Source organism: Oryx dammah, unplaced genomic scaffold (genome assembly GCF_014754425.2).
Source record: "Oryx dammah isolate SB20612 unplaced genomic scaffold, SCBI_Odam_1.1 HiC_scaffold_28, whole genome shotgun sequence".
NCBI lineage: Eukaryota > Metazoa > Chordata > Mammalia > Artiodactyla > Bovidae > Oryx > Oryx dammah.
Window position 1 is genome coordinate 22,716,934 of NW_024070212.1, and position 144,179 is coordinate 22,861,112.

The following is a 144,179-nucleotide window of genomic DNA, read 5'->3' on the forward strand; positions in this document are numbered from 1 at the left end:
AATTATGATGTTTCTGCTTTTTTGCTATCATAAATATTATCACAATGAACAATTTAATTATACATTGTTTCATTTTTTGTGGCAGAAATATACTGAGTATATATGTATGCATCCAAGAGTGTATTAGTCTGCTAGGGCTGCCATAAAAAAATACTACTGACTAGGTAGCTTAAACAACAGAAATTAATTTTCTCACAGTTCTGGGGGCTGGAAATCCAAGCTTGAGGCCTTGGTAAGTTTGATTTCTTCTGAGTTCTCTCCTTGGCTTGCAGATAGCTACTTCTTGCTGCGTGCTCACACAGTCTTTCTTCTTTCTGTCTGTTGTCTGTGTCCTAGGATCTCCTTACATAGATACCAGTTGTACTGGATTAGGGTCTACCTTGTTGTTGTTCAGTTGCTAAGTTGTGTCCAACTCTCTGTGATCCCCTGGACTGTGGCCCGCCAGGCTCCTCTCTCCATGGGATTCTCCAGGCAAGAATGCTGGAATGGGTTGCATTTCCTTCTCCAGGGGATCTTCCCAACCCAGGGATCAAACCCATGTCTCCTGTGTCTCCTGCATTGCAGGCGGATTCTTTACCACTGAACCACCTGGGAAGCCCAGGTAGCGCCTATATAACCTAACTTCATTTGCCTTAATTATTTCTTTAAAGATCTTATTTGCAAACACAGTCAAATTCTGAAGTACTGGGGGTAAGAATTCAAATATATGAATCTGGGAGGGGACAGTTGCGGGCCCCAAATCAACGCTAGGTACTGTTAAATTTCAGTTCAGCAGTTTATACAATTTGCGCTACCACCAGCAATCAAGCACTTATTTTTAAATTTCTTTAAGTACAGCTGAAAGAACTGTTGCTTAGCAGTTGTCACACTAAAATTTTTTCCTTTCATACTGAAGGTTACAATTTCTTCCAGCTACTCTAGCTCTCCTTATCTAGGAAAATCAGGTTTCAGTTCCATGAATCCCAAGTTATTTTCTTATTTACCAATTGCATATGAGATACCTGACGTTGTAGAAACATCTTTTGTAGCAGACCAGATTGGACTTTAAATTGTTATGACACAGACGTTTTACTCTGAATTTGGATGTTGTTTTACAAAGAATTCTTGCCCTGAAAAAAAAAACCTCTTCTACTACAGTAGTGATTCTGAGAGTAGGACATATGGGTTTTCTCAACCAAAGAAAATGTATAAAGCTGGGGATAGACCCAAGTTTTCCAGTCTATGTGAGGGAAAAGGAACTGAGCAGACTTTATTCCCAAAGAACTTAAAATAAGAAACATAGATTGTTCTGTCCTTAAGCTTGTCCTTTGCATTATACGTGTAGCTTGTAAAAATTTTTACAGTAAGCCCTATTCTATGGATAACGACCTCATGGGAAAAGAGCAACACTTCAAGAGATTTACAGCTATCTCTGGGCTCCTGCATCTGGGTACCGCCGGCTATCTCCTCCAGTTCTCACAGGTGAGTAGCCTGTAAGGTGTATTCCTTTCCCCTCCTTCGGCCTACCTGTATTAGACAAAATTCTGCCTCCGATTGCTCCCTCCCATGGTCTTCTTTTGAGAATGGTCTCATACTCTGGGCTTTCCAAGTGAAATTTTATCCCAAACGGTTACAAACAAGTATTTGGAAACTTTAATCTTTTTTAATTACAAAAGAAAACATTGTCACAGTTTCAAATTTGCATAGTACAGACATGTATGAAAGCAAAAGGTGTAACCTATGAGAGTGTTTATATGTTGTTATTTATAAAAACAAATTTCTAGTGATGAGAGCAGGTGAGAAACATACTTTCATCCCCTGTTGCTGGATATACACCTAGGTTAACATCTTTGAAGACAAATGAGATGGTTTTCAAGATACAAACACACATAATTTCAGAATTAGTCGTTTCATTTTTTGAAATTCACCTTGTAGATATTAGATTTATTTTTTCTATGTACAAACATGTGTTTATAAAGGTGTTCACTGAATCACTGTTTGCAATAGTAACAATCTAAAAGCAATCCAAATGTCTACCAAAAAGAGATTGTATAAACAAATAAAGATAACTCTCATTCAAAGGAAAACTATGAAGCATGTTGTTTTCTTTAAAACCGAGTTATCAATGTTTACTGATATGTTAAGTTGCTTGTGACACGGAAAAAACGAAGTTGTGGAGCTTGTAAGGAAAGAAAACATGTAGGTGTTGTGACATCTCTATCATTTGCATAGAATATTTTCAGAAGGATGCATGACAAATGGCTAATACTTCTCTGGGCAGCAGGGTCCAGGATCTCAGACAGGATATTGGAAAAGAGAATTTTTTCCTCTTGTTTTGTATTTTTCTTACAATTTGAATTATTTTTGTTTATCTTTCAAAACTGAAAAAACCCCAGATATTTTAAAGAAGCCATTTCCATGTTCTTGGGCATGACTCTTACTCACAGTCCCAAGTTAAGTAAATCATAATGCATTTGTTTCTCATTTTTCCCTGGAAGCTTTTTTTTTTTTTCTACAACCTTCCTTTTCAGTAGCCATTCTACATAATGTTAGAAAATGGTTGAGTTTTGTCTAAGATATAGTAGGAGTGGAAGGGGAAAGAAAAGCAAGTTGGGCTTTGTCTTACATAATTCTTTTCTGTGTTATAATAACACGTCTAAACAAGGCAAGACACCAACATATGCTTAAATGAAAAGAGCAAGAAATTTGAGGTGGAGAGCTTGGGATGGAGATACACAGAACATCTGCTTCCCCAACCATGATTCTAACATTCCTAATTATTTGTTAAATGTTTACTAACTAGATCTTGGAGACCAGGAAATAGTTTTCTCATACTAAAATTACATTACAGCTGTAAAATGTGGATGCTTAGTTATTTTGTTATTGGAAAATATTTGACCAGTATTTATTTGAGAAAGATTAAGAACTGCTAGAACTCATTAGAATAAGACTTTATGAAATAGATCTGACCATCTTGAACCTACAAAATTTTTTTACAGCCCCACAGAAAGATAAATAGTGGCTAAACCTCACAGCTGGCCAAGGTGAAAATCAGTGCTGTACCATAGGACTATCAGCATCTTATTCTGAGGACTCACAGCTGTATGTCAGAATTGAAACATACACTGGCTGGCCATGTCATTCCACAGTACTGACATCTTCTAAAAGTACTGGATGGCATATGTAAATTAAAATGAAATGAATATTTAATTTCACTTCTAGAATATTTAAAAGTGTTTTGCAATTCCCCTGGAGAACTGCAGTCTCTCTGGACTGTTGCAAAGCCAGGGCTAGTGATCCCTGCCAGGGAAGACAACTGGCGCCAACTGCTTCTGAGAAGTCAGGGATGGTATGAAATGGCACCAAGACATGTCACCGTCACTTGTTTGATTGGAATTTTTAAAAAATGAATCAAGCAGTTGACCTTTCCAAGTAGGTACCTGAACAGTGTTATTGTTGCAAAGATTTCTTAAAACCTGCATTGCCAATTCAGTGAAAGCACAGCGTAAGTGCTTCCCCCACCAATTCCAGCAGTGGAAAACCATCTGCATTCTGGCTAAGCCCAGAACGATTGAATTCTCTGTGCAGAAAGTATCCATTCCTCCCACCATTCCGGTATCCCATCCAAACACTGATGTCTGCTTCAGTCTGCAAGGGAATGAGCGCACAGAGGCAGTTTGTGTTCAGTTGTGTGAAACATAAACCAAAGTCTGCAGCCCACTTGAGAGTTCTCAAAGCATTTTCCCCTCATATATCCTGTGTTCCTTCTTTACATACAACCACAAATTAGAGGGCAATTAAAATATAATTTTCTATCATGTGTGCAACCAACCTTTCCTCCTCAGTCTCTCAAATCAGGCTGAAAATGTCATCAGTCCATATTAACTTGAGAATTACGTGAACATTTTTATGTTTCCTTAGGAATAATAAGGGCTTCCCAGATAGCATGGTGGTAAAGAATCCACCTGCCCACGCAGGAGGTGCAAGAGACACGGTTTGATCCCTGGCTGAGAAAGATCCCCTGGAGAAGGAAATGGCAACCTACTCTAGTATTCTTGCCTAGAGAGTTCCATGGACAGAGGAGCCAGGGAGGCTAACAGTCCATGGGGTCTTGAAGAGTTGGACATAACTAAGCACACAAAAGCAATAAATTAAAATTGAAAGTGATTTGTCAGCCATCCAAAATGAGAATTTGACTTCAGATGTTTCAAAATTTGCCCAAATTAACATCTATGTTGTTTTATAGTATTCAATGCAACCAAGCAATCGTTTATTGAGCACTGCCTGCATGCAAGGCCTGTGCCGTACAACCTCAGGAAAACCGGTGGCTGCTCTAGAAGGATCTTGGGAGTCCACGGAGAACACAGACAGTCCTTGTGTTGAGACAGAGTGTGAGTGACCCTCTAAGATATGGGAGCATAGGGCACTGAAGGGAGCACCAGCTGGCACTCTAACCCCATCTTTGGGAGGAAAACATGTCTCATGGGGCTTTAAAATAGATGGTCACCATCTTCACAGTATGTTAAGGAGAAACATACCGCTTGGCTTATGGGAAACGGTATGAAAGCATCCTGTTTGGCGAAAGCAAATGAAAACATGCATATTTCCCCCTTGGCTTTGTCCACGTTCATCATGTTTTCTTCCAAATCCCTCCCATATCTCATCGTGAGCTGTAGTTCCTTTTGAGATGCACAGGGTGCTGGCTCTAAATAAATTCCTGGGGAAAGGGCCTGAAAATGTCTGTGTTGTGCCAGGGAATGGGAGGCAGGGAGTGGAGGGGCCGAGGAGGGGCAGCAGGGCAGCGGGGAGAAGGCACCCACAGAACAGCTGACTCCGGTTAGCAAGACATCCGAGGCCAGGGACAGGCGAACTTTGATAAGGATCAGACCACTGACCTGAGATATTACTTTTGGGATTCTCCAATAGCTACCTCTCCACCCCAGTGCTGTCCTCCAGGCGGGGTTAGATTTCCCACTCTGGGCCTCCACCAAAACCCTGCTTCCTCCCTGGTGACACTTGCTTGAGGAGAGACAATCTGATTCTCTGTTCATTTGTTACCCCTATAAAGCTCTAAGTGTATGTAGTTCAAGAATTTTCTTTTATCTCTAGGATCTACCATAGTATGTGGCTCAGAGTACCTCTCAGAAAATTAATTGCTTTTATGGGCTTCCCTGGTGGCTCAGTGGTAAAGAATCTGCCTGCCAGTGCAGGAGATGTGGGTTCAATTACTGGATCGGGAAGATTCTCTGGAGAAAGAAATGGCAACCCACTCCAGTATTCTTGCCTGGGCAGTCTCATGAACAGAGGAGCCTGGTGGGCTACAGTTCATGGGGGTCGCAAAAGAGTTGGATATGACTAAACAACGAAAACAACAATCTTTTAAGTTAAAAAACACAAGAAATCTGCAAATTGAAGCAGGTTAAACACACATACCTAATCCCACAGCTAAAAAAAAAAAAAAATTACATAGAGATCTAAAAATTCCCTTTTCATATCCTTCCTTTTTCTTTTGCTAAAATAGATTTATCTATCTATCTATCTATATATATATATAGTAAATGTTGGTTGAATGAATAAATATATCTAATAGAGTGGAAGAACCTGAGGGAAGGAATGTCAGAAGTTAAGCCAACAATCCAAAGGATCATCTCCCCATCTCAAGATCCTTAACTTCATCACATCTGTAAAGGCCCTTTTGCCACATTTCTTGGCTTTAGGGTGTAGACGTCTCTGGAGTCTATTATTCTGTCTACCATGGAGCCTAGCAGGCGGAGAGACAGAAGATCTAAGTTTTACTGTGTCCAGCCTCTCCTTCTAAGGAGCACTCTGACCTCACTCACTTTCCCTGTTTTGATCTTAATTTCTTAATCTATAAATAAAGAAATTCATCTAATAAGTATGTTGCTAGCCACACACTTTCTAAATTTTAGATTTAGAATAAAACAGACACAAGTTCCAACCCTTATGAGGCTTGCATTCTAAAGAATGAGAAAGTAAACTAAAATTTGTTAGATGGTGATATACACTGGGGCCGGTTGAGGAGACCAGCGTGTCCAGGGTAGAGCCAGGTGAAAGGAAGGCCATGGGCCCAGAGCCCAGAAAGGGAGGCTGGGAGGGAGACAGTGGACCATGGGGGCCTTATAGGTCTTGGCAGGGCCTTGGGGTTTTTCCAAATGACATGAGAAGCTACGGCAGGGTTTTGAACAGAGTGGCCACGATCTAACACAATTTTAAAGGCTTACTCTGGCTGCTGTTGAGAATAAACTGAAGAGGACAAGAATGGATGCAGGGAGACATGTTAATACCTTATTCTCCTATCTTCACTCCTCTGTTCACCTTTACATTTGCATATCCATGCTTCCATCAGGGGGTTATCCCTTCTAACGGCATCTAGCTCCTCTTTCCAATTTGAAATTCCACTTAGTTCCTCCTTCATGAGCCAGCTCAGCACTCGTCTCAGAGCTGTAAGGGCACTCAGGAACTCAGTATCTTTGGGTGACGAGAGTGGGGTAAATACCCTGAGGCTGCCTGTCCAAGGTCATAACAAATAGTAAGTAGTGGACCCAGGACTGTCCCTAAAGAAAATTTAAAGATCTTCTTGATGCAAAGATATTTTCCCTGAAGTTGTTTCTGTTTGCAGTTCCCCTCATTAAACTGTGAACTGGAAGAGCGTCGACACTATCTTATTCATTTTTGTGTACTTAGTGCTTAGCATGGTGGCTGGCATAGGCTAGACACCCAGTAAGTTTTTGCTCGATGAATAAGTAACAGAATGTCAAACCCTGAAGAGTGTTTTAGCATCGTGTTGTCAAATTTCACCCCACCGCCTCCTGGCATTAAGTGTCAGACAACTTTAAAGGTCTAAGAATCTCTGAGACCTAGGTTGAATGTTCTAGGAAAAGGGGCCTTATTATTTAACAAATGGAGCTGCAGCAGGATTAGGGCAGGATCTTCCTGACACAGTATAGATCAGAGCCAGAGAACCCTTTCTTTACCTTCCCTCCTTGATTCCCAAGTGGTTCTAAGACAACAGGAATAAAATAAGCAGTAATAAAATAAGCTCTAATGGAATGTTAGTCTTTGAGGAGAACCCACAGTCTTATTTTGTGTGACCTTCTGTGCCTTAAGTGTGTGGATTTTGTTTTTATTTAGATGTTGTTGTAGTTGTTCCGTTGCTCGGTTGTGTCTGACTCTTTCCCACCCCATGAACTGCAGCACCCTAGCTTTCCCTGTCCCTCCCCATCTCGCGACTACAGTGATAATAGAATTGATCAGTGCAGCTGGGGCTGGCGTAAGAGCTGTGCGTGTCGACCAGGAGAGATGTCCCAAGAAATGCATCCTTGTTCTGTCAAGGGCTTTGGGGACTCACATTTAGTGATCTGGCTGCTAATATTTTAGAAATTGGGGTACCTGAAAATGGTGCCTATGCTATTGTGTTTTAACAAGTTTATAAGTAGTCTTCCCTGGAATACTCAGCTTCTCCATGGCGGAATCCATGTCCGGATACTCTGCAGATCCGCAGCGCTTCAGACAGTCTCACGTTAACCACCTGTGCTAGGTGGTCAACAAGTATGACAAGGAAGCAGGAAGGAAGGATGGGAGAGAAGCAAGAAAGAATGCTGGCTTTCCAATTCCTTTTGTTTCTGAGGTTTCAGAGTGGGAACTAGAAAACTAGAGCCAAACAAAGGAGGTGATACATATGATAAAATAAAAGAAGATTACAGAAAGATTACATTCTTAGTACTTTAGTTTTATGGAGTATGTATGCAGTAGGCACATATTAAATGATTTTTGAAGGCATGAATAGTATGAATCAATAAAAGTAATAGTACATTTGTCAAACAACTTTACAGCTAAATGGTTCTCCTATCTCCTCCAGTTCTCACTCTGCTTCCAGGCTCTCTCCCTGGCACCAGCTCCCAAACACCACCTCCCCCTAACCCAGTGCATGTGATAATATTAGAAGACTCGTTTGTTAGAAAATATTAGAAGACTTTGTTTTTAATTTATTATCTAATGATGTTCTCACTATCAACACTCTCTTCAAGTTAGTCACAATTTGGTTCAATGCCTCCAACACAGTACTCAAGACACAATTCCTAGATCTTTCATAGACTTACAATGAAATGATTATAGAGTCACTGAGGTCCCAGTGGGATATCTGTCAAAATGGGAAGACAGTTCAGCCTACTGGCCTGTAGATGTATTTGCAAAGCACTAGGAGACCTCTGGGTTGAACATGTAAACACCTGCATGAGTATAAGCTTATATAGTTAAGAGCTGGAAGGAGTTTTGAACACGATCTGGTTCAACCACTCCCATTTTTTTCAAATAAAAAGCAAGCTGAGAGGTTAAGGACTTTCTAATGTCACTATGCTAGTAATGGCAAGTTGGGACAGGTAATGAAGTCCGTTCAGTACTCTCATCACTTCCTGGAACAGTCTCTTCTCATACAGTCTCTCCTCTCTTGCTTCCCATTGCTTCAACCCTCCTGATGGAAGTTTATCCTCTAAGATGCAAAACTGATATGAACAAATCCTTAAAAAGAGATGCTGGCAAACAGAGAACTTGATGATAAATAGGGAGATGCGGCAAGCACAAGAGCTGAATCCAGAAATAAATCATATCTTCACATAGTGTTTACTGAAATTGCATTCTGAATAATTTCCATAGAAATTATTCTACCCACCGCAGGAATGTTACTCCATCCCACAGGGATCTGACCAAACAGAAAGAGAAGCAGAATGGAGGAAAAGAAGTAACTGAGATTTATATATAAAACATTAGTTGGAACCTGAGTAATAAGCCTCAACTAATCAGAATATTTTATGCATTCTGCCTTTTAGTGGAAAAAGCAAACCACAAGAAAGAAAGTATATATTAGAGATTTAAAAAATGCTTCCAGGATTTATTTTAGGCTTTACATTTTTTCCCCCCAATTCCCTGCACTGTCTCTTTAAACTATCCCACTGGACACTCCCCCTCCTTCTCACAAGTGTTCATTTATTTATTTAATTAACCTGCCAATATTTAGGGAACCCTTCTCTGATGTCCCAGGTATGAGAGATGAAAACATGGTTTTCCCTCAAGTTTAATGCCCGATTAAATGTTATCCTAAGACTGGGATTTTTTTTCACTTTTTAAAGTTATATTTCTAGTTCTATAAATGGATTGTTCTATATTGAGCATTTCATTTGGCCTTCCAGATCTATACTGTACCATTCTGCAACATGTTCTGTGCTTCTTGGGGAGTAGGGACCTTCGTGTCCTTTTGCCCTGGAGTTTGGAGAATGACAGAAACCAACAGAACAGAAGATAAGAATGTGGAAGGAGAGACAGGCAAGGCTATTCTCATTCCCCACGCCTGCCAAGCTGTGGGTAGACAGTGGCTACATCCCTCTCCTAAAGATTACAGCACCTGCTAGGTAACCCTCTCCTAAAACTCTTGGATTAGCAGCTGTCCTATAAATCACTGACATAAATATAGTTCTGAGCAATATAAAAAAGCAGTGTAGTTGGGAGCTAAGTGAACTGCTACCTAAAGTCACAGATCAAGATACTCTGCCCGCCTACCCTCTGAAAAGAGATCTTTGCAAAGCCACTTCATGTTCACAGTTGGGTGTGAAAAGTTTCATATTCTCTGTTTTTCATAAAGATAACCCTCCCAAACCAGGATGACAAGTAGGCCCAATTTTATTTGGGTGAGAGTAGCTGCCTGGGGCACAGTCCTGAAAAAGTTTTGAGGCCTGTTCTCAATATCTGTATCTCAGTATCATCCATGGATATGGGTCAGGGCATATGCTCTGAAATGCAGATCTTGACTGTATCTGATCTGGGACAATTAGATTCTCTGACAGAAACCAGTTCCTAGAATTCCAGGAGTTACAATGTGCATCATTTAGCCCTCCTATTTTTTTTTTTTAACTCATTTTACTAAAGGGAAAAGAGGCACGTGATGATTAAATGGTTAACTGAGATCAGTAATGGAACTGCCATGCAAATTTTCTCCAAATTCAGGCTCAGTTCTACTTATTAAGGACAAAAAGTGAAAAAAAAATCGCTGATTTTTAGAGAAATTCAGGTATCTTTTGAGGTTGTTTTTAGAAAGATCAAGACCTAAGAGTTATGTCTGACTTTCTGTGCTCACAGCTAGGATCCTGGAATCACACCAGATAGGTACAGTGTGGGAAGGAATATGATGTAGTTTGATTACACAGACAAAATAGAAAAAAACCTATCTAAAGACCCTCCAGGAAGCTTTTTGGAGGCCTTGCTATAGTTCTTTTTGTAAAACATAAATTCAGAAGAAGGAAGCCTATTCACCCCAGTGATGAAGTAGCTGAGAGCAAAGAGTGGCAATTTAAAGACAGAATGACTGTGCATATTACATATAGAGCTTGTCTTTAGGGCCACACCACTTGGAAAAGATACGGCATGCAAAAACAGACAGCAAAGTAAGATGTTCCTTCAAAACTTCAATTTGCTCATTTCTAAGCTCCATTTCCTGCAAGGAACACATGTCCTACAATTGTGGGTAAACAGTAGGTGTGGGAAACATTGAAAAAAATCTTACATTTCTCCAAAATGATTCTTGCCATTCTAGACCCACTTAATTAAGGAAATTAAGGAAGCAATTCTCTATCTTCTCTGAAAATCTGTATTCTAATATTGAGAAGGCAGTTTGAAAAAGAATATGGAGAGAAAATATAGAAAATGAACAGGAATCCCAGGGCCTGTAACACCCTCATATAAAGAGTCTTCCAGTATTGCACACAAAGAATTCTACAGGTAATGCAGTCAGTTGTCCAAAGATCAATAAATTATTCACTTACGTCTGCTCTGGCTTTCCCATCCTTACCACTTTCTCCCAATCCTGATCAAAATGTCTTCATTGTTGTGCACTGAGAAAGAGTCCTTAAGGTAAGAAGTTGAATCTGAAAAAGACTATGACCTTGATCCTTAAACTTAAGAAAAAGATACTTTGAGAAAAATTCTACTTTGCAATCCACATCACCTAGCCTCTCCCTTGATTTTTACTAGATGGCATCTTCCACGAAAAAAGTGATAGTACTGCACCCTTAAAACCCTAGCTTTCCTAAAGACCAGATAAGCCTCCTAATTACTACCTTCACTCAAAGAAGATGCTACAACCTGCACGTCCCCCAAAAACTACTAGGGAAAAACAGCATCTTTGAATGTTAGGGAAGGAAAGATGAGCCCATCAACCCTCTAAGATTCAGCCATTTAGTTACTCTGAGGTTGAGGTATGACAAGGATGTGCCCTTAGGTAAAACTGTCCCCTGCTTGGACCAGCATCAGTCTTAGCTCCTTCAACTTCACAGTGGTGTCACTTAAACTAGAGCACTCAACTGGAGAACAAATTCTTCCTATTTCTGCTTTTATCTGTTATGTGATTTTCAGCAAGGTACTGAGTATCTCTGGACCAGTTTCATTAGATATAAAATGAAGTATAGAACTAGAATTAAACCAAAAGTATAAAAGAACGTTGTCCAAATGACTGTTATTATTTCCCATGTATTTTAGTGACTCTTGGAAGCTATCTCACTCTAAGGTAGACTCTGCCTCAATTTGATTTAGATCATAATAAAATGAGTCCAGCAAAAAGATGGTATGGCCAGAGAACTGTGGCTGTCTCTCCAGATTATGAAGAAAAAGGCTTGCCTTCATTGTGCAATCTCTCCCTCTGTATTTGAAAAACATATTCAATATAAATGAAAGGTCAGAGGTGAATGGATTGTGCTTCAAGTAAGTTTTGAACATAGATGCCATCTAGTCTTTGCATTCTGCAAAATTCTTCTTTAAGTGAATAAATGTGTAGGGTAACTCTCCATTACCTTGATCAACATCTAATACCAACCTGACACTTAGAATTAAATTAGAGAAAACAAAATTGGATACTTTGAGACTTGAGGGCTTATTACACTACAAGAGCTAAGACAGGAATTAAACTCTTTCCTTATCCCATTTAAATCTAACTAGATATAAACTCTCCATTACTGAGGAATAGAGGTGTGTCTACAGAGGTGGAGGTTTCCCCTTGATGTCCTTGGACAAGGAAACCTAATCCTTTCTTCTGACACACATGGTTGCAATAGAAAGCCTTCCCCAACTGCCAGTCTGGTTTTAATCTATTGTTTCAAGCAAGATGGGATTTGTGGGGAATGTTAAGGAAAGAGCAAAATTACCAGAACTTACTATAAAAGTGTTGATGAGAAATCAAATTTTAAACAAGCGTTCAAAAGTGTAAGCATGAACATATGTAGATGTACAGTGCATGCTACAAGTGTTAGACAATAAAGGGTTTTAATTGTAAGTATATCTAAAGTCTGCTTTTAATACATTTATATCTCATTTTACTAAAGCTCTTTGGCTTACCAAACAATAATAAACGATAACCATGGTAAAATAATGCCAATAAATATAGTGGCAACTCATTTAAAAAACACTGTTGCACAATGAACTACTCTGTATGAGAACTTCCCATGTAATCAAACTAACCCTGCCTTATACAAACCTTTAAAATGGTAACCATTTTACACAGAAACTTTTCCAAAAGTTACAAATTTTTCTTTAAAAAAGACACTGAGTAACAAATCTTTCCCTGAAGATTCAGGATTAAGGTTTAAAATACCTATTAAAATATGCTGAATATACTGCACTTCTTAGAAGAGCAGAAGATGGTGAGCTTTCTGGTGACAGTTTCACCAACACCAAAAAGTTTCAGAATGCCACTGTGAAAAAGTGTAAAAGCAGACAAAATTAGCTTGCTTTCAATAGTGTCTTTTCTGCTGTCAGTTGTCCCTTCTGTCTAAAAGTATATCAACCTGTCAATTATTTGCTTGCCTACTTTGTCAAACTAAAATTTAGATTTAAAAGATGTGCCTACTCTGTGCAAGGTACTATATACTAGATGCTGAGGAAATTTAGGAAATACAGAAGGAATCACCATGCTGGTTGAGAGACCTGAGTTACCAGGTCACCACTCTGGTGGGAAACACAATTTATTCTATGTTTGAAAAGAACTTTTTTTGAGGTATAGTTGATTTATAATGTTAATTTCAGGAGCACAGAAAAATGGTTGGGATATATACATATGTGTGTATATATTCTATGTACACACATATATGAGATATGTGTAACATATATGTATACTAGTTGCTCAGTTGTGTCTGACTCATTGCAACCCCATGGACTGTAGTCTGCCAGGCTTCTCTGTCTGTGGAATTCTCCAGGCAAGAATAACTGAGGTGGGTTGCCATTTCCTTCTCCAGGGGATCTTCCCAACTCAGGGATTGAAGCCAGGTCTCCTGCATTGCAGGCAGATTCTTTACCATCTGAGCTACCTGGGAAGCTCCTATACACACACACAAACACACACACACTTTTTAGAAGATTTTTTTTCCCTTGTAGTTATTACAAAAGATTCAGCACCCTGTACTATACAGTAGGTCCTTAAGAAAATAACTTACTTTTAAAAATATATATACTGAAGTGATTACACTGCTGCTGTCCTGACAGACCTTCTTCAATGGAAGTATGTCTTGGAACTATGTCCCGTGAAAATATCATCAGTCATGTTGAGTCTCCAGAGATAAAAGACTAAACTTAACTGCTTGAGGAAGTAGAATGGGCAGGTCCTGTGACAGCTTTCTGCCAAAACCCTCCTCTTCAATTGTTAGGCATTATCTTATAATCCAGATGGCTGAGGATGTTAGAAGTCTAATTTTACTAATTCCTAGGGCCATTAAATCTAATTAATAATATACCAGTAAAAAAAAAAAACCCTGTGTTTTACAATGTTAATGCTTTACTGTACACATGAGTATAAAACATCAAGGCATTTATAAAACTGCATGTTTATAAGTTTACATCTTTATAAAGATCAATCATCACTTCTGCTGGCAAGGGCTCTTTCCTGGGTTTCAGTAATATCACATTTGGGGGACTTTTAAACATATTTTGGCAACTCCTTTCAATTTCTATCATCTGACTACTTTTATTCCACATACTCTACCTCCTAGTCTCAAAGGTTTTCTTGGATTCAATTACCATCTGTTTTGTAGCTCAGACCTCTTTCCTGAGGTCCAGACCTATCTATCTAATTGGTGCCATATTTTCAAGTACTACAAGCACCTCATATTTAACAGAAACAACCAAACAGATTAGTTCTGTCGAAGAATGAGACTTGATTTCCTTAGTGTTTTTGTTTGTTCTTTTTGCCCTCATTCCTATGACTCCTTCTCTGCTTACTTCTGAATTACATCAATTATGCTTGAACTTCACCAGTACTCTGTACCTCTCTTACGAAATTTTTACTGTATGGTTTTAGTTGAATAGTTTTGTCTTACTTTGTTAATTTCAGTTCCATTAAGTGTATCGGTATCCTTTTATCTCCTGCATTTATCTACCTCTCCCTAATGAATAAATACAACAAAACACATAAAGGAATTCTAAAGAATCTTTCCCAATACTTCTACTGTCAGATTTTTGGGTGCATTAACAGAGGTAGGAGTACCCTGTTAACTCTTCTCATAATTTAAGCTAAAACTCAAAACACTTTCTTCTATCAAGTATCTTCTTCCTTCTGAAGTCTTCTTTAGGGGAGGCTGAAGCACCAGTCTTTACCATCCCACTTTCCCAATGTTGGCATTTACTTTTGTAACCCCTAAAACAGTGCATCATTTATCTGCTACCCCATACACTACTTGAAGGCAAGATATGTCTTTGCACTTTCAATACCTAGCAGACGGCCGAATTCAGCAAACGTTTGCAGATCAAATGCATTAACGAGGCCACATAGGTCTCAAAAAACCACCTGCGGCCCTCTAAGAGGATTAGGGAAGTCCCACTGCCAGAGAAACTTCTTAAAAGCTTGCCTCAGGACGATTAAGATCCGAAAGGCTTTTTGACTTTCTTCCAGTTTAAAACGCTGTTACTAATATCCCGTCCTTCAAGAAACCTGCGCAAATACTAGGTCTCCATGGCATATACTAAAGTCAAGACACATCCGGATCCTAACCCACATCTGCTCTGCGAAGGCCGGAGTACCCCCTAGACACCAGCTCAGAGGACCGCCCCGAGAGCAAGGGCGCATGCGCAGCAAGCAAACGCGCAGCGAATCTGAAAGTTCCTCTGACCAGATGTCACTCAAGGCAAGACGGCTCCGCCCTTTTCAAGATGGCGCTGCACTCAATGCGGAAAGCGCGTGAGTGCTGGAACTTCATCCGGGCACTTCATCAAGGACCCGACGCTGCTCCCGTTCCCCAGGTAACCAATGCTAGCCCTTCTTCCGCCGGTTTCCCGTCTCTCTAGGTCCTTCTCGCCCCTCTTTCCTCCCTCCTTTTGCTTCACCCTCCCCGTTGTCTCCAGAGAGTACCGAGCTCTTCCGTTCCTAAGGTTGATTCTCCGAAGACTGCTTTCCTACTCGGAGCGTGACGACGTTGCAAGGATACGCGTGACGTAACGCGCCCCTGGTGGGAGGAGCGCGCCGCCGCTTGCCCACTTGGCCTTAGTACCTTCGTCTCTGGGCGCCGCAGCTGCCGGGCAGGCCGGGAAGCTCTTCCCTGTGTGACGTTGTCAGACACCAGAGAGCTAGTCCTTCCGGCACTGCCCTAGTCCTGATGTTGCTGTTTTTACTTTCCTTTCCCTAACAGTAAGCCAAGGGACCTGGCGAAGAAATTGGAGAAGACACCTCATTAGTAGTTAGACTGTTTAAGGAGGTGCACCCTCTTGGCATCCTCTCTCTGGCAGTGCGATACTTGAGCAATGTCAGTGTACCTTCCACTCTATTTCTCCCCATTGTCCGGAAGCAGACCTGTATCTAGAAGGTTCGATGAAGGAATTTAAGCAAGCTCTCCAAAGGTGTGGTCCTGTCCTGAAAGCACTGCTGTTACCAGGCTCCTCTGTCCATGGAATTCTCTAGACAAGAATATTGGAGTGGGTTGCCATGCCCTCCTCCAGGGTAGCTTCACAACCCAGGAACTGAACCCAAGGCTCCCGCATTGCAGGCGGATTCTTCACCATCTGAGCCAACCAGAAAGTGTGACATGACAAATCCCTTTATCTCTCTGGACTTCCTTTCTTCAGCAAAATGGGTGGAGGAAGGGTTAGACTGATGGTTGTTACTTCACGCTTTGAAAAATGAGTGGCTCCACGATAGCGAAGCCAAAGTAAAGCAGTGATATTATCAAAACCCGGATATAAATTCAACTTAGTTTTCTAATCATCCCATGTTTACTTAACTTTCTGTACTTAAGTATTCTTCATAGATATTGGCCTAACCAGATTCTTCTAAGAATAGAGGATATTACACTGGGAAGTTATTTATCAAAACAGTTATTTAAATGTTTTAAATTGCAGGTAGCATAGTTAAGTAAGAATTGATTGCGAATTAGATAAATACAGCAAATATCCCTCTCTTTGAAGTTTGGAGATTCGATTCTGTAGTACCAGAATTGGTTGATTACTGGGAATTCTTGGCAGTCCAGTGGTTAGGACTCTGAGATTTCACTGCTGAGGGTATGGGTTCAATTCGTGGTGGGAGAACTAAGATCCCACAAGCTGAGGGTGCGGGGAGATTTAGTTGATTAGGATAGTTACATACTATATTTCTAGGTAATAGTAGCATAATAAAACCTGTGAATCCAAAGTTACTAAATCTTAGACTCAAACTCCCTCTCATAACAAACTCAAGAGTTGTGAATGTCATGAGAAACAGAATCAAAGAGAAAAGAAAAACTACAGTCTGCTAATGCTTATCCCAGGAAGTTTAGGGCATTAAATCATTATAAGCGCTAAAGAATAGAATTGGAAATTTGTGCTCTTGTTTCAGTGGCATTTATGAACACAGTTATCTTAATCAACTGTTGATCTAGATTGTTTCAAGTTGTAAATTTTCCAAAGTAGTGTTCTCAAACCTTTAATTTAGCTTTTGGTAGAATACAAATTAAATATAGCAAAGAGCACTCCTTAAAGCATAATTCTACATGTAAACTTTAAAATTCTTTTTCAGGTTCTTTTCCATTATGGTTTAGTGCTGCATATGGGATATAGTTCCCTATACTATACAGTAGGACCTTGTTGTATATGTGTTTTATATATAGTAGTTTGTATTTGCTAATTCCAAATTCCAAATTCTCCACTGCCTCCTATAATTTTCAGTCATTAAAAATGATGGTTTGAAGGACTAGTGCAGTCTTTTGAAAGACCAACTGAGAAAAGATACAAAATTACATTCACAGTGTCATTATAATATTATATTTGCAAATAAATATTTATGTAAGTATGTACAGGAAAAAGGACTAGAAGGAAACAATTGTTCTTAACTTTTTTTGCTTTCTCTTTGGTCTTCCTAAATAATGGATTAAAAGTGATTTAAGTGTTCTTCTTTAAGCTTTCTGTAGTTTTCACATGTTCTAAATTGAAGAGATACCACTCTCAGACCCAGAAAAAAGTCTTAAAACATAAATCTTCAGGTGAATGCATAGCCATTATACCATCTGTGCTATTGTAGATCTCTGAGGGAGAGTTTGTGGGACAGTACTTGTCCCACAGTGCTGTTATTTAAAATGGCCTTAGAAAAGTTATTAAAATGGCTTTAGAAAATGAAAAATTTATGGCCGTTTTTCCTGTATGTATCTTCTTTTTCACTTGAAAAGCTTCCTTTGAAGTCAAAGAGATTTCGTGAACAGATGCAGAAATATGTGAAGGAAGAATTGGATTCTTAAACCAGATGCATTAGACACTTTTATGATATCTCATAACCTTTGTAGAAAACAAAAATTATTTTGCAGGGCTATAATATAATGGAAAGAAACGTATATTTATCACATGAATGATTCTATCAACAAGTAAGAAACAGCAACTTGCTTCTTATTAGTTTTGGCTGTACAGTTACTTCCTGAGGTGAGAAGCAAAAGTGGGTGAACCATGGCAGTACTTTGCCAGAGTATTGAGATTCGTAGGTTGTTTTAATGATTTCCTATGAAAGCAAAATCTTGGTTAATAACCTTGGCATTGGGGACCTTTAGTTATCTCAAGAGGAGACTTTTGCCCTTCAAGGCTAAATGTACAATCAAGTTTAAAATGAAAGCTAGAGAGAAAACAGAAATAATAGTGTACCAAGGCTTACTCATTATGAATGTCTACAATTTATATGAAAGTGGTTTATTTTGCCAGGTGTTACCTGACAGAAAACCACTGAAGTCTGACAAGATGAGAGTAGTCACAGAGTCAGAGGAATGAAGATCTGACATTTTATGTTTAAACATTGATGGCATTAGGTAAATTTAAGCCTGTCATCTTTGACCAAACCCAGAATCCACACTTACTTAAGCACTAACTTATGATTGTATTGTGCAAGGAGTGAAATATTGACGGTTAGTAGACTTCTGCAAGAATATTTGTGATCATTCAGGTGAAGTCTAAAATGTCCACATTTTATCACTGTTGAACAGCACACTTCTTATTAGCTGTCCCATCCTGGATTTGGCCAGTATTACCATACTGTTTCTACTGTTTATGGTCACTAAATGTGACCTATGGTTATTCAATGAAGGAATCATGCCTGCAAAAAAAATAGGCAGTGTATTAGATTTTTGATCTTGTGTTTAGTTCTTACAACAAGTCTTTTTTTTCAAATCACTCTTTTTTAAAAAGCATTAAAAAAGAATCATTTGGGATAAAGAGTCGCAAAATTAGTACAGAGCGTTCCTGAATATGCTTCACCAAGCAGCTTCATCTTGCATAATATACTTACCTAAACCAAGAAATTAACATGGGACAATTTCAAATTTCACCGATTTTTCCACTAGTCTCCTGGTTTGGGATCAAATCCGGGATTCCATATTGCATTTAGCTGTCATGTCTCCCCCAGTCTATGGCACTTCCTCAGTCTTTCATGACCTTGGCCTTTTTGAAGAGAATTGGTTAATTATTTTGTAGAATGTCTGTCAGTTTGGGTTTGTCTGATATTTTTCTCATGATTAGACTGAGGTTAGACAAGAATCCTCTAGAATACTTCATAACGAGGCTTTAAGATAGGTATTAACACCTTATTTTAAGCATCCAGAAGTAGACTTTATTTAAGTAACTTGCCTAATATCACAAAGCTAATTAATTATGGAATTAGAATGGTAAAATTGACTGTTGGCATTTCATTCCGTATTTTGCAATTAGTATTTGTTGTTAGAGATTTCTGTGATCTTAATGGCATTAAATTGGGATAGTGTTCCCGGTGACTCTTCCCTTTAGCTTTTCTCTGCCTTGTCCATTGTCTGTCCAACCGGCAACATGAACTAATCAGCCTGGAAAGCTGTCAGGACTGCTACGACCCTCTGGAAATTGTGCTAGCTGCTCACTGTGCCAGTTTGATTTGGCTACCTCCTCTCTGTGCTTTTCTTAAATCAGGATGTTGCGTGGATCCACTCTAAAGGTCCTTTTAAGCTCAGTCTATGAGTCTTTTTTTTTTTTCTTTGGCTGTGGTGGGTCTTCATTAACTACACGTGCGTGCGCTTTTCTCTAGCTGCGGTAAGCAGAGGCTCCTCTTCTCTGTGCTGCCCGTGGCTTCTCTTGTTGCAGAGGATGGGGCTCTGGATGCACAGGTTTAGTTACCCTGCACCATGTGGAATCCTCCTGGACCAAGGGTCAAACCTGTATCCCCTGCATTGGCAGGCAGATTCTTAACCACTGGACCACCAGGGAAGTTCTGAGTCCGTTTGTTTGAAATGCTTCCTAGGTTAATTTTCCATGTGAACTGACTTAGTTTATTCAAAACAATAGTATTTAAAAATCTTTAAAAATCTCTTTGTGTAGCTGATGAAAACTGAGGGTATCTGCTGAAAATACAGAGGAGAACTTGTGAATCAATGCTGAGCGTTTATGATAGCAGCCACAGTCAGAAAATGCTGAGAAGGGTGAGGCTGCTGACTGCCAGAATCTTTCTCAGTATACCTATTGCATGTCTACAGGTTACAGAACTGTCTGTGGAGGCTTATGCAGATGTGTGTGTGTGTGTGAGCACGCGCATGCTAAGTTGCTTCAGTGGTGTCCCACTCTTTGCAACCCTGTAGATCGTAGCCTGTCAGGCTCCTCTGTCCATTTGATTCTCCAGGCAAGAGAGAATGGATTGGATTGCCATGCCCTCCTCCAGGGGATCTTCTCAACTCAGGGATCAAACCTGCATCTCTTAAATCTCCTGCATTTGCAGGCAGGTTCTTTACCACTAACGCCAACTGGGAAGTCTCTTTCTATATATATCTATACACACACACACACACACACACACACATACACACACACATATAATGTATCTATTTGTATATTTAAGCATGTATGTATGCATATCCTTCTGTCTTTCAGAGAGGGAACTAACATTTAGCTAAGGCTTGTTATGTGCTAAGCTTTCTTGCTATGTACTATACAGCTTTATCTTATTTATCTCACAAAAATCCTGTAAATATTATTCTATCCATTTTATAAAACTGGAAACTAAGGTTTGAAGAGGTTAGGAAATATTCCCATCAGAGAGCTGGTAAATGGCAGAGCCATGATTCCCACTCAGCCTTTCCTGAGCTCTTCCCACCTGACCAGTGGTCTCTTATCAAATAAAATCCTATATGAATCCCTCTTAGATAAAGCAGATAAAAGTAGAGCATTCTCAGAATGGGTGAAAATAATCGCAAATGAAGCAATTGACAAAGGACTAATCTCCAAAATATATTACTATAAGCAGCTCATGCAGCTCAATATCAGAAAAACAAACAACTCAATCAAAAATGGGAGAAGACCTAAACAGACATTTCTCCAAAGAAGGCATTCAGATGGCCAATAAACACAACAATGCTCAACATTGCTCATTATTAGAGAAATGCAAATCAAAACTACAATGAGGTATCACCTCCTACCAGCCAGAACAGACATCATCAAAAAATGTACAAATAATAAATGCTGAAGAGGATGTGGAGAAGAGGGAACCGTCTTGCACAGTTGGTGGAAATGTAAACTGATACAGCTACAGTGGAGAATAGTATGGAGATTTCTTTAAAAAATATAGGAATAAAACTACCATATGACCCAGCAGTCCCACAACTTGGCATATACCCTGAGAAAGCCATAATTCAAAAAGACACATGTACCACAATGTTCACTGCAGCACTGCTTACTATTTGCAGCAGCTAGGACATGGAATCAATCTAGGTGCCCATCAACAAATGAATGGATAAAGAAATTGGGGTACATATGTACAATGGAATATTACTCGGCCATAAAAAGGATGAATTAGAGTCAGTTCTAGTGATGTGGATGAACCTAGAGCCTGTTATACAGAGTGAGGTGAATCAGAAAGAGAAAAATACTGTGGGTTAGTGAATGCGGGAGACCCAGGTTCGATTCCTAGGTCGGGAAGATCCCTGGAGAAGGAAATGGCAACCTACTCCAGTACTCTTGCCTAGAGAATCCCATGAAGAGAGGAGCCTGGTAGGTTACAGTCCATGGGGTTGCAAAGAGTCAGACACGACTGAGCGACTTCACTTCACTTTCACTTAGTGAATATATATGGAATCTAGGGAAAATGGTAACGATGAACCTGTCTAAAGGGCAGAAATAGAGACATAGAGAGCAGAGGACACAGAGGGTTGGACAAATTGAGACAGTAGCATTGGAACATATACATTACCATGTGTGAAACAGATAGCCAGTGGAAAGTTGCTGTTATAACACAGGGGACTCAACCCAGTGCTCTGTGACAACCTAGGAGAGTAGGAAGATTCAAGAGGAAGGGTCATATGTATACTTATGACTGAGTCACGTTGTCGTATGGCGAAAACTAGCACAACATTGTAAAGCAATTATCCTCCAATTAAAAATAAAAAGAACTTTTCTGATTTAAGAAATACTAAAGTAGCTATGGCCCCACTTGCTTGGCCCCTCCTACCCCTGTCTACCACCTTTCCTCCACACACAGCCAGGGACTGCTAAGATGGTGCCATGGTATCTTGGATTTCTTAAGATGAAGTTTGAAAAATACTTCAGCTTCCTTAAATATCCAAGTGAGTTTGTTGGCTTAGGACCACATATGGTGGGTGGATTTTTAAGGAGCTGCTCTATAAATGAGTTGATATGTAAGTATTTTATTAATAAAATGCAACCTTTGTTCTATTTATCTTAAGCTAGGAGAGTACTTGAGATAATAGCAGTCAGTTTTCTTTCCTTTCTTCTTTCTTTTCTAACTTCTTTCTTTCATCCAAACACAGTTTGCTTCTGCATAATATGCAGGTGCTTATGCACAACGTAGTCTCTGTGCATGCGTGCCACGTTGCTTCAGCTGTGTCTGACTCTGTGTGAGCCTGTGGATTGTAGCCCGCCAGGCTCCTCTGTCCATGGGATTCTCCAGGCAAGAATACTGGAGTGGGTTGCCATGCCCTCCTCCAGGGGATCTTCCCCACCCAGGGATCGAGCCCAGATCTCTTGTGTCTCCTGCACTGGCAGGCAAGTTGTTCACCACTCATCCCACTTGGCCGCTAGCCGCCTCCCAAAGAGTACTTTCTTCAGCTCTGCTCTTGATCCTGTTTTACCCCCACCTATCAGGGGTTCAGGAATCTCTCTTCTATCAGCATGAGGCCTAAGCCTTCCTCCTGAATTTCCACAGGATAAATATACAGGCTTACGATAGAAGCTGCTCTGCCCATGTGAGATGCAGAAAGATAATTTATAGGCACAGAGGTGATACATTGACTCCAGCATGACTGAATTTAACCCTGCTCAGGCATTAACAGTTTTCTCACTCTATCATTTCTTAGCAGTGAAAGTGAAGTGTCCGACTCTTTGCAACCCCATGGACTGTAACAGCCTACCAGCCTCCTCCATCCACGGAATTTTCCAGGCAAGAGTACTGGAGTGGGTTGCCATTTCCTTCTCCAGGGGATCTTCCCGACCCAGGGATTGAACCCAGATCTCCCACATTATGGGCAGACGCTTTACCGTCTCAGCCACCAGGGAAGTCATACCCTACCTCTTATTCCCAGTCAGAAGCTTACACTTTTTCTTAACTACACTGCTTACTGAGCAAAGCAGGGTCATATCTAGGTTCATCCCACCCCATCATCTGACTGTTTATGGTCCTGTAATCATTTACCAAAATTCATCTACAGCTCTCTTTTTTCTTTGGCACAGTCTTCCTCGCATTGAGCCTACTTCCGGTTGGCTAAGAACTGCATTGTTGACTGCCCTTTTGTCTCTTCAAAAGCACAGTTGACCAGCCTGATTTCTAACCCATAGAGGTTCTCTCCATTCCACTTTTACATTCCCTGCCCTCTAGGCTGGGACACCAGCCAGTAGACAGACAGAGAGGTCAGTTTCTCCTTTGCATTCCTGTCCTGGTGTTCTAGAGAGATTCTACGGTCCCAGGTAACTCCACTGTGGGTGGAGCCCCTCATGACCTTGGTTAACTGCTTCTTGTTTAAGGTTCTTGGGATAATGATTGTAGATTTTTCATCAATGCTTTCAGAAACATAATATAACATAGTGTATCACAAATAACAATTTTCAAGTGGAATCTGTTATTTTCATTAATAATATTCTGCTCTAATATAACACTTTGTAGTTTTCAGAATGCTTCCCACATTTTCCTTTAATCATGAGGACAACATGCAATGTTTTGTTAGGGAACTCCTGAGCAGTAGGGCTATTAAAAGCCACACAGCTCTTCTATGCTTGTCCTTTGTTTCTTCTTGGAAACACTTTGTTCACTCTAGATATACATGTTTCTAGAGCATAGAATGTTCAGAATTGTGCTTGGCCCTTGAATTTATTTATTTTTTTTACCAGTTCTGTAATGATGATGAATTAAATAAGTAAATGTCAGTATCCTTTAAAGTTTTAGTTCAATAGATATTATTTTCTTATTTGTACTAAAATTAATTCAATGTTTAATTCATTTTGGGACCCTGGTCTGAATGGACTGTGATCATTTCAGTTATTACAGAATATGATAAGAAGGGAAATGATACCAGCATACTTTTATTGAGTGTTTACCATGTACCATACATTGTTTGAAGCACTTGACATGCATTAGCTTGTTTAATCCTAACAATGCAATGAGGTCATTGTTAATATTAGCCTCATTTTACAGATGAAGCTACTGAGAGGTTAAATAACTCAAGGTCACATAGCAAGTATCAGAGCCAAGATGGTAACCCTAGGCAGTACTGATTCCAAATTCTGTGTACTAAGTGTATTAAAAGACGTTAAATTCTGAAGCAAATTACCCGTGTTAATACACTGATAACTGCTATGCAAACTTTTAAATCTCTTCTGTGAAAGTCACTTATATATCTTGCCATGATAACATGCAGAGTAGAAATTATAAATCATCCTCTGTTGTTGCTGAACTTACAGTCTTGTTTGGCTCAATGAGTTATGAGAAAGGAGCAAATCTGTCTTATAAATTTATCTCCGTGTCTCTCTTTGGCTACTGCCACTAGGATTACCCTGTGTAAAATAAGGGCTTTTAACACATAAGTCCCTAGGTGCATGTAGGAAGTTGTGTTTATACACAGTCTATAGCTGCAAGGTCAACCTGTGCACAGCCCTGCAGGCAGAGGGGAAGTGGTGAGTGCTGAAGCTTATGGATGGCCAGGGGACCACTATCTAGGGTCTAGTTGGGATTTATGACTAGAATACTTTCTTCAAAAATAACAGAGGTGCAAAGTGAGAAGACAGGTGAGATTAAAGTAATTAGTGTTGTGGGGCATTTCTACAAGGAATAAGTAAGAATTTTATTCTAAAAGATTCTCATTCCAAAAAGTTCTTAGTAGAGTCTGTTATGAATTGAATTGAAGTGTTATTACTAATTAGTGCATTAGTTGGGATGCTGTTGAGGCTTCACAAATAGCAACATTGAATAGAATTTATTTTATACACCAGACAAAGGGCTTCTCATGAACATTTCCTTATAACTCCTATGAATAGAGACTTTGCATGGACCATTCTATTTTATATTCATTCAGCCTCATTCTTTACTCTAATAGTTTGAGCCCCTTTTGAGGAGCAGGAGAATGTAATTGTGAAGGGAAATGGAGCTGTTTACTTAAATCCCTGATTTGGATTCCTGTCCTCCCAGGGGGAGAATGGTCTGGGCAGCCAGTTCATAAATTTACTGGAAGAGAAAAGAGCCTCTTGGGTTGGGGGTAAGTGTGCAGCGTGAAGGTGGAGTCCCAAGGGAGATGTTAAGGGCCAGATGACGTGGAGCCCTTGCCAGTTCTGGGGAGAGAGCCAGGTTGGCCCTCCGTGGATACTGGTTACCTGGCCATCTTGGTTGTGAAGGAAATTCCTTCTGTGCAGGCAATATTGGCTTCTCCTATGGCTGGCAAGTTTCCAGGCACCCCCATGCTGCCAAGCTGTGAAACTCAGTAACCCAGAGAAGCCAGTGTCTAGAGACTCAACAGTCATACAAACATTACACTTGTCATCTTAAACTTGACTGACCTCTCACGAAGAGGAAGTGTGGTAAAGCAGAAGGGACATGGCTTTCGGGATCAGTCAGACTACATGCTAACTGTGTGATGTCAGGCAAGTTATGCAACCTCACTATACCTCAGTTCCTCATCTGCAAATTATTAATAGTAATACTCACATGGTAAAACTTTTATGTGGATTCAAAATTCTATCATATGTGTAAAGTCCCTTTGCCAGCAACTGGTTGGTCCTCTGTGCTTTATGATGATTATGTCTTCAATAATATATAATTCTTCTCACCTACTTTGCTGTCTTTTACCTCTTACCAATCTTAAGAACCTTGTGATTCTTCTCATCTCCACACTATCCTTCCTCTTCAGTTCAGTTCAGTTGCTCAGTTGTGTCCGACTCTTTGTGACCCCATGAATTGCAGCACGCCAGGCCTCCCTGTCTATCACCAACTCCCAGAGTTCACCCAAACTCATGTCCATCGAGTCCGTGATGCCATCCAGCCATCTCATCCTCTGTCATCCCCTTCTCCTCCTGCCCCCAATCCCTCCCAGCATCAGAGTCTTTTCCAATGAGTCAACTCTTCTCATGAGGTGGCCAAAGTATTGGAGTTTCAGCTTCAGCATCATTCCTTCCAATGAACACCCAGGACTGATCTCCTTTAGGATGGACTGGTTGGATCTCCTTGCAGTCCAAGGGACTCTCAAGAGTCTTCTCCAACACCACAGTTCAAAAGCATCAGTTCTTCGGTGCTCAGCTTTCTTCACAGTCCAACTCTCACATCCATACATGACCACTGGAAAACCATAGCTTTGACTAGATGGACCTTTGTTGGCAAAGTAATGTCTGCTTTTGAATATGCTCTCTAGGTTGGTCATAACTTTCCTTCCAAGGAGTAAGCGTCTTTTAATTTCATGGCTGCAGTCACCATCTGCAGTGATTTTGAAGCCTAAAAAAAAAAAAAAGCCTGACACTGTTTCCACTGTTTCCCCATGTATTTGCCATGAAGTGATGGGACCAGATGCCATGATCTTCGTTTTCTGAATGTTGAGCTTTAAGCCAACTTTTCACTCTACTCTTTCACTTTCATCAAGAGGCTTTTTATTTCCTCTTCACTTTCTGCTGTAAGGGTCAATCTCACCAGATTAACCTCCCCAAAGCAGTGTGCTAATGATGTTGTTCCCTTGTTCAGAAATCTTTGAGGGCTTCTCATAAAGTTTAGGCTCCTTAGAACCCCACATTCCGACCTTCCTTTCACAGTCCAGATCCAAAACACTTCTCCAGGTCATTGCTGTCCTACCTACATGGATCCCCTGCCCTGGAGTTAATAGAATTTCCAAGTTTGCTCAGAGCTATTTCCTTTGACTTCTTTGTTAATGTCACTATCTCTCCTTGTAAAAACCTTTCTTCCCATTTTAATATGTATGTACCCATCAATCTTTAAAGAGTGGTGATTCTTTAAAATAAAAAACAAGCAAACAACAAAAATAAAACTCAAGTATGGAAAACTGTTCTTAAGCTGGAAATGACTGCTCCCATTTTGAAATTTTATAGGACTTTGTCCCTTTCTTATAGAAATTAACAAATCCTTCCTTATATACTCTCTTTTTAAGGACATTTGCTTTAAGACAGATGGAAAGCTTGATTTGGAGAGGGGGTTGTTTTTTATTCAGACGTTTTTGTGAACACTCCGCCAGGAAACAGTTTATGATATATACATTGTTTCACAGGTGCTGCTTCTGTTTTTCATAACTGTATCTGATTATACTTGGGCTTGCTACCTCTGTAAATTATACTAAAGTTTGTTACCTTTGTATATGGAAAAGCATAGAAAAACTGAGAATTAAGATGAGAAGGTTTTATTTTGAGTGTAGTTTTGCCTCAAGAGACTGTCTAGTTCAATAAACATGCATATTATCTATACAACAAATGACATCATGCTTTGTAGTATTAAGAGTATGTTTTCAACTCCTGAAGGAAGTAAAATGTTCATTTATTGTATCAGCATTGATACAATACAGTTTTTCTTAATCGTTCATTATAAGTTCCTTTAGAGCAACCTGTGAAGGCATGCCTTAGGACCTTTGCTCTGCAGATCTTGGTACGCTCTGCAGAGATATAGAAAACAGCCCTAAGTCTCATTGTACTGTTACACTGTGTAGACAATAAGGCCATTTGTAAGCGTCCCACCTGGAGGAGGAAACGGCAACCCACACCAGGCATCTTGCTGGGAAATCCCATGGATAGAGGAGTGCAGGTTACAGTCCATGGGGTTGCAAAACACAGGCATGACTTAAGTGACTAAACAACAGTAACAAGCTTCCCTTCTAGTGCTATTCCATTTTTCTCTGGACCATGATAGAGTACAGTGGGGCTTCCCAGGTGGCTCAATGGTAAAGAATCTGCCTGCCAATGCAGGAAACGTGGGTTTGATCCCTGGGTTGGGAAGATCCCCTGGAGAAGTGAATGGTAATCCACTCTAGTATTCTTGCCTGGAAAATCCCATGGACAGAGGAACCTGGTGGGCTATAGACCATGGGGTCACAAAGAGTCAGACACAATGAGTGACTGCACACGCACACGCGCGCGCGCACGCGCACACACACACACACGAGTACAGTAGTATGGTTCAAGAAGAATTTATATCTACATTACAAAAAACTTAACATTTTCTTCTTTTAAAATGGCCTATTGACATTTTAGAAGTTGTTTAGGAAAGTTTATTGTTATACTTCCTTACCAATTTATCATTTACATGTTTAATAAAACCCCAAATCAACCTAGCATAATCACAGAACTGTTTTATGATAGGATGTCTTGTCTGTTAGATGGGGTTTAGTTGCAGCATCTTCCTGATAAGTTCGTGACTCCAGTGGCCAAACATCTTGTTAACCCCAGGATGAGTTGTACCCATCAATCTTTAAAATGTCTTGGAAATTCCAGTGTTTCAGCATCCACATGACATCTCCCACATTGTTTTTCACATTCTAAAATAGAACAGAAATTCTTTAGCAGACCATGTGTCCTTAATTTCGATTGGGAATATATTAACATATCTATGACTCAAACAGAGACACAGCTTTCCCCTCATCTTATTTTTCTGTCTAAATAGCAGACTTTTGGTCAGTGTTCCGTGACTCCTGTCTTCCTGAAAGTCAAATGCCTGCCTTCACACTGACTGTGGAGAGAGGGTCATCCAGCTTCCATGTTGACCACATGTAAGAAGGAAGGGGGAGAGAAAGAAGAGACTCTTCCAAAAAAAAAAAAAAAACAAAAAACAAAGCCAAGATCCCTGACAAGATAGTTGTCAGCTGAGTAGCAATTTAAATTATGTGTTTAGAGATATCATCAAGAAAAGCACATAAAGTAGGAAAAATAATTTTCAAAAATTAGCAGTTTTTAACCCTTAATAGTGTTAAACTTAGAGAGATAGACCAGAGTTGAAAAATCCAACAGAGAGATGAGAGAAGAATCATTAAATTGTGGGTCAAAGGATTCCAAGAGGGTAGAGAATTTCAAAGGAAAAATGAAGAGCAAAATAGTGCTATAGTATGATACAGACTAAAAATTAGCTCTTAGGGTTTATAACTGGTGTATCACTAATGATATTAGCAACAACAGCAGCTTTGGAAGTCACTGGTGCAAATTAATGAGATGAGAGTTGAGGAAGTTGGGACTGCTCTTGTGAGGAGCCTAAATGAGAATAATGTGCCAGAGAGGGAGAAGGGAGCTTTAAAGAATGATCTGACCAAGAGAATTTTTTGGAGGTAAGGTCTTTGGGGATGGTGGAGACTTGAGCATGATTGCAGGAGCCAGTAAAGATGGAGAGATTGCAGATTCAGGAAAGAGATGGAAAGAAATGCAATCCAGAGCAAATGATTCAACATCAGGAGAAACAGATCAGCTCTGAGGCTGGGAGAAAGGGGGTAGAGATGACTGTGGGTCTAGATGAGTTTGGAGTGGGAAATTCAGGAAACCTAAAACCTGATGGGTATAAATTCACTCAGGGAGCTTCAGTCCTGAGATAATGGAAGCAGGTAGTGGTTTAGCAGATGAGCACTAAAAGTCAGAGTGCCTGGGTTCAAAGTCAAGTTCTATTTGGTAATTGGAAGTCCTTGGGCAAGTTGCTGACATCTATACCTCATTTTCCTCATCTGTAAAATGAGTTAAAAGCTTGAACTCCATAGGCAGACTGCCAGAGTTTGGAGCTAGTAAGCTCTCCTGCCAGCTAGCAATACGTACTTGGCAAGTCGTTTAACTTTTCTATACCTTAACTTTTGCATCTGTAAAATGGAGACAATAAAAATGTCTACCTCCCAGAATTACTGTGAGGATTAAGTGAGTTAATATTTATGTGTCTGGACCAGTACCAGGCACATCGTTAATACTACATAAGTTTTAAAAAATGGTTCATTAAGCAGTGTTGAGAATCAAGGGCCTAAGAAGCTACAACTTAGATTTATGAGTAGATTCTACATTGTTTTAAGATTTCTCACCAAAAGTGCTCAGCTACCAAAATATGTAATGAGCTTTTTAGCCTTGACCGGATTGGAGTTTCTGCATGACTGTCAGGACATAATGGAGATATGAAATCAGATGGCTAACAGGAAGGTGGACGTGGGGAAGACAGTTGTATCTTAGAAGCAATTATAAAGACTTTGTCTTTTATTAGGATTGAGTTGCAAAGCCACTGGAAGGCTTTGTTTAGAGGAAGGAAGGCTGACACAGGTTTTTAAACTTACCCTGGCTGTTATGTTAAAAATAGAAGAGCAAGATGGAAGTGAGACCAATCAGGCCAGTATAAGATCTGCGTAAGAGATGATAGTGGCTTGGACAAGGATGAGCAACAGAAATGTGCTTGAGTGTTTAGTCACTTAGTCGTGTCTAACTCTTTGCAACCCCGTGGATTGTAACCCACCAGGTTCCTCTGTCCATGGGATTTCCCAGGCAAAAATACTGGAGTGGGTAGCCATTCCGTTCTCCAGTGATCTTCCTGACCCAGAGATCAAACCTGGGTCTCCTGCATTGCAGGTGGATTCTTTACCATCTGAGCCACCAGAGAAGCTCAGTAAGAAGATTTCATCAAAGATGAGAAGTGGTCAGATTCTTGATATTTATTTTAAAGAATGTACAGTCGACAAGGTTTGTTTGTTTGTTTACTGATTATGTAATCAGTACGAGGGGAGGAAGAAGTCAAGATTGATTCCAAGGTTTTTGGCTAGAGCAACTATAGGAATGAATTTGCCACTTGCTAAGATAGTAAAAACACCAAGAGGAATAAGACTTTGGGGATTGGGTTGAAGATCAGGAGTTGAGTTTTAGACATCAGAAGTTTAGATGAATAGTTTAGATCAGAAGTTTAGATGACTAGTGAACATTTGAATGGAGGTGTCAGGTAGACAGTTGAATATATGAGACCCAACCTCAAGAGAGACGTCTAGATGCAGACATAAATTTGTAAGTCTTCAGCGTATACTGTGCTTAAAGTTATGAGATTGGGTGTGATCATTTAGGCAGTGTTTTTAGAAAGAGAAGAGGTCTAAGTACTGAAGCTGTGCGCATTTCAACTTTAAGAGATTGGAATGATGAGAAGAGCTAGCCAAGACAGTAGTAGCCCAGTAAGTAGGAGTCCAGTTCATGTGCATCTGTGCATTTGCGCGGTACACACACACAGACAGGCACACATGCAAGTTTTTGCACATGCATACGTGCACACAACATATCCTATATGAAGACAGAATGATCAGGGGTACCAGGTACTTTTCTTTACGGATTACTTGCAGGAAATTTTAATTTCTCTACTTGTAGGAAAAATTAATTGGGAAACCAGATGATTAAATAAGGTAGCTTGATGGGTGTGGAATCAGAAGAAGGTGTGTGTGTGTGGTGGGGGGTGGTCTTTGGGTCACCTCACTGGCGACTGTAATTAAGCTATGATAACCCAAAATGCCGCTCTCACTTTGGAGCATACATATTCCTGAGCGGTGTCATAGCACCATTTCCCTTGGACATGGCTTTAAAACAGATGGCCAAAGTTTTCCCAAAGGAGCTGCTTTCTCTAAGCTTCCACCCCTCCAGGAGGCATATTCTTTCTTTAGATATGTTAATGTACCTCATCTTGTTTCCATTAAGTCTTGTCCTCAGAGTTCTTATACTTTGGGGGGTGGGGGGCGTGTCACTATTTCCTTTGATTAAAATATGGACCTTCTACCTAGAAAAATATGTACATAAACTCTCAAAATTTTGTGTATAGTTTTGCAAGTCCATGAACCCAGCTTAAGAACTCCTACTTGAAGCTGACCTTTCTGTTTTGTTGGCTCGTGGAAGGTAAACATATTCCTTTCTTTGAAAGCCCTCTTCTTTATTGTTGTCTCCTGTACCACTTACTAGTTACAAAGCTGGTCTTATGATCTACACCATAGGATTTTTATGTGAAATTACTTAATAATGAAGTAGTCCTGGCACTTCAATGAGTGAAGTCTTTTGTCCAAAGAAGGAGGTAGACTGTCATACCATATGCCTTCCTGTACAAAAGGACTCAGTGAAGTTCTAGTGTGTGCGTATACAATAACACAAATGTGCAAGGCTCATGGTCACCAATTCTGAAATTCAGCCTTTAGTAAGTGGTGTGTGAATCTTACTATAAAATGCTGCTGCCTAAACATTTAAGAATATATATATATATAAAATTAAAGTTTGGAGGAAACAGAGGAAGATTGAAAATATTTGCTTAAAAGGTGAAAAAAAGCTGTCCAGAATATTAAGAGCAACACCCATCTGAACTTCACAGAAAGTGTCATGAGAGTGCCAGTGATTAGAACTGATCAGATATTTGGCTGTCCTTTTCAACCAGAAGATGGATTTGAACCAGATTACTACATCCATGGTTTAGTTTTGAAGAGAGAGGGGGGAAAATAAAGTCAATTATTTGTCTCTTTGTTCAAAGGCCTTTTTTGTATTGTAGATCCCTGAAAAGCTGGTGGAGAAGCCAGCCTTTCACATCCATTAAGGTTAGCTCTGAAACTGTTGAATTTGATCTCTTCCATTTGCCATCTGGATACAGTAGAGAAAAAGCTATTCTGTATTGGGTTGCTGGACACCATCCAGAAAATAATATGTCAGGGGCATCAAAGGCTTGAGGCACTTGGTCCAGTCTGTCTAATGATCACAGGCAGGGTCTGCTCTCCAGTTTTGTAGTATGTTTTATTTTTGCAGTGACAATATATATCCCAGTAAAATAGATCACAAGGATTACTGCCAACTTGTCAAAGCTAGGATTCTTCCATCATACACTTCAAAAAAAGGGGCCAGATTTTAACTGGGCAAAGCTTGACTCCCAAAACTGAGGAAGCTTCATCTCATCACAACCTGTACCCTTTCTTAAGGCGAGCACTTAATACAAGGAGGATTTTAATTCCTAAGATTGTTTCATCTCACATCCAAATGCCATATTTTCAAAGTCTCCTTAAAACTAACCTCATTTAAAGTTGTATTCCTTATCCTCTTTATAAGTGGGCCCAGTATCTGGCCAGCTAATGACCAAGCTGGCAGCTTTCCAGGATTCTGACAACCACATCTCATTATTCACACCAACTGGAGCCAATTGTGGCTGGATTTTTTTTTTTTTTTTTTCCATTCTGTTCTGTTATTTAAAAATGTGGAGAGGAAGCAACAGCAAGCAATGGCATGTCATTTAGTATCCTCTGGGATTGGGAGGAGCCTTGCATAATAGGTCCTGTAATATCAAGGGCATATGGCTGTGTTTTAAGGTAGCTGGAGGCCATCTAACTCTAAGCTCTGATAACGCAAGATTAGTTATGGTCTTTGCAGATTGTATTTAGGGATTAATTTATAGCTTCTGCAATAGGTATAATCATAGGGCAGTTGCTGTTCTGTCTCTTATGCTGGTAGGGGGTGGCAGGAAGAGCTGCCAAGCCCTAATCTTGGACATTACTTTTCTTTGTGGACAGGAATGGTCGCCAAGCAATTCCCAAGTCTCCCATGCTGACCTTGGAAGCTGGAGAAACCCTGGCTGGGTTCTGGCCAGCTTACTGAAAGGGGTGTCGTGGACAGTAGCACTCCGGTTGTGTGCCTTGTTCAGGTTATCCAGTAGATGGTGGTGGCGGTTTAGCTGCTAAGTCACGTCCGTACTTGCGACCCCATGGACTGTAGCCTGCGAGGCTCCTCTGTCCATGGGATCCACGAGGCAAGAATACTGGAGTGGGTTGCCTTTTCCTTCTCCAGGGGATCTTCCCAACCCAGGAATCAAATCTGGGTCTCCTGCATTGCAGGCAAATTCTTTACTGAGCTATTATTCTGCTCCAAAATGGTACCGTCCACACTCTCATTGTTTAGGATTTTATTCTCAGAATCTTCCTGTTCTTTTCCATTTAGATTCTGCATTGAAAACAACAAATGCTTCTCCTCCATTAAGAAACACAAGTGAAATCTCCAAACCATACATCAAGCAAAGCGGCATTGTCCCCACTAAGCTCCGTGCACATGCTCACAGCTTGTGTTTGGTTATTACCAGGATGGACTAGGGGCTTCCCTGGTGGTTCAGTGGGTAAAGAATCCGCATACAATGGAGGAGACACAGGAGACTCGGGTTCGATCACTGTGTCGGGAAGATTCCCCAGAGAATGAATATGGCAACCCACTCCAGTATTCTTGCCTGGAGAATGGACAGAGGGGCCTGGCAGGCTGCAATCCAAAGGATCGCCAGAGTCAGATAACACTAGGCACTCACACACTCATGCAGGCTGGACTAACCCTTTCTGTAGTTGGCGAGTTGTTTTTTCTATAGTTTTTACCTGCTCTCAGATCCCCTCCCTGGCTTAAAAGCAAAATAAAGGGAAGGCGGTGAAGTCAAGTCATTATTAGAGCCAGACTTCCTGGCCCAGCCACCTCTTTCCCAAGTGACTTACCCTCTCTGTGCCTTAGTCACCTTATCTGTGAAATGGGACTAATTGTACCACCTACTGTTTTGTTACAGGTTTGTTGCAATGGTTAGGCAGCAATGTGAAGAGAAGAGCCTGGCATACCACAGTGCTCAATATATATTTGCTACTGTTGTTGTTATTATTTGATGTACTTTAATACAAATGGATTTCATTATTTTCACTTCAACCAAATATTTAGCATTTTGAGCTCTTTATTATTCACTGAACGTGAAAAAGATTTTGAGTTCTGCTAAAAGAATTTCAGGGATGCACAAGCAGGAAAGATTGGAACAAGGGCAGTCCTTCAGATCACACTATTGTCCTGCTGGCTCTGAAGCTGCAGCAGAACACAGTGAGTTGGAGGAGCTGAGTGGCCCCATCCCTTATATAAAGTTCCTATAGCTATAGCTGGGGGCTTGTCCCAGGGCTCAGCGGTAAAGAATCTGCCTGCGAAGCAGGAGTCGCAGGTTCGATCCCTTTGCTGGAAAGGGCCCCTGGAGGACGAAATGGCAACCCATTCCAGTCTTCTTGCCTGGAAGATTCCATGGACAAAGGAGCCTGGCGGGCTATAGTCCATAGGGTTGCAAAGAGCCAGACACAGCTGAAGCAACTTAGCATGCATGCTTAGCTCACTGGAAGATAAGCTCCAGAAATGCAGGGATTATATCTTTTCCTTCACCTTTGTTTTACCAGTGTCTAGAACTGAACCTGATCTCAGCTCAGCCCCTCACAGACTCCTGTGATTTTTTTTTTTTTATACTTACTTACTTGGCTGGGTTGGGTCCCAGCTGCAGCATGCAGGATCTTCCACCGCATGTGGGATCTTAGTTCCCTGACTAGGGATCACACCCAAGTCCCCTGCATTGCAAGGGGATTCTTAACCACTGGACCACCAGGGAGTCCCTTTTTAAAATATATTTATTTACTTTTGTCCTTTAAAGAAAATTTTATTTAGTGCCATTATCTATCGGGACCCCTGCTTAGTTTTAAAGAATCCCCTCTGTGTGAGCTTTGCTGGGTACAGTGGCCTATGAGAATTAAAATACTGTTTTATCATCAACTTAGCATGGGCCTGATACCCTAATGTGTAGCTCTGATAAACTTGATTAGGCCAGAGAGTCTTTACCTAAAGCCCAGACCCAAATGTTGGGATGTGAATTACCAGCAGCCTGAGATAGAGGGTGCAAGAGATCAACCTGACCTCTTAATAAGGGAAGAGGGGAGTCTGGGGAGCCTGGCTCCGGGCAGGTTCATAGGGATGGAAGAAAGGGCACGATTCACCTGGTAACAAACAGGACCCAGGCGTGGTCCTTGAAACTGCTCAATTCAATGAGCCATTCTTTGACCCAACTGGGGAGCAAGAGAAGGCGAAGAAGGGAGTTTCTTCCTTCAGTGAGCTTTATCTGTCATAGAAGAACAAAGGCAAAAACAGCTGCTGTGGTATAGGACCCCATTTAGCAAGTAAGAATGGAAAATCGGGAACCAACAGAGACAATATTGGAGATACCAGGTAGGCTAAAATACAAGCAACACAGTGTAGTTTTGTGGAAATCAAGGAGAGGGCTTTGAAGTATGATAATAAAGAGTGTCAGTTGTTAGATTCAAAGAGGTCTTTGAAGAACAATAAGGCAGATGAGGCTGTTGGAGTGAGGGAATAAGGAACCATTACTGATTTAGAAAAGCTGTAGTAACTTGGTGGTTGAGAAACCAGTTTATGGGGAGTTAAGAGTGGTGGTGGCAAGTATAGGGTTCTCATGATAATTTTGGGGAAGAGTAGAAAAGAAAGAAATAACTCCATATAGGGCTAGACCTCTTTCTGTACTTCTACACAATGGGAAAGAATGTATAAAGAGGTAAGATTTGAGATGGAAGAAAGCAAAAGAAAACTTGATGGATAAATATTCTTAAGAACACAAGAAGGTATAAAATCGGTAGCACTGTGGGAAAAGATTAATCTTAGAGGGATTTTCCTCTCTAAAACAAAAGAGGAAAGAAGATAGTTATCTACATGGAAATACTTGGCAGTACAGAGTAGGGAAGCTGATGCTACATATTGAACTCAGTAAAGATGGCCTAGGGTCACCTAATGAGAGGGGAGCTCCTGGGTCTTAAGTAGACTAGAGATTTAAAATTAGCTATAAATAAGATGGACCAGTGAATTGCTAGGCATGGCACCAGAGTCATTGAGCTACAGAATTCTCAAGGGCAGGGATCATGTATTGCTCTTATATCCCCGCTGATACAAGAACACAGTGTTTGTACCATGGTTAGTCCTCAATAAATATTTGAATGGATAGGTGGAAGGATGGGTGGATGGATGGATAAATGGATGGGAGAAAGGAAAGAAGAAAGGAAGGGAGGAAGGAAGGAAGGAAAGCAGGATTGGTGGATGGATGGATGGTCTGTTACCTACATGTGCATATTGAAAGTTTATTTTCATTGAATTAAACTATTCTTGACCCTAAACGAGGGCCTAGGTGAAATCAAGTATAGTCATTAGACTAAGCCCTTAACAGTTTGCAGTTTGGAAACAGGACTTAATACATGACACCTTTTGTCTAAGCCCTCAGTTTTTGTTCACTTTCCTTAGGATGAGGGATGGCAGTGGTATTTTGGCAATGCTGGCTGACTGAGTTGTTAGATCTAGCACACATTAATCTGCTGCTTATAACTTCTGGCCCAGGTTCAGAAATGTCATATTTGGGCCTCTATTTGCAATTTCAGGGTTCCCCAAAGAACCTGTACCTTCCTGCTTTTGCCTCCTCATCTGAGTTACTAAATTCTGGTAACTTAGATAATTCAGATGTCCTTACTGAAAGCTGAATGACTGGCTTGTGTGTTAGACTTGGAACCCATGTTAGGAATTCTGTATCAGATGTAATAAGTGAAAATCTAGATTTCAGATTTAATGGCTTGTACTTTTACAAGTAAAAAGTAAAAGATGGAAGGGAAAGGAAGGCAAGGACAGACAGTGCTTGAAAAAGAAAAGAACAAAGACTTCTAGTCTTTTATTTTTCTAAAAGATACTGGTTATGACGCTCCTTTAGTCAGTAATTATAGTTGGAGCACCTGTGGTATACAGAAGCATGAGACTAGTAAAGTGTAACTTTTTCATTGGGAAAACTGTTTTATTATCCTTTATTTTAAAAATAGCATGGGCTTGTTTTTATTTTAAATCAATGAACTAATATTCCAAATCAGTTGTTTCCTAGTGAGGGGAAGTTGAAATAATTCTGATACTAAAACATACATTTCTGCTCAACTTGCCAGTTAATGTCAGGAGTTTGCTGTTTCATTACCACCAGGGACACTAGTAGGACCAAAGCATTTTTCTCCAGGTTGCTTTTGGTTGTTCGGAAATGTCACAGTGGAAGCCCTGGCCCCTTGAACCAGAGCAACAGCAGGTGAGCAAAGGAGGAACTGGATTTCAAAATATTTTGTTTTAAGAGGTTATTTGTTATGTTGAAGTCATCACACAACATCTGATGTTGATTTTGAGATTGTTAATGTATCCTTTTTAAGCATTCAGATTAAAAAACATAAACACATTTCCACTCAGTTTTCCCATAAATCCCGTCCCCTCACTCAACTCAAAACATCCTGACCCTGCAGTGTTCTGTTGTGTTTCTGCCCTTGCTGGATTAGGCATGCTCCTGGGTTCCTTGGGGGCGGGGCAGGGGCGGGGGCCAGGGAGTTGGGGGTGGGAGCAGTGCACGCTGTGTCTTCCAGGAAAAGGAAGTAGTGCTGTATTGTAGGGTAGACACACTCTACCTAAGGGCAGAACTAGTCAAAAGTCAAATTGAATTTACACTATGAGCTCTTTGTATTGCCTTCTAACTGTACCTTGTTAAAATAAAATCAGGAAATTATCACATAAAATCCATTCTGAACCTTAAAGTAAGATTGCTTACATTCTGAGCAGAGTTGAACAACTTTATCAAGGGTTCATAAAAATAATTTTTTCAGCACATTTTATTCTAATAGTGTGTTATTATAGATTCAGCTAAGATTGCAATACAGGAACTTCCTTGGCAGTCCAGTGGTTAAGACTTCGCCTTCCAGTGCAGGGGGTGCAGGTTCGATTCCTGGTCAAGGAGTGAAGATCCCATATGCCCTGGGGCCAGAAAACCAAAATAGAAAACAGAAATAAGACTGTAACAAATTAAATAAAGAATCAAAAAGATCTTAAAAAGATTGCCATACATTAAGAATTTGGAAAGGTGTTCTGATAGTTATAGATGTTGTTGACTAAAAGATGCATAGGGAACCTGGGAAAGGATAATTTGAAAATGTCCTTCTAGTCTTGTGAATATCCTTCCCTCATTCTCTTCTTCCCTGGGGATGCTGAGTAAGCTAAGACCAGACTTCCAGCTCCTGCACCGTGGAAGTGTCATACAGTTAGTATTCAATTCTACCTCACTTATGTACATATATTAAACCTCCACTCTGTTGACGTTAAGAATGTTAAGAAACATGCATCTTGCCCTTGAGAATTTCACTGGCTGGTGAGGGTAGCAGAATTGCTGGAAAAGTAAATTACAGCCCAATCAAATGCTGTACTAGAGGGAGAACAAAGCATTGTGGGTACTTAAAGGAGCAACTAACTCAGCTTACACCTAGGGCAGCTGGGGAAGACTTCATAAATGTGGTGGCAACTGAACTGAGTCTTAAAAGATAAATTGAAATTTGGCAGGTGAAAGGCACACCAGGCAGAGAGAAGTGAATGTGTTAACAGTTCAATTTTGGAAAGAATATGGCTTCTTCAGGTAACTAAAAGAAGTAGACAATTCATGGAGTGAAGCAGTGAGAAAAAAAGGCTGAAAAAATACACTTAACTTCTTAAGTCTTCTTGGGTCTTCTTAAGTCATCAGTGCTGGTGGGATAGGAACCAGCAAAAATTGCTAGAAACACAAGAGAACTTGCAAAATACTTTGTTATGTAATTCTTCTAATAGGTCACTGGGCTATTTATTCTCTGTTTTTTAAAGAAAAATTGTCATCAAGATGGAAAATAAAAAAAGAAAATCATCTATATATTATACTTTGGTATAACTCAACTGATGACATTTCAATAGCATCATTTTCACATGCTGGGGTTCTGCCTGTCTACACAAAACAGCTTTGTTTTACTTGGTACATACATTTCTCGCTCTTCATTATTTAATGGTTACGACACAAACATCTGCAGTTACTTTCTCAATAACTATGATTATTTAATAGTAATATGAAAAATAAGTTAGTGTTATTTTTCACAAAAATGTCCAAGAACTGAGGCAAACACCAGTGTCGTTTGTGGTACCAAGTATTTAATCACTAATCATTATTCAGTATATAGTAATTTGCCATCTAAGTAGTTGAAAAATAAGGTACTACTTTCAAGCCATCTGATTGAAACTGTTGAAGATGGGAATATTCTGTTACTTATACTAATTATTTTTACTTACTAATATTTAGTCATAAAAAAGAATTATGTGCAACAAAAAAAATTTCCAATTGAAGAGGAAAGGGTCTCAAAAATGCCAAGGGAAATTGTATTTAAAATCATTACAATTTGAAAGTGAGTGCTGCTGTGCGGTGAAGTTGTTGAAAAATTTTCATTTTTGACTCAAAATATGTTTATAAAAATAGAATATGCTTATATATACATAAACTATGTAAAAATAGTTTTGGAAATTTATTGGAAAACAGTGTTTACTTCAAAAGGGACATGATAAATATTCATTGATGAATAAAGGTAGGTTTTTAAAATTGAAAATCAAACTAAAATATAAAGGAGAATAATTATTTTGGTTTCTATTTTACAACTTGATCAGCACAAAAATGCACAAATTCCAAATAAAATAATTGGAATCAGAGAAATGAAACTAAGATACTGCATTACTTTATAAAGGAGATAAATGTTTCTTCAGCTTCAGTTCAGTTCAGTTCAGTTCAGTCACTCAGTCGTGTCTGACTCTTTGCGACCCCATGAATCACAGCACGCCAGGCCTCCCTGTCCATCACCAACTCCTGGAGTTCACTCAGACTCACGTCCATCGAGTCAGTGATGCCATCCAGCCATCTCATCCTCTGCCATTCCCTTGTCCTCCTGCCCCCAATCCCTCCCAGCATCAGTCTTTTCCAATGAGTCAACTCTTCACATGAAGTGGCCAAAGTACTGGAGTTTCGGCTTTAGCATCATTCCTTCCAAAGAAATCCCAGGGCTGATCTCCTTCAGAATGGACTGGTTGGATCTCCTTGCAGTCCAAGAGACTCTCAAGATGATAAATGATGAGACAATTTAAAGCAGAATGAAAAAATGTCATCAAGTTGTATAAACAATCAGAAAAAACAAGTCTCCTTTAATTAAAGAAGTAGTCTTGAATTTCAGAGAAGGCAATGGCAACCCACTCCAGTACTCTTGCCTGGAAAATCCCATGGACGGAGGAGCCTGGCAGGCTGCAGTCCATGGAGTCGCTGAGGGTCGGACATGACTGAGCAACTTCACTTTCACTTTTCACTTTCTTGCATTGGAGAAGGAAATGGCAACCCACTCCAGTGTTCTTGCCTGGAGAATCCCAGGGACAGGGGAGCCTGGTGGGCTGCTGTCAATGGGGTCGCACAGAGTCGGACACAACTGAAGTGACTTAGCGGCAGTCTTGAATTTCACTGGGCACAATGAGACAACTGACTAAGGAATGCCGAGTTATTTTGTACATGTATACACACACAGTGAGTGCAAATCAGAACTATGACATTTCCATTAAACATAAATAGAAAATTGAATGTGGGAGTGGTGAAGTTTTAAAGGAAGGGCTAAAAACTCAACTGTGAAAAATCCTAAGGTTTAATAACAAGAGTGGGGCTTCTCTGTTGGCTCAGTGGTAAAGAATCTGCCTGCAATACAGGAGATGTGAGTTTGATTTCTGGATCAGGAAGATTCTTCTGGAGAAGAAAACGACTGCTCACTCCAGTATTCTGGCCTGGGAAATCCCATGGACAGAGGAACCTGGCAGGCTACGGTCCATGGGGTTGCAGAAATGTCAGACACACATTAATAAGTATAAAGAATTGGAAACTCTGAAATGACCTCTATGCTGACACTTCTTTGACAACACAGCCTCTGGATCTGCATAAGTTACCAGATTTTTCAGAACTTGTATAAAGGGCTCAAAAATGTGACAAGCAGGAAACTATGTGACATGCCAAAAATATGTTGGGTTATTTGTTCTTCAACATTATGGGCTATCATTGATAACTTCCTGAGATCTTTCAAATATAAAGAGGGATGGTGAATTAATGATCAGCTGACACTGGTTTCTGAATGTGAATTTTACCTTTCTTCCCCCCAAGTTTATTTCATACAAAGCATTATAACAATTCTTTCTAGGAAATTCCCTAGTGGTACAATGGTTAGGGCTCCACATTTTCACTGCTGAAGCCTGAGTTCAACCCCCTGTTGGGGAACTAAGATCCCACAAGCCACATGGCACAGCCGAAAAAAAAAAATCTTTCTAAAGAGCTTCAAAGAAAGATTATAGATGTGTTTTCTTAGTTTTTAAGAGAAATAGTTCACTGTTTATTATCTAAGAAAACTTGTATCTCAAAATGATTTGGGCCGGGGTCATTATGCCAAAAAATAATCTCTTAAGGTTTCAAAGAAAAAAAAATCCCTTTCAGGGGAGAACAGCAGTGTCTGTTATTGTTGTTCAGTCACCAAGTCATGTCTGATTCTTTGCAACCCCATGAACTGTAGGACACTAGGCTTCCGTGTCCTTCACTCTCTCCCGAGTTTCCTCAAACTCATGTCCATTGAGTCAATGATGCCATCTATCCATCTCATCCTCTATTTTTCCCTTCTCCTCTTGCCCTCAATCTTTCCCAGCATCAGGGTCTTTTCCAAAGAGTTGGCTGTTCGCATCAGGTGGCCAAAGTATTGGAGCTTCAGCATCAGTCCTTCCAATGAATATTCAGCACTGATTTCCTTTAGGATTGATTAGTTTCATCTCCTTGCTGTCCCAGGGACTCTCAAAAGTCTTCTCCAGCACCACAGTTCTAAAGCAGCAAATCTTCAACCCTCAGACTTCTTTATAGTCCAAATCTCACATCCATACATGACTACTGGGAAAACCATAGCTTTGACTATATGGACCTTTGTTTGCAACGTGATGTCGCTGCTTTTTTTACATGCTGTCTAGGTTTGTTATAGCTTTTCTTCAAATAGTATGTGTCATACTGCTTCATCAGAAAAATGGTACACAATCAATATTTTTTGGACCAAAGTAAATGGTATTTGCTAAGAGTAAGTTTACATTTTCTGAGTTATTATTTAGTGTGGGGAAATTTCAGATCTACTGTTTAAATGGAAGGAATAAATGGAGCAAAGCTAACTATATACAGTAATTTTGTAGAAGCAATGCAAATATGATCCTAGAACTTTGGTTTTTCCCAGAACAAAGTAACAGCAACTCATTACATCCCTGTCATTGATTTTAGCTATTTGTTTATTTGATGTGGGCTGGATGGCATCACTGACTCGATGGACATGGGTTTGGATAGACTCCGGGAGTTGGTGATGGACAGGGAGGCCTGGCATGCTGTGGGGTCGCAAAGAGTTGGACACGACTGAGCAACTGAACTGAACTAAACTGAACCTAATAAAAATGCTTCTTGACCTCAGCACCACTACCTGCGTATGTGTGGTGGTGGTCTGTCCAGTCACGATAGCCAATGCAGAATGCTCGTGTTCTAGTCTGCCTGGCCCCAGCATGGGCTTGGGCAGCTCTGGAGAGGAAGCTCAGTATCCTAACAGACTGACCCTGAAAGACTCACCATATTAGTTTACCACATTATCGAAGTGTATTATTCTTTAAGGCTGCATTAACTGTGTCACAAACCAGATGGCTTAAAACAACAGAAATGTATCCCGTCACATGCCTGGTGGCTCAGAGTCTGAAATCAAGGTGTCAGTTGGGCCGTGCTGTTCTGCAGAGGCTTTAGGGAAGAATCCTTCCTGGACTCTTTTCTAGATTCTGGTGACTTGTTGCAAACATGGGCGTTCCTTGACTAGCAGCTACATCACCGCCGTCTCTGTCTCCTTTGGCACATGACCGAAATCCTCTGTATCTTCATGTGTTGTCTCCTCTCTTTGTAAGGACAGTAGTCATTGGATTTAGGTCCCACTCTGATCTGCTAGGACCTCGTCTTAATTACATCTGCAAAGACCCTACTTCCGTGTGAGGTCACATTCTGAAGTTCTAGATAGACATGAATTTGGTGGAGAGATATACTCAACTCACTACACCCAGCAATGGAAATGCTCTACATTTAATCTGACCTAGAATAATATCAGTTGGCATATAAATACTTTTTACATTTGGGTTTTAAATTGTAGATCCTGAAGATTGCTCTTGTGGTTTTAATTAAATGTGATATTGGCTCTGATGCTAAGGATGATAAATGAAAAATAGCATGTTATAAAATATTAACTATAAATCATTAACCTGGAGTTTCTAATGAGACTTCTCAGTTGCTTCATTAGGGTTCATTCAGGGAGCTACTGGCCCCTGCCAGGTCTGTTATCTGTATGTGTGTGAAGTCAGATTATGAAGGATTTTATACACTAACTTGAGGGGTTTGGACTTGACTCTGTAGAAAAGGACAAACCAGTGGAGATTCACTCTTTTAAAAAGATAGTTCAGATAGCGATATGGCGGATGTGGATGCTAGATAGAAGCCACTGAAACCGCACGGGCGCAGTGATTGCGGATTAGACTGTTGATGGAGAGAGAGTAGTGAAATTGTGTTGGGAACTATCCCTGAAGATTTAGCAGTTGGTTAGGTAAAGTTAATAATAACAGCTGATTTTTTTCCAGCTTAAGATACATTTGACATATTGTATGTTTAAGGTGAACAACAAGATGGTTTGTTACCCATATATATTGTGAAGTGCTTACTGCAATGAAGTTGGTTAACACATCCACCACCGCACGTAATTTTATGTATATAAACGCAGTGAGCACATTTAAGATCAATCATAGTTAATATTTATTGAGCACTTCCTTTGTGCCAGGCACTATTCTAAGCACTTTTTATGTACTCATATATTTAATTCTTATAATGACCCTATGAAGTAGTATTAATACTAGTAAAATGTTGGTTCAGAGGAAGAAACTGAGGCACAAATATTGGGTTGGCCAAAAAGTTCATTAGGGTTTTTCTATACACTGTTTCAGAAAAACCCAAATGAACTTTTTGGTCAACCCAGTACTTGCCAAAGATCACATATCTAGCGATTGAAGGAGTCAGGATTTTAACCCACAGAATTTGGTGAAGGAAACAAAAGAATCTGGGTGGCTGCTACATTTGGGAGACGGAGTGGATGGTTCTGTCATTAGCCACGATTGAAAATGCAGAAGAGCAGGTTTGTGGGCAGTTTACTGGAAGGTTATGAGTCAGTAGATTTAATTTTGGATATCATATTAAGTTGGAAGAGCTGCTGGTGGGAAATCCAAATGAATATACCTTGTAAATAGTTGATCCTAAGTACTAGAAATAATATTTGGTATTCAAATTCATCTTTTCTCAAAAAGAAAGTACTGTGTTTTAGTACATACATTATGTAGCTGTGGTAAAACATGACAAATTGATGATACCATCTCTCAGTCCTAAAAAAACTACATGAGTGCCTTCATTGGGGTGGAAAGTCTTTGTGGGTGTATTCCTATGTCCTCTTTACATGGTTAGGTAAGTAAATATCTTAGCCAGAACTTTATGACATTTTTCAGCCAAACAGACAGAGGAAAGGAATTCATTCATTATGATTTGTACCCAGTGATCACAAGTGAATTTAATTCATTACAAACTCCCCTTATACCCTCACCCTTTGCTCCACACATTCCACCAAATACACCCCTGCCTTGCTGTAACCACGGGGTATTCCAGTTCAAACCCAGCTGTTTATGGGAACTGCTTTTGTTGAAATCATTAAAGAAAGGAAGGCCTGTGAATTCTCCTCCCGAAGCGCCGGCTGTTTTCTGTGTCATTTCAGTCTCATTAATCAGCGTTGCCGCGAGGTAGACGTTGCGCTGTGTATCTTACTGTCCCCAGCACAGCAGCTCCTGCGTCTCTGCCCCCAGGCCGACGCACTGGGGAGAAAGAGAGAGGGAAACCATCAATCTTGCCAGTTGCACATGTCAGCAGCGATTCCTTCCCCCTTCCTGTTGGCGGTCTCTCTCACCACCTGTGTTTAGAATTAGCACCCAAGCTGCTGCCCAGATGAATAAGAGCCACTGGCCCTGTCACCTGCCCTGTCCTGGCCACCACTTCTAAAGGAAAACAAGAAGTACACAGGGCAGTTATCTTTACTGTGTGCAGTGCAAGAGAGAGTCACACGTCCCCATAGAAGTTCATCATGTGAATGTAAAGTTACAGCAGATTTGAGGTTGTACAGTCTAGGCGGTAGCATCATTTATTGAAGCAGAGGGATAAAAACTTGGTTGTATTCTCATACACTCCCTCTGAAGTATCTACAGAGAGTCTAATCTCACAGCGGGGCTTGCTGGCGGTTCCAGGAGTCCACTCTGTCCTGCCCTGGGTCCCTCTCCTTCATGTGCGTGCACCGAGTCTCTGGACTAAGTGAAGCATGTATACCTGAATTTGATCTGCTTCTGTTCAAGCCCTGACTCCACTATTTATTAGATATTCACTGCTCACTGAACCCCTCTGTGCCTCAGTTTCCTCACCTATAAAACAGAGTTGATAATACTACCGACCTCATAAGACTTTTTGTAAGGATTAAATGAGATAATGCATTCATAGCTCTTGTTAGAGTATTTGCACATAGTAAGCACTCAACAAATATTAGCCATTATTATTATTAACCTCATTGTTCAGATTATCAAACAGAAGTTCAGAGAGATTAAAGAATTTGTACAAAGTGCTGGGATATGTAGAAGCAGTTGAACCTGATACAGGACTGTCTGATCCCCAAAATGTGTTTTTTACTACCTTATGTTGTTTCTGTTCTAGTTCCATCCTACAAATAACTTCATGTGTGAGCTTAATCAATCACTTCACTTTATTCATGTCTTTATTTCCCATTATGTAAAATGAAAATGATAATACCTAACATTCCTGTTGGTATGAGACTCTTGTAATTATATCATCGTCAGGCCATATGCAGTAAAACCAGGCATTTATTTTTTTTAATTTGGCTACAAAAAATGTTCATGCCCTTAAAAAGAGTTAAATAAATACAAGAGTGTCAAAAAGGTAATCATTGCATATTCCCACTCTTTGAGGTAACCACTGTTAAGTTAAACGTGTATTCGCCTACCTTGTCAGCAGTCGTCTGTTTAATAAATGTATGTATTGAACCACTGTGGGCTAAGCATTGTTTTCAGGCCTTGAGGAGGGTGCTATTATTACACCCATTTTACAGATGAGAAAGTTCAGTGACTTGCACAAGGAAACACAGCTAGTATGTACAGAGCTGGTATTGGATTTGGCCCTTTGACTTCAGAGTTGGGCCTCTTCACCTCCACTCTGTGCTCTTAGTACTTACATTCTCCTTATCTGTTGCATAGTATACCATCATTTAAAAATAAAACTACTGTTTATTTAGTATGTTCCCTAATGGACATTTAGTTGCTTGTAGCCCTTTTGTCATTAGTCATATAGGGAATGCCAGGTAGACTTACATTCTAATATGAGTATTTCTGTAGGACACATTTCTGTATGTTGAAAGCATATGTGCATGCTAAATCACTTCAGTTGTGTCCAACTCTTAGTGACCCTATGGACTGTAGCCCGCCAGGCTCCTCTGTCTGTGGGATTCTCCAGGAAGGAATACTGGAGTGGGTTGCCATGCCCTCCTCCAGGGGACCTTCCCGACACAGGGATCAAACCCGTCTCTCTTGTGTCTCCCGCATTAGCAGGTATGTTCTTTACCAATGGCGCCACCTAGGAAGCCCTGTTGTTGGATGGTTGGGTGAAAATATTTAAACACTTAAAAATTTGACCTCCATCAATGATCAGATGACTTCTGGAGAACTTACTCCATGCCAGGCACTAAGCACTTTACACTAATAAACTCATCACAATCCTGTCATCTACCCTGTGAGTCTGGTATATTATTATCCCATTTTGTAGATGTTTAAGACCATATAAGTAATAAAGCCAGGACTCAGCCCAGGCAATGTGGTGCTAAAGCCTACTGCTTTAAAGCAGTAAAGCCTACCACGATAAATAACCAGACAAGTTATCACAGTCATCATATTTTACTGCTTGACTTTGTCATTTTTCTAACTTATTCTAAGGTTGACTTAACAGAATGAGCTAACAGAAGGGTCTGAACTGAAACAAATACTGTTCAAATAACCCTAGGAATTGTGTCAGTCTACAGGTTGGATGATGAGAAAGGGGGCCATGGGTCCTGCAAAATGAGACTTCTTTCACCTAGTAGTATTTAGGATAGTCAGAGTTTTTTTGGTGAAATATTTTTATACCAAGAAAATAGCTTTAGAATTTTTTTTTCTGTCTGTAGTATTGTGTGTATGTGTGTGCTCAGCTGCTCAGTCGTGTCCACCTCTTTGTGATCCCATGGACTGAAGTCTGCCAGGCTCCTCTGTCCATGGAATTTGCCAGGCAAAAATACTGGAGAAGCCATTTCCTTCTCCAGGGGATCTTCCAGACCCTGGGATCAAACTTGGGTCTCCTGCATTGCAGACAGATTCTTTATGAGTCACTAGGGAACCCTGCAAGATATTCATGCTGTCTCTCAAAGTTTCAGAACACCGAGGTCATGGAGTTCCTTCATTTGTTGGATGTAAGAATTTCTGGCATCTTGGTTTCACTTATCCAAGGCCACCAGTGCTTAGTTCAGGTTTTCCTCAACTGACTGAGCTGACCATGAAACCCAGCTACAACTGCCTGAGTGCTGAATTCAGACTCTGTAGGGGTTAGAGGAAGTTAGAGAATTTTTTACACAGGGACATAGGTAGAAAAGCGCATTCTATACAGTGATAATTTTGTATTCTATCCAGTACAATTCTGATATCAAAATCTTAGTGGGATTATTTTCTTGTCAATGTCTAGGCTATATGTGCTTCTTGAATCCCTGCTTGCATGCTAAGTCACTTTAGTCGTGTCTGACTCTTTATGACCCTATGGACTATAGCCCGCCAGGCTCCTCTGTCCATGGGATTCTCCAGAGAAGAATACTGGAATGGGTTGTCGTGCCTTCCTCCAGGGGATCCAACCCAGGGATTGAACCCGCATCTCATGTCTCCTGCATTGGCAGGTGGGTTCTTTACCACAAGTGCCACCTGGGAAGCTTCTTGAATCCCTGAGCCATAAGGATTTATGAGACTGGGCATTATCAAGTAAGTTTACCTAATGGTGGAAGGTGGTGTGCTTACTTGGTCTTTTCTCAGCAACGTAGGGCCTCTAGCCACGCCTTCATAATCTGTTGACCATAATTTGCTGAATTTCTGCCTGAAGCCAAAGGGATCCTTGACTGTGGATTAATGCCTAAATGTTCAGGGATTTTATTACCTTGAAATGTAAACTATAAGCAAGAAGACTTCTCACATTTTTGAGGTCCATTTGTATGTTCGTGTGTGTGTATGTGTTTGTTTACGTGTGTGTTTCTATGTTTCCAATCAGGTTGGCAGTTTTGGAGAGAAATTATGTAGTAGTTGGCCAGGAATAGTGGTTTTTCAATCTTAGACACACATTAGAATCACACAGGGAACTTTTAAAAATTCCCTATTCTCATGCCAGATCTCAAACTGATTAAATAAAAATCTCTGAGGATGGGACCCAGGCACTGATATTTTTTGAAGCTCCCAGGTGATCACTGTGTAGACAAGATTGAGAACTGGTAGCTTAAAAAGGTATCTTCTGTCTTTTATTCAAATGTTTTCATGTGTACCTCATTTTATGTAGTTGAAGTGAATTTTAAGACTACATATGAGTGCCCCCCAAGCCCCTCTCAAATGACCAGGCCTCAGAGTCACCTGGAAGGCTTGTCAAAGCACAGCTTGCATAACTCTTTAAGTTTTCTCCTGGAATAAGCCCACCTTTGGTAGGTCTGGATTGGAGCCCAGGTATCTGCATTCCTAAAAGGTCCCTATTCAGGTGATATTGCAGGTACAGAGACATAGGGTGGGAACCTCTGCTCCAGCGTCTGCCTTCAACCTTCTGAACTTTCTTCTCAACAATGGCAGCCAGGGCAGCCACCTCCAGGACAGACGATATACACACAATATCAGTGTTAGGTATGCTGATAATGCTGAAGGCAGCTCCCACATGTTGCTCCACCTCCAGTTCAGTTCAGTTCAGTCGCTCAGTTGTGTCCGAGACTGCAGCATGCCGGGCCTCCCTGTCCATTGCCAACTCCCGGAGTTTACACAAATTCATGTCCCTTGAGTCAGTGATGCCATCCAACCATTTCATCCTCTGTCGTCCCCTCCACCTCCAAATAATCGTAAACTAGTCTCAAAAGTCTGTATGCAAATACAGCCTGCTCTTCCTACCAGATTGCTCCTCTTAAGTGTTTTCTGCTCTGAAGTCAGAGCCACCACTGGGTAGGTAGTTCTTGTGTGTCCCAAAATAGAACTTGGATTTCACTTTCCCACAGAAACAATTTTATGAATGGTGTTTAGGTGCAGCTGAAATACTCTTGTCAAAACCATCCTTCAGGAGTACTGTGGGTTCAATGAGGCTTCCATAGGCTGCCTTCCAGGAGTTTAATTGCCTTTTAAAGAATTGAATTTCTGAGTTTCAGAAAACCAGTTTTCAAGCATGAACATAACTTGTTTAGGAACTGGAACATTCGGTTCATTTTGTGTCTAGTTATTTTGCCCTTTACATGGAGCCAAAGTCAGGGGTAAGAGTGGGAGATTTGTCATTTATTCCACTAACACTTATTAGATGCTCACAATGTGCCTGGCACTGCTGTGTACTAGGGATATAAAGGTGAAAAAGACAGCCCCAGCCCTGGAGAGCTCGTATTCTAGGTGGGAAAATATTTACTAAGCAAATAAGAAAATATTTACCAAGTTACCAGGTTGATATGTGCAATAATGAAGAAGTGATGAAAGAGGGATCTGTTCTGCTTGGAGAGAGTGACTGTGCGCGCGCGTGTGTTTGGTAGGGAGAAGGGATATTTAGCAAGTTTAAAATCAGGGAAAGATTGTTCGGCCTTGAAGACTATGGGGGCGTTCTCCAGGCAGAGACGAGGATGAAGGATGTCCAGGCTGAGGGCAGAGTCTGAGGGCAGAGGGGAACGAGCAATGCAAGAAGGGCAAGTAACTAGGTCAGCTCCTCATGGAAGATAATGGGGGGCAGCTGGGAAAGGGATTAAGGGTCGCATAATGTCCGAGCCTTACCCCAGAGAAGGAAAGGAGAAGGTGTATACGTATGGCTGAGTCTGTGTATGTGGTATTTACGTTTTTGTCCCAGCCTTTTTTGTGTGAAAACTCTCTTTTCTGTATATTTCCTGTTACGCTGAGGAGGAATATTTTTTTCAACAACGTATTAATATTTTGAAAATATACTGAATCAAGTTGTTTCCAAACCTGTGCTCTAGGAAGCTCCTCAAGAGGCTGGCTGGAGTGCAGGCAGAAGAGCCCACGGGGTGCTGACTACTGGGGTTCCTTCACTGCCTCTACTGTTGTCTGTACACCAAGCTTTTCTCTGGACTTTTCTACATGTTGGACATATCTAGTAAGAATATTCCATTTGAAAATGAGACTCGGGTTCTATCCCTGGGTCAGGAAGATCCCCTGAAGGAGGAAATGGCAACCCACTTCAGTATTCTTGCCTGGAAAATCCCATGGATGGAAGAGCCTGGTGGGCTACAGTCCACAGAGTCGCAAAGAATTGAACATGACCAGGCATGCATGCATAAGCCTATATTTTACCAAAAAAGGCAATGATTAAAAAAAAAAAAGTATCTTTCTAGGCAATGATTTCTCTAACACTTTAAGATCAATGTTCAAATTATCTTATGGGGAAAAACTAATATTTTCTTAAGCATTTCAGATCATTCTTTATACTTAAAAAATTTTAGTATTCTTGATCTCTTGCCTGTATTTACTGTTCCATTCAATGTAAAAATAAATTATGTAGTGGTGGTTAAGATGTTTATGTCAAGAATTTGACCCTGGCTCATTTGGTTTAGGAAGCAGTATTATTGTTAGAAATTAAAAGTGTTTCTCACTACATATCATGTTATAATTATTTATGTTTTGTTTAGATAATATATTTGAGTCACTCTTCCAATAAAAACTAGAAGGACTTGCCAGATTATTCCATACCTACATATAAGCTTTGCATTTCAACATAACTTAGCTTCCCTTGGGTGACAACGCATTCTCTCCTAGGAGCCAGAGTCCCTAGATTTTATATTTCATCATCTGATGGGGAGACATTGACTGAGGTGCTATTCACTGATGTGTGAGAAAGAAAACAGAAAAGAAAGGCGTGAAGAAAATAAGCCCAAAGATATGCTGAGGTACAAAAGAAATAGCTGCAGGAGAAAAAAATGTGATAAATATAAATACAAAAGCATCATGTGGTCTGGTGAGTCTAGCTCTGGAGGTCTGGATTCTCGTCCCAGCTATGCCACCAGCTGTTACCTGGGCCTCTCAGGAAACATCTCCTTCCCTTTCTGAGAAGCACACCTTCCCTTTTTTTGAGAAGCATGTGTGTGGAGAGGGGAACTGTGGGTGGGAGTGAAGGTAGTTAAAGTTCAAGCCAACCTTGAAGCCAAGAAGTTCTAACCTGGACGCAGACCAATGAGAAGGTGGGCGAGTCCAGTTCTGAGAGCTGAGATTCAGATCTGACCACCTGCCTGTGATCTTGCGCAGGTTACTTAACCTTCCAGTGTCCTTCCTGGAAAGTAAGGCCGGTAATTCCTGCTTCCGTCACACGCAGTGAAGACCATGCAAGTGCCAGGGAATCTTTCTGATTGCATGAGTTCAGCACAAGAATGAAGAATACATCTGTGAAAGCATTCTGCTGTGTGATGCAAGGACAGCACAGTGCGTGGGGTGGGAGACAGGTGCACAGCTCTTAAAATTTGGAGGTGGCTTAAAAGTTTATAGAAAACTGTGAAAACTCAAGTTTATTCCTTTCAAACTACTTCCCTGGCCTAACAATATGTGGTAAGTGCTTCTCCACTCTGCCCTTATGGAACTCGCAGTCTAATGGATAAGTCACTCCTCTTTTTTTCTTTTTGATAATGATTTTTTCCTACAGTTTTAATTGCTGGCCTACATATTGCTTCTGGTTTGAGGGTGACATAAGACCTGCTTTCTCTTATATTGAATTAATATTTACTATATTGATTCTCAGGTCTGAGCATCTGGTTTCATTTCTAAGCAGAAATGAACCCAGTTTTTTTTTTTTTTTTCTTCTCTCCCTTGGTGCTGAGTCAGCATTTTCTCACCAGACTCCTGGCTCTCTGTGCTCTCTGAAAGAAAGCGCTGACTGTGGCAGAACAATGCTGAGCCGTGGCCAAAGAAAGCTTCAGAGAAGCACCTGGATCCTCCCAGCCAGGATGGAAGTGCTATTTTTCTATGCTGGGTCTCCTGTGTTTCAGCTCTTAAATCACTAGTTGGTGGTAGAGACATTTTCAAGAAAGTGTTGAAAATTATATGCAAGGGGCCTAGGTATACCTGATAGGGTGATATACATGATAGAATTGAGAAGCCCTAACAGAGAGCTCCTTAAGCTGTATTTTTTATTTAGCAGAATAAACGGACTTACAAAAAGAGATTTTCAGCCTAATTAGTTGATAATGCTGATTCCTTTCTAATCACAGTCTGTGATAACATGCTTTTCATGGAACCAGGCAGATATGATGGTTGTTCAGCCAAGTTTTTGGTCTACCATCGACTATAATTAAAACAGGTATGATGAATACACAATTGATACTCCAGCTGGACACAAGCAGGACTTTGTAATAAGAATCTTGAAATCTTTAGTTAAAGTCTTTGGTTGCCACCTCCATACAAAAGTTGCAAGTGTTTCTAAGCTTGTAGGCAGGCTTTTTTGGATGTATATTATGCACTGGGGAATAAAATCAGAAGCTCTCTTTAGTTGATTAGAAAAATTATCTTTTGCCATAATTAGCAGCTTAGGGTTTTTCAACTGCTTTTGGATGCAATCATTGAAGTTATGATAATTACGAATTTGGAATGTGCTCGGTCCCTTATAACAGTAATGATTTGAGCTACGTCTGTCAGATTGATAAATTTGTTCTCCCTCTGATTCAAATTCAAACTCCCGTCCTCTCTTCTGGAATATATCAAATCTCAGCGCTGAAGCTACCCATTGGTGATACTAATTCTGTTACAAAATGAGCCAAGGCCTGCATTGCTGGAAGTGGCCTTTGTGAAAGAAATACATCTGAAATAAAAATGAAGACCTGTTTTGTAAAACGGACCTTCCTTTTAGTCTCTGTGCCCTGCAAAGGGAGTGAAGGTTGATGCTCCAGCCTGCCTGAGGAGTGAACGCCTGTGGGCTGGTCTTGAAGCTGTTTTCTTTGTGGTTTGCCTCCCATCCACTGGGAAGCCCATGCTCCTTTCATTTTCATTCTTTTCCAGCTCTCCTGCTTTTGAACACAGAACCCCCATCCTCCCACCACCCAAACGCCACATTCCAGCCCCATGATTTCATGGTACCAGGCGTATCTCCCCTGCCATGCCGTCAGGCTGCCTGCTGACTCTTGCAGGGGGAACAGACGGGAACATAAACTCACCACAGAAGAGCAAGACACTCTCTGTATATTTTTAAGGCCAGGAATCCAGTTCTCATTTAGAGCCTGTATTTTCTTAATAGCTCCTGGAAAATTGAACAAACCATTTCTTGTTGCTCTTACTTCTTGATAACATCGTTCCCTCTGCCTGGATGTATAGAATCACAGAAACTAGAGAATGAAAAAGATGTATTAGGTCATGTCTAGTTCATTCCTACTGGTCACAATTCTTTTTTTCCCACAGTCTGTCCTCTAGTGCTTTTCTCTTCTAGTTTTCTCAGGAATTAGTGTCTCCATTTGTCCTGGGGGATAATTCCTAAACATGGAGGAATTTGTGTGGAAATATTCTTTCTTTTTTTTCCCCCAGCTTGGTAGTCCTGGTCCTTATAATCTTTTACATGACCATAAACAGTTCCCTTTCATCCTAGGTCAAGCGTTTCTGGATGGTATTTTTTCTTTCCTTTCCATTTATTAAGTTCAGAGCTTGTTTTTCTGCTTTGCTTTGTCTCTTCATCAATCAGTCCCTAAAGCCCATTAATCATTTTTAACCTCACTGAAAGCTCCTTTACTTACTCCCATATCAGGAACCCAGGGCTTACTATGGGCCTAAGGTACTAGAGAAAGCCTCACTGATAGGTACTTATTCTATGCTAACTCTTCTCTCTCCCTTTCTTTTCTTTCTCCCCTTCTCCCTCTCCAGCCCCCACCTCTGTCCCTCAGCCTCAGTTCTCATCTACCAACTATTTTTAAAACAATGTCTCTAAATTATGATTTCAGGAGTTAGTCATTGAGGGCCTCATGTGTGTGTGTGTGTGTGTGTGTGTGTGTGTGTATGATTCTAAGTGCAAATCATATTTGGTACTTAAAAGGTATTTTTCATATCCTCAGAGCCACAAATCTTTTAGGTCTCCTGAGTGCTTGGATCAAGCACAATTCTGGATCATGGAACTATGATGTAGCATTCTATTTTATAGCTGTCGTTTGAAGAATAAAGAGGAAAATAAGCAGATATGGGGAAAATAGACTGTATTTATAGGATTTGAAATTCTAGGGAATAGGAAAGGGAAAATGTAAGTAGTCTTAGCACTCACATATCTGAAGTAGATTAGCTCTTAGGAGCTAATATTATATATAAAGTCTGTGGTAAATGTTACATTCTTTCTTTAAAAATTTCAACTTTGTTGATATATATCAACAAATAAATTGTAAGATATTTAAAGTGCACATATACCATGGTAATCTGATATATATTGTGCAAAGGTCCCCCTTTCTGGCTTTGTGATAATCTAGAGGAGTGGGATGGCGTGGGAAGGAGATGGGAAGGAGGCTCCTGAGGGAGGGGACATATATATAGCTATGGCTGATCCACGTTGATATATGGCAGAAACCAACACAATATTATAATTATTCTTCAAGTAAAAGTAAATAAATTAAGGAAAAAAGATCCCCCATCAAGCTCATTATTACCACAACCAACACCTTACATATTTGTGTGTGTGAGAGGGAGAACATTTAAGTTCTGCTTGCTTAGAAAATTTCAACTATACAACACAGTGTTATCAACTATAGTCATCATGTTTTGCATTAATTCTCTTTTGCTGTATGGTTTTCAAGATTGGAGGGCCCAATATTATAAAGATGTTGGTTCTCCCCAAAGCAATCTACGGACTCAATGTAATCCCAATCAAAAATGCCAACAGGTTTTTTTTCTCTTAGAACTTGATAAGATGACTCTAAAATGCATTGAGAAATGTAAAAGACCAAGGGTGGTTTAGATACTATTGAAGAATAAGGAAGAAAGATGTGTTCCACCCGGTCCCAAGACTTACTAAAAAGACAACTGTAATACTGGTACAGAAATAGATAAAGAGACCAATGAACCAATGAGACAGAATAGAAAGACCAGATACAGACTCAGACATATAGAGATATTTGATTTATGCTGAAGTGGAATTCTAGAGCAGTGGAAAAAGACAATCTTTTCAATAAATGGTGCTAGAATACTTAGGTATCACATAGGGAAAAATTAAAAGGAGAGAAAGCAGATGCTTGCCTCACTCCATATGTAGAAATCTCCAAATTGATACAGACTTAAATGTGAAAGATAAAACTTTAAAGCATGCACATACATATATGTTTTATATATGTATACATATATCTTCATAAACTTGGAGTTTTGGAAGATTTGTTCTATGACATAAAAATCTATAATCAGGATTACATATTTGGTAAAATTAGGAACATCTCTTTATCAAAAGATAACAAAAAAGCAAATAGCCACACAAGGAGAGACTATATTGGCCACACATGTAACTAACAAAATAGTAGGATCCAGAATATACAAAAATTCTTTAATCAATAAAAACATTTTCCAACTTCAGAAAAGTAGACAAAATAACCTGAATAGGCTCTCCACAGGGGAGAGCAATATGGTTATTAAAATAGCAATAACCATAAGCGTTCTCAGCTTCTCTAATAAATAATCAAAGAAATGCAATTAAACTGCAATGAGATTTTACCTTATATCACCAGTTAGCTAAAATTAAAACTACTGGCAAAGTGTCGGTGAGGATGTGGACCAACAGGAATTGGTGGTAGAAGCTGCATACTTAGGAGCAGTTCAGCACACTATAGTACGATTGAAAATACATATGCATACCTTGAAGAACTGACTCACTAGAAAAGACCCTGATGCTGGGAAAGATTGAAGGCGGGAGGAGAAGGGGATGACGGAGAATGAGATGGTTGGATGGCATCACTGACTCGATGGACATGAGTTTGAGTAAGCTCCAGGAGCTGGTAATGGACAGGGAAGCCTGGCGTGCTGCAGGCCATGGGGTCACAGAGTCTGACACAACTGAGCGACTGAACTGAACTGAATGCATACCTTGAAATGAAGTGAAAATCGCTTAGTCGTGTCCAACTCTTTGCGACACCATGGACTATAGATTCCATGGAATTCTCCAGGCCAGAATACTGGAGTGGGTAGCCTTTCCCTTCTCCAGGGGATCTTGCAATCCAGGGGTCGAACCCTGGTCTCCTGCACTGCAGACAGATTCTTTACTGGCTGAGTCGTATGACCCAGTCGTATGACCCAGCAATTCACCTCCTAACTATGTTCACTAGAGAAACTTGTACACTAGTAAACATAAGAATATTCTTTTTCACCCATAACTTTTTTTTTTTGGCAACAGAGAAGTTGCAAAATAATGCAATGAATGTAAAAAGTTTGAGTAGTTGGTGGCTAAGCAAAACATGATAGCCAGTGGAAGGAGCAAACATGAGCTCTGCAGTCACTGATACTTGGCTTGAAATTGCAGTCTCATGTATGAGTCGTGTGACTATGGCCGATATCTTAATACCTCTGAACCTCAGTTTTCTCGTCTGCAAATTGGAGGTAATCATATGCCTACCATATTGTATATTATAAGGGATAAATACATTAATGCATATAAAGCATTGAGCATAAATACCAGCAACATAGTAGTTTTCTAGTAAATTGCGGCTATTATTAGTAATAGTTTTACTATTGTTAAAAATGATAAGGATGCATTTTATTTTTTCAGAGCCTTTTAATTATAACACATTTATTGATATACATTCATTTTTGGTTTTTCACTATAGAATGCAAAATGATTAAAAGGAAACATGATATTTTTTCACTCTGTATTAGGGACAGAAAATATATTTTGAAAAAAATTTGCAGGGGAATTCCCTGGCAGTCCAAAGATTAGGACTCCATGCTTCCACCATAGGGGGCACAGGTTTAATCCCTGGTTGGGGAACTAAGATCCCACAAGCCATGTTGTATGGCAAACAAAATTTTTTTTTTTTGCATGCAAAATCTTACAAATACAGAGGCACATTTTTTTTTCTCACTTCCTATTATGACTTCAATAACAGCAAATTAGGTCAGTGGGAAAGCATGTCAAAAATGATTTTATAATTTAAAAATTATGCAAAATTAAAAACTTATTTTGAAGAAATAAAAAAAAAACCAAGTATGATTTTATCAAAAGTCAAAGGAAACCAAAACATGAAAATGTTAAATAACTTTATCAAGAAGTAATATCAGAAATGAAGTATAGATTTCCTAAATTTTAGCCCAAGATTCTGCACATTGAATTATATCAGCAATTATTTTTAAAGAAAACTGAATTAAGTAGTAGTAACCTTTAGCCCTAATGCTATGGCCTTCATTGCCTTACCTTCACGAGTGAATCATGTCATAACAAACCCTTGGAGCCTCTTTAACCTCCAGTGAAATTACACTTCTATGTCTGAAGTCTTTGTAATGACCACCAGAACCACAGTCACTTTTGCTCTTGGGAATTCCTGCCTGTACCCCACTATTTATCTTTCCAAACTGGTCATGACTGTGTTGTCATGTTGTATTGTTCCTTTTATTTTCATAAGCATATCTTCTATCTCCAGTTAGATTGGAGATACAGACCTTTCCTTATATGCCTTTGCATTTGTAAGGTTTTGAGTGCAAAAAGAAAAATATATATATTATCATCTTCTGTCCCCTAATAGCACCTAACATAGTGTTTACACCAAGTAGGAACAAAATAAATGCATAAGGATGATGACTATCAGATTTCATTAAAAAAAAAAAATAGGGATAGCCATCATAGCTGTGGTAACATGGGCATCAGATTCATGGATTCTGCTTCAAAAGCAATTTTGTCTGTTCTCCTTTGTTCCAGAAAGATGCCGTGAAGCGAATATTCTCGGGCATTCAGCCTACTGGAATCCCCCACCTCGGCAACTATCTGGGAGCCATTGAGAGCTGGGTGAGGTTACAGGATGAGCATGACTCTGTGCTGTACAGTATTGTTGACCTACATTCCATCACTGTCCCCCAAGACCCAACCATCCTCCGGCAGAGCATCTTGGACATGACTGCTGCTCTTCTCGCTTGTGGCATAAACCCAGAGAAGAGCATCCTTTTCCAGCAATCTCAGGTCAGCTTCTCAGATTAGAACTGAAAAAACTTTTATTTTCAGATTATTTGAGGAATAATTTCAGTGTTTTATATAGCTCCTGTTTGTGATTTTTTTTTTGACCGTTTAAAGGTGACTTCATCAAATGTAACTGTTTCTTTTTCATTTTTCCCTGTATTCATATCCTTGAGTATTATTGTAATGCAATAATATTTTCAGCTTTTTCCTGAACTGTACTTGGTAAGTTTATAATGCTTCATATACCAAAAAATTGTATCCTATTATTACTTCTAACTCAAGAATTGTTTTTCTATATTGGGTTGCATTCAAACTGATGAATTCATGCTGTTGACTAGTTTCCTGGTGATGAGGGATAGAATTTAGCAACTGATGGTTTTACATAACTCCAATGTTGCTTTGCTGGGTATTGCATTTGGAAAGTCTATTGTATAATTCCTATTGTTCATTCTTTGTATAATAACTTTTGAGAAGATTTGAAAGAGCTAGCTGGGAAATTGGAAGATGATATCCAGTATATTGAGTCCAAGCCAAGAAAGGCCTCAGAACAAAGCCAGAATATTTGACTCATATCTTTACTATGGATGAATCAGTTTGCTCTTGGACAGGCAGATAATCTGGCCTAGAGACAGAGCACTTAAGAGACTCCCTAGCAAAGAAGATGAGAGTTTTAACTAAATCATGCTTTACATTACATGTTTTCTTTAACCTGATGACAAGCCCCAGCCAAGGAATAGTATGTTATACATGTTTTGGCATAATTTAACATGTATGCAAGTGTGGTATGTGTTATACATGTGTACAACTCCTTTCTTGATCATAAACTTCTGACACTCATTATTTTTATGCATATTTAATCACCCACAGAACTTAATGTAATGATTCACACACAGCAACCATTTAAAAATATGTAATGAATGAGAAGAATATCTTCAAAAAAATAAATGCAGTTATCAACTTAAACTTGTTGCCAGCTTAGAGATAATCTGAAAGAATAATAGAATCTAATCATTAACATGACTTTTAAAGGCAGTTTACCTCAGTTTCCTTTTTCATTAAGGAAAGTCAGGAAGGCTTTCTTTACATATGACTTTACAGATTGAATCTTGGACAGATCTAATTGTTATCAAGAACTTGCTTATGTTGAACAAACATCTGCCTTCCTATAATGTTCAGCCACTCACTTAACTTCTCTCTAAAAACACATAATAAATAAACTCTGTCTTCCACATGACTGCTATTCCAATACTTGGAGGTATTGCTTGTGCATCATCCATACCCTCCAGGTCCTTAATCCATAGGACTTACCTTCTTCATACTAGCTGTCCTTAGATGTCTCACCCTCCTGGTTGTCCTACCTTGGAAGCATTCCTACCTTTTCTCTGAAAAGATGGTGCCTCTCATATTTCATGAAACAATGTCTATCGAAACTCTTCACACCCCTCTCTCACATTATAATTATCAGAGCCAGTCTAGTAATTATCAGAGCCAGTTTTTGAGTCACCTAATGCATTTTCCAGGGCATACCATCTTCACTCCATCTTAGCTGTGTTTGATATAAGCTCTCTTTTGATCCTTATGTGATACTCTTTTGTTAAGGAATTTATTTTTAATTAGAAGATAATTGCTTTATAACACTGTGATGGTTTCTGCCGTGAACCAATGTGAATGGGCCATAGGTAGCCATATGCCCCTTCCTCTTGAACCTCCCTCTTACCTCTGTCCCCATTCCACCCCTCTAGGTTGTCACAAAGCACTGGCTTTGGATTCCCTGTGTCATACAGCAAACTCCCACTGGCTATTTATTTTGCATATGGTATTGCATATGTTTCAATGCTACTCCTTCAAATCATCCCACCCTGTCCTTCCCCACTGTGTCCAAAAGTCTGTTCTTTAAGTCTGAGTCTCCTTTGCTGCCCTGCAAGCAGGATCATCAGTACGGTCTTTCTGGATTCCATCAGTTCAGTTCAGTCGCTCAGTCATGTCTGACTTTTTGTGACCCTAGGGACTGCCGCACACCAGGCCTCCCTTTCCATCACCAACTCCTGGAGTTTACTCAAACTTATGTCCATTGAGTTGGTGATGCCATCCAACCATCTCATCCTCTGTCATCCCCTTCTCCTGCCCTCAATCTTTCCCAGCATCAGGGTCTTTTCAAATGAGTCAGCTCTTCGCATCAGGTGGCCAAAGTATTGGAGTTTCAGCTTCAACATCAGTCCTTCCAATTAGGGTGGACTGGGTTGATCTCCTTGCAGTCCAAGGGACTCTCAAGAGTCTTCTCCAGCACCATAGTTGAAAAGCATCAATTCTTTGGCTCTCAGGTTTCTTTATAGTCCAACTCTAACATCCATACCTGACTACTGGAAAAACCATAGCCTTGACTAGATGGACCTTTGTTGGCAAAGTAATGTCTCTGCTTTTGAATATGCTATCTAGGTTAGTCATAACTTTTCTCCCAAGGAGTAAATGTCTTTTAATTTCATGGCTGCAGTCACCATCTGCAGTGATTTTGGAGCCCCAAAAAGTAAAGTCTGCCACTGTTTCCACTATTTCCCCATCTATTTCCCATGAAATGATAGGACCAGATGCCATGATCTTTCTTTTCTGAATGCTGAGCTTTAAGCCAACTTTTTCACTCTCCTCTTTCACTTTCATCAAGAGGCTCTCTAGTTCTTCGCTTTCTGCCATAAGGGTGGTGTCATCTGCATATCTGAGGTTATGATATTTCTCCCAGCAATCTTGATTCTAGCTTGTGCTTCCTCCAGCCCAGCGTTTCTCATGGTGTACTCTGCATAGAAGTTAAATAAGCAGGGTGGCAATATACAGCCTTGATGTACTCTTTTTTCTATTTGGAACGAGTCTGTTGTTCCATGTCCAGTTCTAACTGTTGCTTCCTGACCTGCATACAGATTTCTCAAGAGGCAGGTCAGGTGGTCTGGTATTCCTGTATCTTTCAGAATTTTCCACAGTTTGTTGTGATCCACACAGTCAAAGGTTTTGGCATAGTCAATAAAGCAGAAATAGATGTTTTTTTGGAACTCTCTTGCTTTTTTAATGATCCAGCAGATGTTGGCAAGTTAATCTATGGTTCCTCTGCCTTTTCTAAAACCAGCTTGAACATCTGGAAGTTCACAGTTCACATATTGTTGAAGCCTGGCTTGGGGAATTTTGAGCATGACTTTACTAGCGTGTGAGATGAGTGCAATTGTGCAGTAGTTTGAGCATTCTTTGGCATTGCCTTTCTTTGGGATTGGAATGAAAATTGACCTTTCCAGACCTGTGGCCACTGCTGAGTTTTCCAAATTTGTTGGCATATTGAGTGCAGCACTTTCACAGCATCATCTTTCAGGATTTGAAATAGCTCAACTGGAATTCCATCACCTCCACTAGCTCTGTTCTTAGTGAGTCTCCCTAAGGCCCACTTGACTTCACATTCCTGGATGTCTGGCTGTAGGTGAGTGATCACACCATCGTGATTATCTGGGTCATGAAGATCTTTTTTGTACAGTTCTTCTATGTATTCTTGCCACCTCTTCTTAATATCTTCTGCTTCTGTTAGGTCCTTATCATTTCTGTCCTTTATTGTGCCCATCTTTACATGACATGTTCCCTTGGTATCTTTAATTTTCTTGAAGAGATCTCTAGTCTTTCCCATTCTATTCTTTTCCTCTATTTCTTTGCATTGATCACTGAGAAAGGCTTTCTTATTTCTCCTTGCTGTTCTTTGGAACTCTGCATTCAGATGCTTATATCTTTCCTTTTCTCCTTTGCTTTTTGCTTCTCTTCTTTTCTCAGCTATTTGTAAGGCCTCCTCAGACAGCCATTTTGCTTTTTTGCATTTCTTTTCCTTGGGGCTGGTCTTGCTCCCTGTCTCCTGTACAGTGTCACAAATCTTCATCCATAGTTCATCAGGAATTCTATCAGATCTAGTCCCTTAAATCTAAATTTCACTTCCACTGTATAATCATTAGGGATTTGATTTAGGTGATATCTGAATGGTCTAGTGGTTTTCCCTACTTTCTTCAATTTAAGGCTGAATTTGGCCATAAGGAATTCATGATCTGAGCCACAGTCTCCCAGTCTTCTTTTTGCTGACTGTATAGAGCTTCTCCATTTTTCGATGCAAAGAATATAATCAATCTGATTTTGGTGTTAACTATCTGGTGATATCCATGTGTAGAGTCTTCTCTTGTGTTGTTGGAAGAGGGTGTTTGCTATGACCAGTGCATTCTCTTTTTGAAACTCTATTAGCCTTTGCCCTGCTTCATTCTGTACTCCAAGGCCAAATTTTCCTGTTACTCCAGGTGTTTCTTGACTTCCTACTTTTGCATTCCAGTCCCCTGTAATGAAAAGGACACCTTTTTGGGGTGTTAGTTCTAGAAGGTCTTGTAGGTCTTCATAGAACTGTTCAACTTCAGCTTCTTCAGCGTTACTGGTCAGGGCATAGACTTGGATCACCGTGATACTGAATGGTTTGCCTTGGAAATGAACAGAGATCATATATACATGTTAATATATGTATATATAGATTCCATATATACATGTTAATATATGACATTCATTTCTTTTCTTTCTTATTTACTTCATTCTATATAATGACTCTAGATTAATCCACCTTATTAGAACTGATTTAAATATGTTCTTTTTTATAGCTGAGTAATATTCCATTGTGTATATGTACCACAACTTCTTCATCCATTCATCTGTCAGTGGACATCGAGGTTGCTTCTATGTCCTAGCTATTGTAGACAGTGCTGTAGTGAGCATGTGGGTACATATGTCCTTTTCAATTATGGTTTCCTCAGGGTATATGCCCAGTAGTAAGATTGTTGAATCATATGGTAGTCTTATTCCTAGTTTTTTGAAAGAAATCTCCACACTGGTCTCCACAGTGGTTGTATCAATTTTAAAAATTATATTCTATTTCCATAATTATTCTAGGTAAAAATGTCCAGTCTCCCCAAAGTAGCCACTTGTCAGGCTGTTTTTTAAAGCAACTTTTAAAATTAAAGGCTTAGGTACAACTGCATCCAGTACTTGCACTTTGAGCTCATGGCCCCAGAAGGAACTACTCTATTTTAAATACATTCTCTGTCGTAAAGGGTTTTTGGCAGTGACCTCCATAAATATATAAAAATTTGCAATTATTGACATATCTTCTTCCACATGGTATATTGTTGTTCAAAATAGCAATTGAAAGAGTAATTCACAATATGGGGAGCTTTTTAAGAACTCAAAGTGAGGGATAATAAAATTCACCTTCCCTTTGGTTTTTTATGTTACACAGTGAGCTCTCTGGTTCCCCAACTGATTGTAGGTCTAGGTCAGAGAGTAGAGGCAACTGGGGCTGCCTGTTTCCTCTCTGGCCTCTAAACTGTCTCACAGGTCCCCTCTTACCATCTCTGACTTCAGCTCCCTTGGGGGAATTTCGATAGTTTGCCAGGTAAAATTTGAGAAGAGTACTCATCAGCCCATATTCCACAACTTATCACACAAAGACAGTATGAAAGACTTCCTCAGATATCTTTCTGTCCTCAAGACATGTTTGGTCTGGGCCATTTCCTTCTTTAACTCAGGCAACCAACATTATTACAGCTCAATGGGTAGACTGGTTATTGTATCAGATTTTCTTTCCTGTTTAAAATATTTAATGAAGAAAACTTGAAATATATGTAGAAGAGTAGGAGAATAGTATACTTTTCCCGCATCATTTATTAACATTTTGTAATTTGTCTCTCCAATTTTTTTTTAATATACTTCTTCGTGGTTATCTTTGCCAATTTTATTTATTTGTTTATTTGGCTATGCTGGATCTTCATTGTGGCCTACAGCAGCTTCTAGTTGCTGCATGTAGGCTTAGTTGCCCTGAGGCATGTGAGATCTTAATTCCTGGACCAGGGATTGAACCCACATCCACTGTATTGGAAGGCAGATTCCTAATCAGTGGACTACCATGAAAGGTCCCATGTTGTTTTCTTTGTTGAAGTATTTTATAGCAGATATCACACATCATGGCATTTCTTGCCCTAAATATTTCAGCATGCCTTTCTAAAAATTCAGGAAGTTTTCTAACATAACCACAATAGTGTCATCAGACTTAACAAAGTTAATGATAATCCCATATTATCATCTAATACCCAGTCCATGTTCAAACTATGCTGGTTCTCCCAAAATGTGTTTTATAGTTGGCTTATTTAAATGATGATCCAAGTAAGGTCTACAAATAACATTTGATTATGGATCTTAAGTCTCTTGTTTTTCCTGCCTTTTGATTTGTTGATCGTTTTATTTCTGTAAAGTTAATCTTTCCTTATTTAAAACTTTTGGCTTTTGTGCTCTCACTTTTTTCATGCCTTTAGTATGTTAATCAGCTTTTCTTTTACTCACTATAAAATTAGCCTTTTGGGGCATAAACATGAACCTTAATTTTCTTCCTAAGGCACTACTTTTGCAAGTTATAAAGATAGTTTCTGACTTACAGTGGTTAAACTTATGATGGTTTGAAAGCTATATACATTCAGTAGAAACTGTACTTTGAATTTTAGATTTTGATCTTTCCCCTGGCTGATAATGTGTAGAAAGATACTCTGTTGTGATACTGGGCAGCTCCAAGTCAGCCACAAGATCACCAGGGTAAATGATCAAGACATAACCAATCTGTTTTCCACTTTGAGTACAGTGCTCAATAAATTACATGAGATATTCAACACTTTATTATAGTATAGGCTTTGTGTTAGAGCCCCTGGAGAAGGAAATGGCAATTCACTCCAGTATGCTTGCTTGGTAAATCTCATGGACAGAGGAGGCTGACGGGCTACAGTCCATGGGGTCACAAGAGTCGGACACGACTTGGTGGCCGAACCACCACCACCACCACCAGGGCTGATGTAAGTGTTCTGAACATGGTTAAGCTATGATGTTGGGAAGGTTAGGTATATTGTTTGTATTTTCGACTTGGGATACTTTCAACTTAATGGTGTGTTTATCAAGACGTGACTCCATTATAAGTTGGGTACTCTTGGAGAGAGAACTTTATTCTGTCTCCCACCATGCCTTTGCCTCAGGAGCTGATGGCAGAGAGGCAGTACAGAGCCAGAGTTGACCTCCAGGCCCTGGACTACTAAATTACCCTTTCATTCCTGCCTCAGTCTCACCAGTCGATGGCCCATTCCCCACATTGTAGCCATGTGCTCTTTCTACTTAAAATAAACCAGCCCCTCTCTCCTACCCTCAAGGCAAAAATCCAAACTCAGTTTCTAGAAAACCCTTCAATCATAAGGTCCCTGAGAACATCAGGTCACTGTTTCTTCCTCTCCACCACTTTTTATCACAAGTTATTTTGTGTTCAAATGATCTGATTAAATTTTATCAAGAATTCTTAAAGCAGAAGTTAGAATATTTTCTTGTTTTGAGAAAACTTGATAAATCAATTCTTAACTTATAAAACAGATAAATTAGAATCAGTTATGTAATTATAAGAAGAGGTTTTTTTTTAATATTGGGAATTTTATAGTGCTTTTAAGCATTTAGTTGATCATAAAATATGATAAGAATTTAGAAAACAAACTATTGAGAGCCAATGCCAGTTAAAATCGGTTATTCTTGCATTTGCACACACAATTATTTACAAGTAAAATGAAGAATTTTTGAAATTGAGTTAGAAAAAAATATTTTTTTTTACATTATATAAGTGTTCTTTTCATGTTCATCCACTGTGTTAAGCAAAGCACATACGGATAAATATAGAGACCAGTTCCGCAGGCCATTGTTGTCTACCAGAGTAAGTTCTAGTAGTTGTTTGAAATAGGGAAAGAATTTAGCTATGTTGAGATGCTGATTTTATCAATTATTTTTATCTCCAGTCTTTTGCATTCTTTCTCAGCAGTCTCACTGGAATGATAGAGACTTATTGAAGATTTTTCTCATTATTTTCTTTTTCTTTCTTTCCCACTGGCCTCTGGTCATGGTGCTTCCCCTAAAATATGTTTGCCATATGTGGGGAATTTTTCAGAACCTCTCCTCTGAAAGGTGTGCCTATGCGCATGCATGTGTGTGTGTGAGTGAGAGAAGGAGAGAGAAGACGCCTGCCTGTGTGTGTGCTTGGCAAAGCTTACCAACCAAATGCCTAGCAGGCTCGAGTGCAGATCCAATCTGATTCCCACAGCTGTCTCTGAGGTGCATGTCTCCACATCTTTAGTTTTTACTTTGCTTGGGATTGAGTCACCCTGCAGATGAAAGATAAAAGCTGGAGTTCATAGCTTTAGGCATTGGCTTTCTGCCAAGGCTAAGAGGAAAGGACAACTTTGACCATCAGACCTTCTGTTACAGAGGGTCCGAAACAGTCCAGGGAAGAGTCCAGGGCAAAGAACGAAATCTGCAGCTTCAGAATGTGGCCTCATTCTCTAATTAGAGCGAGGTTTGGTTTCCCAGGAAACAAAAATCAATAATAATAATACAGGAAGGGGAACTATGAAGGAACCAATTTCCGAATGAGGGCCAGCGGAACTGACTACATGAATCTTGGCTCAGTAAATACAAACAAAAGTACCTGACCCATGGTGCTTGTCTTAAAGATACAAAGCCAAAGCCTAAACTAGAACTGGGAATCTCTTGTGTTTGCATTTATCCTCATAATTTTGGAAGCATGTTTAAGTATGTATTTATATCTGTTAAACTCTCAAGTTGTTAAGCTACTGACAACAGGTATACGTTCAACGCAGAAAGGAAGCAAACAAACCTCTATATAAGTTAATGGTCTTGAGGAATCTATTTGTAAAATTGGCATCACTTCTAGAGTTTCCAGGGAGAGGCAGAGGTTCTAAATGACCCATGGAATAAATAATAAAGAGAAGTTAGGAAAATTATTAAAATACCCAAACTTCTCATGTTATTTCCTTCTCTAAAAGGTTTCCACTAGTACCACTTCCTTGCTTAGATCTATACTCATGTATGATTTGATGAGAAGCTATTGTGTTTGTGTTGCTTCCATCCTGGAGCACAGAGTTAGGTCATATCTTAATTACACCTCCAAGAAAAGCTTTTTTACTATCAGGGCAATGGGTATGGGCTCTGAAGCCAGATACAGTTTGAATCTCACTGTGATCTCTTCTCGTTGTAACATACTAGGCAAGTTACTGAAGCTCTTTGAACCCCCTTTATAATGTCTATAATAAGGATATTTAAATAATATATAACATATACATATGATTCCTGACAGATGTTAACTTTTTCTCTCACCTTACCTCACCACACACATACTGTCCCTAATCCAGGCTTCTTGATTTCAGGATGGAATGCATTTATAAGATGAAGATCAAATTAGTGACAGTGCCTCTCTTTATTCCCAATGACAAAATATTTTCACAAGAGTTTATTATCGAGAAATATTTCAAACATTGAGAGGAGTATGAGTATGGATGGCTGCTTTCTGAAATGCTAACCTTTTGGCATTCTTGCTGCATGCAGTTTTTGTTTTTTAAGAAGTAAAACATTACAAGTATAGTCAAAACTGTTTAGCTCTCTCTAGTCTCATTCTGCTTTCTGTCTCCCCAGAAAATGTGTGTGAAAGTGTCAGTCACTCAGTCATGTCCTACTCTTTGTAACCCCATGGACTGTAGCCCACCAGGCTCTTCTGTCCATGGAATTCTCCAAGCAAGAATACTGGAGTGGGTTGCCATTTTCTTCTCCAGGGGATCGTCCCAACCCAGGAATTGAACGTGGGTCTCCCTCGTTGCAGGCAGGAGATTTAATCATTTTGACTTCTGTATGATATTCCATTGTCTGGCTCTATCACAATTTAATTATCCATTGTTGTTTTCCTGGCTAAAGATATTTAGATTTTTTCCAACTTTTTGTTATTGTGAATATTATTACAATGGGCATACTTACATATGCTTTTTGTGCACCTCTGAAAGCCTCTCCAGAGGGAACTACTATACTGAATTTAATATTCATCATTCCCATGTACCTATTTACATTTTTATTGCATATGATTTGGCCATAACAATCCATATTATTTATTTTGTATGTGTTAGAACTTTACATAAATAGCCTTATGCTGCACATATCTTCCTGAATCTATATTTTTGTATGCAGTATTAATTATGTGTTCGAGATTTAATCATTTTGATGGCTGTATGATATTCCATTCTCTGGCTCTATTACAATTTGTTTAATCTATTGTTATTTTCCTGGCAAAACATATTAAGATTTTTTCTAACATTTACAGTGGACATACTTACATATGCTTTTTGTTCACCTCTGAAAGGCTTTCCTAGGTGTACATACCCAAGAGTGGAATCATGAGGATATATGACATCAGTGTTAGTGAATTATTGCCAGCTCAGTTCAGTTCAGTTACTCAATAGTGACCGACTCTTTGCAGCCCCATGGACTGCAACACGCCATGCTTCCTTGTCCATCAGCTTCTCAAACTCACGTCCATCAACTCGATGACGCCATCCAACCACCTCATCCTCTGTCGTCCCTTTATCCTCCTGCCTTCAATCTTTCCCAGCATCAGGGTCTTTTCAGATGAGTCAGTTCTTCACATCAGGTGGCCAAAGTATTGGAGTTTCAGCTTCAACATGAGTCCTTCCAATGAATATTCAGGGCTGATTTCCTTTAGGATTGACTGGTTGGATCTCCTTGCAGTCCAAGGAATTCTCAAGAGTCTTCTCCAATACCACAGTTCAAAAGCATCAGTTCTTCAGTGCTCAGCTTTCTTTGTTGCCCAACTCTCACATCCGTACGTGACTACTGGAAAAAATATTCCAAGGAATATTGCCAGATTGCTCTCCAAACTGGCATTCCAACTTACATTCCATCAAAAGAAGAGTTCCTTTTGGTCTATGGCAATATTTGGACTTCCCTGGTGGCTCAGACGGTAAAGCGTCTGCCTACAATGTGGGAGACCCAGGTTCGATCCCTGGGTTGGGAAGATCTGGAAAAGGAAATGGCAACCCACTCCAGTATTCTTTCATGGAAAATCCCATGGACAGAGAAACCTGGTAGGCTACAGTCCATGGGGTCACAAAGAGTCGGACATGACTGAGCAACTTCACTTTCTTTCTTTCTATGGCAATATTTGGTATAATTAGACATTATTTTTGCCATTATAAAAGATGGAATATCTTATCTCATTGTTGTTTTAATTTGCATTTCCCTGACTACTGGTAAGGTTAAGCATTTTTTCATGTTTACAACCTTTTGTTTTCTTCTGTGAATTATTTCTTCACCCCTTTTTCCCACTTAAAAAAATTGTATTTTTTTATTGTTTGTAGAAGTTATTTCTTTACATATCCTAAATATTAATCCTTTGTCTGTTTTACATTGCCTTTTTTCAGTCTATGGCTTGTCTTTTTAAGTTTGTAAATGCTGTCTTTTATTATACGGAAGTGTTCATTTTAATGCAGTCAATTCAGCCTTTGCCTATATGGTTTTGTGCTTCTGTTTGTCTTTTGAAGTAATTGTTCTCTGGCCTAATGTCCTAAAGCTATTCTTTATGATTATTTTCTAAATATTTTAAAGTTTTGCTTTTCCCATTTAAGTATTATCTACAAATAAAGCTTACCATCTTTAGATTGTACACATTTTGACAGATTTTTATTTGCATTATTTTTAAAAAACCACATTTGAAATTATCAACACAGATCATATCAGGAGTGTCTTTAAGTATTGGGAAGACGTCTAGCACATGTAATGGATGCATATTTTCAAAATCCTAACTTTTGCTTGAAATCTGACATTTTATCATTAGCAACACTTTTTGTGAGTTGTTTTACCTTGAAATTCCCATCTTCCCTTTTTCCCCTTGATGACTTTTGCTAGAGGCTACTCTGTTAATCTTTCTGGAGCACAGATTTGGTTTTATGAGACTCTAACATATCTTGGGCTTTCCAGGTGGACTAATGGTAAAGAACCCACCTCCCATTGCAGGAGATATAAGAGACACATGTTTGATCCCTGGGTCAGGAAGATCCCCAGGAGGAGGGCATGGCAGTCCACTCCAGTATTCTTGTCTGGAGAATCCCACAGACAAAAGAGTCTGGAGGGCTACCGTCTATAGGGTCGCAAAGAGTCAGACATGACCGAAGCAACTTAGCATGCATGCACGCACTGTTATATCTTTCTTTTCTATTTCCTTAGTTTTGTTGTTTCCTCTCTTGCTTCCATTTTCTTTGATATTACTTTGTTGTTATTTTTATTAAGTGGACCTCATTAATTTTAGCCATTCTTATTTTCTAATATAAATGTAAATATTCATTTCCTTGTAAGTACTGCTTTATCAGCATCCACAAAGTTGTGATATGTAGTATTTTCACCATAACTCATTTGTAAATGATTTCTAGTTTGTTATTTCTTATTTGATCTGCAATTTATTTAGAAATAGGTGTTTTAATTTCCAAATACATAACTCTCTTTTAAAACCATTTTACCCATTTGAATGACTAAAATTAAAAAATACTGATATGGCTAAGTTTTGGTAAGGATGTAGAGCAATGTGAGCTCATACATTGCTATTAAGAGTATAAAAAGTCAGTTTCTTATAAAATATCATATACTTATCATGAGACCAAGCACTTCCCTAGCCATTTACCCACGAGAAATGAAAACATTGTCTACAAAATGACTTGTGCTTCCCTTGCAGCTCAGTTGGTAAAGCATCTGCCTGCAATACAGAAGACCCAGGTTCAATTCCTGAGTTGGAAAGATCCCCTGGAGAAGGGAATGGCAACTCCATCCAGTATTCTTGCCTAGAGAATCCCATGGACAGAGGAGCCTGGCAGGCTACAGTCCATGGGGTCACAAGAGCCGGACATGACTTAGTGACTAAACCACCACATAAATGTTCATAATGTTTTTGCTCGCAGTAGTCCCAGACTAAAAACAGTACAAATGTCCACCAACAAATAAATGATTGTAGAACATTCAGTCAATGGACTTCTATTCAAAGTGAAAAGGAGTATGTAACAATATGAAGGAATAGCAGAAACATTATGCCAAGAGAAGCCTACGAAAGAATAATTCATATTACATAGTAACACTTATTTGATATTCTAGAACAGACAGAACTAATCCATAATAACAAAAAGCAGATCAGTGGTTTCCAGGAGCAAGGGTGAGGAAGGGATGAAGAATTAACTGCAAAGTGGTATGAAGAACCTTTCTGGTGACATTGAATTGCTCTGTATCTTGATTGGTGTGGATTTATTAAAATTCCTAAGACTGAGCAGCTGAAATGGGTCTGTCTTACTGTTTGTACATTATGCCTCCCTGGTGGCTCAGAGGTTAAAGCATCTGCCTGCAATGTGGGAGACCTAGGTTTGATCCCTGGGTTGGGAAGATCCCCTGGAGAAGGAAATGGCAACCCACTCCAGTATTCTTGCCTGGTGAATCCCATGGACGGAGGAGCCTGGTAGGCTACAGTCCACAGGGTCGCAAAGAGTCGGACACGACTGAATGACTTCACTTCAAAGTTTATTTAATATTAATTTTTTTTTATAATCAGTAGGCACTTAGAATGTTGTATAAGTCAAAAGAAAAAAAAGAGAAAAACCCATGGAACTGTGTGAGAACATTATAGATAGTTCAACGTAGTTGTCTTTCAGACATTTAAAATGATAAAGGCAAAGTAAATATGGCATGAAAATGTCATGTGAGCTTCGAGTCACCCAATCACAATGTAACCAAAAAACAACCTGCTCACAAATGTAGCCAGTAAACTAATAATTTGATATGTTGATGTAACATGCTCCCTAAACTTCTTGTAAAACCAGCAAGAAGCAGTGTGAAACTAAGTGTTGCAACTGTTGACTCCAAGGAAAGTATTAAAGAAGCTTTGCCTGAGATAGTGCTTTGAATTAGACTGACAAGATCTTTTCTGCCAAGAATTTTAGGGAATTTCAGTCAAGAGATAAAAGAGTTTAAAATAAGCATATGAAAATCATCTTATGATTTAAGACTTCCATCATTTTTGTTTGTTTTTAAATTATTTTTAATTCATGTTTTTCCTTGTTTAAATATTATTTATCCCAATCAAAACAGCAACAAATATATGTAGGGAGAGATATCTTTTACGAACATATTTTGTACTTACTTGTTATATATTACAAAATAAAGAACACATCTCAGTGTTTGTTTGCTGGTTTTTAATGAAGCACAATGTGACCTCTAATTTACCTGTCCTTCCTCTTTTCTTCTTATACTTCTTTACTGCTCTGACTAATTGATGTATTGATTCCCTAATTTCTTTTATGGTTTTCTCTTGATCCCAATGTTAAGGCAGTAACTTCATTTTTCTTCTACTCTAATAGTTCATTTATTTCCTTTACTGATTCATCTTTAATCTCCAGAATTCTGTCCTGAAGTAGGTAGGTAGGTAGGTAGGTAGATAGATCTATTATATATATTCTGCCCTTGTGAAGTTTCATCTGCTTCTATAACTTTTAGCTATCTTCTCTCAAATTTTATTTCTATCCTTGACCTTTCTTCCTAAATTCAGGCATTTTTTTGTGTGTGTTTCTAGCTGTCTTCTAGGGGAAAAGGCAATGGCAACCCCCTCCACTACTCTTGCCTGGGAAATCCCATGGACGGAGTAGCCTGGTAGGCTACTGGGGTTGCGAAGAGTCAGACATGACTGAGTGACTTCACTTTCACTTTTCACTTTCATGCACTGGAGAAGGAAATGGCAACCCACTCCAGTGTTCTTTCCTGGAGAGTCCCAGGGACAGGAGCCTGGTGGGCTGCCGTCTATGGGGTCACACAGAGTCAGACATGACTGACGTGACTTAGCAGCAGCAGCAGCTATCTTTTAGACGTCTCTCTATGAGATCTTTCAGAAAATCTCAATGTGAACATATCTAAAACTACAGATTTGGCCTGTGAGCAGCAGTTTGCTAACCCCTACTGTATGAGGATTATATGTCCTCATCCACTGCCATGTGACCAGCAGGCAGTGCATCAGATAGGAGGAACATCTGGTCATACTCCACTGATGTTGGGCTTGTCCACATGGCTTGTTTTAGCCAATGGAAAGTGAGTGAGCATGATACATGCCATGCCCAAGCAGAATCTTTACAAGCCATTGCACGTTTGTTCTAACTCTTTTGCTTTTTTTCCTTCCTCTTAACTCAGTTTAGGTCCTGGAGTGAGAAGGTAAATAAAGCAGAGTAAACTTCCCAGGTGGCTTCCCAGGTGGCACCAGTGGTAAAGAATCCACCTGCCAAAGCTGGAGACAACAAGAGATGCGAGTTTGTTCCCTGGGTTGGGAAGATCCCTTAGAGGAGAAAATGGCAACCCACTCCAGTATTCTTTTCTGGAAAAGCATATAGGCGGAGTCTGGTGGGCTACAGTCCATAGGATCACAAAGAGTCAGACATGACTGAGCGCACACACGTGCACACACACACACCACCCTACAGCTACTAATAGGTGATGTGAATGAAAAAGAAACCATTGCTGTGAGCCACTTATTTAGGATTGTTACCCAGCATAAGCTAGAAAAAGCAGACTAATACACTGCTATAGATAAAAGAAAAATACATATGTTTACACATACACATGTATAAAGGCAATAGAACTTTGAGGGAGGTGACTTTTCAGTCTGGAGTAGACTTAAATAGCTACTTATTTAGCTTTGGAAGTATTGGACTAAGAAAAAAGTATAGAAAAATCCAAATGTGTACAGATAGATATTCATTAGCAAACATAAGTACCAACAGGAGGCAGGCCAGTTGAAGAGAATGAATGAAAGTTTATTGATAAACTTTCTTTTAATTAAAATCAGAGTTCTTTTAATTAAAATCAGATCCCCAAACAAGGCCCCTCTTAAGGGGATTTGCGATGGGGATGATAAGAATCTAATAAAGATAACTCAGCATGAAATTGCTAGTTTTTGAGAGAAAATGATAAATGGGAACTTGTGTCTGAACAGTCATACAAGTGCCCAATCCAAAACTTAAAAGTACCTGATTCCTGGGAAGATAACATTTATATGGGAAATAGTAAAATCCCAAGGGACACTTAGACGTTTGATCTAAGATTCATTGAATTAGCTAATTGCTTGAATGGATTTGATTAATACCTAGCAACTGTATTTTTTTTTTGTATCATGCTGTGCTGTACTTGTTAATTAAATGTTTTTGAAAAAATTTTAATTCAGCAAAACACAGGAAATAGTACAACAGACATTTATGTTCCCAACACCAAGGATGAATATTGTTGACATATTGTCATATTTGCTTGATCTCCTGTATTAAAGTTAAAGGACCCTTTCATTCTTACCTTGCTCACTCCTTTCACCCCTCCTCCCTGCATCCCTTTTCTCTATCCCGAGGCAATAAAATCTTGGACTTGGCCTGTATCAATCTAGCCAATTTGTCACACCTGTTTTCATGTGCAATCCCATGAGCAATATACAATAGTTTTAATTGTGTGGTTTTAAAAAAATGATACAAGTCGTGCTGTATTGTAGAATCTTTTTACAATTTTCCTTTCCCACATAGCAGTATGTTTTTGTGATCTCATGTTAATTGTTTATATTTGGCTAGAGTGCCATTATACAAATATGCCACCTTTTATCTAGATATCACCCTGTTTAATGTTTTCATTTCATGCATTCATTTAACAAATATTTATTGAATACTTACAGGGTCCAGATCCTGTGTCAGATACTCATATCAATGAAGAAAAGAGACAAAAATCTTTGCCACCATGGTACTTATATTGTATTGGGGTGACACAACATAAATAATGACTATAATAAATAAACCAAACAAAGTATATTAGAAGGTGACAGGTTATATAGAAAAAGGCTAAGGGGAATTGGGAGTGGTGTTGAGGGAAACACAGGTTGTTATTTTAGACAGCATGGCTGGGTAAGCCCCCTTGATAAGATACTATTACAGCAAAGACTTAATGTGAGAGAGTTAGTGAGGTGAGTATGTGGGGAAAGAGAACTGCTATCAGAGAAGAGTCAGTGCAAAGCCCCTAAGCAGGGAGTGTGTAGGAGGTCAGCAAGGCTGGAGAAGGGGGAGCAAAAAGGGTAAGACGGAGGATTGGAATCCAGACATTATAGGATTAAGTAGGAAGAGATGATCATGATAGACCATGGTAAGGACCATACAACTCACTCATTTAAAGTGTACAGTGAAATGACTTTGACTGTTCAGAGTTGTGCACCCATCACCACCGTCAGATTTAGAACATTCTCATCACTCCATGATGAAACCCGGTACCCGTGAGCAGCCACTTGCTTTGCTCCTCTTCCCTCTCCATGGCAATCTCTAATTCACTTTGTTTTCTATGAGTTTGCCTGTTTTGAACATTTCACACAAGTGCATTTTGTGATTGGCTTCTTTCACTTAGCATCGTGTTTTCTTTTTTTATATATATAAATTTATTTATTTTAATTGGAGGCTAATTACTTTACAATATTGTATTGGTTTTGCCATACATTGACATGAATCCGCCACGGGTGTACATGTGTTCCCCATTCCTCTGGGTCATCCCAATGCACCAGCCCTGAGCATTCTGTATCATGCATCGAACCTGGACTGGCGATTCATTTCTCATATGATGATATACATGTTTCAATGCCATTCTCCCAAATCATCCCACCCTCGCCCTCTCCCACAGAGTCCAAAAGACTGTTCTATACATCTGTGTCTCTTTTGCTGTCTCGCATAGAGGGTTATCGTTACCATCTTTCTAAATTCAATATATATGCGTTAGTATACTGTATTGGTGTTTTTCTTTCTGGCTTACTTCACTTAGTATAATAGGCTCCAGTTTCATCCACCTCATTAGAACTGACTCAAATATATTCTTTTTAATGGCTGAGTAATACTCCATTGTATATATGTACCACAGCTTTCTTATCGATTCGTCTAGCATCGTTTGATAATATAATTCCAGTACTTTGGCCACCTCATGCAAAGAGTTGACTCACTGGAAAAGACTCTGATGCTGGGAGGCATTGGGGGCAGGAGGAAAAGGGGACAACAGAGGATGAGATGGCTGGATGGCATCACCTACTCAATGGATGTGAGTTTGAATGAGCTCCGGGAGATGGTGATGGACAGGGAGTCCTGGCGTGCTGCAATTCATGGGGTTGCAAAGAATTGGACATGACTGAACAACTGAACTGAACTGATCAGTACTTCATTTGTTTTTATTGTTAAGTAATATTCCATTGTATGGATATACCACATTTTGTTCATTCATTCATTGGTCAGTGAATTCATTACTCAGTATTTTGTAGTTTCCACTTTTCCAGGGTGCTTCCCTGGTGGCTCAGAGGTAAAGAATCCACCTGCCAATGTAGGAGATTTGGGTTCAATCCCTGGGTTGAGAAGATCCCCTGGAGAAGGAAATGGCAGCCCAGTATTCCTGCCTGGAAAATCCATTGACAGAGGAGCCTGGGAGGCTACAGTCTTGGGGTCACAAAAGAGTAGGACATGACTTAGCAGCAGAACATACATGCACTTTTTCAGATATTTTCCACATGAAAAATGCTACTCAGAAAATTTCTGTTAAGTTTTTTTATAGTTGTATGTTTTAATTATCTTGGTATAGATCTAGGAATGAGATTGATGGGTGATACGGTAACTCTATATTTAACATTTTGGAGAACTGTTAAAAGTGTCTTGAAAGTGGCTACAGTGATCAATGCAAAGAAATAGAGGAAAAGAACAGAATAGGAAAGACTAGAGATCTCTTCAAGAAAATTAGAGATACGAAGGGAACATTTCATGCAAAGATGGGCTCGATAAAGGACAGAAATGGTGAGGACCTAACAGAAGCAGAAAATATTAAGAAGAGGTGGCAAGAATACACAGAAGAACCGTACAAAAAAGATCTTCATGACCCAGATAATCACAATGGTGTGATCACTCATCTAGAGCCAGACATCCTGGAATGTGAAGTCAAGTGGGCCTTATGAAGCATCACTACGAACAAAGCTAGTGGAGGTGATGGAATTCCAGTTGAGCTATTTCAAATCCTGAAAGATGATGCTATGAAAGTGCTGCACTCAATATGCCAACAAATTTGGAAAACTCAGCAGTGGCCACAGGACAGGAAAATGTCCGATTTCATTCCAATCCCAAAGAAAGGCAATCCCAAAGAATGCTCAAACTACTGCACAATTGCAATCATCTCACACACTAGTAAAGTAATACTCAAAATTCTCCAAGCCAGGCTTCAACAATATGTGAACCGTGAACTTCCAGATGTTCAAGCTTGTTTTAGAAAAGGCAGAGGAACCAGAGATTAAATTGCCAACATCCTCTGGATCATGGAAAAAGCAAGAGAGTTCCAGAAAAACATCTATTTCTGCTTTATTGACTATGCCAAAACCTTTGACTGTGTGGATCACAATAAACTGTGGAAAATTCTTCAAGAGATGGGAATACCAGACCACCTGACCTGCCTCTTGAGAAATCTGTATGCAGGTCAGGAAACAACAGTTAGAACTGGACATGGAACAACAGACTGGTTCCAAATAGGAAAAGGAGTACATCAAGGCTGTATATTGTCACCCTGCTTATTTAACTTCTATGCAGAGTACACCATGAGCAACACTGGCCTGGAAGAAACACAAGCTGGAATCAAGATTGCTGGGAGAAATATCAATAACCTCAGATATGCAGATGACACCACCCTTATGGCAGAAAGTGAAGAGGAACTAAAAAGCCTCTTGATGAAAGTAAAAGAGGAGAGTGAAAAAGTTGGCTTAAAGCTCAACGTTCAGAAAACGAAGATCATGGCATCTGGTCCTATCACTTCATGACAAATAGATGGGGAAACAGTGGAAACAGTGTCAGATTTTATTTTGGGGGGCTCCACAATCACTGCAGTTGGTGACTGCAGCCATTCTTTTCTTACTCCTTGGAAGAAAAGTTATGACTAACCTAGATAGCATATTTAAAAGCAGAGACATTACTTTGCCGACTAAGGTCCATCTAGTCAAGGCTCTGGTTTTCCCTGTGGTCATGTATGGATGTGAGAGTTGGACTGTGAAGAAGGCTGAGCGCCGAAGAATTGATGCTTTTGAACTATGGTGTTGGAGAACAGCCTTGAGAGTCCCTTGGACTGCAAGGAGATCCAACCAGTCCATTCTGAAGGAGATCAGCCCTGGGATTTCTTTGGAAGGAATGATGCTAAAGCTGAAACTCCAGTACTTTGGCCACCTCATGAGAAGAGTTGACTCATTGGAAAAGACTCTGATGCTGGGAGGGATTGAGGGCAGGAGGAGAAGGGGACGACAGAGGATGAGATGGCTGGATGGCATCACGGACTCGATGGACATGAGTTTGGGTGAACTCCGGGAGTTGGTGATGGACTGGGAGGCCTGGCGTTCTGCGATTCATGGGGTCGCAAATAGTCGGACACGACTGAGTGACTGAACTGAACTGAACACTACTTGGTATGAGAGTTCTACCACCAATGTACAAAGGTTCCCTGACTTAGGATTGTTCAACTTACAGTTTTTCAACTTTACAATGGTACAAAAGCAATAAATATTGTAGCAGAAATGGTACTTTGAATTTTGAGTTTTGATTTTTTTTTTTCCCCTGGGCTAGCAACTGTCATGATGTTGGGTGTCAGCAGCAAGCTACAGCTTCCAGGCAGCCCCATCATCATGGGGGTAAACAACTGACACACTTACAATTCTGTACCTATACAACCATTCTGTTTTTCACTTTCAGTACAGTATTCAATAAATTACTTAAAACATTCAACATTGTATTATAAAATAGATTTTGTCTTAGATAATTTTGCCCAAATATAGCTAATGTAAATGTTCTGAGCATGTTTAAGGTAGGCTAGACTAAGCTATGATGTTCTATACGTTAGCTGTATTAAATGCATTTTCAACTTAGGATATTTTCAACTCGATGGATTTATCAGGAAGCAACCCCACTGTAAGTTGAAGAAGATCTGTAAGGAGTCCAAATTCTTCTTTCTTTTTTTTTTTTAACTATCCTAATGACTGTAAAGTGATAGCTCAATGTGTTGTTTTTTTCTCAGTGTGGTTTTGATTTTCATTTTCCTAATAGACTAATGATGTTGAGCAGTTTTTCATGTGCCTATTAGTCATTTGTGTATCTTCTTTGAAGAAGTATCTTTTCAAATCCTTTGCCCATTTTAAATTGGATTATCTGTCTTTTCATTGTTGAAGGATGAGTTTTTTACATTGTCTGGATACAGCTTTCTTATCAGACATGATTTGCAGGTAACTTCTCCTGTTTTGTAAATTGTCTTTTACTTTCTTGATGGTTCCTTTGAAACACAACATTTTAAAATCTTGCTGAAGACCAGTTTATCTGTTTTTTTTTTTTTTCTTTTGTTATTTGTGCTATTGGAGTCATGGACTAGCAAATCACTGATTAACACAAGGTGAAATAGGAAAACTTACTCCTATTTTTTTTCCAAGCAGTTTATACTTTTGGCTGTTACACTGAGGTCCCTGATCCATCTTGAGTTAATTTTTATGTATGGTGAGAAGCAGGGGCCCAGCATCGTTCTTTTGTATATAGATATGTGTCTATGGATATTCAGTTGTCCTAGCATTATTTGTTGAAGAGACTATTCTTTCCGAACTCTCACTTCTTTTCCATTGATCTATCAGTTCAGTTCAGTTCAGTTCAGTCGCTCAGTCATGTCTGACTCTTTGCAGCTTCATGGACTATAGCATGCCAGGTCTCACTGTCCATCGCCAACTCCCAGAGTCCACTCTAACTCACATCCATCAAGTCAGTGATGCCATCCAACCATCTCATCCTCTGTCGTCCCCTTCTCCTCCTGCCCTCAATCTTTCCCAGCATCAGGGTCTTTTCCATGGAGTCAGTTCTTCTCATCAGGTGGCTGAAGTATTGGAGTTTCAGCTTCAGCATCAGTCCTTCCAGTGAATGCTCAGGACTGATTTCCTTTAGGATGGACTGGTTGGATCTCCTTGCAGTCCAAGGGACTCTCGAGTCTTCTCCAACACCATAGTTCAAAAGCATCAATTCTTCAGTGCTCAGCTTTCTTTATAGTCCAACTCACATCCATACATGACTACTGGAAAAACCATAGCTTTGACTAGACGGACCTTTGTTGGCAAAGTAATGTCTCTGCTGTTCAATATGCTGTCTAGGTTGGTCATGTTTTTCCTCCAAGGAACAAGCAAATTTTAATTTCATGGCTGCAGTCACCGTCCACAGTGATGTTCTATCTTTTTACTAGTACTACATTTTCTAAATTAGTATAGTACTACATTGATTGATTTTGGGGTGTTAAAGCAAGCTTGCATTTCTAGAATAAATCCCACTTGATTAGGTTGTGTAATGCTTCATGTATGTTGCTGGATTTAATTTGCTAGTGTTTTGTTGAGGGCTTTTGCATCTGTATTCATGTCATTGGTCTATAGTTTATTTTGTTATGATACCTTTGCCTGGTTTTGGTTTCAATGTAATACAGGTCTCCTAGAATGAGGAAGTGTGCCCTCTTCTCTTATTTTTTTGGAAGAGATTGTGAAGAATTGATATTAATTTTTTAAATGTTTATAGGAATTCACTAGTGAAATCTGCTCTCTACCCACCACTGAGGGTTCATTTTGTTGTTGTTGCTGTGTCTGCTCATTGACTTTTCTGCAGCAAATCTGTAAACTCCATCTTCACAGTCCTGTGTGGTCACTACAGTCTCTGCTGGGTTAGCTTAGTGTTCAGGTAAAGATTGAGCTTGTTGTTGTTATTGTTAAGTCATGTCCAACTCATTGTGACCCCATGGACTGTAGCCTGCCAGGTTCCTCTGTCCATGGGACTTCCAGGATGGAGTGGGTTGCCATTTCCTTCTCCAGGGGATCTCCCGACCCAGGGATTAAAAAATGTGTCTCCTGCATTGACAGGCAGATTCTTTACCACTGAGCCCACCAATGATTGAGCAGAAATGTCTAAATGCTTTGATCCGCATGTGCACAGCCTTGCCAGAGGCCCAGGAACATGTCAGATCTTTTCAAAGCCCTCCATAAGCAAATCATTTCGCAGCTTTTCTCCATAAGATTTTTTAGCCAGCATCTTGTTTTTCTCCTCCTGGTATCAGCGTCTCAGGCAGCAGTAATATTAAGTCATTGCTGGTGATTATTTCTGAAACATGTCCCAAGGAGAGGACTTTTCCAACTGAGTGAATTCTAAATCAGGTCAAATAATCACCAGCCCTGCAAATGAGGGGCTTTTCTCCATTTTCCAAATGGGCAGCTGTCTGGCTGAATAGTGACAATTCTCTGGGGTTGGGTCTGTATGAGGAGCTCCAGACCTCAACTTTCCCTACCGTTGGCTGCTAGGCTGCTGTTTTCATGACCACGCAGACACGGGGAGAGACTGATGGTGATCAGGCAAGTTAAAATGCCACCAGGCTCTCTGTTCTTACTGAGACTGTGGTTTTTTTCTTAATTATTCTTCAGATGATTGCAAGCCTTTGGTTAATTTTCAAGAGTTTTATAAAAGTTGACTTTGACTGTTTTTGCTTGTGTCTCATTGTTTTTATGGGGGAGCAGATTTTCGGAGGTTGTTACTCTGCTGTTTTAACAGTCCTTGAAGGAAATGGCAATCCACTCCAGCACTCTTGCCTGGAAAATCCCATGGACGGAGGAGCCTGATAGGCTACAGTCCATGGGGTCGCAAAGAGTCGGACACGACTTCACTTTCACTTTCACTTTCACTTTCCACCTTTTCTAAGCACCAGAAAAGTTTTCCTTTTATTTTATGCAAGACCAAGTGTAGTTAGATTTGCAAGCCTTTTGTCTATTTTCACAAGCTGAACACACCCATGTACAGGTTACATGGTTAATTTGTGTTGATCTTTATTCCCCTTTCCATTTACTTAACCATCCCTTTCCCAAGATAACCTGTTTCTAAATTCAGTATAATTTAGTACGTACTCTTTTACATCTGGCTTCTTTCATTCAACAGTATGTTTATGAGATTCATTCATGTTGTTAAATGTAATTTAGTCTTCCCCATTGCTGTAGTATTCCCTTGAGTGAGTATACCACAATATATGCATTCTATGTAGGTGGACATTTGGATCACTTACAATATAGGGCTATTACAGTACATTCTTGCACATATATTTTTGTGAACATATGTAAACATTTCTGTTAAGGTATATACATAGAAATGGAATACCTGGGTCATATGTTATATGAATGCTGAGTATTAATGGATACAGTCAGCATTCAAAGGCAGTGGAATAGTGTTTACATTCCCACAGCACGCTATAAAGGGCTTCCTTGGTGACTCAGAAGGTGAAGCATCTGCCTACAACGCAGGAGACCAGGCTTCAATCCCTGGGTCAGAAAGATTCCTTGGACAAGGGAATGGCAACCCACTCCAGTGTTCTGCCTGAAGAATCCCATGGACCGAGGAGCCTGGCAGGCTATAGTCCATCGGGTTGCAAAGAGTCGGACACAACTGAGCGACTTTAGCTTCACTTCAGCACAGTATAAGAGTTCTGTTTACTTGATATCCTGACCACACTTGATAGTATTTTGGGTTTTTCAGCTTAATCATTCTGGTGAGTGTGTAGTGGTATCACTAATTTGCACTTAGAATATTTGGTCGGTTTTCATAAGGTGATACTGCTTTTTTCTTATCACTTTGTAAGTGTTCTGTACATATTCTGTATACCAGTGTATCCTGTTTGCAGACATCTCTTCTCACTCTGTGACTTGCCTTTTTTTCCTCTTTTTTAAACATAATTTGTATTTATTTATTTATTCTGGCTGTGCTGGGCCTTCATTGCTGCGTGTAGGCTTCTCTAGTTGCAGCGAGGAGGGACTACTCTTCACTGCAGTGTGCTGGCTTCTCACAGCAGTGGCTTCTCTTGTTGCATGTCCCCTGCATTGACAGGTTGATTCCTAACCACTGAACCACCAGGGAAGTCCCTTTTCCCCTTTTTAATGGTTCAGGAGACTTTGGCATCAGGTGAAGAAGGACAGGGAGTGATCCCTGAGAGATGGGAGACAATGGCTCCAATTTGCTGCCTGGAAAGAATTCCCAAACAAAGCACCCAGTGTGAAAGTGTTAGTTGCTCAGTTGTGTCTGCGTCTTTGCAACCCCATGGACTGTAGCCGGCCAGGCTCCTCTGTCCATGGAATTCTCCAGGCAAAAATACTAGAGTGGGTTGCCATTTTCTTCTCCAGGGGATCTTCCTAACCCAGTGATCGAACCTGGGTCTCCTGCGTTGCAGGCAGATTCTTTATTATCTGAGCCACCAGGGACTCCCCTTTTAATAGTGGTGTTTGATAAAAATATGTTATTAATTTTAATGTAGTTTCAATTATCAAGATTTTTGCTCTCTGTTTAGTGCTTTTCAGATCCTATTAAAGATTCTTACTGACCAAAGGAAATTAAAGATGCAATCAACTGGTTTATTTTTTCTACAAATTTTTTTAAATGTTTAAGCAAGAAATTTTAGCCAGCCCTGAAGAATACCAGTGTTTCCTCATGAGCGTATTTTAAAGATGCTTGTCCTCTTTCATTCACAAAAGCACCAGCAAAGAATCAAGTCTTATACAGCGCTATTCCAGAATAGTTTTTTTCCTTCCTATCAAGCCCAGCAATTCCACTGAGTACATTTCTTAGACCATTTGTTTGTAATCCCCCTGTCTGCTGTTTTCAGAGATAAAGGAGCCCATTAGAGTTGAAGTTCTCTCACTTTCTGCTGTCCACTGTTATCCCACAAGATAGACCCTCATCTGTATTTATTTCTCTTCCTCATGTTTCACTGGAAGATGTAGGTTTATCCCACCTTAAAAAAACAAACAAAATTTTTGTTCTCAGTCCCTACCACTTACCTTTGTTTCTATCCTCCTTAAAAAAGAAATGTCTTACACATGTGATAAAATTGCATTGAACTAAATACACTCACACAATGAGTGCATGTAACACTGGTGAAATCTCAGTAGGGTGGATGGATTGTATCAAATTCTGTTTCCTGGTTGTGAGGTTGTACTGTATTTATGCAAGGTGTTGCCTTTGGGGGAAACTGAGTGAAGCGTATACTGGATCTCTCAGCAGTAGTATTAAAAAGTTAAAAGATTCTTTCTGAAATTTCTATAATAATAATGACTGAATCGCAAGCTGGAATCAAGATTCCTGGGAGAAATAACAACCTCAGATATGCAGATAACACCACCCTAATAACAGAAAATGAAGAGGAACTAAAGAGCCTCTTGATGAGGTGAAAGAGGAGACTAAAAAAACAACTAGTTTGAAACTCAACATTCAAAAAACTAAGATCAAGGCATATGGTGCCATCATTTCATGGCAAATAGAAAGAGCAAAAGTAAAAGCAGTAACAGATTTTATTTTCTTGGGCTCCAAAATCACTGCAGATGGTGACTACAGCCATTAAATTAAAAGATGCTTGCTTCTTGAAAGAAAAGCTATGACAAACCTAGACAGTGTATTAAAAAGCAGACATCACTTTGCCAACAAAGGTCTGTATAGTCAAAGCTGTGGTTTTTCCAGTAGTCATGTAAGGACGTGAGAGTTGGACCATAAAGAAGGCTGAGCGCCAAAGAATTGATGCTTTAGAATTGTGGTGCTAGAGAAGACTCTTGAGAGTCACTTGGATAGCAAGGAGATCAAACCAGTCAATCCTGAAGGAATTCAACTCTGAATATTCATTGGAAGGACTGATGCTGAAACTGAAGCTCCAATACTTTGGCCACCTGATGCAAAAAGCTGACTCATTGGAAAAGACCCTGATGCCGGGAAAGATTGAAGGCAAAAAAGGAGAAGAGGGCAGCAGAAGATGAGATTGTTAGATAGCATCACTGAACCAATGGACATGAATTTGAGCAAACTTCTGGAGATGGTAAATGACAGGAAAGCCCGCCGTGCTGCAGTCCATGGGGTCACAAAGAGTCAGAGACCACTTAGTGACTGAACAAGAACAGCAATCATTTATTGAGTGCTTACTGTATGCTAGGTACTCTACCAAGCACTGTCGGGTGAATCTGTTGTTAATCTCACTTTATACATGATAAAACTGAGGCACAGAGAGGTTAAGTCATTTATACAGGGTGACCCAGCTAATGAGCGGCAGAATTAGCATTCAGAAACCATGGCCTAACCTCAGAGAGAGAACTCTTATGAGCTCTGCTCTATTACCTTTTTTCTTGTTCCATACTTAATGGATACTACTCTGACATTTCATATTTTCACAGGTGTTTGCCATACATTTTGTTTAGTTACTCTTTTTTAAATTAATTTTTACTGGCATATAGTTGCTTTACATAGACACTATTGATACTATGTACAAAATGAGTAACAAATGAGAACATACTGTGTAGCACAAGGAGCTCTACTTAATGCTTTACCTGTATGTCTGTCTTTATATGCGGCCTCTTAGTCACATTGCAACCACCGCTTTATATTTCAGCATTCATACCAGTCACTCCCCTGAAACTGCTTTTGGCAAGATTACCAAGGGATGCTTTTTGGTCCTAACCATTCTTTCTGCAGCTTTTGTTACTGTTTATACATTCAACAGATATTTATTGAGCACCTATAGTTCACCTCAGATATGCAGATGACACCACCCTTATAGCAGAAAGTGAAGAGGAACTAAAAAGCCTCTTGATGAAAGTGAAAGAGGAGAGTGAAAAAGTTGGCCTAAAGCTCAACATTCAGAAAACGAAGATCATGGCATCCAGTCCCATCACTTCATGGGAAATAGATGGGGAAACAGTAGAAACAGTGTCAGACTTTATTTGTTTGGGCTCCAGAATCACTGCAGATGGTGACTGCAGCCATGAAATTAAAAGACGCTCACTCCTTGGAAGAAAAGTTATGAGCAACCTAGATAGCATATTCATAAGCAGAGACATTACTTTGTCAACTAAGGTCTGTCTAGTCAAGGCTCTGGTTTTTCCTGTGGTCATGTATGGATGTAAGAGTTGGACTGTGAAGAAGGCTGAGTGCCGAAGAATTGATGCGTTTGAACTGTGGTGTTGGAGAAGACCCTTGAGAGTCCCTTGAACTGCAAGGAGATCCAACCAGTCCATTCTGAAGGAGATCAGCCCTGGAATTTCTTTGGAAGGAATGATGCTAAAGCTGAAACTCCAGTACTTTGGCCACCTCATGAGAAGAGTTGACTCATTGGAAAAGACTCTGATGCTGGGAGGGATTGGGGGCAGGAGGAGAAGGGGACGACAGAGGATGAGATGGCTGGATGGTACCACTGACTTGATGGACGTGAGTCTGAGTGAACTCCGGGAGTTGGTGATGGACAGGGAGGCCTGGTGTGCTGCGATTCATGGGGTTGCAAAGAGTCGGACACGACTGAGCGACTGGACTGAACTGATAGTGTACCAGATTCTTGTTTTACGGCAGTGGACAGGGTAGGCAAAATGACTGTAACTGCAGAATACATGTCTTTACTTGTTATGATTAAGAGGCCAGAAATCTTAAATCACTGCTGACTTGTTTGTGGATGGTCAACAGACCACTTTATTGTTCCGTGTTTTTGTTTTTCTGTGGCTGAAACAGGTTATATTTTTATTTTGTTTGTGATTTCACAACATAAGTCAGAATGTACTGTATTTAATACCATTTTCACTTTCTCCAGATAGAAATCTGATCACTTCCAAGCAGTAGCCATGAATATGAATAAATGAAGAGAGTCAAATCCTAAAGTATAGTACCCTTCTGATGTACTTATTAATGATAAACTATGAAAATTATTTGCCTTTGACCAAAAAGTCTTACTGTATTTCTATATAAAAATAACTGAATTAATTTTATGCCACATTATTTGGAATCACCAGGAAGATCTCTGCAGAGTATTCAATAGGTTTCATTCCATATATGCAAATATAAAGCTACTCCAAGGAAAATACTTGACTTTATAGAGACGTCACGGTAGCTGTTTGCATATCACCAAAGCTGAGCTCTTGAGCCCTAGTTGAAGGAAAGGGATCATCTTGTCTCTTTCCACATGTTCATGGTTATTTTCTGTGTTTTTATTCCTTTCCTAATTCAGTAAAGAAGAAAAAAAAAACTCTCCTAGTTTTTCATGTCAAAAAACAGCTCTTATTTTATTAGTTCAAGTGGGAATGTTTTTTGCTGGTGACTGGAAGCGACTATAATCCTCTTGCTTCCAGCCAGGGTTCCTGTCTCTGTCTGATAGCTGTTTGTTTACAGCAGCAGTTAGCAATTTGCATGGACAATGCTGTCAAAGTCACTGCCCTCAATGAACCCCAAATGCCTCTTGGAAGAAAGATGACAGATTCGGCCCAGCAACTTGCAAAAGTTTAAAAGTGATTCCTTGTCAAACATGTGAAAAACAACTCTTCCCTCTCCATGAATTGAGGGAAAAAAAAAAAAAAGAGAGAGAAACTATCTTATGCCAGATGGCGATTCCTTGCTAGTAAAATAGGCCTGGGCTGATTCAGCTTCATTCCTTTATGTTCCATTTGCAAAACCCACAAAGAACGCATTTGGGGCCACTCTCCAGAGCTGGCAATAGTCTCTGCTTTTTAAGGAAATCAAGTGGGCACACACACACAAAGCCACAATGGATGAAGGGCTCAGAATCCCCAGGGTCCTGAAAAGGGATGCATAGGCATCTCGGTGACCAGTTAGAACCTGGCCCAGACCCAGGAATCATCCCAATTGTTGCCAGATTTGGTGACTTGATTTAATTTGGTTAAAACAGAAACAAATTGGGAGAAGGTTATATTTTCTTAAAACCTCTTCTTAAAAAAAAAAAAAGGAAAAAATAGAAACTATAAAAACACGCTTTCAGATGATAAATTGACTCCTAAATTTCAAGCTACTCTAGATCTAAAGTTCTCAATCTTTAATTTTCAGTCCAGTACCATTTTTTGCCATGTAAGATAGTACAGCTGCTTTCATATATTTTAGAGGATTGGACCAATGTGTATGCGTGTTTGTGTGTGTGCATGGGTGTGTCTTCTCTTTGGCTTTTTTTTTTTTTAACATATAATTGACTTATTATATTAATTTCAGGTATACAGCATAGTGATTCCATATTTTTATAGATTATACCGCATACAAAGTTATTATAAAATCCTGACTAGTTCCTCTGTGCTGAAATAGATGGTTCAGGACATAATGAAGTCCCCTCACTGAAAATGCTGAAGCAATGTCTGGTCAGCTGCTGGCTAGGGATGTTGTGAAGAAGATTGAAATACTAGACTAGTAATGGTATTGGGTAGTTTTTAAGATGTCTTCTACATCTAAGATTCTATGCATTATGAATTAACTCCCTTGATTTTTTAAATTAACATGATCTGAGATATTTTAGTCAAGGTAATACCTATTGTCCATTTCGTTTTGCCTTATATGCAAGATGATATTGACCACCTTTGTTAATGTTCTATTTTATTTCTTCAGGTGTCTGAGCACACACAATTAAGTTGGATCCTTACCTGCATGGTCAGATTACCTCGATTACAACATTTACACCAGTGGAAGGTAAATGCCAGTGATCTGATTAATAAACAGAAAGAAGTTCAATCCCTACTGCAGCTATTTTTCCCCTCTCTGTTCATTTTTGTGTGAGGCTCTGGGAATCCTGAGTTTTCTGGCTTTCTATGCACTAGTGGCTAACAAGACCAGTATTTTTAACCTCATTGCCTCAGGGTATGAAACAGAAAATAGAAGGATTCTCCAAGATTCTTTCAAACTAAAAAACTGGTTACAAATATCCAGCTTATTCATTATTTGATTTTATCTGTGCATGGTCAGTCCTTAGTGACCGTTAGATAGACTTGGTAAGACTTTGAATGTGCCACATTCTAAGTAACCATTTCTGGACTACTAGACCCTGAGGTTGCCTCCACCAGAATTAACTGGTCGTTAACGCTTGAAGGTTATCATTGTGGGGAGAAGAGACTACATATTTTATTCCATATTTAAGCAAATTGAGTCTAAGCAACAGTTCAAACTCACAGAAAAATTAAGTTTGTTCTTTTTCTAAGAAGTTCAACGAGAAATATAAATTGGGTAATTCATAGTATTCCAATGGAATTTTGCAATTGGATAACACCTGAAGGTATGTAGCCCTCTAGGACATCAACATTAATTTTAGTATCAAGCTTCTTTCTAGCATATTTTCAGGGCCACTGATTTCCTTAAAAGCTTGTTCATAAGGCTTCACACACAGAGAGAAACAGAGCTTTAAACTGGCAGTACCTGAATAAGGCATACTGGTGGTGCTGTAGAATCATTACCTTCCCGGAGTTAGAAACAAAATTGATAATGACTCTATCATATGTTGGCTTGTGGCAAGATTTTCCCATTTTATCATAATATGGTAATGCTAAACTGAACACTTTTAAAACTGAAATACTTTTAAAAGAACTGGTTTAATGGGAAATGCTCCCACTTTAAAACAGTATCTAAGCATCTCCTGGTAACACATTGCCAGTGAATGCATTCTGAATAAGCCTTCCACTAGTCTGATTTCTTATTTGTGGGCAAAATATGAATTTCAAAGCTAGTCTTATCCTGGAGCTTGGAAACTGCCTTCAAGGGTCATTCTTTCATTAACAAATACTGATGATGCCTTCTGCTAGTCTCATAGCACGCTAAGTGCAGGAGAGATCATAGTCACCAAGATGGATGGATGCAGCGCCTTTCATGAGGTTTGTAGTCTATTTTGGAACAGATTCCCAGGTGGCATTAGTGGTAAAGAACCTGCCTGCCAGTGCAGGAGACTTAAGAGACGTGGGTTCGATCCCTGTGTCAGGAACATCCCCAGGAGGAGAGCATGACGATCCACTCTCGTCTTCTTGCCTGGAGAATCCCATGGAGAGAAGTGGCAGGCTGCAGTCCATAGTGTTGCATAGAGTTGGACACGACTGATGCGACTTAGCATGCATGCACAGTTAAACAAAAAGTCAGAGTATGAAAAGTTTTAAGAGGACAAGGTTCCAGTTCTGTGGGAAGATCTAAGAACCCCTAGCTTGGTTTCGACTGGGGCAGTGAGGGGCAAGACAGTGGGGTAGGAGTGTAGGATCAGGGCTGCTGAGGTCAGGGTTCTTTGGAGGATTGATGAGATAACACAGGTATGAGGCATCTGGGGCCCATAATAGGCATCCAATAAATATTAGAACTCCCCACTTCTTCCCACTTCCTTTGTAGTTTCAAGATCTAGTACTCTAATATAAAAAGACTATAAATCTAATACAGTAGCGATTTTTAAAAGTTGGGTTCTTTTCTCATTTGTTTGTTTCCAAATTAAATTTTTGTTAGAATTACCTGATAATCAGGGCAAACTGCCTCTATCATGGACATTATAATAAGGAGATGTACTGAAGGAATTATATGGTCAACTTTCAAATTTCCTATGAATGGCCTATAGCAGTAGTAGTGCTGTAAACCAGAAACTGGGCTTCCCTGGTGGTTCAGTGGTAAAGAATCCTCCTGCCAATGCAGGAGACGCGGGCTTGATCCCTGGGTTGGGAAGGTCCCCTGGAGAAGGAAATGGCAACCCTCTCCAATATTCTTGCCTTGGAAATCCCATAGACAAAGGAGCCTGGCTGGCTAGTGTCCAAAGAGTCGCAGAAGAGTTGGACATGACTTAGAGCTAAGCAACAAAAAACAAGCCAAAAATTGCTGGAAGTAACCAGAAAAGCCTGTAACTAAATTATGGAACATTAAGACAACTAAAGGGAGAAACTATTGTATTCAGATCCAGCCTCAAGGTAAGTCTGCACTTTGGTTTAGGAAGCCCGAGTTGTGAGGGCATGTGTGAGCTTGATTCTTGGAATCATGCAAGCTTATAAATTGAGTTGTTCATTTCATTCAGGAATCACTGGATTTCAGAGAAGTAATTCATATTAGATAAACAAAACTTACTTACACACCAAAATATCAATTTAACGTGCATGCTTAGTTGTGTCCAACTCTTTGCGACCCCATGGACTGTAGCCCACCAGGATCCTCTGTCCGTGGGATTCTCCAGGCAAGAATACTGGAGTGGGTTTCCATTTCCTCCTCCAGGGGATCTTCCTGACCCAGGAATCGAACCCATGTCTCTCGTCTCCTGCATTGGCCAACAAATTCTTTACTACTGTGCCTCATGGGAAGCCCCATTTATCAGTTTAAAGATATGATATACCTAGACCTTGGAAGAGTTACCAGTGAACTGCACACAATAGTCCCTGCTAATAAGCAACTCTACCCAGAAAGCCAAATTTCCTATAGCAAGGGGGTTAGTACCACTAGGGCTGGTGTTCAGGGTGTGCATACCAGTAGTTTATAGTCAGCACCCAGGACTCACCAGTTGTTAAATATTTCTAATATTACCTCCGGTGTTTCTATTAGCTTCCCTGTTAAGGAAATGTTTTGGTTTATACAACCTGTACTGTTCATTGGAATTACTTTACTCTCACTGCTTTCCCACCTAAAGATCATGACAGAATTGGTAAGATGAAAATTTCTCTTAGTTTCATTGTTTTTTAATGCCATGATTTTCAGGGTTTTGTTTTAATGTGATGTTAAGGGGGCATTACAGTTTTGTCAATAGCACAGTATGAGACTTCCGGAAAGGTTCCACAAACAGTTTGATGTTAATTAATGTAATGTCATTATATTTTCCGACCTTTCCCGTGAAATCTGGAATTTATCTGATTTGGAGTCTAGAAAATCTTAGACCTTTATTTTAATAAAATGGAAAAGAAGTAGTGGTAGTGCAGGATCACTTCAAGGGACAGTGGGGACGTGGATTCACCTTATTCCTGCCTAAGCCAGGAATGTGGAGACAAGCCAGCCAGAAGACAGCCAGATTTGCTAGAAGGGACTGAGTCAGGATGTTGTTACAGGTGGCTTCAGATCACTCTCGGCATGCTCTTAAGATTTCTTAATTTAGCACTATAATTAGGTTCATGTCAGATTTCTTTTCACCCTACAGGCAAAGACTGCCAAGGAGAAGCAGAATGGAACCATGGGGCTGCTCACATACCCAGTGCTCCAGGCAGCTGACATTCTGCTGTACAAGTAAGGAGCAGAGTTCACCCCAGCCCTAAATGTAGTCACGCTGACAAGAGAGTGTCACCTGGCTCTAAAAGATTTGGTTCCCGGGGAAAAATGGTTACAGCAAGGGGCAGGCACACGAATCCATTTGCATCTATTCCCCAGTAATAATGCTAAATCAAACCAGTCAGTCCTAAATGAAATCAACCCTGAATAGTCTTTGGAAGGACTGATGCTGAAACTGAAGCTCCAATACTTTGGCCACCTCATTGGAAAAGATCCTGATGCTGGGAAAGATTGAGGGCAGGAGGAGAAGGGGATGACAGAGGATAAGACGGTCGGTTGGCATCACCAACTCACCAACTCAATGGACATAAGTTTGAGCAAATTCTGGGAAATAGTGAAGGAAAGAGAAACCTGGCGTTTTGCAGTCCATGAGGTCGCAAAGAGTCAGAGACAACTGAGCAAATGAACAACAACAAATAGAAGTATTTTTAAATGTGAAACTAATAATTTTAAGAAGTAGCATTTAAATAGCACTTACTATGGGTTGCAAACAGTCATAAGTAATTTACATACTTTAACCCATTTAATCCTCACAACAGCCTTTAGAATCTGTACCATCAACATCCTCATTTTACAGATGTGGAAACCAAAGCACAGAGTGGTTAGTAACTTGCCTGGGGTCAGGTGATAGCAAGGCCTGGACCTAGGATTTGAGTCTATAAAGTTTACGTACAAAGTCTGTGTTCTTAGCACTATGGGATATAGTGTTCCCTAGTAATAATTTCACTTCAAGAGTTTTAAATATTGATTTCTCAGATAATCTAGTCTCCCAAGAAATGCAATTCCATAGCACTTGCTGCAGCCATGGAAATGCTCTCTATCTGCTCTAAGACCAGAGCCACTAGTCACGGGTGGCTGTTAACACTTGGAATGTTGACAGGAACTGAATTTCAACTTTAATTTTAGTTGATTAAAGAGCTGCCTGTGGCTAGTGGCTACTGTATTGGACTGGAGAGCAAGTTTTTTCAGCATCCTATAAGGTGCCCTCACTTTTCTTGAACGCACAATCTATAAATCAGCTACTGCTGCCACTTACAGGTCTCAAGACTATACAACCAGAGGATGCCATTGTCTTGCACTCTCTGTAGGACTGGCCAGGGCTTCTGACCCCATTCCTCTTCCAGTTCTTCCCTGCTAACCCCATATCACTTCCCTTGACACCTATTTGGCCATTTAGAGATAAAGCCTCCCAGTCAGCAGGCACTCATAGCCAAGCATTGTTATAGTGAAAGCTTCTGAGGAAAAAGATTAATTTGATGAGTGTTTTTTACTCCTTTCCCCGAAAGCCCTGACCCCCATAAAAGTGCCTCTTCTGTGGGAAAACTCGAATTCTTTGCATGTAAATGTGATAATAGTGTGGAGATGATAGTGTATGTTCCTTGTGACATGACCCCAGAGCCCTTGTGCAATGATGGTGGAAACAGCCAGAAAAATAGTTGCTCAGCTTTACATATAAGGAATGTCCATTAGTACATACAAGCTGTCTTCATTTCATTAAATTTAAGTTTGATTCACCTTATGATTATGTGTCTGTTTGCTATTTTAACTTGAATGCTGGGCCCCTGATAACATTTATTATTTCTAATAAGTAACTTTTGACTTATCCTGGGAAACATTTTTCTCCAGAAGCAGCAAATGAAAGTCTAAGAAGGATCTAATAATATAGTTTCCCACTGAAGTAGCATATTTACTTAGAAATGTTCTACAAAGAACCTTGCTTTTGTTACCTGTAAAGAAGAGAAAAATCCTTCCTAAAGGATTATAATGAAATACGTCCCTTGTCTATGCTTGATGGTGATATCTCTGACTATCACAGTCTTATGTCTAGTTCCATTTTCAAGGGCTACTTCTACATAGAACCACAGGCTGATTTTTCAGCACCAGGATTTGGAAGCACAGCAGATTTCTTTAACAGTTCAAGAGCTCTCATGGGAGAGTCCTCTGAACTCAGGGCTATGGAAAAAAAGCGAACTTGAACAAGAATGATTGACCTTTTTGTAACACCATGGAACAGAGAGTGGGAGGGAGCTCTAAAGGGCCTCTTCTCCAAATCCCTTGCTCTACCAATGTGGCCCAGGCAGGCTAAATCTCTCCAAAGCTGTGGAGCCAGACAGTGGACAGAGGAGGCTGGGGGTGTGATCGTGGTCTCCTGAGGCCAGTGCTCACCCTCCTTAAGGAGCCAGTCATAAGTTATGTTAGGAGGCAAGAGCGTCACATGAATAACCAGAGCAGTATGAGACCATCTATACCAAAGTGATGATGGATTTGTTTTCATCAGTTGCTCGAAAATATAATCGGCAGAATGATAAAAATCCTACAGTTTCTTTCATCTCTAAAGTGGGTTAATGGTACACAGCTCTGCGTAAATTGATATCAGCTAGTATATACTCAATACAGAGATTTTAAGAGTACAAACAACAATTTAAAAGACTGACATTGGCAAAAGTAGCTCCTTAACATCCTCAAATTTATCATATCATCTGCCTGTCTTTCAACCCAGGTGTGAGGTTGAGAATGTCCTCTTTTCTTACATAAAACAATAGTTATTTCAGATGTAGCAGGTAAACACCAAGAGCTTTCCAACAGCTTCCTGTCTGTCTCACTCTGCCCAGCATCAGCAGGTTCTCACAGTTGGTTAAGACTTAAGAAGTAGTAGTTCTTTTCCACCCTCAATTATTTCCCTGCAGCCAAAAAAAAAAAAAATCCCATACTATAAATATTCCTTCTTTAACTCTTCCTGATCTATTTAGTGGTTAGAATATACACTAAGAATGCCATCAGATTCCTTCATTTTTCCTGTTTTCTGAGAGGAAAATTACAGTGGCAGATTTTTGCCTATTCCTGTCAGGATTCTGCTATATTAATTTGTTAAACGAAAGTATTTTTCCATAAAACTAGGAACTGGAACTTCCGGGGTAGTCCAGTGGTTAAGACTCTGTGCTCCCCATTCAGGGGGGCCTGGGTTCAATCCCTGGTCAAGGAACTGGTACCCCCATGCTGCAGCCAAGAGTTTGCACGCCACAACTGAAAGACCTCACATGTCACAATGAAAATCGAAGATCTTGCCTGACACACCTAAGACCCAGGGTAGCTAAAATAAATAAATAAACTTATTTTTTAATCCAAGGTGATTGTCTATATGCAAGATGATTGTCTCCTACCTTAGCCTAGAAACTATCTACCTGTAATGCAACAATCAGATCAAAGATGTGGAGCTAGTAACTGTGTGCTCCTTTTCTGTCCTGTCTGGTCTCAGGCCAGACACCCTGCTGCCAGCCACACATGCTCCAGCCCACACACTCTGTTCCTTTGGACTTTTCTCTCCTGCCGTCTTCCTTCAGACTATTCCCAGGAGTACTGTTGCCGCACTATACACATCCCCCATTTCCTGGGCATGTGTGTCCTTTGGGCCCCTGCAAAGTGTGCAGACAAGTACAGTAAACTCAGCTCTGTTTATTACAGCATTTACTCTGCTGACATACATTTCTCATCTGTCTTACTGTGCTTCTTTCCAAAGTTTAGAAAATCCCAATTGCTTGATAATAAGTAGCAGAGGCAGAACTCAACCAGGTCTGATTTTTAGCCTGTACCATTGTTTTCCCTACAACACAGCTCAAGCACTTGGGGTATTCTTTGTTTGAGATATTTTTGAATTTTGAAAAATATGATAACTAGAATGTTTATGAATATATACATTATAAATATAGATAAATAGAAAAAAAACAAAAATATATACCAAAAAATTCCTATTTTTTTTCTCACGAACAAATCTATATGTGGCCCCTCATAATATGTTGACGTGCAGAGCTATTACAGATTTCATGTTTCTTTTGTCAAAATCAGCAATAGGATGAGTGGCCCATGATGGGCTAGAGAACAATCATGAGGGAAGGCAGTGGAAGAGGAGCTTTCCAGATAACTGTATGAAAGATTTATGTAAGTGTTTTGGCAGAACTCGTTAATGAACCCAAGAATGGAGGTTTTGAGACTATCTTAAGCTTGAGAAAGTGAAGTGAAAGTGTTAGCTGCTCAATTCAGTTCTGTCGCTCAGTCTTGTCTGACTCTTTGCGACCCCATGAATCGCAGCACACCAGGCCTCCCTGTCCATCACCATCTCCCGGAGGTCACTCAGAGTCACGTCCATCAAGTCATTGATGCCATCCTGCCATCTCATCCTCTGTCGTCCCCTTCTCCTCCTGCCCCCAATCCCTCCCAGCATCAGAGTCTTCTCCAATGAGTCAACTCTTTGCATGAGGTGGCCAAAGTACTGGAGTTTCAGCTTTAGCATCAGTCCTTCCAAAGAAATCCCAGGGTTGATCTCCTTCAGAATGGACTAGTTGGATCTCCTTGCAGTCCAAGGGACTCTCAAGAGTCTTCTCCAACACCACAGTTCAAAAGCATCAATTCTCAGCCTTCTTCACAGTCCAACTCTCACATCTATACATGACCACAGGAAAAACCATAGCCTTAACTAGACGGACCTTAGTCAGCAAAGTAATGTCTCTGCTTTTGAATATGCTATCTAGGTTGGTCATAACTTTTCTTCCAAGGAGTAAGCGTCTTTTAATTTCATGGCTGCAAGTACCATCTGCAATGATTTTGGAGCCCCCCCAAATAAAATCTGACACTGTTTCCACTGTTTCCCCATCTATTTCCCATGGAGTGATAGGACCAGATGCCATGATCTTCGTTTTCTGAATGGTGAGCTTTAAGCCAACTTTTTCACTCTCCTCTTTTACTTTCATCAAGAGGCTTTTTAGTTCCTCTTCACTTTCTGCCATAAGGGTGGTGTCATCTGCATATCTGAGGTTATTGATATTTCTCCCGGCAATCTTGATTCCAGCTTGTGTTTCTTCCAGTCCAGCGTTTCTCATGATGTACTCTGCATAGAAGTTAAATAAGCAGGGTGACAATATACAGCCTTGACGTACTCCTTTGCGTATTTGGAACCAGTCTGTTGTTCCATGTCCAGTTCTAACTGTTGCTTCCTGACCTGCATACAGATTTCTCAAGAGGCAGGTCAGGTGGTCTGGTATTCCCAACTCTTGAAGAATTTTCCACAGTTTATTGTGATCCACACAGTCAAAAGCTTTGGCATAGTCAAGAAAGCAGAAATAGATATTTTTCTGGAACTCTCTTTCTTTTTCCATGATCCAGCAGATGTTGGCAATTTGATCTCTGGTTCCTCTGCCTTTTCTAAAACCAGCTTGAACATCAGGAAGTTCATGGTTCACGTATTGCTGAAGCCTGGCTTGGAGAATTTTGAGCATGACTTTACTAGCGTGTGAGATGAGTGCAATTGTGCAGTAGTTTGAGCATTCTTTGGCATTGCCTTTCTTTGGAATTGGAATGAAAACAGACCTTTTCCAGTCCTGTGGCCACTGCTGAGTTTTCCAAATTTGTTGGCATATTGAGTGCAGCACTTTCATAGCATCCTCTTTCAGGATTTGAAATAGCTCTACTGGAATTCCATCACCTCCACTAGCTTGTTCGTAGTGATGCTTTCTAAGGCCCACTTGACTTCACATTCCAGGATGTCTAGCTCTAGATGAGTGATCACACCAAGCTGCTCAGTCATGTTCAACTCTTTGTGACCTCATGGGCTGTAGCCTTCCAGGCTCCTCTGTCCTTGAGATTTCCCAGGCAAGAATACTGGAGTAGGTTGTCATTTCCTTCTCCATGGGATCTTCCAGACCCAGGGATCAAATCCTCGTTTCGTGCATTGGCAGGCAGATTCTTTACCACTGAGCCACCTGGGAAGCCCCAGACAATTCAGTATATTCTTCTAAAAGGAGGGGGAAGGTATTTGTGCACTTTTAAGAACAGAGTGAAATGATCTGATTTATACTTTTGAGTGGCTTTGAAACATGTATACTATCATGTAAGAAACGAAGTGTCAGTCTATGTTCGATACAAGATACAGGATGCTTGGGGCTGGTGCATGGGGATGATCCAGAGAGATGATATGGGGTGGGAGGTGGGAGGGGGATTCAGGATTGGGAGCTTGTATGCACCCGTGGTGGATTCATGTCAATGTATGGCAAAACCAATACAGTATTGTAAAGTAAAATAAAGTAAAAATAAAATTAAAAAATAAATAAATAAAAGAAGGGTCCTATTCCCTATCACAATCATAAAATAAATAAATAAATAAATAAATAAATAAAAGAGAATTGATTAAAAGGATGAGTCGTAGGGGCTCAGCCAAGGTTGGTAGGCTACTAAGAGGCTCTTTCATTAGTCTGTTTAGACCACGAAGGTGGCAGTGAAGATGAAGAGAAGAGACAAATTTAAAAGATTCTAGGATGTAAGATGGCTAAGACTTCATAATGGATTGGATGTGTATGAGCAAATGCCATCAGGGATGTCCCCAGGTTTCTGACTTATACAGCAGGATTGATGATGGTGTTGCCATTCACTGAGATAGGGAATACTGTAGAAGGACTAGCCAGAAGAATTTATAACTTCATGTGGTATTTTCTCTTCTCTTGAAAGCTTTAACTCCCTAGAAGTTAAAACCTTCTTTATGTCTTGCATAGTCCTGACACCAGGCCTTGCACATCATAGATCTTCAATAAATAGTTGCTAAATTAAGGAGTCATTACCAGTGGTGGTGATTTCATCCCTTATGAAAGGACAAGCAGCACCGCACCCCTATTCCAGCCAGGTTGGTTAAAGGCAGCAGCGCTGAAAATGCACAAATACAGCCAAAGAAGTAGGGGAAAAAAAAGGGGGGGAACAAATTTCTGTGAGCCGATACATGTGAGCAATGATTATTCATCTAGACACTAATGCTGCCTGAGGGGTGGGGTGGATCCCAAGTGAATGTAGATGCAACAAGGAACTAAGCAAAAGAAACATGGTTTAGTCACCAACGAAGATCAGACGCATTGTTGTGTGACAGAAGTTATAACAGTCAAAATTATGAAAGACTTTTGCTTTATGTTGTGTCTGAGAAAGTACAGTCAGGGTAAGGAAAAAAAAAAAGAAAATGGGGAAAAAGAGAAGACATTAATATGGAGATCATTATGTAGGGTATAAATTTTAAAAGAACAGCACTAAATTATTTGAAGTGAAAGGAAGACTGTGAGGAGAGAGGTTGAAAATGTGAAGAGAATAAGCCCCATAAGTGAGCAGAATCAAAGACAGGCTGAATTAATGTAAAGTGTAAACTCAATGGATGCGAAGGAAGGGCCAAGATAAATTATAGGAGGTGAAACGAGCAGCAGGGGCAGAGGGAGGAAAGACTAGAAACAAACAAACTAAAGTCAGATGGAAAAGCCAAGTGGAGCGATCGGTCCAGGTGAAAAAAATTAAAAAAATTTTTAATCCCTTTTTGTAAAAGCAAAACCTCTCAGGGTTGTTAGCACAGAGGCAAGGATCCGACAGAAGGCAAAGAGTTATGCAGAGTCATTATGAAAACTAAATGTGGTTTCTGTTTGGTTTGGTTGCTCTGTGAATCTGGAACCATTTTGACATGTGGAAATATTCATTTTGATGTGCTTAAAGTGTATTGATTATGGTAATTGTTTTTTCTGTGTTAGTTGCAGTCCATTGTGATTTCCTATGGGCTACTGTAATTGCTTTTTAACCTACCCTGTTGGCTGATTTGGTTTGGGGCAGTCAAGATGACCTCTGCATGTCAGCCTTACTATAATTACAAGATAGGAGTGCAAAGTCCAGTCACAGAAGAGAAATTTAGGAAGGTGCGGTGAGTACCTCTACACCTCAGAGAGGAGCATGTACAGGGTTGTGGGTACTGCGGGAAACATAAAAAAGAAGATTTTTGTTTTCATTTCTCATCAAGTCAGTAACCTTCTGCTCCAGGCTGTGTGAAAGGAGATCACAGGACATGATTTTGTAGAATTTCCTAAATAACTCTACTGCCCTTCGAAGAAGAGAAATGACTCCCTGACCCTTTGTCATGGTCCCTGGATTCTCCCTTTCCCTTCATTATCCTGTCCCTATTTTCCTTAAATTAAATAAGACTCCTCAGAAGTCCTATATCATACCATTTATATTTGGGGATTACCTAATCAGATATATGAACTGCCAGTTTGTAATATGTTTTCTACCCAAATCAGGATTGCTGCCCAGGTCTGTGGCTGCCTCTGGGATTCTATGTTGATATTTATGTTTGTGGTATGAGTCTGCTATCAAAAAGGAAAGTGGTCCCAGTTTGAAAAAAGTCATACATCAAGGTCCCAATATTGTCATTCTTGTATCATTTTGTCCTTCATGCTGTCAGATATTAATGAGTTTACATTATACTAATAGCCCGTGTATATTGAGCTCTTACTATCAAGGACTATGCTTGGTTAGCCTATCTAATCTTTGAAACAACAGTAAGAGGTCAGCACCATTATGATCCTCATTTTATAGAGGAAATGGAGGCTTTAGAACAGTGAGAAACTGGGCTATGATAACTCAATAGTAGCTAATGGAGCTATGATTTTAACTCATTCTGATCGTAAGCGGATTTTATTATAATTTTCTCTTGGTTTAAACCTATATAGACTATAGTTACTTCCTCCTGAGAGCATTCATTTATTGAATAAATATTTATTGAGCTCCTCCTACCAAGCAACTTTACTAGGTGTTGGAAATAGATTGAAAAGCAAGACAAGGTCTCAAAAAGCTTATTTACTAGCAGGAGAGAAAGCAAGATACAATAAGCAAACAAATGAAGTAAAATTATTAGACTAGGATTAATACTATAAAGAAAATAAATAAGATATTATGAAAAAGAGTAACAGAGAAGCTAACTTTGGAGAGTAGAGTTAGGGAAGGCTTCTCCAAAGAGGTGATATTTAAGCTTAGACCTGAAATCAAGGCACCAGTAAGAGTTAAGGGAGGAACATTCTAGTAGAATACAAGGGCAATACATTCAATAGGTCCAGCTCCCTGCCTTAAATATTTGAATTATAAACTTTCCAGGATTCATCATCTTGTTTTCTGTCTTTATAGAGTTCAGTAGCAGGAGAGTCAAGTCTCTCACAAATTCATTTCAATGTTCTGATATAATTTAAGCATTCTGTATTCAACCAGAAAAAAAGTGAGAAATCACTTCTACTATTTTTATTCTTTTTAACATATTGGTACATTTCCCACAGGTGGTGCTAGTAGTAAAAAATCCACCTGCCAATGCAGGAGACACAAGAGATGCAGGTTCAATCCCTGGTTCAGGAAGATCCCCTGGCGTAGGAAATGGTGACCTGCTCCAGCATTCTTGCCTGGAAAAATTTCATGGACAAGAGGAGTCTGGTGGGCTACAGTCCAAGGGGTCGCAAAGAGTTGGACATGACTGAGCACATGCACACAGACATACACACACACACACACACGTGCCTTTCCTCCAAACCAGATTTTGCAGCTAACATTCCTTGTTTGCACACTGCATACCGGGGACCAACTATGAGCTTTGCTTGCGTTATTTTACTCATTCCTCAAGCAACTCTGTGAGTAGGAACTATTATTAGTCAGCTTTAAAAAATTTTTTTAAGGGATTTAGTTTAAACAACTCACCCAGGAACACCCAGCTGCTGAGTGGCAGAGCAAGAGCCTGACCCCAGCCTAACATCAGAGCACCCACTCTAACCACTTATGGCCTCTTCTTTATCTGAATGCACGTTATATATATTTTCCAAAAAGTTTGCATCCTGAGTGGGTTTTTTTTGGTCTTATGTTTTTCCACATCATTAAATATTTTATGTTTTGAATGATTTTAATGTTTTCTTTGTTTTGGGCCCTTTGCTCTGTAGAGAGATTGTGTTTTCTTTGCTTTTATCTATTCCAGTGATTTGGAAAGTGTGCTTTCTGGTTTTAATTCTATTAGTGATCATCTTTAAACAAAGACCACCCAAATGAGAACAAATAGGCTTTCAGAGCTTGCCACAGCAAGAGACTCAGCCACCATCGCTTGTGTTCGGCAGGCAGGTGGGGGAGCAGAGAGGCTTTATAGGAAAGGAAGTCTTCAGGGATGCTCTGTTTAGAGATGGGTGCCATGGGGAAGCTGGAGGCTAACTAGAAATGGGGCATCTTATGTGATTGGTTTGGGAAACATATTTGACTTTCTCTGGTTGGTCCTAAGTTGGACAAAGAATTGGGATGTTGGCAGTTATTAACCAAGTCTTGACCATGCTGGGTCCATTCCTGCAGAGACTGGTTTGTCTTCCTTGGTTGGTTGCTCCAGAGGTTTGGGGTCAGAGATTTTTGGGCACAGAATGTCTGACCATTGTCCGTTTGTATACCAGTTTGTCTCTTTTTGAAAATATATTTTTGACTCTTTCATTAATCTTTTCAGGTAAAAAATGTTGTGATATTGTGTGGTTAAGATGGGTTATTCATTACACTTGCAGATCCTGAGTCTATACTCACACTTGCTTTTGGTTTTGTAAACTAACCTGGGATTTTCAATTGACTGTTGTTACATAAATGACTTGATTTCAGACTACATCATTTTCTATTTCAAATTGTAACCAAAATTTAGACTTTATGTTCTTAGTCTTTTTTAGCCAGTCCTTATACCTCAGCATCTCCATTTCTGAGTTCTTTAGTCCGTAGATTTAATTCAACTTTTCTTCCAGTCCTTTACAATTTTTCTTCCAGCCTGAGAATTTCTTTCTGTTCAAGCTTACCTCATCTGTAAAATTGATTTGCATACAATAAGAATGCATTAAAAGTGCTTAGCAAAGTGTGCAGCATATAGGAAGTGTTCAATAGCTGTCAGTTACTTCTTCATCATCATCATCATGAAAGTGTTCATTGCTGAGCTGTGTCCAACTCTTTGCAGGGACTGTAGTCCACCAGGCTCCTCTGCCCATGGGATTTTCCAGGCAAGAATACTGGAGTGGGTAGCCATTCCGTTCTCCAAGGGATCTTCTCAAACCAGGGATTGGACCTGGGTCTCTTGCATTGAGGCAGATTCTTTACCATCTGAGCCACCCAGAAAGCCCAGTTATTAGTATGAAAGTGAAAGTGAAGTCCCTCAGTCATGTCCAACTCTTTGCGACCCCATGGACTGTAGCCTACCGGGTTCCTCCATCCATGGGATTTTCCAGGCAAGAGTACTGGCGTGGGTTGCCATTTCCTTCTCCAGGGGATCTTCCTGACCCAGGGCTCAAACCTGGGTCTCCTGCACTGTAGGCAGATGCTTTACCATCTGAGCCACCACGGAAGTCCTCAATTATTATTAGTATAGTTCACATATAAAACACAGCTTGGCTGGGTTTTTAATACTTTTTTCTCACAACTCCATAAACATGGTTTCAGTGTTGTATTATCAATCTTATTTCTGTCTTTATTTCTAACTATTGGCTTATAGGATTTTTCTTTAAGTTTGTAATTTAAAATTTTTTCTGGATTGTGTTTTGGTGTGATTCTCTAGGATTTCTTTTCCTTTTTTTTGTTGTTTTGCCACACCAGGCATGCAGGATCTTCTGTGACCAGGGATCAAACCCATGCCTGATGCACTGGGACTGTGGAGTCTTAGCCGCTGGACCACCAGGGAAGTCCCAGGTTTTTTTTTTTTTTTTTTTTTTTTAATATAATTGAAACTTGCTGTGTTCCTTCAGAAAGTATACTCATTTTTGTTTGCTTACTTCTTTGTTCTTAATTCATTAATCTCTCCTTCTGTTTTAGGTTATTTCCTCTGTTCACATGGTCCTGATGTCTTCCTGAGGAGGACCATACTCTAGGTCAGAGGATGGCCCTCCAGCCTGTCATTTACGTGTCATGCTTCTCTCTTTCTCCTCTTGCTCTGAGTTCTTGAAGAGCTTCAGGTTTCTTTTCCAGGTCACTGATACATCCTGTCCTTAGGATTCTGCTCCTGCTGCTCCCAATTCTTCTATTATCTGTTTGGTTTCCTTCATCATTTTACTTTCTCTTCATTTAATCGTTTTCTGTCACCACCTATTTTTTTCTTCTATTGTGATTTCTTGCTCATGTGTAATAACAGCCATGCCCTTTTGAATCCTATTGAGGTTACATAGCAGTTTTCTTAAAAACACACACACACAGAGTTGTTTCTTGTAAAAGTTCATTTTCAAATGTTTGACCTTGCTCATGCTCTGAAGGGTAAAGTTTCCTTTCCTTCATTCCATGGTATTTTTCGTAGGCTTTGTATTGGGGTCTTCCATGTGTTTGTTTGATCGACTGATTTGTTTCTTTTTTGGGGGGTGCTGAACTGGGTCTTGTCGCTGCACAGGCTTTTCTCTAGTTGTGGTTTGTTTGATCGACTGATTTGTTTCTTTTTTGGGGGGTGCTGAACTGGGTCTTCTTGCTGCACAGGCTTTTCTCTAGTTGTGGGGAGCAGAGGCTACTCTCTAGTTCTCTAGCTGTGGTGTGCAGGCTTAGCTGCTCCTCAGCATGTGGGGTCTGCCCCGATCAGGGATTGAACCCGTGTCCCCTGCATTGGCAGGCAGATTCTTAACCACTGGACCACCAGGGAAGTCCTCACAGATTCATTTTTATGTGTTGGGTTTTTAAAATCCATGTCAGAACAAGAAAACTATATTCAAATAGTGTTTTTCCAGCAGACAAAAATCTATGAAGGCCCTTGTGTCCGCCATCTGTCTAGTAGGATGCTAGTTGAATTCCCTGCTCAGAATTCAGCAGGAGGGCAGAATCGTGTGCTGTGCCCCAGCCCAATTGCTTGTGTTGCTCAACTAGGTTAGTATTGGTGCCTTAGATAGATTTTCTCCTATTGCCTGCCTGGCTCTTTCATTCTCTGAGCAGATGTATTACATGAAATAGAACAGTCACCAGAATACCTGCTCCCATGTTTCATCCTGCTTCTGTCTCTCACCTTCAGCACTTTACTTTTAATTCATTCACACAGAAGCCTGTTAGTTCGGTGCCATCTCATTTCTTTATTTTTGTTCTTGCTGTCCTTCCCTGTGGAGTCAGATCCAAAATAAATTTACCTAAGACCAATGTCAAGGAGATCACCACCTATGTTTTCTTCTGGGAATTTTATGGTTCCAGGTCATACATTCAAGGTTTTCATCCATTTGAGTTAATTTTTGAATATGATATAAGATACCAGTCCAGGTTGGTTCTTTTACATGTAGTTGTCCATTTTCCCCAACACCACTTATTGAGGAGAGTGTTTTTTCTCAATTGTATATTCTTGCCTCCTTTGTCATAGATTAATTGACTGTACATGCACTTGTTTATTTCTGGACACTGCTCTGCATTGATCTGTGTGTCTGTTTTTGTGCCAGTACAATATTGTTTTGATTGCTGTAGCTTTGTAATATAGCTTTAAATCAGGGATAAAGTACCTAGTCTTTATGCTAGTCAAAACTACCTTCACTTCCTCATACCCTAGACAATTTTTTCAAATAAACCAGTAGCCTATGGACAGTAATGCGCAAAAAAACTTTCCAGTTTTTCAGGGACCACTAATTAATTACGAGGCTAGTAGATTCTCTCTGTAACAAAGTACCATAGCTTTCTAGCAGTTTTTCTTTTCTATGGCTGTTTTGAAAAGTTGTTATTTCTCCACTCATATGTACAATTGTCATTTAAATATTCAAGTGGAACTCTAAGGCTGATGCTTCCACAGGCAGGATATTAAACGTCCTTGATCAAGAAACTACAACACTTTATTAGCTGTATTATCAAATGTCAACTCCTAGCCCAACACTACATACTTAAAATCACCTGTCTCCTTCCTTAGTAATATTTCAGTATAATGTTTTCCCCATCAAGACTTCTCTATAATGGTTCATCTTCCTTTGTTTGATATACCTCCTCATGTTCCAACACAGCAAACTTTATATATGGGATTAAAATCATTATAAACAATATCTTTATATATTGATAATTTTCATCTTATATCTTTTTTTTTTTTTTCTTTTTGGCTACACCACGAAACATGTGGGATCTCAGTTCCCCCACCAGGGTTCAAATCTGCATCTCCTGCATTGGAAGGGCAGAGTTTTAACCACTGGACTGCCAGGGAAAGTCCCATCTTCATTTTTTAATAAAACAAAATACTTCAGGGACTTCCCTGGTGGTTCAGTGGTTGGGAATCTGTCCTCTTAATGCAGGGGGCCGGGTTCGATCCCTGGTCTGGGAACTAGATCTCCCATGCCACACACAACCTAGAGTTCACGTGTCACACTAAAAAGAAAAAAAAGGATCCTGCATGCTGCAGCAAAGATCAAAGATCCCACATGCTGCAACTAAAACATGGTGCAATCAACTAAATTATTTTTAAAAATAAATAAAAATAAAATATTGCAGATAAAATCAAGATCTGCTTTGTTCCGTTCCCCAGACCCATTCTCTTTCCTTCTTTAGAAGCAGCTATGATCATGAATCTTTGGAGAAGCTTCCAGTATGCTTTTATATTTATATATGCATCTATAGCCAATATGTAATATTGTCATATGTACTTTTAAGATAAATGTCAGTGTTCTCTACACATCTCCTGCGACTTGCTTTTTTCATTCAACATTGTTTTTGAGATCTGTCTACATTGTACTAATAGATTTTGTTCAAGTTCCCTTAGCATGTTGATTGTTCTATGATTGCAATTTACATAAAAACAGAGAATATTCCAAAAACAGACTTTGAGTCACTCCCTGTGTGACAGGGAGGGAAACTCTTGCCTGAAGAACTTTCTGCCATCTTTGATTTGAAGAGTAGGGTGGAGTGTCTTTCAAGTGTGAGTACAAGCCCTGCAGTAAAAAGCATCTGGTCAAAGCTAGGATAATATGTGCTGACTGGGTGAGGGAAAGAGGATTGGTTTAAAATGCAATTATGCTTGGAGCATATGCTCTTTAGGATACCATTCCTCCCTCCCAGCAAGATCCTGTCGTGCTGGTGTTGAAGGCTGTATTCTTCAGATATGGAAGACATAGAGCTAGAGTAGACAAACATCTCCTTGGCATCTGTCTGATACACAGATAAAGACTTGGGTCTCAACATTCCCTCTGTAGCTGGTGAACATTTGTTGAACACCAACAGTGACATAGGCACAGGAAATGCAGCTGCTTGCAATATCATTTCATTATAAGCAGGAGCCTTGCTGAGTTCTTCTGTCTGTCTTTTATTAAAGGTCCACACACGTTCCTGTTGGGGAGGATCAAGTCCAGCACATGGAGCTAGTTCAGGATCTAGCACAGAGTTTTAACAAGAAATATGGGGAGTTCTTCCCGGTACCCAAGTCCATTCTGAGTAAGTAGCAAATATGAGATTGTCAAATCAGGTTGCATGTTGAAGAGAGAGGATTGGATGATGGATTAAGAGATTTGGAACTTTCTTGGGACTATAGTTGGCTTTGTCATGAACAGGCTTTAAGATTTGTAATGAGAACCCATCTTTTTTTGTAATGTAGACTAGTAGGCCTCATTGGATTATTGAATAAAATAACCAAGAAAGTTTGAAAAGTATAAGAGAGACTAGAAACTACAAATCATCATTTTCGTTATAAAGTAGAATACATATATACACATGGGTGTGTGTGTGTGTGTGTGTGTGTGTGTGTGTGTACTCAGTCGTGTCTGATTCTTTTGCAACCCCATGGATTACAGCCCACCAGGCTCCTCTGTCCATGGGATTTTCTAGGCAAGAATACTGCAGTGGGTTGCCATTTCCTTCTCCAGGGGATCTTCCCAACCCAGGGATTGAACCTGTGTCTCTTGCATCTCCTGCATTGGCGGGTAGATTCTTTACTACTGGCACCACTTGGGAAGCCATATATATATATATGTTTACATATATATATATATATATATACATACACACACACATACCATACACACACAGACATATATATGTATTTCTAAACACATCTTATTTGGTAGAGCAGGTATCTTTCCCTATCTTGTGGATGAGGAAACTGAGGTTTGGCAAGGCTGGCTTTGTGCCCAAGTCATGTTTCTAGCTGGTTGCAAAGCTGGACCCTACACCAAGATCTCCTTGTTCCAAAGCCAGCTGACCTTGCCTTCTCTGTTCACAGTAGAACAAAAGTACTAAGAGTGAGAACCACTGGATCATAATCTAGATAAACCAAGAGGGCACTGATAATCCTCATACTTTGCCTTCTTATGCACAATGCACAACTGAGATGGAGTATACAGTTCTACCTACTGAGTCCAAAACCTCACCTGTGGCTTGCAAAGCTAAATTAGCCTGGAATCTTATCGAGGTATCAATATTTTGGCAGCACTGTTAACTTATGGCAGGATCAGAGATGACTGAACCTAAACTCTGCCCATCTTTATTAAGCTGACAGCATTTTAAAGAATATAACATGTGCCTAGTATCAGTTTAGAAGCAGAAGATGGATATAAATTCCTAAGTTATTCCAACAGTTCACACAAATATATTTAGGGCCCCCCATGCATTGAAATCAACCTTCTTTTAGCAATAAGGACTATTTTCATGCTTTGGTCAATTTTACTTTATCTATATAAACTTTATATGTTTCTGTAATAGCCATAAATTAGGCAATTATTAATAATACTGGTTTTATAAAGCACAGCATAGCATTTTTATTCTATCAGAGCAATAAAGTCACTTCTCTCACTCTCATGTGTGTGCGCATGCATGTGTGTTTGTATATGTGTTGGTAATTACTTAACCTAATTAGTGGTAAGGAAATGGAACAATGCCATAGATTGTGAAAACTGGCAGGGGGTAGGAAGGGGTAGGAATTGGGGGCAGGAATTATAGGCAGGGGGTGGAAGGGCAGGAGTTGTAGGCAGGGGGTGATTAGCCAATAGGGAAGAGCAGAGAGGAAAGAAATAGAATACTTTTTAAACTATGCATGGCACAACAGTATAGTTGAAACAAATTCACTTGTATAAAATTATATGTTTTTATGTATATGTATGCATTAAAAGATGCATGAAAATATGATCAAAATATTAACATTTTATAACATGCTGCTAAGTCACTTCAGTTGTGTCCGACTCTGTGCAACCCCATAGATGGCAGCCCACCAGGCTCCCCTGTCCCTGGGATTCTCCAGGCAAGAACACTTGAGTGGGTTGCCATTTCCTTCTCCAATGCATGAAAGTGAAAAGTGAAAGAGAAGTTGCTCAGTCCTATCCATCTCTTAGCGACCACATGGACTGCAGCCTACCAGGCTCCTCCGTCCAGGAATTTTCCAGACAAGAGTACTGGAGTGGGGTGCCATTGCCTTCTCCAATTATAGTACACCTTTACTTTCATGCTTGCTCAAATTGCTTGAATTTTTTACAATGAATGTTTGTTATTTATTTAATCAGATAAAAATAATGAAGCTATTTGATGTTCTCACTGCTTTTTAAGATCTAGACACTGACATTCCTGTTGGTGTTTTGTTATTTTGTTTACATCTTTTTTTTTTTCCGTGGGATGTGTGTTGGTGTTTCTACCTAGCATCAATGAAGAAGGTAAAGTCCCTGCGTGATCCCTCTGCCAAAATGTCAAAATCAGACCCGGATAAACTGGCCACTGTCAGAATAACCGACAGCCCGGAAGAGATAGTGCAGAAGTTCCGCAAGGCTATGACGGACTTCACGTCGGAGGTCACCTATGAGCCCGCCAGCCGAGGAGGCGTGTCCAACCTGGTGGCCATTCACGCAGCGGTGGCTGGGCTCCCCGTGGAGGAGGTGGTCCGCCGCAGCGCTGGGATGGACACTGCTCGCTACAAGCTGGTGGTGGCAGATGCTGTGATTGAGAAATTTGCTCCAATTAAAAGTGAGATCGAAAAACTGAAGATGAACAAGGACCACTTAGAGAAAGTTTTGCAAGTTGGGTCGGTAAAAGCCAAAGAATTAGCATATCCCGTGTGCCAGGAGGTGAAGAAATTGGTGGGCTTTCTATAAGAAGTTTCAGTGAGTCACAAAAAGACTTTTCTAAATTGTGGTCTGTGCACTCCGATAAAGGCAGCTTTTCTCACACGCAAACAATTAGAGTTTAGGGACACATAATTTGGTACATCTGATCATTGGTTTCATTTGATGAATAATGATTTGTAGGTTTCAAATAAAGCAGTGTTCCAAACCCCAAATTCTCTAGCAAAAAAAAAAAAACCCAGAAGGCATAACTATCTGAATCCTCAATTATTTGATGCATGCTCATTGGCTTTAATTTATTCACACAAATGTGATTGAGGTAAGTAGTAGTTAATTTGGCCATTGGGTGTTTCATTTTTTTTCTCTCTCTGGAGTCCTTACCATCACAGGTGCTCCCTTTATCTATCCCAAACTTTTTAAAAAGTAATGTGTAGAAGTCTTAGACTTATAATCCTTGGGATGCCATTTGGACCAATTTGTGTTCAGATCTCATATCAGAGCTCATAAAAATAAGTCATTTGTCACTGAGATGATCCCAGCTTTATTGTATTTAATCTGCTTATTTCCCAAGAGACCACACTGATTTTTCTAGAAAGTATTATTATATTTTTTATTCAGAGATACATGATATAACCTTCTGAGAAGGTTGAATTATTTCAACTTGATTTATTTATTGTACTAAAGCCCAGGTCCATGAATTGTGTTCTTAATATGTATTTCCTTGCATTTGTCCCTCAGTTTAATGTCATCAACCCATCATGAAATCTATAGGAGAGGAATTGCCATTTTATATCTGAGGAACATGAGGCTCAGAGTGTACTGTTAGCTTGTACAGTATCTCACCATGAGTAAGAAGCAAATCCAAGATCAAAACCTTTACTCCTTATTCCTAAGTAGTGCTTTTTTCATCAACACATTGAGAGCATGTCTGAGACCCCAAGCATGTTTGAAACCCCAGCATGTTTGAGACCCCAAGCATTCTTATTTTGAAGATGAGTACTAGAAATATAGGACTTCCCAGGTGGCTCAGTGGTAAAGAACCCTCTTGCCTAGAAATCCCATGGAAAAAGGAACATGGTGGGCTACAGTCCTTGGGGTCAAAAAAGAGCTGGACACAACTTAGCAAATACACACAACAACTGGAAATATAGACCTGAACTACTGATACTGTTTATATCAGCAAATCAACTAATAGCTGCTAGATTTAAATCTGGATTCAGTCAAACTTGATCACGTTTGCTACTCAGAATCCCCAAGGCAGGTCCCAAGTTTTGTCTCCTTGTGTTTACCTCAGAAATACTTCAAAGTATATTCTGCCTGACTACAAGAGTAGTTGGCCTGAGAATTCCCTGGCAGTCCAGTGGTTGACTCCAGGCTTTCACTGCAGGGGTCACAGTTTCGATCTCTGGATGGGGAACTAAGATCCCACATGCTCTGTGGCACAACCAAAAAAACCGTAGTTGGCCTGATGAGTTGGATTTTCCCATTAAGTGGAAGCTTCTCTCACATCTGCTTCAGTCTAAGCAGAGTAGCAAGTCCCTCTAAAACCTCACTTCTCTGCACTTCCCTTTCCCACATCTGAAAATGGAAATGATCGTTGTGATTCACCACAGCAGGGCCTGATTGATTTTGTAACAGAAATTGCTTGTAAGTTTTTTGTCAGTGAGTACCGTGATCACCATTTACACATGAGAAATGAGCATGCTGGGCAAAGAATTTTTACTCCTGTTTCTTAAAGAGAAGGAAATAGAGTGGTCTTTTTATCAGAGTAGATGTTAATACACCTAACACTGCCTCCCAGAATCCAAATTAAAAGATCCTTTTTGCATCTTTTCTTGAAAAGGGGTGTCTAGATTCTTAGAGCTTCTTGGCATATTTATTCAAGGCTCTTTTTTTTTTTTTGCCTTTAAAAGAAATCCTAGTATGAATCCTGAAAAATGACTAAATTAAAGGTGGATCTGTCAAACTGTCTGTGGTTTGTTTTTTTTTTTAACCACCTTAACATACCTTTTATCCAAAGAACTAAAGGCACCATGGAAAGAATCTCAGAGGAGAAAAACTAGAAGACGTGATAACTTCTAAGGAGCAAATCCTTGTATAAGATGAGGTTGGGCTTGGGAGAATCCTGTTGTTATTCTTTGAAAGTGACCTGAGGACTCATCACATCTAATATCCAAGTGCATAATGATTGAGAGAGGTGACCCCTTGATTTCAATAAGTTGATAAAGGAGTCAAGGCTAGAACCTGGATTTATTTAACCCTTTATTTATTATTTAACCCTTCCACATAGCATTTACAGACCTCCACATAATCTTTTTATCAAGATGAAAAATTAGAGTGAAATCCAACTTGTGGCTTCTCTCAGAAGGTGATTTAAATTGTTTTTCCTGTATGTTTTGGGGAGAGTTGAAATGATGAAAAACATTTAGATGATGATGATAATGTTCAGGTAACTTAGTGCTCTGTAGCTCTGCCCCCTGACAAGCCCTACTTCCAATTCATATTGAGGGACTGTCATTCAGAATACAGTGGATATATCTTGCCTTTTGTAGGTGCCTGGTAAACATCTATCCAAATAATGTCAGAACATGGGCTAGAGAGTCTTAATGAAGTATGGATTTTTTTTTTCAGAAACCTTCGTGATGCAGACCATAAAGTGCTAATCATAAAATAATAACTAATACTTGAGTCCTCACTCTATCAGGCACTGTTCAGTTCAGTTCAGTTCAGTCGCTCAGTCATGTCCAACTCTTTGCGACCCCATGAATCACAGCACGCCAGGCCTCCCTGTCCATCACCAACTCCCGGAGTTCACTCAGATTCACGTCCATCGAGTCAGTGATGCCATCCAGCCATCTCATCCTCTGTCGTCCCCTTCTCCTCCTGCCCCCAATCCCTCCCAGCATCAGAGTCTTTTCCAATGAGTCAACTCTTCGCATGAGGTGGCCATTACTCAACATCTTATAACAGTAATGTTTCCAAATGTGGTCCCTGATCCAGCAACATGAGCACCACCTGGGAACCCACTGATTCTCTGGCTCTACCCCAGATCTGCTGAAGCAAAGCTTTGAGGATGACCCCAGCAATCCATTTGAACAGCCTTCCAGGGAATTCTGATGTATGCTAGAATTAAAGAACAACTACTTTTATATGAATTCTCTCCTTTAGCTCTCATAACCCAATAAAATGAAACTATTGTCAATCTCATATTATTAAGGATACAACCGAGGCATAGGAGGTTGAGTAATTTGCCTAAGAGAGTCCAGCTTCCAAGGGTTGAGTCAGGTCATCTGATCCAGGGTCCTACTAGGCCACAGTGGATCCTGCACAATGTCTTCTGGTGTGTTTGGGGTCATGTATTGAGGTTGAACTGTCCAATATGGTATATATGTCCGTCTAAATTTAAATTAATTAAAACTAACTAAATAAAAAATTCATTTCCTCTGCAGCTCTTTTGAAGGCCCAACAGCCTCAGTGACTAGTGACTAGCATCTTGGACAGTACAGATGAGAATATCTCAGTCATCACAGGAATGTCTCTTGGACACTGCTGCTTTAAGGCTTCAGCTTACTGATTTTGCTTGTAATAGGTCAAGCACCTACAGTTGAGGACTCTCCCTGGAGAATTCTTCAACTAGAGAATTCATGAAGATAGAAGAGCGATTAGGTGAGAATGACAGACCTTATAGTTTCCCAAACTTCAGTTCAGTCACTCAGTCATGTCTTACTCTTTGCGATCCCATGGACTGCAGCGTGCTAGGCTTCCCTGTCCATCACCAACTCCTGGAGCTTGTTCAGACGCATGTCCATCAAGTTGGTGATGCCATCCAACCACTGTCTTGTCATTCCTTTCCCCTCCTGATTTCAATCTTTCCCAGAAGATACAGATACAACTTAGTATCTATGGTTTCTTAGTTTCTTAGATAGTAAAAATACATATGTACTTGCTATCTGCTGGGTACTTTGTGTGTTTATATGAAATATCTCATTTACTATTTATATCATAAGACAGAAACTATTGGTGCTACTTTTTCAAATAAGTAAAGAAAGATTCAGTAACTTGACTAGCCTCACACGTTTGCCATTAGTCTGTAGTGTCTTCTAGTTGGGAACCCAGTGGTACCTCTTAACTCTAAGTATGCCCAAGGAAGTGGCATGCCCCTTCTTGACTACTCTGGATTCTGTTCCTCTGCTGCATGTCCCGTTATCTTAGCCTTCACAGCTCCTTCCCTGCCTCCTCTCTTCCTTCAATGCTCTTATAATCATTCCCTTAAAGGTCTTAGTTTGTGCGTGCAGGGTGTTCCTTAGGCTGATTTCTCCCCACCTTCATTTCCTGCAGTCCACTCTGTCCAGCACTGTGTGCCTATGTTAGGTAAAGGGATTGTACTGTGGGGCAGCACTTGGTCTCTTTAACATGATGACTCTGTGTCTGTTCTCATCGACTGTGTGTTCTCCCTGTGTGACTAATGTTCTCTTTTTCACTGTCAACTGGAGGAGACTGGAAATTTTTTTGGTTGGGAAGAGTCAACTTCTCCCTGTAATTGAGCTGAAAACAGATTGCCTATTGCTAACTTGTAACATTTTCAAACACCCCCATAGACAGTCAACCTGAAGGGTTTACTGTTAATCATTTAAGCCCTCATATGTTAACTTTCAACAGTTCTGCTATATTGGCCAGGCTGGGATTATCTTATTTCTCCAGGAAGGAAGCTGGCTCAGCGCATTAGTGACTTATCCTCGGATATGAAATTCAACATTATGACAAAAGTTTATGTCGGGCCTGCTTTGTGAAGGGCGCAGGGGAAATGCAATGTGCCTACAATGTAGAGGAAGACACACAGATACTGTGCTCAGTCTCAGTCGGGTCCCACTCTGCCACCCTATGACTGTAGCCCGCCAAACTCCTCTGTCCATGGGATTTTCCGAGCAAGAATACTGGCGTGGGTTGCCTTTTCCTCCTCCAGAGGATCTTCCCAACCCAGGGATTGAACCTGCATCTCCTGCTTTGCAGGAAGATTTTTTTTTACCTCTGAGCCCACACAGAGATACTAGCTAGCAAATATTGGATGAGCATGAAATGAACAATTAACCAAGATGTTTAGGAAAGAAATAAGACAGATATAGGATAGGAGAAAGAAAGGACTTTCATATCTCAACTAGGAAATGACCCAGAAACTTGAAATTTGCATTTAGGGAAAAAGCAACGCTATACAGTATGTGAACAAAATGAGAATGCAAATATTAGATTGAACCATATGAAGCTGTCAATATTTGATTATTTTTACCAACAAAACTGGCAGTAAGTTGCATATGGATCCACCCACTGTGTCCAGTGAACAAGCATTTTGTGGAGTGCCTGGTTTTCAGGCCCCATCTAAGCACCAAGAATTAGAAATGAGACACAATCCCCACCCTCAGAGTCCCTGTTTCCTCTGTGGAGATGAGCATGGAAAGCCAGTGAGAGGCAGACGAGCAACTAGAACCAAAGTCTTCTGAGTCTTGTATGTCTTCAGGGTATATCAAACTAAGGCATTATTTGAAATATGGCTTCTAAGTGTTGTACTCAGTGGCTCTCAGACAGAATATTTAGTATTTGATATTTAACCATGTTGGCTCTATAGAATGCAGACTAGTTCTTTGAAATATTCCCTTTCCACTCCTGCCCACATACACTGTAAAACAAGCTGATGGTCATCATTTTCTAGAAGTGTTTCCAAAAAGCAGATGATGTGACTTTATAGGACTCTATTTAGAATAAAGTGATCTGATTTTACACAGTCACTGTCTTACTCATCATATCCAACTTAATCCCTTTTTCCAATAAGATTTTAAAGTACAGACTCTTCCTGGGAAGAAAGCCACGTCCTCGTCCTATCTGTGAACACAGGATGAAGATGCATGTCAGTTCAGTTCAGTCGCTCAGTCGTGTCCGACTATTTGCGACCCCATGAATTGCAGAACGCCAGGCCTCCCTGTTCATTACCATCTCCCGGAATTCACTCAGACTCACGTCCATCGAGTCAGTGATGCCATCCAGCCATCTCATCCTCGGTCGTCCCCTTCTCCTGCCCCCAATCCCTCCCAGCATCACAGTCTTTTCCAATGAGTCAACTCTTCGCATGAGGTGGCCAAAGTACTGGAGTTTCAGCTTTAGCATCATTCCTTCCAAAGAAATCCCCGGGTTGATCTCCTTCAGAATGGACTGGTTGGATCTCCTTGCAGTTCAAGGGACCCTCAAGAGTCTTCTCCAACACCACAGTTCAAAAGCATAAATTCTTCGGCGCTCAGCCTTCTTCACAGTCCAACTATCACATCCATACATGACCACAGGAAAAACCAGAGCCTTGACTAGACGGACCTTAGTCGGCAAAGTTACGTCTCTGCTTTTGAATATGCTATCTAGGTTGGTCATAACTTTTCTTGCAAGGAGTAAGCGTCTTTTAATTTCATGGCTGCAGTCACCATCTGCAGTGATTTTGGAGCCCCCCAAAATAAAGTCTGACACTGTTTCCACTGTTTCCACATCTATTTCCCATGAAGTGATGGGACCAGATGCCATGATCTTTGTTTTCTGAATGTTGAGCTTTAAGCCAACTTTTTCACTCTCCTCTTTCACTTTCATCAAGAGGCTTTTGAGTTCCTCTTCACTTTTTGCTATAAGGGTGGTGTCATCTGGGCCTGGCGTTTACAACCACATCCCACACTAGCCTGGCCCCCAAGGAAGCTCACTGAGAGCAATTGTCGGTTCAAATAGAGTTTGTCCAGAGAGTTCCCTGAATTTGCAGCAGCCTCCACCCCAAAAGGAGGTCCGGTGATTTTTTTTTTTTAACTCTGTGGCTTGTCCAGATGTGACATGGGAGCCAGACCTGGGGATCGAAGTGTTCCCACCATGAGCCAGGCAGAAGGGTTATTCTTACCTTGGAAGGGGAGGTGAGTACTGATGGGAATTCAAAGCCACAAACTGCTTTCTGATGGATTTCTCTCCTGGGATTGATAAATAGTGGAATTGCTGAAGGTTGGTGGTTCCTCAGTCAACGATTATTATATTACTTTGTTCTTAGGCCTGCCTTTTTCACTCGCTACTTTCTAATCATCTTTAAAACTCCTGCAAGCTCAGTACAGAGAATTCTGTGGTAACGAGTTTGTACCACATCATGCGCAAGGGGCATGTGCTTTCACTCTTGGGCATCTCCTCCCCACGCCCCATATCTAAATGGATGCCCAGTCTAGCTACTGCTGTCATTTCTTTTATCTGTTGCTTCTACTATTCTCTAGAGAAACAAATAAGCAAAACACACCTCCTCCTGAGATCTTTCAACTCTGGTACTCTTCTAGCTCTCCCACCCCTGCTGTTTCAAGATCTTCCCTCATGCCTGTGTATGTTTCATTTCTCTTCAAGTTGCTCTTGATGTCTCACATTATGATAGCCAATGTAAGCTTCTTCTGCCAGTTCCCGGGCATCTGTGTATTCCTCCATATTTCCTTCCCACTGTCCAATAACTACCATTGTGTACATCATTCCTACCCACTCTCTGCCCCACTGTCCTTTCTGCACCAGCCGCTATCATGACTTCAATGCCATTCTCACACCTTCTATAACTTCATATTCATCAAGCCACCTGTTCTTCCATATTCTTCCTTTTGTTTTTTTCTTTTTTCACTTTTAAATTAATTTAATTGGAGAATGATTACTTTACAATATGGTGATGGTTTTGCCATACATCAACATGAAGCAGCCATAGAGGAATTGGGGAAAGAACCTTTCAACGTCCTTCTGATGTACTGGCATATTGACTTGTCAAGGTAAATGAGAGAGTTGTTACCTTTCGATCCATCTTAATTCCAAAGTAAAAACCTCTGTATTAAACATAAATGTTTCTCCACCCCACCCCATCTCTCCTCTCCTCCCAGAAAATAATATGTGCAGATACATAAAGAACTCTCATTGTATTTTAGATTTTTGTCCTTTTATACATGGGTTTGCCATAAAGTTGTGGCAGAGACTGCTAACTATGCCCCAGTTTCCAGTCTCGTTCTTCCCTTTTGGAATGGAACTCTCACCCTTCATTTTAGCAGAGCACATAGTCACAGGAACTACAGCACATAGTCATAGGAACTGCATTTCCCAGCCCACCCTGAAGCAAGGTATAAATTTATTCCAGCCAATGGGATGGAGCAAAGGTGTTATGTGCAATTTCCATTTATTCAAAAGTCTTTATTGGCTTTGTTACAATATTGCTTCTGTTTTATGTTCTGGTTTTTTGACTAGGAGACGTATGTGATTGTAACTCCCCAAACAGGTTTCAAACCTGCACCCCCTGCATTGGAAGGTGAAGTCTCAACCACTGGACCATCAGGGAAGTCCCATGTGAAATTTCCAATTCACATCTTTTTTAACAGAAATTACTTCCTCCTCCCACTTCCTGGAATTGCATGTTGGACCCCTTGATGAAAGCCACAAGAGAAAGATGGGGAGGGTCAACCCCCATCTTGGGTCCCTGGACTTGGCAAGAAGCACTGCCTTTCTATCCTGGATTGCCCATGTACCTTGGGACTATTATGTGAGAAATAAACTTTTATCATATGTAAGCCATTTTAACTTGAGGTCTCTCTGTAATAGTACCTTAGCTATTACCCCAGATAATACCTTACTGGCCTCTTTGTCCAATGTCTTCCTGCAATTGGATTACTACAATTCAACCAACATTTTATGTGAGCCTTCTATGTGGTAAGGTGGTGGTTTTCAAAGTATGGCTCCCAGACCAGCAGCATCATCCTCACCTGGGAACTTGTTAGATGTGCAAACCCACAGATTGCTTTCCAGACTTGCTGAACGAGAAACTCTGGGGGTGGGACACAGCAACTGGTTTTAACAAGCCCTCCAGCTGATCTGGATGCACATTAATGTTTGAGAATCATATACTGGGCAGATAAAAATGGAATAAAACCCAGCCTCAGTTGAGGAGTTTACATTGAAGTAAAAGGCATGCAAATAGATAACCAATCACAAAAATGTAATTATCGTCTTGACTTTTTATTTCCTGTCTACTCACCTTTTTCATCAGATTAACTCAAAATAACTTAACTTAGACTATTTTTCTTTATATATATGATTATTTATAGACAGCCTAAAGATTTATGTCATTTGGGTCTATGAAAATCCTAAAAAGGGAAAATAAATGAAGTTACTTTTGTAGGTCAACACAAATTTGGTTATCAACATTAGAACCAATGAAAGTCTCCTGAAGCCAAGAGAGACAAATAAGAAAAGGGAGTTATTTTATACTGTGGGTAGTAAAATTACAGTACTTATTACCCTATAAAGGGTTATATGGCCTAGAAATAAAAACAGTTGAGTGTGGATTAAATTTATGAGTGAGAAAGTCATAAAATTACATTAAGCACAAGTTAGGAATGTTTAAGTTATTTCTGAAAGTATCTGATGTCAATATCATAAATGGAAACTACAGTCTTTGCTGTCACCACACCTACCATCATATCATCAGTGTCCAGAACTGCTAGATCAGACTAGGCCAGTGTGGGATTGGTGGTGGGATGGAGAGGCAGATGACTGAGAGTAAGGACTCCTGTGCCTAGTGTCTTTTGTATAAAACCCATACACACTTCAGATTTGATGGGTGATAGAAGTAGAAGAAATAAGGGAGACAATGGATGCGGTTCATAAAAGCATGTGTTATGATTTCAGATTAAAGCCAGTTTATTATTCATATTAACAGGGGACAATGCAGATAACTGAAACCTATAGATAATCCAAAAGCTAAATAAAATATTATTACCACTATACACAGCAAGCTGATCTTACGTTTTTAGCGCCGGAGCTAAACACTCTGGATAATGCTGTAATATGGGAGAAGCATTAGCATGCCCTCAAACTGGCCAATCTTGAGACTCAAGAACTTTAGACTCTTCATGATAATGAAGAGGTGGCAGTTAGTGTTGCCCAGCTTCCCCAAAGTCATGTGAATCTTTAGAAAAAAGGGTTTGATTCCGCTACCTTGTATTAGGAACACAACATCATTTGCTGCTAGAGATTAGTTTAGCCCTGGCTTATACACTTCCAAAATCTTTCAGGGTCTTTGAACTACCATCCCATTTGGTAAAATACAACCACTTTATTTCCTTCATTTCCTGCTTTTTTGCTTTAAGGATATTTCATCCATCTTCTTCTCCCAAATCCTGTCAGTCAGGATTTCTATTCCAAATAATCTGGAGTCACAAGCATTCAACAGTCTGAAGGCAAGTGAGCTTTTTATTGCATTTTTATTGAGAGTAAATTGAACTATGTGGGCAGGCTAGAGAGGGGCTCCTCTGTGAGGCTCCAGTATGCCCCACCGGTGCACCCCAGCGAGGAATCATGTTACAAGAATGACATCATAGCAATCTGCTTATATTGGCTGACCAGACCCATCAGACCCCTGTGCACTGCCAGGCAGATTAACTCCTTCTTCATCCACAAGAGAGTTTATGTGACCCCAGAAGTCTCTTAATTCTTGTGGATTTCTAATATTTTCCTAATTTAACATATGAAGAAGTGTTTGGTAAACTATAACCATAGTTCATCTTCACAAACCTGTATCAAGCATAAGGATTGTTATCCTCATTTTTATAGATAAGTTTTCCCTGTGTCCTTCAGCACCAACTAACCTATTTATTGCACTTGAAGTTTGTGCCATAAATTACTATTATTTTTCCTCTTATATATACTTGTTTGTAACTGTTTTGAGCACATACCATTGCAAAAAAAATTTTTTTTAATTGATTTTGTAAACTACTCATAGTCTGGGCACAATACTGGGCACAGAGTAAGTGCTAAATAAATGCTTATTGACTGAAAATAGCCCTGAGAAGACAGAGAGGGTTTAGGAGCTGCCAAGTTCAATGATTCTAAACTATGTAAATTCAGTAACTAATTAAAAATTTTTTTTCACTACTTACTATGTGCCAGGCAGTGCTAGACACTGAGGGTACAGTGGTGAACAAAATTGACAAAAATCCCTGCCCTCTTTGAACTGAAATTGTAGCAGAGACAGACAGACAATGAACCAACAAGGAAAGAAAATGGTGAGTCATAATGTGATGAGTGCTATGTAAAGATATAAAGAAAATGGGGGTGGAATGTGTTATGGATTGAATTGTGTCTATTCCTCAACCCCCTAAAATTCATAGGTTGAAGCCCTAGCCCCTAGAACCTTAGAAGTGATCTTATTGGGAGATAGAGGAAATTAAGGTAAAATGAGGTCATTAGAGTGAGTCCTAATCCAATCTGACTGATATCTTTATAGGAAAAAGAGATTAGGACATTAGAAAGATATCAGGAATGCTCACGCACAGAGAAAAGACCACATGGGGACTGTACAGGGGAAGGTGGCCATCTGCAGGACACGGAGAGAGGCTGCAGAAGAAGTCAAACCTGAACCTGCCAACACCCTGATTTTGGACTTCCAGCCTCCACACTATGAGAAAACAAATTTCTGTTGTTTAGCAGCCTGTAGTACTTTGTTAGAGCAGCCTTAGCAAACTAATACAGAGCACTTCTTTTAAATAGAAGTTATAAAGGATGATTTTGCTGGAGTTAAATTTAGTCAGAACACTGAATGAGGTGAAGAAGACAGTCATGTAACATATGGGGAAGACCAGTGCAGAAAGAGGGACCATCAAACTCAAAAGCCTTGATGCAGGAGGCTGCTTGACTTGTTAAAGGATAGCAAGGGGACCAGCGTGGCCAGAGTCAAGTTAATGAGAGGGAGAGGGGTTGATGAGACGGTAACTGGAGCATGTCAAGGCCTCATAGGACATTGCAAGGATCATGGCTTTTACCTTAGGGTAATAGAATTGGGACGGAGAAGGCAATGGCACCCAATTCCAGTACTCTTGCCTGGAAAATCCCATGGACGGAGGAGCCTGGTAGGCTGCAGTCCATGGGGTCTCGAAGAGTCGGACACGACTGAGCGACTTCACTTTCACTTTTCACTTTCATGCATTGGAGAAGGAAATGGCAACCCCCTCCAGTGTTCTTGCCTGGAGAATCCCAGGGATGGCGGAGCCTGGTGGACTGCCGTCTATGGGGTTGTGCAGAGTTGGACACGACTGAAGCAACTTAGCAGCAATAGAATTGGGAAGCCACTGCAGGTTTAACTTACAAAAGTTTCATTCAGACTATTATGTTAGAAAATAGACTATAGGGGTCAGAGATGGAAGTGGGGAGACCAGTTAGGAAAGTATTTTAATCATCCCTGTAAGAAGGAAGGCTTGGAGTACGGTAATAGTGATGGAAGAAGTTGTAAGACGTGGCCAAATTGGTGATATTTGTGAAAGCAGAGGTAACAGAATTTGCTGACAGTTTGGTTGCGATATTTGAGAGAGGAAAAAGTCAAGGATAACTTCAAGAGTTTTGACCTAAGAAGTTAGAAGGATGGAGTCCTTGGTTACTGAGATGGGACAGACTGTAGAAAGAGCAAATTTAGAAAGATCAGGAATTTCATTTTGGACATGTGGAGATGTTTAATGAGCAGTTAGATATTTAAAACTAGAGGTTAGGGAGAGGTGCAGGCAAGGGATATTATTTGGGAGTCATCAATATAGAGATAGCATTTAAAGCTAAGAGTCTTGATGAAATCTCTAAATGAATAATCATGGACAGAGAAAGGAGGACTAAGGACTGACCTTGTTTCAAGGTAGAAGGAAATAAGAAAATAAGCAGCAACAGGACTGAAAAAGACAAGTGTGATGATAGAAGGAAAACCAGGAGGAAGTGTTGCCTTGGAAGACAAGTGAAAAAGATGTTTTCTAGAAAAGGACTAATCTGTTTCAAGTAAGGTGTTTTTCAGCTGCTAAGTAGTATCCAACTCTTTTCGACCCCATGGAGTGCAGCACACCAGGTTTCCCTGTCCTCTAGTATCTCCTGGAGTTTCCTCAAGTAAGGTAAGGACTGAAAAAAAGACCACTAGGAGCTTTAACAATTTGGGACTCCTTGGTGACCTTGATCAAAGCAGTTTGTGTGAATGGTGAGGTCAAAAGTTTAATAGATTTAACAGGAAATGGCAAAAGAGACATGAGAGATGGTCATCTTGACAGAGTTGCTAACAGTGATGCTGTAATGGGACAATATGACATTGATATGGATGGATTCAGGAGAGTTGTGTTACTTTTTAAGTTGGGAACGGGGAATAATTGCATGTGTGTATGTTGATGAGAATGGTCCAGTAAAGAAGAAAATTTTATGAAGCAGGAGTGAGAGAGAACAATTACTGAAGCAATGTCTTTGAGTGAGAAAGGATGGGATCTAGGACACCTGTGAACAGGTTGGAAATAGACAGGAGAAGAGACAGGAAAAGGAAGAATATCTGGATGCAGAATGCAGGTGGACTTTTGTGTGTCGTAGGAAAGCAAGTAGGTCTGTTCACTGCTTCAGTTTTCTTAGTGAAACAGGAATCAAGGTCTGAAGCAGAAAATTAGGATGAGGGAGGGCACGATGGAGGTTTGAGGAGAGAGACGGGAGATATAAAGTAGTCCCATAGGGAAAAGGAAAGGGAAAGGACCAGAGCCATGTAATAGAATTTCCAGGCAGCATTTAAGGGTTCTCAAGAAACTAGAGAACATGAATGTATGAGAGCAGCCAATAAAGGTGATTGTTTTGCTCCAGCCACATTCTGCTTTGTGGGTGTAGGCAGTATGCAGGGAAACTGGAAATTAACCTAGAACTGGGCTTTGCTAGGTAACAGCAACAAAAGAGCAATATGGTTAAGGACCAAAGTGTGTATAATAATTAGCTATGGCACCCAAATGGGGCCAAGGGGAAAGTGAAGGTGTGAGGGATATGGAGACAGTGAAAAGAGGGCAAGATCAATTGACTGAAGGCCCCAGTGATGTCAAATAATTGAGAGAGTAAGCTGGAAAGACAGGAGAAGCTGATCTTACTTTGAATTCAAGATTGTGGGCAAGCAGTTCTTGATACTGACCAAGTCTGAGGGAATGGCCTGAGGATTGATTGTTGATACAGGGAGGAAAACATTATCTCTGGAGAAGAGGTCAAAGAAGCCACAATATTGCAAACATCATTTATTTCACTGTGCAAGCACAAAGACTATGCCCAGAATAGAATGGGTATAAGTGAGTGTAAGCCAGGGATTAAATCTTTAAGAAATGGAGGAGAATGGTCTTAAGAGGCTATAGGCTAATGACTGATTTCAAAATCAGAGTTTTAGGGAATAGAGAGAGAGAATGATCTGGCTGTCTCAATGAGAAGCAAGGGGACACTTCCTTTACCTCCAGCTGCTAATATTGCACATAGGCTGTAGCACAAGATTTCCTGTATCTCCACATCTGCCAGGGTAAGAGGCCTGAGCTGGGTGGTGAGCATTGCGTTTTTCCTTGGCCTGCACTTTGGAAGATTATGTTGGGCGCATTCAGAAACATGTGGTTGGTCACTGGGCAGTTATTTCTTAACCCATAGATGATCCATTATCATTTAAGCCGTCAGCAAAGTTTTGTAATTCTGCTGTTTGGCCCTACTAGTGTGACTCCTAGTTTAAATGATGTGGTTTTTGTTTTTTTATTTTGTTTGTTTTTGTTAGAGGGGTTGGGAAGGTGAAGGGCCTGACAGTCAATTTAGCCCATTTCCTCGGAGACCATCTAATGATGTCTCAAAATTCCCAGATAGGGATACTTCCTGGAACAAGCTCTGTCTCAAATTAAAGGACCCTTGGAACATCTGAGGCTCTCCAGGCAGGCACCCCCATAGGAATCTGCTGGCTTCCTGGAGCTGCTTTGTTCTGGAGCTCTAGAGTCACTGGATATAGTTGGGACTGGCCCATGGTTGCTTTCTGCCACTGTTTTACTTGCTGTATGTCTGTCATAAGGACACCATTGAAGTGACACACTACTCTCTCTGGGGAAAGATGCTGCTTTGCACTTAACACGCCTAGCTTTTAGAGTTAGTTTCTCAGTTTGGGCAGCTTTGAATTCCAGGAGTGTACATGTCTTAGTCAGCAAGGAGGAAAATAATATTGGAGTAAGTGATGATGCCATCTTTCATGTGGCTAGGAAGCTATCCCTAAAGACATTTCCAAGAGAGGCATTCCAAAAATGTCTTGAGCAATCATTTGAATAAGGTGTAGAATCCCAGGGTTACTTCTTTGAAGGACAACTCCAATTTGAATAAATTTTGGTACTTAAAAAACATATCAGCCCCATTGCTTTCTAGTCAGCTTTCAGTCCTTTAATCCTTTAGAAAAATTTTAACTGATCAAAGGAAAGCACCCTGCCTTAGTGACAGTTGTTACTCACCATTATGAGATGTGTGGATGAGACAGAAAATACTTCTGACTTGGTATATTCAGGAGCAGACTCAACACTGGCCTCCAATTTAGCCAACATTCAAATCAAGTATTTGGGACTTTTGAACATGCTAAGCAGAAACAGTGAGGAATCAAAGGATGAACTACCATGGTTTGGAGGTCCAGCATTTTAAATGTTGGTGCATCGTGCTTTATGCCTAGGTGCAGGGTGATAATGAGATAGCTCCTTAAGAAGCAGAAAGTCTTTCTATGTGGGAAGCCACAAGGAATGATGAACAACTTGATTCTGATTGCCTATGCTTGCCATGGGGAAATTTTAAATGAAAAATATAAAAAGTGGTGAAAAACAGAAAGCTCCTTGAAAGTAGATTTTATGTCTCTCTCTTTTTTTGTTAGACAGCATTACACAGGCATATAAACCTCTGTGATGACTTGGCTCCTATGGCAAAATCCAGTTGATTGGCAAATATTTTCCCCAAACAAAATCTCCCATAAGAATATATTAAGGCACTTTGGTGCTTTCCAAATTCCCTTTGGCCAAATAACTTGAATTTATAGGAAAGATTATCATGATGAGCTTGAAATAGGCCAAACTAGTGCCCCAGTGGATGGAAAGTTTGTGGTGATCTGGTTAGTGCTCACACAAACATGTTGATCTTAAACTCGAGAAGCTAAAAAAGCTATGGGGTGGTGGGAGTGAGGCAGGATGTGACATGGAAGAGTCATCCTCTGGTCAACACATCCTGTTCTCTGTGCTTTCATAGCCTATGGGGGAAGGTACCTGAGGAGAAGATATTGGTTCTGGGAGGAATCTGGGCAGGAGACTATATGGCCTGATTAAAGGAAGAGTCTGAACAGAAATTTCCCTACCCTCCCTTGACCTGTCGTCCCTCTACCAGGATACCTGGCACTGCCCAAAGGGATGCCTTAACACTACATTTCTCTTAACATTTTCTATCTTAAGTTGAGGCTTCCCCTTCCCCATACTTTAAGATGATTGATAAGATGCTCAGAAATATGAAAGACATTGTATATAATGAAAGTGTTAACACTGAGTTCCTGATCTCAATACATGACACTGTAGTTAGGAAGATAAAACTTAAACCCATTTAACATGGTCAATCCCTCACCATCCAGCAAAAATAGTTTTGCTTTGCATGACACATTCACTCAAGAGATATGTCATGGAGGGGGTTTTAAGTGAATGAAGTTACCTATCCAACCCCTTTTGTACTCCTTTGCTTTATATTTCATTTGTCCTTTCATTCAACATACATTCATTGATACTTGCAATGAGAAAGGCACTATGCTAGGCACAGGGAAAACCTAGATAAACATGATAACATCATAAGGATATTAATACCTATCAATGATACCCCCTAAAAAAATGATTCATTGTGATGCATTCTAAGCAAATGATTTTTATAATTTGGTTATTATCTTCACTTTTCTTTCCTGACGTGACTTTTCAATCCTGCTATAAAAGTACTGAAAGTATTTGATGGAGTGAAGTATATAAAAATCCCAAGTTTGTGGTGCAAAAGAATAAATGAAATTGGCATTCTCTTCTGCTCCTAGAAGCATGAGGACTCTCTGCCTGTTTCGGCGGTTCCTGTTCTATTGGAAGCCCTCAGCTGGTATTTAGCAGCAATGATGACATAAAGGAAAATTACATTCTGATGCAGAATTCAACCCCTTCATCTTTCTCCTGTCTCTACAGCATGAAGCTAGGGCCCCATAGAGGATCTAATATCAAAAGGAAGAGGGTAATACCACTACATGGAGAAAAAAAAAATAATTACCAAATTTCCTGAATAGTAAACAGCTTTAAAAAAAAAAGAAGAAGAAGAAGAAGAAGCTGAACCCTTTGATAGCTTGGCCCTTGGTCTGCCCGTGAATGCCTTAAGGATTATATCATCAGACTGACTCCAGCAGCCCGTGCTATTGTTTCAGAAGGAGGAAATGGTGAAGGGGTGGGGGGAAGACGGGTGGGGAGGGGAGAGTTAGATTTTGAAAATGCAGTTATCAAATGTTAATGGTAGTGAGGCTAGAAAGACAAATTGAACAATTTCACAGCATCTATGGGAAAGAGGTTTCTCGGGGACATTTCTCCTTTTCTTGCGGGATTAACGTAAACGTTTGGATTCAATAACTTTTCTACCACAGATGACATTAGCTCAATACAGATATAGAGCGACTTGTGCAGAAATGCTGTTGCTGAAAACCATCACCTGGGGGCAGTCTTGTGACTTGAATTTTCTCCACCTCACTCTAGTACGGATTTTACTACTTTTTCCCCTCGAAGTGCTCAGATTCTTTACCCGAGGTTGAGGGGTGAGAAAAAAGGGCAAGGGAGGAGACAACTTAGGAACTGATTACTACACTCTGTTCGACCGGAGGTGATTCCAAGAGAATGTGCAGGAGATGTATCACAACAGTTCTCCTTTAGTTCTTTGAAATGGAAAAGTTCAGAAGCTGAGAAGGCGGCGGCCGCAGACAGCGCGTCCTGGGGTGCTAACGACCTCAGGGAGAGGGCGAGAGGCCAGGGATTCCTGGGGTTCGGGGCCTTTCCCGAGACCTCCCGCCCCGGAGCCCGAACACGCGTCCCTGCCCCGCCGCGCTAGCCCCTCTGATTCCAAGACCCCCGGCTCCCGCCCACAGCCTCGCGGGGACTCTATAGCAAAGGGAGGAGCGGGGCTTGGACCCTGCCAGGCGCTCGCCGATTCCAGCCGTGGAAATGCCGGCTCCGGCCCCCAGGTCTGCCCTGAAGTCTAGCTGCTGCCACAGAAGTCAGAAGTTCTCGTTCACAAGCGGGTACACTCGTCGGTTCGCTCGAGGGGCGTTTCTCGGCTGGAATCCGGGCATCGCCAGCGGGCCCCCAGGACGCAAAGCCGGCCCAGGCCGCCCGCCTCCAGCCAGGGCCCGGTCGGGGGCCGCGGGCGGCGGGGCGGGATTCAAGCTCATCGGCCGCACCCTTCGCAGTCGAGCAAGAGACGGCAACTTTTGTGCTCTGTGCGACGCCAGGGGGTTGGTGTCTTAGCATCAAGAACCCCTAAGACCTTCCTGTGCTAGAGGATAAAGCGAGTGAACGGAAAGCGGAGCGCTTGTCCTCCCGCGGGCCGTGGGCGGGCTCCTGGGCCTGGGGGGGCGGGGGGGCTTGTCCTTCCAGGCACAGGGGCTGGGGCGGCCGGCGAGCCGGCTGAGCAACAGCGCAGTCGGCCGTGCGAGCCGCGGGAGTGTTAAGTAAAAGCCCTGAGCACCGAGCCCGAAACAAAGCCAGACCCCGCTCCACAAAACCACGGCGGGGATTCGAGGTTTATGAGCGAGGACTTCCTCGAGGTTTTACCTCCTCTGGCCCACCGCGCTGAAAAAGGGGGCACCCTCCGCCGGCAGGAGGAGGGGACGTTTCCTGAGGGGGGAAATGTCAGGCCGGGAACTCGGAGCAAATGGGCTCCACAAGCGCTGGGCCTCGGCCTTCACCACGAGCCCGCTCCGAGTCTGGCTGCCAAGCAGCGCCAACTGGTCGATCGGGGCCTGGCCCGCCGACGCTATAGAATTCACTGCGTGGGCCCATTTCTCCGGAAGTTGTGCCCTGCGAGACAGGCCCTTGTTGGGAAAGAGGAGGAGGCAGCCGCTTTTCAAAATCTGGTGGGGCGGGGGGCAGAAGTGGGGCAAGATGTTAAAGCTCCAAAGGGTTTTTCTTTCTTTTTTTCCCCTGCTTAAGACGGAGAAGAGGGCAATGCCGGGCTAGGGTAGATAAGGAGCTTCAACCCTCCTCTACCTCTAGACCCTAAAATAAGGTTGGGGGTGGCAGGGGGTGCCGTCGCAGCTCGCTCATGTTGGCGGGGTGGCGGGGGGCGGGGGAGGCGCTCGGAAACCTCGCAAGGGGTCCCAGGGCTCCAGGGCGCCCGGATCCAAGACTTCTCCAGGTCATGCGCGTGTGAAGGCCCGAGGAGCGTCAGGTACAAGTAGGCCTCGGGACCGAAAGGCGCAGTGGGACGCAGAGCGGGCTTCCTAGAGGGCTCTGGTCGGGAGCTCGGCCCCGCCTCCTCCCCTCGCTTTTTCCTTTTTGCCACAGCTTCACCCGAACTTCGCGCTGCGGCTTCCCGCCTGGAACAAAGGCAGGCTCCCCACCCTAGTCTGCGTCTGAATATCGCAGGCACGCAGGAGTTGAGGAAGCCTCCACTCTCCCCCGTGACCGAGAGAAAGCGCAGAGCCACGAAGGCTGCGTTTAGCACTGCCCCGCTTCCTGCACGGAGCGGCCGGGGCCGGGCTCTTTAAGCCCGGCTCCTGCGCCTGAGGGTGCGGCCGTGCCTCTCCCACCGGCCCGCACCGCTGCCGCTGACCCCGGGGCCGGGAGGGAAGCTCGCGGCCAAAACTCCCTTCAGGGCGGAAGCCGTCCAGCTCGGTCATTTAGGGATCCGACGTCGCAGGGGGTGAGAGCGTGACTCACCTGTACAGGTGTAGTGGAAATGATTGTGCGCGTTTAATTTAGAGGCTATATTTCCAAAATCTAGATGGCAAAATAAGAGCGATGTTCAGAAAAGGAAAGGCCGTTTATTTCATTTGTTTAGGGTAAAAGTGAAAATGTTTTCGGCTTGATGGGGCTGGATGTTTTTCTCCGTTGTCTATTTCACTAGACAAAGCTAAAGCGAATGGACATTTAGGGACGTCTTGTGCAGTTTACGCTGACCTGTGAATCCGTAAAAGGAAAAGCTCCGGTTCCCAGTACCTTCTCCTCCCTACCTTCGCGTTGGGGGAAATTGTACCCGCCTCGGCCGTTGGTGCGGCATTTGCTTGAACGCAACAGCATCTGGCATTCAGTTCCCACCCTCTCCTCTGCCTCCAGTCTCTCCAGCAGCGTTTTCTTCTATTGCGGCTTTTAGCCAGCTTTCCTATTTTGGGTTCATCTTACCTTCCTCTCTAGCCCTGTGTCACACTCTCCCCCAGGTGGAAATTCCTCCAGGGTACTTCTAGACAAAATCCTTATACTGGTATCTCTCTGCTTGGCTTGGAACTTAGAATCCAAAGTCACAGCCCAGGAATATGCTTGTACATGCAAATACCTACGCCAAAGCTGCGGAATCTTATCACCAGTTCCGTTAGATCTCAGAGGTTCTGAGCACTGCTACCAGGGAGTATAAATCTGATTTTCACCGACTATGCTGAGAAGCCACAGGCCACTGGCTCATTTGTTGCTACCCTTTTAGGGTAGTGTTTTCTGGGCTGGTAATCCACCGACAAAGTAAATAAGGTGATAGGAACTTATGAAAAAGACTGCTAAAAAACTCAGTGATATTTTGAACCTACTGGAAGAGTTTCTGAATTTGCCTAGTAGGGAAAACTGAAGGCACCCTTTTCCCATTCTGCTTTTTCTGTAAATATGATTTCATGCTATGTAAATGAATTTGTATAGTAATGTCTGTATTTGTGTATATATATATATACATATATATGTGTGTTTATATGTTTGGGTGTGTGAGCATGCTATTGAAGTGTGCATCTGTGGAAATTACCCTAAATCTCTCCTTTCTGGCATATACTTTGAAAAGATTTTCTTTGGTTGCAGAGTTTGTGATTCCCAAGCTCCTTAGACCACTCCTGGAAGGAAAACAGGCTTTAGAAACGAAAAGCATTGTGTAAAGAGGATTTAGCATACTCTGTTTCTAAGCATTTCCCACCCCGTGGTAGCTGGACTGGAGCTTCCACAAATGCAGTGAAGGAAAAGCGCAAACTCATAGGGTGCCAGCAGACTATTACCTCTGGCATTGACCCAAAGTGTGTGCATCCTGAAGTCTGAGCCCCCATCATTCTGATTGTTGAGAGCTGAAACTCTCATGAACCTTCCATGAAGCCAGAGCAGAGTTTCCAGGATGAACTTGTACACAGACACACATGCATTTCTACAAAGGAGAGCATAGTAAAATGCCCTGCACACCATAGACATTCAATGATATTTTTGTTGAGTGAATGAATGAACTTGTGAATGTTTATTTTCTTTGAGGTTAAGGTTTTTTAACTAAATGAATTTGTATATGTGTATGTGCTATATATATGTGACAAGGAATTGTGTCACATATCGCAGAATGTAGGAAAATTTTTTGGTGTCTGCCTCTGTTTTTCCCTTCCAGTTCTTCTGAGGAGCTCCCTCACCCATGTCCCTGCCTGAGGCACTGGTCTCTGCAACCAGTTGGTAAACTTATCCAACCTGCACCAAAGCCTGTCAGTCAACCAGTAAAAGCAAATGCATTACTTTGGTCACCTCCTTCCTTCCCTCACAGACACTCATGTTTTCATAAAAGTTCTTCGACTGATTTCACCCCACACACCCGCATGTTCCTCTGTACATCTCTAGGTATACTGCTGGGTTTCACAGGCCTACAGAGGGACTGGTCCTCCCTATTATTAACCTGCCTGGCCTCAGCATTTCACAGACTGGCTGATGTTTTCAGGAGTGCTTGGGGTCTTCATCTTGGAGAGAATTGTCAGTTCCAGGAAAGGTAGAAAAAAGCCGCTGTTTCCAATCTGGTCGAGACAAGTCTAATGTTCTAGGTTTGTTTTATAAAAATGTATATTTAATCACAGACTTCAGACATACAAACCTGGTACCTCAGAGAAGAGAGTCCAGTGGATCAAACTCTCGCCCTCCAGTAGACTGCAGATGCTCACCTTTCCGTGGGAGTCGGAGGTTCCGCTCTGTGCTCCAGCCAACCCGCTACCAGCTAGAGGATGCTGATACCCTCTTTTTGCCACCACCTTCTGCCCCAGACCCCTTCAGAGGCATAGCAGGCTGGAAGGAGCAGCCTACCAGTGCCCTAGTCACCATAGGGGAGGTAAGGAGCAAATTTCTGCCCCCTCTGAGCAGGAACAGTCTGTCCCAGCCTGAAAGACCCAGGAAAACAAGGACAAAGATTCTTCCCCGTTCTGTTTCTCCTTCCTCATCTCCCACCTCTCCCCTCATACTCTCCCTAGCATTTGGAAATCCAGGAGGTCCTTGAAGGGAGCTGCCTCTAAAGCTGCCCCCAGGGCAGCCCCCTGCTTTTTCAGGAAGGAGAGGGGGACAAGGGCAGGAAAGGAGTATTTTTAAAGCTCCTCTAAAGCCAAACTGCCAAAGAAATTGTGACAGATCTTTGGGACAACCTGTAATGTTCCAGACCTCACCCCCAGCCCCTCAGGAGGGACAGTAACTCCTCTTTAAACGAGATGACAGCAGTCAGGACTGAGGAGGTGGAGGGCAGTCTAACTCGTTTCTAACCTGAACAGCTAGAAAAATGTCAAACTGAGGCTGCATCTGGAGCAGCCTCTGTTGCTGCTCTGTGGTGAACAGGTTACAGGAACAGGCCTGACCCACAGCAAAGTGAGGCCTTGGATTTTAGGGGCAGGACACTTCTGATCTTCCGTTTCCTCACCTGTCTGCCCCACCTACATCAGAGACTAAGGCCCCAGGGAGTCTGTGACTTGCTAGCTAGCGCTTTACAGTTTATAAAGAATGAGAGTGGTGACAACCCAAAGGCTAGTCGGGGACCTCCGCAGCCTGCCGCCTGCTGCCTTCTTGAAGTTCTCCAGGGGCCGCTTTCTGAACCGCCTTTAAAAATCGAAACCAAACCCCAACTCAACAGTGTTGAATCAGCTGCTCACTCTACCTGACCCGCCCCCCCTCCATGTGATCTACAGCCGCGATCGCTAACGATCACCTAGGGACAAATTAAGGAATTGAAAATGCTGAGCTTGAGAAGCCAAATTCCTTACACTATCTGGGGTCGTTAATCACCCAGCAGAAACCAGCCTGGCAAGCAGGAAAAGTAGCTGGAGGGACAGAAAGACAGTGTGGGTCTGTGCGCTGGTGTTCAAAGGGCTCAGGTGGTGGGGTTCAAACGTAGACGTGCACACGTGTCGGATGTGCTCCGAATGGGCGCCACAGTTGACGCGCCTCGGGAACCATAAAGCTCTTTTAGGCTGCTCCAAGTATTCTAATTTTACAAACGGGAAATGTGGACTTGGTAATCAAGAGACTTGTGCAAGGTTAGCTGACGACTTGTTGGCCCAGTGAATCGAGTTTGCGCCCACCCGTGGCTCTTGCCTGAGAGAAGGCTGACTGTTTTTTACCCAGTGTAGTGAGAATAGAAGATTTGCGTTCAGAGAGTGTCTAAACCTCTTAGGAACTCACCTCCAAGCGTGGGGTGGGGTTAAGGGCACTGCACGCTGCAGGAAGGCGAGTGCGGGGGCCAAGTGGGACGCACGAGATTTGCCGAGATAGGAAAGCGTGTATCTGGAGGGGGCAAGTGTAACTTCTCCTCGAGAAAGGAAGGGAAGTTTCATCGCCCACCACCGTCTAGGGTGGGGATCATTACAAATTCAATATCTGGGAAGCCTGGCACTTGGAATCGGCTCTCCGGCACCGTGTCTTGCAAGCAACAAGCGCTCCGGCTCTCCCAGAAGCCCATAGCTGCGGGACTCTGGCCCATTGCCCATCCAGAACCCGGGAGGCCAGGACTGGACGCCCCCCTCCTCCCCGGTGCTCAGCTCCCAGAGTGCAGCCTGGGGAAGCACTGAGGTGTTTCGGGGCTTCCCTCCTTGCGGGGCCTGGGGCCTTGGAGAGTTCCTGTCACACATCCCTGCAGACAGGCTCCGGGCACTGGGCTCCTCCAGGGCCGGGCCAGGCCTGCTCTTCTCCTTAACCCCCTCAGTTGTCCTTTCTTCTGTGTGGCCCCGTAATTATAGGGACAATGTGTTTAGTGAAGCTCCTCAGATAATGGAAAGTTCCGAGCTTTCCTGGACATTGTGTTTGGGAGGCGGGGCTGGGACTCGCTGACGGCGGTTTCTCCAGCCCTGTCACCCCTCAACCCTCACCCCGCCTCTCTGCCCCCTCAGCCACCGGGCAGCAGAAAGAGGCGGCCAGTTGACTCCTGCCTTTCGGCCGAATGACCCACCGCTGCCGCGCCGCCACCTCTGCACCTGCCTGGCTGAGGTGAGATGCCCGGCGCGCGCGGGGTCAGGGCGGTGCGCACAAGCTGCTGCGGCGATGACCTCGTGATGGGCGGGAGAAGGGAGTGTTAGAGGGATGGAATCATCGCCAAGGGAGAGGGAAGAACAAGAATTTTTAGGTGACCTGGGTAACAGGTCCTAACTTTGCCACTCAGAAGCATAGGAAAAGTCAACGAAGTTTTAGGAATCTTGGGTTTCTCGGCTAGAAATATTAACATCATGTTGCCCACCCTGGGGGATGATAGTTCTCTTTTCTGAGATGCAGTTTTCTGGGGAGACACGGAATCCGGAGCAGGAGAGAGCAGGCGCGCTGTCGGCTGTTTTAACTCTTCCTGCCCTGGCAGGGAAATCTGAAATTTAAAACATCGGAAATGGCCAAGCAGGAACAACTCAAGTGTAATCGAGGTGATATTGTACTATTGATCTTTCCAGGAAAGGAAAAGACTTCCGGGGGTTTGGAAGAAGCCAAGTCTTCCGGCTTGCCCTTGGGGTCCGCCCCAAAGAGCGCAGGAAGCCCAGTGGGTACGTGGCGGTCGCCCTATGCGTCTTGCAGGGAAAGTAGGCTCTGCAGACGCGAGAGAAAAAACCACCCTCTGCCGCTTGACTCCACAATAACCCTGCAGCGAAAACGGAGAGAAGGTCAGCCCCTCTCCAGGATTCAGCCCATCCTGGATTCAGCTTGTTCGGCCGCACAAACTCCCAAGCTCTGAGAACACGCAGCGCACGCACCCCGCGCGCCTCGCAGCGAAGGCACCCGGGCCACACTGCTGAGTTCTCCGCGTGGCGAATGCGCGTCGCTTAAGGAAAGCAATTGAGGGCTGGAAGGAATCCAACCTAATCGACCAGGCCTGCAGAGTCGCCCAGTTGGCCTGTCACGTATCCACAGTCAAGATCCTCGCTATTCTCTGCCCAAAGAGCCTGGGATTGATCCGAAAGCCCCGAATAATTCGAATCCTGTCCTAGTTCACTCCAGTCCTTCTGGCAGCGCAGAAGCGACCTGCAGCCTGAGCGCAGGGGAGGCTGACAAGGAGCCTCTGGCAGCTACTTGAGTAGGGACAAGGCGATTTGGTGGTGTCTCCGAGGTTTATGTCGATATCTGACGACCCGACGTCCCGTCGGTGATTAGCTACCCTCACCCACGCGCAAGAGCCTCGGGGCTCTGATTCTAACGCCCGCGTGCAATGGGTCAAGTCGAGGTTTCTCCAGGCGCCCAGGACCAGCTAGGCGCTTCCCCGCTGCGCACCCCTCAAAGTTGAAGGGGAAGAGAATTTAAAATACACTGGTCAAAATTCACTGTTGAGAACACTTTGAAGTTGGCTGTGACTGCGCCACTCTCTCCTGTTCCCTCCCCCAACTCCCCGCTCCACCAGATGCACCAGAGAGCCGCGCTTTGATCTTGCAAAGCAGCAATTTATATTTCTTTAAATTTTTTTTTCTGTAAAAAGATGATTGGATCTGGGAGAATATAATGTAATTCCGCGAACGCAGGGCTGAGGAGAGATTTTCTGGGCCGGCCAGGGCTGGGCCCGAGGCGCCAGGCACATCTGCTCGCTCGGGTTTGCAGCGCATTACTCTCCGCTGGTTTCTTCTTCCCGCCCCGGCGACCCAGTTCCTGTGATTCACCCCAGGCAAGAAGCTGGGCTTTATTTGCCTGTGGGACCTAGAGATGCTGAGAGGGAAGATGTGGAGAGGAGAGGAGGCAGCTTTAGGAAAAGCTAAGGCGGACACTCTACGTTAGGTGAATTGAACTGTAAGGAAGGAGAGAAGGAGCTCAGAGAGGAAAAATAACTCCTGCCTTATAGAGGGGGCTTCCCCGTGTGGCTCAGCTGGCAAAGAATCTGACTGCAATGTGGGAGACCTGGGTTCGATCCCTGAGTTGGGAAGATCCTGTGGAGAAGGGAAAGGCTACCTACTCCAGTATTCTGGCCTGCAGAATTCCGTGGACTGTATAGTCCCTGGGGTTGAAAGGAGAACTCTACCCTTCACCCTCTTCCCCACCAGAAAAGGAGCAGGGGCAGCTGCAGCCTCAGTGGGTGGAGGGCCAGCACCAGGCAGTACCCATCCAATCTTTCCTGCTCTGGGGATGTACTGAAATAAAATCGACATGCAACCTTTCCCAGCATTTTGCCTAGTAACTTCAAATTGGATTAAGATTCAGGAGAAAAACTACAGAAAGCACCAGACAAATATCCTGGGCTTCCCACCAACTCCCCCTACCCAGCTGGTCAACCCTCCCCGCTCTGACTAGGCAGACCTGGCCAGACTCCCACCACTCTAGGGTGTGCTTGGGGTCGCTCATTCCCTGGGGTCCTCATATTCTCAGCTCTTTTCTCTCCATAACTGTGCTGTCTACTGTACCTGAAATCTCTTCTCTGCCCTTCCTCTGCTCCCAGGAGACTATCCAGTCTCTGGGATAGCAGTGGGGGAGGGCAGGCTGCTTGGTGGCCTCTTTAGAGCCTGAAAAACCTGGAGTGGGGCTTTTAAGACTGAGAAAGGCTGGATAAAGCAAAAGCCAGACAACATGAGAAGGAAAGGAAGGACAAAAGGAAAAGATAAAACTTAAGAAAAAGGAGGGGTGGAGAGAAAAGGGAAAAGAAAGCAAAGAGAAGGCGTTCCTAGCCCTTGTGGAAGGCAAGGCGAAGGGGCGGGGGGAAGGATGGTAAGGTAGCCGGGGTGGGGCGGCATCACCCATTGCCCACCGCCCTCCAATCTGCAGGCTCCTCCTGCTAGGCAGCCAGATTCTCTGAAGGAGTCCAGTTTAAGAACTTTTCCCTGAGGGCTTCAATACCTAGGTCACTTGGGCTCTGCTGTGCTTGGTGTACTTGCTGGAAAGATTCCTTTTCCAGGCCCCCTCCGTAATTCTCTGCCCTGAGTCACCTCGAATCCTACCCTGGCAAGACAGATCAGGGTTCCAGACCCTGACTTTATGGCCAGACCACTACTAAGTTTTCAGGAGTTGAAGCAGTTCTGACCTCTTTCTCTTCACCTTCCTTTCTCTTTGCTTTCTTTTCCCTTTTCTCTCCACCCCTCCTTTTTCTTAAGTTTTATCTTTTCCTTTTGTCCTTCCTTTCCTTCTCATGTTGGTCTGGCTTTTGCTTTATCCAGCCTTTCTCAGTCTTAAAAGCCCCACTCCAGGTTTTTCAGGCTCTAAAGAGGCCACCAAGCAGCCAGCCCTCCCCCACTGCTCCACCCAGATAGAGCCTGCGGTGGGGGCAGTGTGGGAAAGGGGCAGCTCCAGACAGACGCTCAGGGACCCTTGGGCCCACGGCTCCGGAGAGAGACTTGCTGGGGCCTCCCTGCACATGCCTTTGCTCTCACTTACCTGACCCACCCTCCTGCTTGCTCACGTTTCTCCCCACAGTCTTCCTCACAAGATACATGTGAGCTCAACTTCCAGTTATAATGTAAAAATTCAGGGGAAATAGATGGAAAGATGGCTAGTAGTTTCCCCAGGCAGGTAGGGGAGCAGTCAAGCCAGCTGGTTACTGCTTCTGCGGCATGAAGGGAAACTGCCTGGCAGGTTGGATATGGGTAAAGATTACTGGTGAGGGGCAGGAGGGAGGTTAAAGAACAGGGAAGCTCAAGCCTTGGGCAGCCCCCACACCAAGGAAACCCCGCACAACACTCCATTGGCTACACAGAAGTTTTAAAGTGGCGTCTGCTTAGAGCAAGTTCACCAGTGAGACTGCATTTGCCATCAGGGGGAGAGAAAAAGAAAAAGCCCAAGAAGAGAGGCTGCTAACATTCCATAGAGAAACCAAAATCTGGAAAAGGGAAAAAGGAGGAGGGAAGGTCTTCTTGTGTTTCACCCACTTCCCTCTTTCTGGATCCCACGGGAAATAGTCAGCTGGGCCTTCCTAGGAACTGTTTTCCCCCACAGCTCCCTTAGCAGCCACAACCCCAGTTCACCAGGCCAGCCTTCTGCCTGGACGGGGAGGGGTGGGGGGAAGATGCTGAAGCCTCAGGCGCTGAAAAATGTGAGCCAGCTCAATATGAGCCTCCTTGGAGCCCAAAGGTTACATGGGACTCGGTGGCACCTCTGCTGAGGTGAAGACTGCGATGGGGAGTTGGTGTCTCCTGTCCAGCACAGGTAGCTCTCGTTGGGCACGGAGGACCTCTGCTTTACTCCCCTTTCTCACCAAGTTAAGCCAGAAGCTTTCTCTCCCAAGCTGAGGTTTTTCTTGAAAACTCTGTGGAGTTCTGTCCCCAAGAACCTAGGAGTTTTTCCTCCCTGTTCCCACTTCCCCAGACAGATTAGATTTCCAAGTCCTCAGTTATTCTGAGGAATAAAAGACTGATAGCAATCAGGTCGCAAGCCACATGACCTGTTCCTTATCTGCATTTCATCTGGATCTGAACTGTAGAAACATGGGCTACAATATGTGAAGGGCCTTGATGATCTTGAAGTTGAGCCTGGGGAATGTGTGTATGGCAGCTGGAGGGGATGGAGGGAAACTCAGTTTGGAGACATTTGAGGGACTACTATCTAGAGCAGCATTTCTTTAGTGACCATGGAGTTCTGGAGATGGCTCCCATGCTGAATTAACACACCCTGTGCTCAGAAGCTCCCAGTCCGAGGGCGGAGACCAGCTGCATGGCAATGACTGCCTCCACAGTGGTGTGGACAGGTTCCACTGGAGAAGGACAGGTGCTTGGAACTGAGTTGGGGGCTCCAAGGTTTGCTCCTAATAGCTCAGTTACCAGCCCAGAAGTGAGATTATCGGGTTGAGGGAGGGAACACAGGCAGAAAGCCTCTAAGGAATAGGTTGTTGGGGGCAGTGGGGGGTGAGAGTGGGTTGTAGCCAGGAAAACCAACACTTTAGCAAAGCAAGCCAACTGGTTTGGGAGCTGTGGCAAGAGCTGGCCCAGGGCAGCAAGTCCGCTGACAGAAGCCTGCTGGAAGCCAGTACCATGGAGCCACCAGAGCCTAACCAGAGCTTGGCAACTTGATCTTAATTTACTGAGCCCCGCTAGGGTCAATCGCCTTCAGGTTCTGCTCAGCACCCAGTGAGCACTGAGGAAAATCCCAATGGGAGCTCCTGCCCTTTTGTCTCCTTGCTGGAAAGGATGTTGCACTCTAGCTGGGAAGGCCTCCTAATTGTAATTTAAATGAGGGTATGCTTTTTATTTTTGACCAGTAGACTACAGCTCCATCAAAGTCCCTTTCTTGAACCCACACCCTCCCCCAAGTCACAGAGGGAACCTAGGTGTGCAAATTGTATTTATGTGTCTTTGTACCAAGAGAGACTTCAGTTCTGTTCAGTTGCAGGTATAGAATTCTAGCTCTAGAGCTAGATTGTGTGTATGTGTGTGCTCAGTTGCTCAGCTTTGTCTGACTCTTCTATGACCCCATGGACTGTAGCCCGCCAGGCTCCTCTGTCCATGGGATTTCCCAGGCAAGAATATTGGAGTGGGTTGCCATTTCCTTCTCCAGGGGATCTTCTCAACCCAGGGTAGAACTCTCAGTCTCCTGCACTAGCAGGCAAATTCTTTATCGCTGAGCCACCTGGGATGCCCCTAGAGTTAGATTACCTGCACTAAAAGCTGTGAGACCCTTGCCAAGTTACATAACCTCTCCCAACCTCAGTTCTCTCATTTGTTAAATGGGGCTGGTAATACTATTCTTGGTTCATAGAACTTGAAATGGGTAAAACAGGCTACTGGGCATAAAATGCTTAGCACAGGGCCTGACACAGAGTAAAAGGTTCAATAAATACTAGCTCTTCATAAGAGGTGCAGACCAGAAAGAGAGGAGATACAGAATGAGATGTGTTAGCAAGAGAAGAAGGCTGCAGTTCTTTTTTTTCCCTTTGCCTTTCCTGGAAGCAGGAGCCTCTGGATGGCATTGCCTTCTGTTGTTTTATCGAGCTGGGTCAAAAGGTCTCTTTACCAGTGAAGACAGCCAAGGAGAGCAATACTAGGGGCAGGTGTCCATGGCGCAGTTCCAGGCCACCCCGGGGCCACTGGCCTTTGCCCTTTAGGAACCTCAAGCCTCCTGCGCCCCTGGTGCCGCACAGACCATTGAGAATTAGGAGAATGTGGGTTCATGGGTTGTCCTGTCCTGGAAATGCTTTCATTTACCTGAATTTGTTGACTGTCCTATGAGATCCTCAGAAAGCATGTGACGTTAAGTGAATATTTTTCCTAATTGGGGATAGACAACTTTCCTCACCCCTGGTTTTCTGGAGTAGGTGGCTGTGGGCCAGAGTGCAATGTCTCCTGCAGTTTGAATGCAACCAGCAGCGGGACTCCCCTCACCTACCTCTTTCCCAGTGGCTGGCCTTGGAACTCTGGCAATGTCTGGCTCTCCAGACACTCAACATGTTTCTTTGTTCCAAAAGACTTTTTGAGTTATTTTAAAAAGCATATAGTTTGTTTAGTTATAAAACAATATACATAATTGCTTTTATATTGCATGTATGGAGATTACCAAGGAGGAAAGCCCTATTATTTGGACAAATGAGCCCTCAAAATTGTTTTTTATATGTGTAAAAAATCCACTTAATATGCATATATTATATGCATATTACATGTGGTATATATTATATACATCATACCATAGAATATAAAACCATATGGCTTTATATTCTATGGTATGTAACATGGTTTTATACTCTATGGTATATAATATGGTTTTATATGATATGTGTATAATATGTATATGATATATACCATCTGTATAATATGGAGTATAATATATGCATATCAAGTGGATTTTTTACACATATAAAAAACAACTTCAGGTCTTATTGTCCGAACAATAGGGCTTTCCTCCTTGGTAATCTCCCTACCTCTGCGAGTTTGGGGGTCACCAGGGACTCAGTGCATGTAACCGGAGAGTGCCAGATTCTTTTCTACCCCCTTTGGTTTGGTTTTGTCCAAGAAGGGTCAGAGAGGTGGCCTATGAATTATGGACCAAAACTAAGGAAAAGTCTCCTATGATCTTGCTAATACCTTTTACCAGCCCTTCATCTGCAGCCTGAGAACAGAGTCAAGCACACCTCTGGCCACCCTAGCTACCCCAGGAATTCAGTTCCTCAGCCCCTCCTCATAGCTTAATGGTCAGAGAGCTGTTTTCCAGTCTTTCTTCTATGATGGACAGTTTGTTCTCCAGTCATGGGAAGGGAGAGAATGATCTGTAAGGAGGCTGAAAATTCTACTTGGTCTCATTTTTGGGTGACAGTTCGGGGCCTGGTTAGCTGGTGTCGTTCTATTGAGGACATTTTGCTCTTGGGTGGCCGATTTTTATTAGTGAAATGTAAACAATTCTGGCAAAAAAGTCATCACATCAAGGCCCAAACGCCACAAATCCTTTGACTTTAGCTGCTGGTCCTTGTGGACAGCCCTATTTCAGTATTCTAGGCGTCCCTCTCCCTTGCCTCACTACCACCAGCCTCAGCTCCCCCTCAGGAATCTCAGGGAACTCTCTTGATCCCAGGGTCCCTGTCGGCAGGTTGTGGGGCCTGGTGCTTCTTTCCGCAAGCTTTAGATAATCCTTCCTCTCAGTGGAAACACTAGAGAGGACTCTTAGCCTTGTTTAGCTAAGCACCTGCAAACCTAGCAAGAAGGGGGAGATGGGGAGTCACAGTTATGGGGCAGACCTGGAAGACCTGGGAGGTGGCAGGGCAGAAAGAACTTGAAAAAATGCTCTGCCTGGGAAGTATCTGGCCTTCTCAGGTTTGGGGAGGCTGGCTGGCTGGAGGGTGGAAGGGGCTGCAGGCAATTAAAACCAAGCAAGACAAAATCCTACTGCTTCTGCTTGGTCCTGCTGTGTTTTTTTTGTGTGTGTGTGGCCCAGGCTCCCAGTCCCTGCTGGGCTCCTGCGCTTTAGAGAGTGTGCCGGTCTCACCCATGCATTGTGTGACCCTCTCAGGCCTGAAGGCTGGGTGCCCCTCATTTTCCCCTTCTTTCCTTCCTGGAGAAAACTTGACCATCTCTGTGCAGATGAAAAAGAGGGGACTAGGGAACAGCCACCTGAAATTAACCTTCTGGAGGCAAGGGAGAGCCCCAAGGAGCTGTGGAATGGGGAACTGCGGTGGGGAGACCTGCCCAAGGGCCAAAGGCTTGTAGATTTTTGCAGCCTTTGGGGTCAGCTGAGTGTGTGACCAAGATGTTTCCCCCATGCGTGTGTATTATACTGTATATATACCCAAGCACGGCTTATTCCTACATGCATGCTTGATTCTAGAAAGGTATGTGGCTACACGCGTGTAGCTGTACACTGTGTGTACCAGCATGTGTGTGCTGCCAGATAGCTGTAACCATGACTTTGTATTGGTCACGCAAAATAATGCATGAGCCTTGTACTTACGACCTTCCTTTAAAAGAACGTAGTGGTTGCCGGTGTACCCGCATTTATTTCAAGGTGCATGATGTTTCGCTGGCGGCCTCAAAATCCGCTTTGGTTGCGGCCAAGCAACCCTGAGCTCCTGAGGATGCGGAATGTTATCTTCCAGCCCAAACCAAGCAAGGCGAAGAATAGGGGATGGAGGAAGCCCTCTCGCCTGGAGCCCCAGGCCCGCCTTCAGTAGGGCCTCGGTACCCAGAGGCTGGCTCCTCCCTCGCGCTCAAGGGGCCTCAGCGCAGGCTCGAGGTTTCGCTTCTTGCGAAGTCTGGCCGGGCCGAGCCGGCGGCTGGGGCGGCGGGCGCACACCGAAGAAGGCCCAGGGCAGGCTGCCGCTCGCTCGGGACGCCCTGGGGAGAGAGAAGCCGGACCTAGGGGGACAGGATTTCCTCGCCTCCTGGGCGCGGCTGCTCGGCCCGGCCGCACAAGGCCCCCTTTGTGGAGGGGCCCGGCTCCGGCGCAGAACGAAGTAGGCGAACAATAGCGCAATGTTGCCGCCCGCCGGGCCAGGCTCTCCCGGTTACACCATGGCCGCCGAAGGCGAGGAAACCGGGTGGCGCTTTTT

General features: G+C 41.4%; 1 protein-coding gene across 3 annotated transcripts; it reads left to right on the forward strand.

Annotated features, from left to right (window-relative positions):
• Positions 1-15,148: 15,148 nt before the first annotated feature.
• WARS2 (tryptophanyl tRNA synthetase 2, mitochondrial) lies at positions 15,149-112,940 on the forward strand. 3 transcript variants are annotated; one of them, XM_040230930.1, is made up of 6 exons: positions 15,149-15,267; positions 58,859-58,945; positions 89,524-89,604; positions 93,047-93,132; positions 108,242-108,360; positions 110,551-111,499. In XM_040230930.1, the coding sequence occupies exons 1-6, from the start codon at positions 15,178-15,180 to the stop codon at positions 110,997-110,999; spliced, it is 912 nt and encodes a 303-aa protein (XP_040086864.1). In that variant the 5' UTR covers positions 15,149-15,177; the 3' UTR covers positions 111,000-111,499. The 3 variants fall into 3 exon arrangements, with proteins under 3 accessions (XP_040086864.1, XP_040086862.1, XP_040086865.1); XM_040230928.1 differs by having other exon boundaries at positions 15,150-15,267; positions 58,859-59,116; positions 110,551-112,940; XM_040230931.1 differs by lacking the exon at positions 58,859-58,945 and having other exon boundaries at positions 15,150-15,267.
• The last annotated feature ends 31,239 nt before the right edge of the window (positions 112,941-144,179 follow it).

Excerpts from the sequence above, each read along its gene's own strand:
- WARS2 (XM_040230928.1), top strand. The coding sequence starts at position 15,178 with ATGGCGCTGCACTCAATGCGGAAAGCGCGTGAGTGCTGGAACTTCATC. Across the intron at positions 59,117-89,523 it reads TCCTTTTCCAGCAATCTCAG|GTGTCTGAGCACACACAATT; the intron begins GTCAGCTTCTCA and ends TTATTTCTTCAG. Across the intron at positions 93,133-108,241 it reads GCTGACATTCTGCTGTACAA|GTCCACACACGTTCCTGTTG; the intron begins GTAAGGAGCAGA and ends CTTTTATTAAAG.